The sequence below is a fragment of the Terrapene carolina genome, unplaced genomic scaffold (assembly GCF_002925995.2).
Source record: "Terrapene carolina triunguis isolate 2854851 unplaced genomic scaffold, T_m_triunguis-2.0 Scaffold96, whole genome shotgun sequence".
Classification (NCBI taxonomy): domain Eukaryota; kingdom Metazoa; phylum Chordata; order Testudines; family Emydidae; genus Terrapene; species Terrapene triunguis.
The window spans coordinates 39,787,216-39,903,650 of record NW_020664447.1 but is presented as its reverse complement, the minus strand read 5'-3'; the positions used below and the strand labels follow the sequence as shown (position 1 = coordinate 39,903,650).

Sequence of the window (116,435 nt, the reverse complement as noted above, 5' to 3'; positions counted from 1 at the left end):
GGGGGGGGGGGGGGGGGGGGTGTTTCAGGGGTCAGGGCAGAGGGCTGGGGGAGGGGGTTCAGGGCAGAAGGCTGGGGTGTGGGAGGGGTGCAGGGCAGAAGGCTGGGGGGTGCAGGGCAGAAGGCCGGGTGTGTGGGGGGTGCTCGGCTCGTGAGGGTGCTCCCAGCCCCCTGCCCTGAGCAGCTCATGGCAGGGGGCTGGAAGGGATATGCCCTGTTCCACCCCCTTCCCCCAGGCTCCGTCCCTACCTCTCTCTGCGTCCTCTACGGAGCTGTGTGCATGCTGCCGCTCTTCCCCCTCCCCCTCGCTAGGGCCATCAGCTGATTGGCGCAGGGACTGAGAGGAGGAGGGGCAGGAAAGCACTACGCTGGGGGAAGAAGCGGGGGAGGGGAGTAGCTTGGCTGCTGCAGAACCAAGCTTCTTCCTCCTGCCCCCGCAGGGGAGAGCGGTGGGGCTGAGGGCCAGGACCGCGGCAGGGAGCTGCGTGCCACTCAAAATCGGCTCACGTGCCATGTTTGGCACGCGTGCCGTAGGTTGCTGACCCCTGGCCCAGATCATAAACACGATTATACCTCTCTCTTATGTACTCTGATCAGCAGTGACATATTTTATAATGTGGCCATTTAAATCATCATCAGGCTTCATGGTCAAAACACCTCTGAAATAAATGGGGCCAACTGATATGTGTCAGGATTATTGTTTCATGATGTTTTCATCACTTCGCTTTCAAAACATGAACAGTGTTTCTTTGTAACCTGAAGAGCTACAGAGTTAATTTTCTATTTAAAGCTTAAAGTACTAGATTAAACATCCATGATCTGCACCAATCTGATTCCTAATTCTCTTAAACTGGCATCAAATAGCACCCTAGCATATTATTTTATTTGCAATGAAAAAGCTACTCTAAATACATCAAATGGAAATGATTAATTTAGTTGCTAGGTTCCATTTCTCTCTCTACTGGCTCTCCCCAAGCTTGGAGAGCAAACATACTGTGGAAGGCTGCATAATGTTCTCTTATTCAAAACTCAGCTTCCAGGTTGGTAAAATACATATTTGTTTTTCCACTCCCATGAAAGGAAAGCTGATATTTTTAATGTAGCTTTGTAAAACTGTCATGAACATTTGTCAGGTTAAGTGCAAGATCCTCTCCCCACGCTTACCATTACATCCCAAAATTGCTGTGTGGCTGTGGCTGTGTGTGTGAGAGAGAGAGAGAGAGAGACTTGCCCCTGGCAAGCAGAATTTTACAAAGCTGCTTTAAATTTTTAACCAATGTATTGTAATTAAGCTTTTTCCTTGCACTTCCAATAACTCATTTCACCACCCATGGGATGTTTTTACTCCATTCCAGAAGAATGACTAAGCAATGACTTTCACTTTAATTAAGGGAAGTCTACAAAGTGAAAATGAGACAATATTTCTTTCAATTTGCTAGTGATTTGGACTGTAAAAAAAGTTAAGACCATAAGACAAGATATTCCCTATTGTACAAGCTCTTTCCCCAACCCATGTGTCTCAAAGTGTGACTGAGCAATTTATTTGAGCAGAATATTGGTAAATTCATTCTCTCCCTACCTGGCAATCAAGATCTTTTTAATGAAGATTATATATCCTGTAAGTGCAAGGTATTACTGTTAGGATGAACTGGTAAAGATTAGAAGGAAAGTTAGGCTGAGGAAAGAAGTTACTCAAATTGCTGGAGAAAACAACAATGAGACTCTTTCTTGATTTTTAGAGTTCCTGTAGGACAGTTAGGTATTAAAGACCTAAGCAAGCTTGGTTTCAGACATGAGACAAAAACATTTTGTCTAGTTTTGAAACGAGGCCTCAGCCTGTCCTTGAAATGTGCAATAAGAGGCCTAGAAAGACTTTCCCTTGAGCACATAGCTATTGCCCTTTGGTAGTCTGCTAGCAGGCATATATATACGAAGATTATATTTGGGCTTGGCAGGATATCAAGAACAAAGTGGATCTATAACACATGCATTCAAAGATAAATGCTGCCTTAATGCTAGTGGTGCAGTTCTCAAGGTCAGCAATCTGAACACTCGGACTATTTATCCTGCAAAAATGGAATTTAAGTGAAAGATCCTTGTTAACTGGCCTAAGAGAGAATGGATCCTTGTAGGTCACAGGAAGGGCAGGACGGGGAAGTTTAATATCACAACATTTGCCTCCGCAACACCTGGTTGTGGATAAATTGAGAACTTTACATTCCATCTCCCTTTTTTAAGCTTTCAGCACGCATTAAAGTGACTTCTGCCTCCTGTGAAATGGATGTGAAGTTGTCATATGGATTACTGCATAAGGAAAAGTGAGCTCTAATATATGAAGCCAGAGACAGGAATGGTGTCTAAATAATAGCATCTTTGAGTCAAATAGCTGACAACTACATTCTGTTTGGAGGGAAATAATTTTGTTGTGGACATCATTAACTTAACACTCCCACCTACCCAATGCTCCCCTCACCCCCGAGTTACTTCCAACAGGGAAATTTTAAAAGATTTTAAGTGGGCTAAGAACACTAAATGCAGAAGACCCCATTTCTGCGGCCAGTGTAGCCAAGGAATGTAATAACTCTAAAACAATGTTGAGCATCATAGCACAAAAGTGGGTACCATGCAGCACAGTTATTGGCTAGAATGAAGGGACCGGTGGAAAGTCTAAAAACCTTCCTAGTCCTGGCTGGTATCCAAAGAGTCTAGACTGGGCAGGCAATGACCTCGTTTTTATGTGTTCTTGGTCAGGTCAAAGGAGAGCTCAAACTTATTGCATGCTATGGTTGGGGTCCCCAGCCATAAAATAAAATTAAAAAAGGAATAACCTATGCCCACCCTTATAGTGTTACAGTAACATGTTCTTACTCTGTAAACTGTATATTATAAAATTAACATGGCGCTAGCAATGCACACTCACAAAAGTGTCAGATGCAGGCTAAATGCTGAAACAGAAATCTTATATACACTATGTAGCCTAACTTTACCCATTCACACCGAACAGTAATGTTTAGCTAATGCTAAACAAAACAAACGAACAAACAAAAAAAAAGCATTTCATTTAAGACTTCAGTGCATTTCAGGATGACATTTAGATTGTTACCCAAAATATGAGATTCTAATTCATTTTAGAGCTCATAAATAAGAACTGTAAAATAAAAGCATCAAGTTATACCCAACAACAGTTTGTGAGAGGCTAATTTTGTAGGGCAAGGAAGTGATATACTGCTGCTAGAATTATTGGAACATTTTATTCAACTGTATGCTTATGAGAATATAAAATATTTGCGTAGAGATGTTGAATGCTCTTGAATCCTTAAGAAGCACACAAGGAATTCCAGTTCAAGGCCTTGTGATGCTACAAGTGAAACTGTTTCACCTCTGCTGTGGACTAGGCTGAGCTTCATTTTCCAAGCACTGCAGTAAACCTCACAACTATCAGAACTGAAAATGATAAATGAAATGTTTGTGTTTAGACACACAAGCTGCATCCTACAGGTAGTTACCGTAAACTGGTCTTATGATCAGTATACTGGTTGCATGCAGACTGCACTTCAAACATAATTCTATCTTGGCAGCATTTCTCCATATCCAAAACAGCTTTAAAGGAATTCTTAAGAGAAGAAGAAGAAGAATGCTCACCGGTTCTGTTCCTTCCTTTGTTTGATTAGTTGAATTAGTTCCTTGTCAAAGTACTCTTCATCAGCCTCTTCTTTCCCTTCATCTTCCTCTCTGTCGTGGGCATCGATATTGTCTTTGTGCAGCTGGCTGGAGATGTGCTTGGCATATGCCGACAAGCCCACCACTGTCACCCTGCACACCTGGCACTTGTGGTTGCTGTCCCTGGGGAAAGAGGGAGAGGATGGACATTCAATCCTTCCCACGGGCATGGTAGACAACTCAGATCTTACTCTGTTTCCTCTGAATATGCCAGTTTTCTTAATCAATTGCTTGTGCAGTAGGCACTATAATTTTGCGCAATACACTAAAACTGTTTGAATTTTCTGGCTTTTCTTTTTTCCTATTGCAATTTCCCCCAACTTTTGGGGCTTTTTGTGATCAATTTTTAGAGATTTTTTTCCAACAATCAAGAGGTAAAAAACTTGGGAATAGAGCAGAATAAATGTGTGGGGGGCAGGGAATTCTTCTTGGATTGCTGTACTCAAAATCTTATCAGAGGAAACATAGTGAGAGGAGGTAGAGTGGAGGGCTTACAGAGCTAGCAGGAGCTGCTCTGAAGCACATCCATGGTGCCAGCTGCACTGGAGAAGCCTGGTGACAGCTTCTACATTTAATCTCTGCCTCATGCTTTCCCCCAGTGAAAGCTAGAAGAGGGAGGAGGGGGTATACTGCTACAGCCAATCCTAATACAGTGTAACCTAAACTGGGACAGCTGAGACCTCTGCTTGGAATTCAAAGACTCCATAGCACAGCAAGTGATGGGAGGGGTCTTCAGTTCACTGTACTTTATTTGGTTCAAATGATGCATGAGGTCTGCTTTCTACTTTAGAAGGCTTATCTTAAAAAATAAGAAATTATTTCAGTTGCAGGAAGTTGACAGCTGTGTCAGACAAATGGTTTTACTAAAGTGTCAGTGAATACTGCAGTAAAACTGCTATTAAAAACAATCAAATCAATATTTAATGTTTATTAAAAAGCCTACCATACAGTGCTTGACCAATCCTTTAGTTAGTCTAATGGTTAAAAAAGTAAGAGAGAAAATAAGTCCATTGGTAAGTTAAGTAAAATTGATCAGAAAAAAAGCATGTGTTCTGAACCAAGCAAATAGTGTGGGGGGACCAACATAGGGCCCACTGCCTGCCTCACTGATGCTTTCTTGCACCCCACTGTCTTGTTTATAGAAGCAGCACTGAATGCTCCTATGTCTCAAATATAGAGATCATGTACTATAATACCCAAACATATGAATGGAAATAAAGTGGGAAGTGGTGAGGAACCTGGGGTCCATGTAACGATTAAAAGCTACATTTAGACTAGTCATTGGGACAGGAGAATTCTCCTGCCTTTTCCCAAAACAGCAATATAAGTGACTGGAGCTCAGTTCATTAGCTCACATCTAATATATTTAGAAAACTCAACTTGTACATCAAAAGGTCAATACCAAATTAATTAAAACTTGCTTTGTATTAAAGCTTTATTCCACTTCATATTCTAATTGCCCTTACTGAAGTGATGAAAAATCCCCATCTCATGGATTGGAAACATCTTCATTATTCAGTTAAATGTTTCCATCAAAGGAACCAGAGGCTCAAGAATCTTGCCTCCACCTCTGCAGTTCCTAAAAGTATGAAAGAAATCCAGAAGAAAAAAAATTTACCACCCACAAGATTTTAAGCCAGCATCCTTATCTGAGCCATGCTTAACGAAGGGTCACCAGCTGGCAGTTAAATAAAGGTCTGTGCCTTTCAAAAAGGCTTTGAAATGAACAAGTGTTTTAAAAAGACATTTTTCTCTTTTTTGTCCTACTAGTAAAAATGTGTTCTATAGTAACACGGTAAAAGTATTTAAACAGTCATATCAGTCAAAAAGGCCATATGTTTAGGAAGTTTAATTAATAGAAACACCACTTTATACACTTAAATTGAGGGTCTCAGTTTCAAATAATGTGCAGAACAAGTGTGCCGTTATACATAAAATACATATTTTTCTTCCGGTCAGCCCTACAAACTCAACCTGAGATTTGTGCACCAGACTGTGTTCTTTCTTTTGCACACATTACCAACAGTAATAAAGATTCTGCAGGTCACATTATGCTGTATGACATCTGTATTACCTCATCTTCAGTGGCTTGGCACAAGCTTAACCAACTGGAAGTTGGTTAACAATTTTGCTAATGCACAGGCAGGTATAGAATACAGCTCACTCTCTTAACTGTGTTAGCTATGAATTGCCAGGAATAAAATATAGTAAAGCTTAATTTTTGCTAAAATTGTCAGAAGAGACCAGACATACAAACAGGGAGCGTGTCTAAATGGATGTCATTTTTACATACTCAATTTATCATAGTAGAGCTATACTTTAAATGTAAGGACCTTTTAACTGGACATAAAAAAAAAGAAAAAGAAAAACCTAATGGTACCTATTATAATACTTGACATTTCTAGGAAATCTCAAAGCCCTTCACAAATACAGGTTTCAATTCCTCTGAAAGGTAAATATTATTCCATTTTACTGATTGGTAAATTGAAGCAGAGTTAGAGTTACTTTGGGCAAGGTTAAGTAGCAGGGCTGGGGACTGAATCTCCTCCACTCCTTCACCCTCTCCAACTTCCAAATCAGTAGTTCCCAAACAGTGGCTCTTGAACCACTTGCTCAGTGGTTCTCAAACTTTTGTATTGGTGACGACCCCTTTCACACTGCAAGCCTCCACGTGTGACCCCCCCATATAAATTAAAAACACTTTTTTTTATATTTAACACTATTATAAATGCTGGCGGTGAAGAGGGGCTGGGGGGGGAAGGCTGACAGCTCGCGACCCCCCATGTAATAGCCTCATGACTCCGAGGGATCATGACCCCCAGTTTGAGAACCCCTGCACTCAATGGTCTGTGGAGAAATGGCTAATCACATGGTTATGACTCCCCTTGTTTTCAGCTGGTAAGCTTCAATAAAAGTCTAAAATACATTTAATACTTTCCTAATGCTACTTTTCCATGAAATGAAGCTCTAGTAGCCAAAGGAATGTTGTTTGCTCAACTTTAACAGGGGAGGTAGTTGACACCATTATGACTAGGACAAAAGTGGTCCACACTATGAAAGTGTGAGAACCTTACTAATTTCTGCTGTGTATTTCAGTATGTACATTGGATAATCTCTGTCCAAACTGAAGTGCCGTTGCAATTTCAATTTTAGCTGGAAAAGAGTCTTTTCGTAAGACTTTGGCCTCATTCCAATTGCTGTTATGAAGTCACTCATGGAACTAGACATCATGTGTATCATAATACTTAAGATGACTGATGAAGTTTCGTGCCCATTATATATAGCTGAGACCGCTAAACAGAAATGCAAGTCAAGGGCAAGAGCCATATACCTGAGGACTTAACAGTCTCCATGTAAATGTGACTTTTCTCCAGAATTTACATTTTCATTATAAAGTAAAGTAGTTGTTTCAAGAAGAGAGAGAAAGGTAGTGGCAGCTTAATGCTCAGTAGTCCTAAAGAGAGGCAGCACAAGAATAGGATGGAACCATATGCATCTTTTGGCAAGCATAAGATCCTGGGTCCCAGACATGCCGAAGGGAAGAGCTTGTTTAAAGACTGAGAATTTTGCAGAAAATCTGAAGTTAGAAGAATATACGCAATAAGTGACAAAATGCTAAAACAACCCACCAACCCAAATGAAGAGACTTAGTTTTCAGAGGCAAGATGTGAAGGCTCAAGCAAAGTCTCTTTGAGTGAGGCAGACACCACTCTGAGTTTTCTGAATTATTGTCCAAAACAGAATTCTTACAAAATATGATGGTCTCACTGGAAAGTGAAGTTATAACCAGGGTCCCATGTACTCCGTTGGGGCAACATAACTTACAGAATTCACCTCTGGCCACACAATTGTGCTCAAGAATTTAAGTTTTCACTTACAATTTTAGCCCTCACGGTTACAAAGTTAACTTAAAAAATGCAAATAAAGTTTAAACCAATGCAGTTATGTCTTCCTCTGCAGACAAACTCAGAAGCGTGAACTGACTCTTGGGTGTTAACCAATTGGGTGTTAACCCTGAAACCTATAGAGAATATAAATGTTAATGTAACTCATGCTAACAGTGTAGCTCTTTGTCCCCTCTTGTAGCTAGTCCACATACTGAGGTTTATGAGGTTGCTGCTGCAAGTCTCCTTCCTGGAGACTACCCCTTGTCTTTTACATAAATTGTGAAATTCCATGTAGATTTCTAGTACTCCAAATTGAGAAAGAGAAAGAAAGGTTGTAAACTAAACAATTTACTATCCATTTTGATTCTCAAGTATAAGAACTAGGTCTGCCAGAGCACAGATGCCTTTCTTGTAGGAAGAGATCCGAATCAAAGTGATGGAAACACTTCGACAGCAGAATGAAAGACACATTAAAATCACTCTCTTTCATCTCTGATACTAAGAAAATGGAAAACTACAGTTACTAAATCTTTTGAAATTTCACAATATCAGATACAATGGAAATCTGAAATTTTCCTTTTCATCTAAAACCAAGATTTCACAAAGAATACAACAGGATAACAATACAGAGTTAAATACTGAATTCAATAGATGATCTAATCTCCAGATGGTAAAAGTGATGAAAGGCACTTAGTTAAAAAAAAAAAAACGTGAAAAAAAAACCCAAACCCACACCTCCCCCGGGCCCAACCTGAAGAATGTTGAGATAAGTCTGTTTGATGAGGGGGAAGTTAATTACACAATGTGGATGATCCATTTTGAAGCAGTTCTAGCTCCAGTGTGTGTATGTGTATATTATATATAATTTGTAAAGAATTAAACTGATAGCTAGTGTTAGGTGAAATGTGGCAGGACTTTAACGTTCAACAGTAGCTGAGAGAGGAGTTGTCAGCTGGGGGGAAACCGTGCCCTAGAAATCCAAACACAAAATGGAAGACTAAGACTTTAAGCTACCATCTGCACCATCTTTAGCTCTTGAATCTATCCCAGCCTCAGCAATTGTTAAAGTATTCAGAATCATTACCAAGTGCTGTAAGAAAAGATACACTAAAGGGAATGCTTTAAAAATTAGCCAGAACATAGACGCTTGAGACAAACTGCTAAAGTTAATGTTGATGACACAGGGGTATCTGAGCAACCACTTCTCAGCTGTTCACCAACAGAACAGATGTCCTCTACTGCTAAGAATCAGAACAGATGAGAGGCAGAAATAAGGTGCTTTTGATTCCAGGCACAATTTCAGGCCCTTCCTATTCCCAAAGAGACATGGGGCAGAGTGGGGAAAGACAACAGAGTGAGGAAGTGCTTTTTAAAAGCATCACTGATGATTCAGAAGGGTAACAGAATAGAGAGATTAGAAAAAAAAAAGAATGAACAGAGGAGTGAACAGGGAAGATAGAGAAGGATGAGAAAAAGAAGAGGGAATGGTAGTGAGCAAACACCATTTTCCTCTGCACTACACCTTTTACTGTTAAGTGTCCTTTTCTCATCTAAATGGTGGGCTGAAGAAGTAATCAACCTTCCCCAAAGAGTCATCAAAAGTCCTCTCAGGCACATTTTCCCCAACTGGCAAGATGTCAGTTTTGCCATTGAAAGTCTGGACACCTTACATTTATTCACCACCACACTAGTAGTTTACTCCTGAGGGCATTTTGTGCCAAAAAATTAAAAAATTCTGCACACAATATTTTAAAATTCTACAAAATTTTGCAAATTTTATTTGTCAAATAAATGTAGAGACTCCAGCATGGCACTGGGGAGCACAGGCCACTGGCTGCACAGAGGTGGGAGATCATTGTGCAGCTCCCCCCAGGACACGGACTCAGTGGTGAGACTGCACCCAACCCTGACACAGTGCAAGGACCCAGCCTGCCCCAGAAACACCCCAGGGCCCTGCCCCTCTCTGTGGGCTGGTAGGCTCAGCAAGGCAGGATCCAAGAGTGGAGGGGCTTAGTGTGGGAGGATCCAGGTGTGGGTTAAGAGGGTTCTGTATGGGGCAATCTGGGTGCAGGTGACTCAGTGGTGATGCAGGTGTGGCTCTGGATGCACAGGGGCTTATTGGGGGGTTCTGGGTGCAACAGTAATGGGACTCTGCAGGGGGGTCCAGGTGAAGTGGTTAGGGATCAGCGGGGGAGGGGGGGGAGGAGGTGTCTGGGTGTGCGGGAGTGTGGCTCAGTGTGGTGGGGATCCAGGTGCAGCTGGTTGGGGCTTGGTGGGGTAGGGATCCGGGTGGCTCGTCGGGACAGTCCAGGTGCAGGGGGAATGGGGCTTATCGGGGGGCTGAGGAGAGGTTCTAAGTGTGGGGAGGGAGGGGGAAGGCTTGGTGGGAGGGTCTGGGTATGAGGGGGTCTGGATGCAAAGAAGTTGGACATATTGGGGAGCAGCAACCTGTACAGGAATCCCTCACCCTGCAGCTGAGGAGTAATGGGTGCAGGAAGCGGGGTGAGTTTGCAGAGCTTCCTGCAGCTGCGGGAGAAATCTGGGGTGGGTCTGACCTGGCCCCGGATGCTGTGCAGAGGAAGAGGAAGTCCCATCTTCCCCAGCCCAGCCGGGACTAGCAGCTGAGCCCGGCGCAGGAAAGGAGCCACCAGCCAGGTCTTCCCCAGTCCTGTCTCCTGCCCCACAGTGATTTACCTCTCTGTCAGCTGCCCTGGGCACCCAAAACATACTGCAGGGGAAGGTCGTTTGTCTGCAGGGAAGCAAAGAGATCTGTGGGAGACAAATTCTGTGCATGTGCAGTGACGAAGAATTCCCCCTTTTCCACTCAGCTTATCCAGAACACCATTAGCCTTTGAGAGTGAAGGATCATTTGGATTTTAGGGCGTTTATTTTTTAAATATACTGTAGGCCTGGCTTGACACAAGTAACTCGCCTAATTTCTTAGTGGGCATAATTGGGAAGGTGAATGGAATATTAAGTTGTAAATAGGGGCTTGACAGGAAGTCTGTGTTAACTAAGATAAGCAGCAATACCTTGATCGAGACTATGGACAAGATAAACCTGGAATGTAAAGATCAGTTTCCACGTGGACAGCACATGGATAGAGAATGATGTACACTGATTGGTTCCTGCAAAGTAAGCAAGCCAATCCAAAAAATTTGTGATTTCATGTATAGCAAATGCAACATATTGTGTAAAGGCATACAAAGGAAGAGGCTGTCTGTGTAACTTTGGATGTGTGGTACGCCCTATACCCCCTGTGATCAACTCAGTGTAGCTTTGCTATAAGTCAAATAGAGGAATGTGAGTGATGAAATCCAGAGTCAAACTGAGTGTTTTGGATCCCAGGGAATTGGATGAAGTGTTCTCCCAGAACTGGACAAGGTGTAGTGGAAAAGGTCTCAGAGGGAATCCCAATATAAACTTTTTTAAAAATTCATATGGTATAAATATTTTATTTGAAGGTCAGAGGCTGTATGGTACAGTAAACAGGACACTAGGCTGGGACTCAGGAGAGCTAGGTTCTACTCCCAGCTCGGACATTAACCTGCTGTGCAACCTTGAGCAAGTCATTTCAACTCGCTGTGCCCATTTCCCCTCCTGTCCATGATTCTAATTTAATTAGATTGTAAACTCTTCAGGTAGGGAATGTCTCTTATTATGCGCTTGTACAGCTCCCATCACAATAAGGCACTATTCAGAGTTGAAGCCTCTATGTACTAAATGTCTGTGCATTTCAGACTAAACGTGGGGTTGGGTACAAATTGGAATGTCTATCTCTAAACTTGCAAAGTCTTAATCATCCTGCACAACAATTTTTTTTTTTTTTTTTTTTAAATAAAAAGGAATCATAAATAAAATCCTACGATTTGGATTTTCCAGATGATTTAACCCACCAGCATATTAGGCATTTGAATTTAAACTAACTATAGCAACAGATATTTTGTAAGAAAGTAGAAAAATACCAAACTACAGCCCAAGCTAATAGTTGCAGCAAACTGTACAGATTTAGGGAGAAATCCCATGCTCCTAACAGGGACATGTCCTCACGGCTATTAAGATCTTTAGTATCTATTAGAAAGGCACAAAGAAATGTGCTTTATAAAAACAGTTAATTCTTAATCTATCTTCTCCCTTTAAATTGAATTTAGCTTGCATGGGAAATAAGGCTATTTAGTTCCCAAAAAGTGTGACATGTAAACTGCACTGAAAGGCAGTTTGCATGATCATTCGCATACCTTCCTTTCAGATTTTCAAGTTCTCTGTGGTGAAGCATGCTTCTCATGTGTTCATCCATCTCCTACAAAAGAAAAAAAAAAAAAAAGCATAACTCATGATTCATTTTACTCTGCATGAGGATATATTCTGCTCTAATAGATCTTTTCTGTCTCTTTTGAAGGTGGTGTCACCCTGAGGAATTACCCGCTAAGCTTCCTTCCATAGGATTGATCTTTGGCATTCATATAGAAGGAGGGCAGAGCTCTAGAAGGTGGATATAGAAAAGCGTACATGGAATGAGGCAAGGGCTCTGACTTCAATGTGTTCCACTCCTTGCTAGAAAATAACTGTACAACAATTATTTCTTTAAAAAAAACATTCCATAACATAAACAGTCTTAGTTTGGCTTTTTTTAACATCCCCCCAAAAAATCAGAATATTTACAACATTAGGGCTGCTTGTGAGTGTATATGCATTATGATCCAGTGTTACTATACATCAACACACACTGCTTTGCTCTGCAGGACCTGTTTCATTCGGTGCGCATTCTAGACAGAACTGAGACATGCATAGTGAATTGGTTTTGGATTTAAAACAGTTTTGACTCATTCACTGCAGTCATTGTATAACATGTTACAAATGAGGCAGATGTCTGCTAGAAGAGGAAGAACACTCATGTTAAGGAACAGGAATGGGACTAGGCGCTCCATTTTCTTTTCCTGCCTAGAATAGACACACTTGGAAAAATGGCCAGCCTTCTCTCTCTGCTCTCAGATCCTCATTAATAAAATGGGAATAGCACTTTGTCCTTACTAAAATGTTATGAAAATAAAAGTAATTACTGTTTGTGAGATACTCTGATACTGCATTGATAAGCACTACAAGAAAGTCTAAGGAAAAGAAAAATTCCATCTGCAGTGCAGGGTTTGGAAGACATGCCGTAAACAAGCCACAGCAAATACTAAACAATGATGATGAGAAAATGAGCTGCCTCAATTGATAAACAATGTCCTTCTGACATATTGAAAGATGTAGGGACCCATCACAAAAACCAAAATATGATTATGTCATAAGACACTCTGAATGCACAAGGGAACAGAATTAAGGCTGACGGGGCTTCTGAGTGCTTGACTTACAACTTTCATACACTTTTTAATATAATCATACAAAACATGACATTAAAACTTGAAAGCCATGGATATTTTTAATACTTAATGAGAATGTATATCCAGTACATGGTCACATTGAGGAAGAGGCTATCAGGAAGTACTGAAACAATTCTATTTCATTCAATAGACCTGAAGATCTCTATCAGTTTCTGATACAAAAAGTTATCTTTACAGTTTCTATTTTAAAAGAAAGGACACATTTCTCCCATGCTGCATATAGCCAGATCTCCACATACAAAGATATTAGCCGAGCAAATTCTTTTTATTTTTTACCTTTTTTGAGCTGTACACGATGTGACATAGTATGCATTTTCGTTCTCGAGCCATGACTACATTGGACAGCTCTTACCCCAAACCTGAAAATAGAAAAAGAGATACTGGACACTGTTTCTTATCAGTCCAATTGTCTTGAAGATATTAAAAATAAGAGCTGTTTCTTACAAGGACCATACTGAAATGTCCCTGTGTCTCCTCCCGCCCTTTAAAAAGCACCTCTCACACCTATGTATGGCTTACATTTTCAACTGGCACATAAGTTATTTTAAGTAGTCATCTAAAGACTACATAGCAAAAAAAAAAAAAAAAAAAGGATTGAGAGATCAGATTCTTGTCAAGCGGGGTTTGAAGCACTGAAAGCAGTCATGCCATTAGCTTGGCAAAGAAGAAAGTCTATCATAGTCTGGATGGTCACAAGAGAGCTACTTAAGGAAGTATCCTAAAGAGCTAAATGTACATAAACAAAGGCAACTACAGATTGAAGAAAAATGCTACTTGCTAAATATGTGTTTTTAAATATATTAAATGAATTTCCATGATAAAATAAAATGTCTTTAATAACTAATTTGATCAGACATCATGCTCATAACAATCTAGGTTATAACAGATGGTGATAGATTTATTTATGTAATGGGATAAAACATTGTTCTCTTCTTCTCACAAGTCATTAGGTAACACTAAGCAACAGGAAAAAAAAATAGACAGACACCTACAACTATTGCCCATTTCTAGATCAATGACTGGCAAAAAGTATCTCTCATCTTAAAGTGAAGAGAAATAGGGGAAAGAAAAAATATCATGTAATGGTGTGCTAATGCTGTCAGACATACATAAATCTTGCGAACAAGACATTATTCAGCCATCTTCCAAGTGTTGCTATTTTACAGATAAGCATTTCTATAAGGGCTAGTTTAGCCAAGGTTGCAAAATTCATAGTCATAAGTGACCCCAATTTAACAGGGAATCTCCATCCACTATTCCCCAAACTCTCTTGACAAATACACAGTGCAGTTCAGAAATTATTATTTAATCTTACAAGATGACAACATTAAACCCTCACATCTGGTATGGCTTAGAAGTTTCAGGCACATAGTTGGGTGGGGATAGGATGCACAATGAATCTTGGCTTTTGTAGTTGTGGGGCGCAATCAAATGGCTTTGCAGGTGGAGCCCATATATGCCTGAACCAGCCCTGAGCAATAATTGCATTCTAATTCAGCATTTCATGAAATGACAGGAAATTCAAAATAGGGTTCCTTAACAAATTCCTCCCAATTTAGTATTTTTCAGTAGATAACTATCAATGTCACTAACAGCTGTCCAGTGTAACCAAAACTCAGAATTGTCTCCCCATCGGTCATTTCAACCCTCAGTCATCGTAATGTAAAATGACTTTCCCTCTAAAAAAGAAAAAAACTTGGTCTGATCATACTGAAATAAATGCATGCATGTATTTAAACATGTGAAACTCAATCATGAAGAGTACCAAGTATACCAGATAGTCAGTGTGCATTACTGGTGTGCCACTCTTGCCTTTACTGAAATGTACATTTGCTTCACAAGGAAAATTAACACGTATATGAAAACACTATCAGGTACATAACCACTTTATTTGAATGATTAATGACAAAGACATTTATATCTGGGATACTTTGTGTTCAAATATGTACTAAAGCATGATCAGGTCTAGAGTTTAGCATCTCCATATGGCAAAGTTTAGTGGAAAGTCAAACTGAATATGACTACTAGATGCTTGCATGCCAAATGCACTTGCCTTCATTAGAGCTCAAAGTGAACTTTCAGAACCAAGTATTTGGGGTTATTCAAAGACACTTTTAAAAAACTGTTCAAATTTTGTAAGTAACTAAAACAGCTAAACAAAATGTTACCACACTTCTCAAAAGACATTCAAATTTGGGCTGAGAACAATCATGAAAAATTTTGGACTGAAGCATAATTTTATGGCATGTTAATAAGCACATGAGAACAGGAGCTCAGAATGGAAGTGCCTGATCAGCACACTTTCTACTACAGATGAGGCGTTATTCATTGTAAGATCCAAGTGACAAAAATACAAACATCTCTTTAAAATTCAAGAAACTTACTTTAATGTGATTAATATAAGGATATTATTGAAAAGCAGAGGTGCTAATCCTTATACTGATTACAGATGGCTTCCTCTGTGTAAGAATCTGTTCTGCTTTCACAATATTCTTTACCAGTGCTACTTTGTAGTTTAATAGAATAATGTCCACATGTGTTTAGGATATTGCTTCAAATTAGCAGAGCATGTATGGAATTTGTCAGACATTAGTGCAAAAGGGTGGCATGGGACTTAATAGGGACAAAGAGGTCAGCGGAGTATATGTGACTATTGGCCCCAGGTAAGTGTGTAACATTAAAATGACTTTTAACAAGTAGAGCTAAAATTGCACCTGCTTTGGCTAATTAAAACATATCATGGTAACTATACACGATTACAGGAAGAGTTTAAGGCTCCCTCTAACTGCCCACTCAACTGGGCATTGCTTATTACAGAGTACTAAAAATACTAACTGATTTCAATTGCTATTGGCTGTTGCTATGAAAGCACAAACAGTTTTGTCTCTGCAGAGAGAGAGAGACTCTCGGAGCTGGAGCATTCAGAGAGGCTCCAGGGTCTAGGAGACATTGTAGGTGACTAGGAGACAGGAGGCCCAACTTTTATTTCCAGCTCAGCCACTGACTCACTGTACAAACTGGGGAAAGTCACTTTCTTTCTCTTGCTTAATTTTCAACCATCTCCTCCAACAGAACCTTTGGAAGACTCACCTTTCTAAAGTGCTTTGAAGTTGTGCAAAAGGTACAATAAGTTCAAAGTATTATCTACAATAGTTTCCTTAGGCTTGGTCTACACTTAAATGTTAGTGTAACATAGCTATGGCACTCATGGATGTGACAAACCCATACGCCTGAGCACCATAGCTATGCCAACTTAACCCCTAGCATAGATACAGCTGAGTCAACGAAAAAATGCTTCCATCGACCTAGCTATCATCGCTTGAGGAAATGGAGTTCCTACAGCGATGGGAAAAATCCCTTCCATCATCGTAGGACACGCTTATACTATGGTGCCACAGACGCATAGATATGGTGCCATAGCGCAAACTTGGCCTTATTGGTTACATAACAGTGTTGAGATCCAGGGAGAGCTTGGGTACAAATCTTAGCTGAGCCATTTACTCCATGTGTAACTTCAGTCAAGACAGTTGACCTTCTTTGTACCCAAGTCAGCTCAGCTGTAAAGCAGTTAAAATAAAGAATCAGGTGCTCACTACTCCAGCACAAGCAGAACTTACATAGAAAGTATGCTAATTTTTTTTTTTTAAGGGAAAAAGATAACTGATATATTTTCAATACTAGATAACCTCCAGGCTTAGCCAGAGTCAATCATTTTTGCCTTGGACACCAGCAATCTACCAAATGGCTTCAGATATAAGATTATAAGAGTGGAAAATGTGTTATGATAATATAAATAAAAGTCAATCAACCATGACCAAAAAGAAATCTGAGACACATTTTTGTGAGTACTACCTGGGAAGGCTGGCTGTTTCAATAGCAGGAGGTAGTGCTCCTTTGCTCCATACACTTGGATTTTAGGGAAATAATGTTCCCAAACTGTGGTTTAAAGAGGGAAAATATGCATTTTACCATCATCTGGGGCCATCTTAACGGTGATAAGCTGGTTCTGATGTGCCTGTGGCTTGCAAGTTTAAAAAGTGAGAGTGTGTATGAGTAATACAAACTTACTGAATCAACTAAAGCAAATTGTAGGGAATAAATCTCTTACATGAAGAGTCTGGAAAACATTTCTGGCAAACAAAAACAGTCTAAATAGAAAATATAAGGCATTAAATTACTTCCTGCCATAATATTCATTAGCCTATAACTACTGCTCAGATGTCCAACCTTGGCAGATAGCATACATTAAAAATGTATGTCAAAGCTAAATTTGCTACAGACCAATGGCTGAGTATTCGGACTATATAAAGCCACAGCTGAAGTGGAGTGTGAGGACTGCCTAACATACCAGCTGCTTGGAAATCCTCAGGACTCCTTGAAGAGATCTTTAGTTCAAACTCCCACATAATTACATTCATCTTTTAGACAGTCCTAGCAGATAGAACATATGTTCTATCTCTTGAAAAACCTGGGAGGCCTAGAACTTCATCTCTGCAATGCAGACGGCCTTGGTGGTGTTCTCAGCTTATGGTAGGAAGGCGCAGAGTGCTTTTGCTAAATTAGTGACCCCACTCTACCCCAGCAACTGATCACACAATTCTGTAGTCCAACTAGAGTCCCATTGCCTTCCCATCTTTAAGGCAACTGTAGTATTTGCAGGTACCACAAGAAATGGGAAGGGACAGGATTACAAAGAGGTAATCCACAACAAAGGGCTTTGGTAAAAGTCTTAGGGAGGGAAGGGGGGGGGAGGGGGGGATCACTGCCGACCTTAGCTGTACTGTCAGCCTATTTGAACAAGAGACTGCGAAAAGGGCTGAGCTCTAATAAAGCACTGCAAAGAACTACTGCTCTGCTGCACCATATTTAGTTTAAAGATTGCTGATCATCCGATTTCAGGTCACTCTGCCCATCTGCTCACAGTCACATAGAAGATTCTGTGAAGTAACACTCAGCCTTCAAAAATTTTACACTTCCACCTAAAATAGTATGGCAAAAGGGACATTGCCGGGCACCTTAGACCCAAAATTCAGGTCCCTATAATTAAGAATTTATGATGCTTAATATTAACAGAGGTAGGCTTTTTTTGTTTGTTTGTTTTAACTTAAGGAAGATGTTTGTTTGTATTTAAATATTCCTCTGTAGAGTATGCAGCATCAACACTGAGCTACAGAGTTTGCGTATTCAAAGTGCTATACAAAACAAATGAAAACCAAAAAGTGAAAACAGCTATACAAAATTGAAACTGATCATTTTATTTTCATTCTCCAAGCTGTCTGAAATGCAAAAAGAAAACAGATAGCATAACAGACTGTAAATTAGTGTTTCAAAGATTTCTGTTTGTCATCTAAACTGTTACTAGCATAAATTTTCTTGCTTATCTAACAATATTTTAACCAACATGTCTGTTTAATAATACCAATTATTTAAGTATTGTAGATTGTGCTCTTCACCAACTCAGCTCTGAAACTCTGCATAGAGCAGTTTTTCCGTATAAAGCAAGGCTCTTTTTCAGAATTTTTTTTTTTTTTTTTTTTTAATTCCTAGGGACTCAAAATCTGAAACCTCCAACTGGACAACAAAAGCTATGCATTCATTTTTTAACTGAACCTTAAAGAAGTGTCCTCTAAATATACACTTTTGCCCAGATTGCTGTGGAAATAGAGTACAAATTTAGATTTTTGAAGCCCGGATGCAAAGGTAATGGACAAAAGAAAAGTGAATATTTTTTGTCAGGGGTGGATGTAAAAGTTTAATAACTTCAGTGTTAAAGAAATTATTTTAAAACATTTCACCCCTAGCATCCAAGCCTCAATTTTTTTTGTAATATATTTATCCTTACACAACCCCTTGTAGGGAAGAACTATTATACCCATTTTACTACTTAAGAACTGAGGCACACAGATTAAGTGATTTGCCCAAAGTCACAAAGGAAGCCTGTTGTGGAGCAGGGAAATAAATCCAGGTATCCTGAGTTCTAGGCGTTCCAAGTTCCAGGCTAGCAACCTAATTACTGAACCATCCCATCCTTCCTCTAGTATATATACACATGTAACATTTTAATTTCTTTCCACATATCACAACTGTATAACTCATGAAACAATGAGCACCAAAAACCAAGATGCTCAAGGTGTTTTGGGTAACTATTGTTTTATAAGATAACTGATATTCACCTATAAGTTAGACTGATTATGCCAGCATGCACTCAACTTGCTATATGTTGGCATTGGATAATGTGTTTTTCAATGTGTGACCATCTGTGAAAACTAATATTGAGGAGTTTGATGTTTCTGAAAAGAGGTCTGCCAGTCCTTATTGTGAGGATTTCAATTATCCCTTCAGTCACAAATGAAGGCCCCATTATAATGGGCAAAATGGTGTAACATGCATCCATCCACACCAGCTTTTCCAGGCACTCAAGTCAGAGTTAAATACATGCTTAAGTACCTTGTTGAACTGGGGTTTAGACGCACTATTCCACTGCAAGGAAAAGGACCAGGTAGCCATTTCATGCTATGGGTGCTTCTGCAAAGGTTCCCCTTATTTATTACAGATACACTTCAAGATCCCAGAAGTTGCAACACAAAAGTTAATATCCATTAGTTACTGGCAATGGGTCCCTATGACCTTCCCTCAGCTGAAACTGAGAACATCTTAACAACTAGAGTGGATGGACTTTTCCAACATCAAAAGAAAACAAAAGCAAGATAAAGTATGACAGAAGCCTGGTGCAATATGATAGACATCTCATGTCTATCACACTTTCCACTACATCTGAAAAATGTTTCTCATCTATGCGAGAAGTTAAACCATTTTTCAACACGTTTCCAAGAAAACCTTTGAACAGGATTTCTTCTGATCTGTTCCTGGCAATAGCTGTTTAGTGAAGAGGGATCTTGTATTTGGAGCAAAAAATTAGTAAAATTTAATGGAAAAAATCAGTTACAACATACAAGGGGGGGGGGGAAACGACTATAAAATTGAGAAATTCCTTGCAATGTACAATATTTTCTCCGTTGCCCTGCTAAAACTGGTTATAAAAACAAGTAAAACCCTGTATCACCACCTGGTGGCAGAATTAATCATAGAAGCTTCCAACTACTTGATGCTAAGAGACTTTTATGAATTTAAATTTGGCCAAATATTCAATTTTGCAAAGACAAACTTTAATAAAACATAAGACCAAGGTAAATTGACTAAGTTTATCAATCTGTTAAATGGAGATTACAACATTCCTATAAAGCAGATAAATTAAGATCAACATTTGTACAGCACTTTGAATATGAAAAGCAATACATAAGCGCTAAGTATTATTCTCAGTGCTGGATATGGGAGTCTTACATAAATTAAGATAGTTTGGTGGCCGCATAAGAGAAATATGGACTATAAAGTGAAATATATTTTGCTCGGAGTGATTCAGATATTAAGATACCATTAGTTTACAGCCAGCCACTGGTTTGATTCATTATTGGCCTCTGAACTGGAAGTATGAGACTGGAACACCTCTTATTAATGAAATCTAACATGTGAAGTTAGTCTATATTGAAGGGGGGAAGAGGGGGGGGGGGGGGGTCATGTGGCAATGCTTAAAGAAGTTGTCTTTCACCCTTGTTAGCAGTTCCAGCAGAGAGGCCATGGAAACTGAGTTACCCTCTCATAATCCTTCCAGTTCAGTGTTGAGGCATATTTGTGATGTGCAGGCATCCTAGAAATCCATTTGCCATGGGAAAAAGAGGAATTTGCATTTTTCTGTTTAAAAAAAAAAAGTTTTTAGTTTTTAGATTTTGTGGAAAAATAAAAACATATTAACTAAATTTTACTGAAAGTACCAGTTTTGCTTATTCAATGTATGCAACCTCCCATTCCTGGGGTTGATTTTTGAATGTGCTTTACATTTACATAGCTAACCATACGCCAATAAATTGCTTCTGGTTACTCAATGGCATATAGTGATTCATGTTTTAATGCATCTCAAATTTCACGTCAGCCTCAAGACATGAGTAATGAAAGTTATGAAAAGATGCCAAAAACTTGAAAAATCACCCCTAAAGACGGAGTTTGGCAAGGACAAATTTCACATTGATGGTAATGTGCTGTTTTGTACTGTATGCAGCAAGTCTGTAGATTACATTCAAAATCAGACAACTGTAGAACACACATGAAAAGCGCTAAACAAACTGAATGCAAAGAAATGAAAACAAGAAGCTGCAACAGCAGGACCATGGACAACAGTAAACAATACACTGTGACTGGTTCATTCTGTTAATTTTATTTTGTAATAATGGACTGATGGCACTGGTAGGCTTCAAACTTGCTTAAAAATTGTAATTATATCAATAAAACATTGTGTTCAACTGATGCCTATATATATTGTGGCTAGGGAAACTAAAGTTCAGCGTTTCATTTTAATCATGGAAAAACACTGATTCTTCTGTTTTTTTAATTGGAGAATTTGGGGCTTTTTAATAACAGAAAACTAGAATCCCTGGTGATACAGGAAACTACACTGCTGCTGCCCATGCTGCACCTGTTATGTAAACAGAGGTCATGCCATATCCAGGGCTGACAAGCCAGAAGCAATCCCTTCAGCAGCACTAAGATCGGGGGGGGGGGGGGGGGGAGAAGAGGAGGAGGGGAGAAGAGTAAATAATAGCCAGACTAAAAGCAAGGTTGTTTAAAATGAAATATAACAGTGACAGCAAATTGCGGGCCCAAACTGACAAACACTTAAGTAAATATTAGGACTGTCAAGTGATTAAAAATATTAATCGTGATTAATCGCACAATTAATCACACTGTTAAACAATAACAGAATACCATTTATTTAAATATTTTGGATGTTTTCTACATTTTCAAATATATTGATTTCAATTACAACACAGAATACGAAGTGTACAGTGCTCATGCTATAGTTATTTTCGATTACAAATATTGGCACTGTAAAAAACAAATAGTATTTTTCAATTCACCTAATAAAAGTACTGTAGTGCAATCTCTTTACCATGAAAGTTGAACTTACAAATGTAGAATTATGTTAAAAAAACTGCATTCAAAACAAAACAATGTAAATCTTTAGAGCCTACAAGTCCACTCAGTCCTACTTCTTGTTCAGCCAATTACTCAAACAAGTTTGTTTACATTTGCAGGAGATAATGCTGCCCTCTTCTTGTTTACAATGTCACCTGAAAAGGAGAACAGGCGTTCGCCTGGCACTGTTGTAGCTGGCGTTGCAAGATACTTACATGCCAGATGCGCTAAAGATTCATATGTCCCTTCATGCTTCAAACACCATTCCAGAGGACGTGCATCCATGCTGATGATGGGTTCTGCTTGATAACTATCCAAAGCAGTACGGACCGAAGCACGTTCATTTTCATCATCTGAGTCAGATGTCACCAACAGAAAGTTGATTTTCTTTTTTGGTGGTTCGGGTTCTATAGCTTCTGCATCAGAGTGTTGCTCTTTTAAGACTTTTGAAAGCATGCTCCACACCTCATCCCTCTCAGATTCTGGAAGGCACTTCAGATTCTGGAACCTTGGGTTGAGTGATGTAGCTATCTTTAGAAATATCACACTGGTATCTTCTTTGTGTTTTGTCAAATCTGCAGTGAAAGTATTCTTAAAATGAACAACATGTGCTGGGTCATCATCCGAGACTGCTATAACATGAAATATATGGCAGAATGCGGGTAAAACAGAGCAAAGGACATACAATTCTCCCCCAAGGAGTTCAGTTACTAAGTAATTATCGCATTTTTTTTTAAACGAGCATCATCAGCATGGAAGCATGTCCTCTGGAATGGTGGCTGAAGCATGAAGGGGCATACGAATGTTTAGCATATCTGGCACGTAAATACCTTGCAATGCCAGCTACAAAAATGCCATGCGAATGCCTGTTCTCACTTTCAGATGACGTAAATAAGAAGCAGGAAGCATTATCTTCTGTAAATCTAAACAAACTTGTTTGTCTTAGCGATTGGCTGAACAAGAAGTAGGACTGAGTGGACTTGTAGGCTCTAAAGTTTTACATCATTTTGTATTTGACTTCAGTTATGTAACAAAAAAAAATCTAAATTTGTAAGTTGCACTTTCACGATAAGGAGATCACACTACATTACTTGTATGAGGTGAATTGAAAAATACTATTTCTTTTGTTTATTTTTACAGTTCAAATATGTGTAATAAATATAAAGTGAGCACTGTACAATTTGTATTCTCTGTTTAATTGAAATCAATATATTTAAAAATGTAAAAAAAATCAAAAAATATTTAATACATTTCCATTGGTATTCTACTGTTTAACAGTGCAATTAAAACTGTGATTAATTTTTTAAAATCGTGATTAATTTTTGAGTTAATCGCGTGAGTTAACTGCGATTAATCCACAGCCCTAGTAAATATATAACTTTATTCATGCAAGCGGGTCCACATGAATCACTTACAATAATAAAGATACTTAAATGCCTTAGTGTTTACAGGACAAGGATCTAAGGGTACACCTACAGTACAAGCAAAAAAACAAAAAAAAAATCCCCACAGCAGCAAGTCTCAGAGCCCAGGTCAATTGACTTGGGCTTGCATCATGGAGCTAAACATAGCTGTGTAGGGGTTCCTGCTGGGGCTAAAGCCCAGAGCTCAAGCTCCAATGCAAGCAAGAATGTCTACACTGCTATTTTTAGGCCTTGTCTACACTACAAAGTTTTGTCGGCAAAAGCTGCCTTTTGCGGACAAAACAGGGGAGGTGTACACACTAAAAAGCTACTTTTGACGACAAAATAAAACCACCTAACAAGAGACACAAACCTTTTTGTGGCCAAGTTAAAGTGACAAAGCACCAAAGTGGACACTTGGTTTTGTTGACATAACTGGCTTCCACCAGTATCCCACAATGCCTGCTATGACAGCTGTGCTCACTGTTTTGATCTCTGCTGCCCTGCAGGCATGTACTCCTCACCTTTCAAAGCTCCAGGAAGTATCTGACAGATGAGTATGCTGCTTCCATTTGGGGAACAAAGAGCAAATCATTAACGTAGAATTCTCCTGTTCTTACCTGCACTAGGAACACAATGGCAGCCAGGCAGGAAGGGGAGGCGGGGGACTGTTGTGAGACTTTGACATTCCTCAGAGTGGAGAGCTCACAGAGCTGCTCAGGATGCCACTCCTGGCAGCTGAGGAGGGCTGTGGGAATCACAGAACCATAGGCAGGTAGGCAGAGGGGGCTGCTTCAGGAGAGACTGCTGTGCTGAGCAGTGTCGGGGGCTGACGTGGGGGTGTGTATGTCCCCCTGCCCAGGCCTCAGGACACCATTCTCCTCTCCTTCTCCACCCCACACTTCAGTTGAAAAAGCACTGACAATCTACTAGGATGCCCCGGAAGATGGGATTGCTACCACAGTGCACTGCTCTGTCGATGCAAGAGCTGTTAGTGTGGATGCACTCTGCTGACACAAGGAGCCAGTGTGGACATGCAACAGTAGTTTTAATTAAAGCAGCATAACTTTTGCTGACAAAACTTTGTAGTGTAGACAAGGCCTTAGACTGGGGTGGGCAAACTTTTAGGCCCGAGGGCCACATCTGGGAATAGAAATTGTATATCGGGCCATGAATGCTCACAAAATTGGGGTTGGCATGCGGGAGGGGGTGAGGGCTCTGAGGTGGGGCCAGAAATGAGGATTTCAGGGTGCAGGAGGGGGATCAGGGCTGTGGCAGGGGGTTGGGGTGCATGGAGAGCCTCAGAGGTGCAGGCTCTGGGCGGCCCTTACCTCAAGTGGCTCCCGGAAGCAGGGGCATGTCCCTTCTCCGGCTCCTACGTGGAGGCGCGGCCAGGCGGCTCTGCCCGCTGCCCCGTCTGCAGGCACCGCCCCTGCAGCTCCCATTGGCTGCAGTTCCTGATCAATGGGAGCTGCAGGGCCAGCGCTTGAGGCAGTGTGCAGAGCGGAGCTCCCTGGCTGCCGCTACGCATAGGAGCCAGAGAGGGGCCATGCCACTGCTTCCGGGAGCCGCGGGGAGTGGCCCCCGACCCTGCTCCCCAGCTGGAGCACCAGACCAGGGTAAGCCCCAGGCCCTGCTCCCCAGCAGGAGCTCGAGGGCCAGATTAAAACAGCTGGCGGCCGCATCCGGCCTGTGGGCCATAGTTTGCCCACCCCTGCCTTAGACCCATAGAGCTCACCTGAGTCAGTTGACCCAGGCTTTAAGACTCACTGCCACAGGGTTTTGGATTTATTTTCTTTTTGCAGTACAGGCATACCATAAGAATTTATCTGTGTTGGTATTTAGAAGAGGGACTCAAAGGAGCTGTAAATGGAGGAATGACAGACATTATCAGGAAGGTCCAACAACAGGAGCCCAGAATCCACTTCCGAACATCATACATCACACCTCAATCCCCTTCTCCTTCAAGCCATTCCTCAGAACACATCTGGTCCATGAAGACCACAAATCCTAGACCTCCTCTGAAGGAAACAGTATCTCACGTGAAATAAAAAAATTCATGAAAGAAAAGAAGCCAATTAGCCAGAGAATAAATGAAGTCAGTTATAATTTCTTTCAAAACTACACTTAAAGGATTGATTGGTAGGGCAACTCCCACCTTTTCATGTTCTCAGTATGTGTATATATATCTCCTTACTATATGTTCCATTCTATGCATCCGATGAAGTGGGCTATAGCCCACCAAAGCTTATGCTCAAATAAATTTGTTAGTCTCTAAGGTGCCACAAGTACTCCTGTTCTTTTTGTGGATACAGACTAACACAGCTGCTACTCTGAAACTTTTACCCACAGTTCATATGTTTTTGATGTTGAAATTCAGAAATATGCTGAAGGGTTCATAACAGAAATCAGAAGAGAAGAGTTCATGTAACATTTTTAAAAAAGGAAATTTTTGTGGGTTAACGTATTCATAAGTGTAAGTGATTACTTTAAAATGCAAAATCTTCCAGAATGCATACTAGTCATATTTTGGCATGTTACAAGAACAAATTAACATTTGCACACTAACGAACTCACTCACTGGACATATTTAGATGCAAGCTCACACCTGTTTTCAGATATGTGCCTACTTTAACTTAATATACCTGTGTGACAGAGTGAGTGAGGATGGGCATAAAGCGGGGCAGATACTACTGGCAGAGTTTAGCACCCAGCATGGCTCTCAGTGACGAGTTAAAGATCTGTAAATGGGTGTTTGCTTTAAAACAAGATAAATTCTGCTCAACCCAATGGCAAAAGATCAAGAGGCTCGGCGTTAGGAAGAACACACTCTCTCGCTCTACGGTGCAAGAGCCGTCCCGCCCGCCTTCCCAGTCACGGAGCCCACTACCACCTCCTATGCCTGTCTCCCCCGACAGCCCCAGCGCCCTACTGGATCTCCATAACCCGCCGCCACACTCCTGAGCCATTGCCCATCCCAGCCCCTCGAGCCCCTGCCCGCCACACAGCCGCGAGGCGAGGAGCCCGACAGAGCCCCCTACTCACAGGCCGCGTCGTCCTGGTTCCACAACAGCGCAGCAGCCCCGCCGCCCATCACGCGGCCCGGACCGAGCAGGCCCCACCACCTACCCGGGGCCCGCCGCGGCTCCCACAGGACAACGGCGGAGGCGAGTCGCGCTCGCGACCTGAAAGGGAACCGCGGCGCAGGACAAGAGGAGCGTGCGTTCCCGCAGCCAATCAGCGAGCACTGCGAACGCCTTGCATTCTGGGAACTGGTCATTTCAGTGCCGCGCGGCTCTAGCCAATTGCTCGCTCTCTCTCTCCGCTCTGCTGGGCGGCGATTCGCGAGAATGAGTCCAGTCGCCATGCTGGGAGTGGCCGAGGAGGTGCCTTTCTCTCCGCCATGTTGAAAGTGGCTCTCCCGCGCTGTGTTGTCAGGTGGGCGGCGCTGGTTTCCGGTTCCGGTGGGGTTGGTGGCTCTGCCTGCCGGGCAGGTGTCGGTGGTGCGGGGAGACCCGGCATGGGGCATTAAAGCGGCGGTTCCGCTCACGGTCTGGACTCGAGCGCGGTGGCGGCGGCTGTTGGAGGCGCGGACCGAAGGGCGGCGGCTGCTGCTGCAGGTAGGAGGAGGCGGAAATCTCCGGGTGCGGCGGCCCGCGTTGCCGGCTCTAGATGGGGTGGGAGCAGGGCGGAGTCCGGGTCAGGTGCGCTGGGCTGGAGAGCGGTCTGGGCTGCCCCACGCATGGGCTGGCTCCCTTTGCCCATGAGCCCGGCCTTAGTGCGGGCTCCAGGCGTGAGGCCGGGACGGGGCGGTGAGTTACAGGGAATGGATTTCAGAGTCCTGAGTTCCTGTCCAGTGATCTGGCCTGGAGGCTCTCCCCACCCTGCGGAGCTGTGACCGTGCTGCCCTCTCCCGGGGAGGCGCCATCTGTGCTAAAAGGCTTCACCAATTACTACCGGTAGCAACAAAGGTAGTGGAGAATTGGGGATATCTCCAGTTCAAATCACTGTGGTGACTTAGCTGTGTGTGTTCACTCCTGTGCTTATTATCTCCTGATAAATTTGTTTAAAATGTGTTTTTTATAATGTATTCATTGAGTGCTGTTTAGTATGTGTAAGAGAGAAGTGCTGAGCTCTAGGAAATGATGCTGGGTGGTAGATATGTACCTAGATAGAGAAGAAAATGTAAGTGTTAGAAATAAGAATGGCCCACAACATAAGAATGGCCATTTTGGGTCAAACCAATGGTCCATCTAGCCCAGTATCCTGTCTTCCAACAGTGGCCAATACCAGGTGCTTCAGAGGGAATGAACAGAACAGGTAATCATCAAGTGATCCATGCCCTGTTGTCACTCCCAGCTTCTGGTAAACAGAGACTAGGGACACTCAGAGCATGTTACTGCATCCCTGACAATCCTGGCTAACAACCATTGGTGAACCTATCTTGCATAAACGTATAGGGTTTTTTTGTTTTGTTTTTGAACACTGTTACAGTTTTGGCCTTCACAGCATCCCTTGGCAAAAGAGTTCCACAGGTTAACTGTGCATTGTGTGAAGAAGGACTTCCTTTTGTTTGTTTAAAACCTGCTACCTATTAATTTCATTGGGTGTCCCTTAGTTCTTGTGTTATGTGGAGGAGTAAATACATCTCCTTATTCCCTTTGTCCACACCAGTCAAGATTTTATAGACTATCATGTCTCCCTTAGTCATCTCTTTTCCAAGCTGAAAAGTCCTAATTTTTTTAATCTCGCCTCATGGAAGCTGTTCCATCCCCTAATCATTTTGTTCTCCTTCTCTGTACCTTTTCCAGTTCTAATATATCTCTTTTTGAGATGGGGCTACCAGATCTGCATGCGGTATTCAAGATGTGGGTGTACCATGGATTTATATAGAGGCATTATAGTATTTTCTGTCTTATTTATCCCTTTCCTAATGGTTCCTAACCATTGGCACTTCACACTGAAGAATGTCAGCTGCTCTCTTCAAGATGCTTTTAAAAGAGCAATTTGTTTCTGTATCCTTATAGAGCCCCTCATCTCTGCAGAAAGAGTTTGTGAAAGTCTCTAGACTAGGTGATGGCTGAAAGAAAGGTTCTTAGGGACGTGGAATCCTTATGCTACTCATTGCCTTTGCAGCACAGGCAAACCGTGCTTCTATTGTTTGTTTATCAAACCTTTGTGCAGATCTAGAACATATGATAAATGGCATGAATCTTCTTCCATGTTGGGTTTTAAACATCTAATTTGATATTCTTTCTTCCTGGCCTTATAAGGGAGAGATCCTGTTATCTGCTTTCTGTGTGAACTCACAGTACCTAAGAAATGCTATCAGGTAGTTTAAAAGAAATAAAATTTCTATTTTTAGTGGTTTAGAACGTAAAACTGGTAGGTCCGGCCTCCCCGTCAGCAAACTGACAAGGCAGCAACCCCCAGTAAGCTACATAGATTATTTAACAACTCTTCCCTCGTTCTTATCCAAATGTCTTGAGGTGCTTTATAAACTTTTAGTTATCTGAGTCTTGTAGCATTGTCTGAGAGGTACATAAAGAATACTGGATCACTTCACCCATCTGCTGTAGCCTCATCTGGGATGGAACACAATTACTGTTTAATAGTACACAGCAACAGTATAGTCAAATGAATAATCTACCAAGTAGAATTTGCAAGGGAAATTTAGGAAGGTGTTATGTATTTACATGGGTCTGGGAAAGTCTAGTACCCCAGGGTTTAACACCCCTTCTGTCATGAAAAGTGACATTGGCTATTTCATGAATCTGAGTGAGCATATTCCCTAATTTTGCAGATTACACATAATATCATGCCTTCAGCAATATGATGCCCACTGATAATCATATTTGGATATTAGTTCAGTATTCAGCTGGAAGAAACATGTTTTACATCTATTCTGCTCCTCACAATGCTTCAGGGGTTGGAGCAGCAGCTTAGGAAGGCACTTCAGGGGGACAAAGAAGCAGGCCGTCCCCAGTGCTGATGAGGGGGCTCTTTGGCTCATCAGGGGCTGGCAAGTGGATTCTGAGAGAGGTCCAGTGGTGATGTTCTGGAAAGTCATCCCTTTGAGTACCTCACCCTTTTGTAAGTCCAGGCACAGTTATCAAAGGTGCTTTTCAATGCCATGCTTCTGACGAAGTGGGCATTCACCCACGAAAGCTTATGCTCCAATACATCTGTTAGTCTTAAAGGTGCCACAGGACCCTCTGTTGCTTTTTTCAATGCATTTGGGACAGAAACCGACTGTACAGTAATAAATGGTCTTCCAGCCAGTCATGGGAGGGCTCTTATACCCCGGTCATGGGGTTTTCCCAGAGGCAAAAAGCTGGCTTTGCTTGGACAAGTAAAAAGCTAAACATACTACAAGAAGAGACAGCTGGAAGAACAGGAACTGTTCATCTCATCTTTGCAATGTGTTCAGGAAGTTGATAAGAGAAGCCAGAAAGGGTGCAGAATGGTATCTTTGTTTGTTTTTTTTGTTCTCACCTCTTTCTCCTCCTCCCCTTCCCCCCCCCCCCTGCTTTGTTCGTTTGGATATGAGACAGACTTGGGCGGGGAGGGGGGGAGAGGTTCTGGTGCTGACACTTCATATTATCCTGCAGCAGGAATCTGCTGTGCATATAACATAAATAGGCTTATTCTCCTTTCAGCTAATGAAGGGGTTTTAAAAAAGCACATATGTTTCTTCCATGCACTCTTTCATATAAAAGATTTAGTAGGCCTGAGCCAGCTCTTCTAAATCACCTAATTTCAAATTTATGATAGTACCACTCATCACTTTTTTTATCTTCAAATCTCTGTGCAAACATCAGTATATTAGATCCCTGCATTCCTTTGGGGATAGCCATCATCTCTCTTACAGTTGTGAAAACTGAGGCACAGAATAGTTATGACGTGACTGAGGCCACACAGAGTCACTGTCAGAGCTGAGATTACAGCTCAGGAGTCCCACTTTGTTGCTGAAACAATTAGATCATGTTTGTCTCTTACTTCCTGCCTTTGTTTCTTTGGAAATATCTCATACCTGTAGATGCTCCTGTCAGCCGCCGACAGTTCGGTGTTACCCTGTTTTCAGTCAAGTGTGATTGTGCATACTCTACTTGTGTTCTTCACTGGTGCTTGCACAGAATTTCACAAGAAACCAATGAGCTAGTGAATGAGTGTCTTTTGAGGAGAGGTGTGTGTTGTGTTTTTTTTTTTTTTTTTTTTTTTTTTTTTGGTTTTTTTTTTTTTTTTTTTTTTTTTTTTTTTTTTTTTTTTTTTTAAATCTTATTCACTTCTTCTGGTAAACACACCAGATTAAACAAAGGATAAGTCAGGTTAGTTATTTGTATAGTCATCTGACAAGATTTAATGCAATAATTCAACACAAACATTTTATTCTGCAACACATAATATCCTTAAACCTATACTCCAGAAAAACTACTCTTTTCTTTCCCTTGATTAAGGGACAGGGCCACATACACCTATTTACTATCATTACCATAGTTCAGCAGTTTTGTGCTCCTTAGAATTTTTCTCTGTCTAGACATAAAATTAATGTCCAAAGGGACACAGTCCACTGAATTATCACAGTAAGAATTTCTTGCCTTCTATTGTCAGAAGTAACATCTGCCATTAGTCTAATGGAAAGATCACACAGAAAACACTGACTGGATTTATAGACTTTAAGGCCAGAAGGGTCTATTATGTTCTGTTCCAACCTTCAGAAGAACATAGGTAGTAGAACGTCACCCAATGATTCTTGAGTCAAATCCATGATGTCTGGTTTAACTAAGCATATTTTTAGGTATACACCGACTTTTAATGTAAAGACATCAAGTGATGGAGAACTAAATGCTTAAGTAATCTGTTCTGCTTGTTAATTACCCTCATTATCTTAAAGTTCTGATTTATTTCTAGTCTGAATTTGTCTAGCTTTAACTTCCAACCTTGGATCTTGTTATGCCTTTGTATACTCAATTCAAAGAGCTCTCTATCGGAAAATCTTCTTCCCATGCAGGTATTTACAAACCATGATCAAGTCTTATCTTTATCTTCTCTTGGATAAACTAAGCTTCTTTAATCTTTTGCTGTAAGGCACGTTTTTCAGACCTTGAATATTCTTCTGGCTCTCTGCTGAACCCTTTCCAATTTCATATCTTGAAAGCTGGACATGGTATTATCTGTGTTTAGGGCAACAGAGACACCATTGCTGGAATACTATGTCCCTACTTTTACTTGAGTCCCCTACTTGATGTTCCAGTATTTCTGGTGCACAGGAGCTTTTCACTAATAATAATGGCTCTTTGGTAACTTTTCTGAAATAATTGGGTGATCACTTGCATATAGAAGTAGGTATTTGTCACAGCCATGACTGGGCATCCAGTTGCACAGTGGAGTTTAAAAAGACCTCAGGACTTCAGACTGACTTATTAATCTCAGTAGAGATGCCCTTTATAATGGGGGATGTTCTAGAAGAAGCAAGTTCTGTGAAGCATTTCCCACTTCATAACAGCATTCTCTGTCTTGTTGGGGTAAAGCTTTAGCCAAGTGCTCTTTATCCAAGTGCTGCTTTTGGCAAAACATTGCAGTAGCTGTGTGGTGGCTATGTTTGTTAGATGACGCCCAGCTCTACATACATGTGGTGCTGGCACTTCAGCCTGGGTTGCTTCATCAGGCCTCCCAGCAGCTTCTTAGAGATGTTGAATAATATGAGGGGCAGGACTGACCCTTGTGGGACTCTGCAGATGAGGGTTTGGCAGTGGAGGAATGGTTGCCCTCTGAGTCTGCTCTGAGAGGAAGGATATGAGCTATTTCAGTGTGTGTTTATTCACCCCACCAGCTTCTTGTGGGGAGACAGGAGTATTCAGTGATTAAAGGTATTGACTATTGCATTACATCAGACTTTTGTATAGTCGAGTATTTTTAAACTTCTCTGGCTGGTGACTTTTTTATTCAGACAAAAACATTTGTAGACCACCCCCTATTATAAAAGTAAAAAAAAATCAGTAACAAGCCTATATAATACAGTAACTCCTCACTTACCGTCCTCCCGCTTAACGTTTTTTTGAAGTTACGTCACTGCTCCATTAGGGAACATACTCATTTAAAGTTGTGCAATGCTCCCTTATAACGTCGCTTGGCTGACTTTACAAGGGAGCATTGCACAAGTTCCTCTTCTCCGTCTCCTCCCCCTCCCTTCCTCCCTCCCAGCGCTTTTTGGCGGCGCTTAGGACTTTCTGGGAGGGAGGGAGCGAGCGGGGAAGCTGTCGCGTCCCCTCCCCCCCCCCCCCCCCGGAATGCAGGGGCTTTAGGCGCTTCTCTCCGGCCGCTGGCTGCATGGCTGCCATGTTCCTCCTGAGTCCTCCGGCCTGTGCTCGCAGGACCGCATTCCAAAAGGGGCTTTAGAGCTGCAGGCCGGGGCCCCCTTAGCCCAGGGCCCTGCAGCCCCTAAAGCCCCTGCGTTCCGGGTGGCCCTGCCTGCCGGGGGGGGCAGCTCCCAAAATCGCGGCCATGGGGGCGGTACTGCGCCTCCTGCACCAAACAGGAGCTGCCCCAGGTAAGTGCTCTGCACCAGGGCCGCCCAGAGGGGGGGACAAGTGGGGCAATTTGCCCCAGGTCCTGCAGGGGCCCCCACGAGAGTTTTTCGGGGCCCCTGGAGCAGGGTCCTTCACTTGCTCCGGGGCCCCCAGAAAACTCCCGTGGGGCCCGGACCCCCGGAGCGTCTTCCGCTCTGGGTCTTCGGTGGCAATTCAGTGGCGGGGGGTCCTTCCGCCCCGGGACCCACCGCCAAACTGCCAGGTCTTCGGTGGCAATTTGGCGGCGGGGACCTCCTGCCGCCAAAGACCCCAGGCCCCCTGAATCCTCTGGGCGGCCCTGCTCTGCACCTCCTGCCTGCCCCAGCCCTGAGTATCCTCCCGCACGCTCACCCTGAGTGTCCTCCCAGACCCTGCACCCCCAGCCCTGAGCCCCAGGGGTAAGCCGGGGCACCTCCCTACCACAGTACAGTACTGTACAGTATATAATGCCTTTTGTCTGCCCCCAAAAGATTTCCTTGGAACCTAACCCCCCGCATTTTCATTAAATCTTATGGGGAAGATTGGATTAGCTTAACATTGTTTCACTTAAAGTTGCATTTTTCAGGAACATAACTACAACGTTAAGTGAGGAGTTACTGTACAACTATTATGGCATTTGACCTCACAAACACAGAAGATTTTGGTTCGCTGCCCTGAAATTATTCTGGAAATCTTGTTTTCATTGCTTGAGAACTGTAATAAAAATTTCAATGCCTCACAACCCTCTGACTGTCTTTTGTGATCTCCCCTGTCCCCTTTCTGGAGAAGGGGTGGAGGATCACAACACACCAGCCAAGAAACACAGGTATAGTCTAAATGCTTTCCATATTCTATGGAATGTACCCCTTTTCTTTTTTTCCTTTTGTGGAGGGCATGAGGGTACAACATACAAAAGAGGGGAAATACTAGTAACTTAGTGAATGAGACACTTTAACAAATATCATATTTAGGAGGAAAAAGGAAGTGCTAGACTGGGGACAATTACTGGAAAAAGGCACTGCCTGTAGACTTAAAATGAATTGTGTTGTAATTTTTTTTTAACCTAGATAATGAGCCAAGTTATGAGATAACTTACAAGATTGAGACATAAAAGATCTGAAAACTTGCACCATGATTTGTTAATAGTGATGAGCTATTTGCTTTGTATTGTTGCTCAGTCTTGATGTTCAGAAATATTTTAATTCCTCGTTATTTCAGAAATCTTTAAATTGAACTAACTTTAAATCTGGCTACATGAGGGGAAATTAGAATAAGGGGGGAATCAAATTTAACTGGATGTGATGCTTATTAAACGCACATCACTCTTAAACTGTAAATTGTGCAAATGAATGACTTCTATTAAACTTTGCTTTGTTGTGTGGCTAATGCATTTAAAGCTAGTTGACCGTCTAACACATTAGGTTGTTAACATAAGAGAACAGATAGTGCTAAATGGCCTTGTGGTTCTTGGGACTCTACCTGCAGTCAAAAAAATGTGACTGGTTGGATGGTACTAAGCAAATATCTCCAGCAATCCTGTTGGATTAAAGAATAAGATTAGAGCTAGTACAACATTTGGTATCTATTAAAGTCAAAATGATTTCTGTGAGTGCCAGTAAAGTAGAAGGAAGTGGAGAGAACTTTAAGTATTGGTGATGGGATCTCTTCCCAATCATCGGGGTACTAGTGTTCTTAGCACCTGAATCTCATTCAATATCATACTAAAAATAGATGAAGAACAGCAAGAGTGCTTCCCAGAGCTGAGATGGGTCCTGCTGATAACTACAGAAGTACACAAACAAGGAAATTATCTCGTGCTTTTAGAATATACAGGATATATGTACACTGCAATAAAACATCCGTGGCTGGTCCATGTCAGCTGACTTGGGCTCAGGCTGCTGCAGGGCTATAAAATTGCAGTGTAGATGTCTGGGCTTGGGCTGGAGCCTGGGTCTGGAACCCTCGCATGGTGTCTTATTGCATTGTAGGGAGATCCACAGGGCTCAAAATAAGTATCTGCCGAACATGGAGTGGAGGAAGAATTGGCAAAGTGAAATAATCTTAGATTTCCTAACAGAGGAATTAAAACTACTTTATTTTAAATATATTTTTCTTTAAATCTCCATAGCATTGGTTGTGGCCACAGGTACCTGAGGAGGAGAAGCAGCAGAGGGGAGAGAGCTGGTACAGAGAGCCATTGGGAAAAGCAAAAGGTCAATAGTGGGTACTGGCCAGAGCTGGGGAACCCCTGCTGAGTTAGAGGAGAGCTTGTGTAGAGGCCCCCAGGAAGGAGGGGAAGAACCAGCCTAGTTAGGAGAAGCTGATTCCAAAACAAGAGGGTTGATGCTCAAGGGTAGATCCCAGAAGCAGGGGTAGGACTTGCAGGCAGGGACACCTTGGTGAATGGAACACTATGGGAACATAAGAACGGCTGTACCGGGTCAGACCAAAGGTCCATCTAGCCCAGTATCCTGTCTACCGACAGTGGCCAATACCAGGTGCCCCAGAGGGAGTGGACCTAACAGGCAATGATCAAGTGATCTCTCTCCTGCCATCCATCTCCATCCTCTGACAAACAGAGGCTAGGGACACCATTCCCTTGCTGCAGGAAGCCGAGCCCAGAATAAGGGGCAAGTCTGGAGGGATGTTCCCTGAGCAGGGGGCGCACTCAGGTCTGGAGGCCTGTCTTGAGTGCAGTACTGTAGGGAGTTCTGTGGCAGGAAACCTGAGTTGGGGCAATGAAAGAAGACTTGCAGGAGAGGAATGAGTTTTGGAGCTCTCAGGCAGCCTGGAGAGTGGGGCCCCGGAAAGGGGCTAAAGGAACTTTGAGGGGTGGGTGACCTGGGAATGGTGACCTTTGAAAGGGTTTGAAGAGCTACTGTGTTGCAGTGTTGTCTGTCTTTGGGGATTTGAGAGGAGCTGTTTTTACTATGAGCGATATGTGAACTGTGACATTTCATACGAGTATGGGGTTTGAATTTGCACTGAGATATAATATTCCTTTGTGTGGGTGGATTTCATGGAGAAACTGAGACAGGTCTGACTGTTGTGCTATGGTCTGCTGCAGGAGGGTGCCCCAGGTGGGGCTCATCAGATCAGTGTTGCATAAAGTCTTTTTTTTAAAAGCAAAATATTACCTTTACACCAAAGTAACCCTGTGATTTGCAGAAAGTATAAAAATGTGTGCAGTATTTTCCTCTTGCTCCCCTGCCAATGTTCTTCAAATGTAACCAGTGTGAACTAGCTCTTGAGATGAGTCTTAATGTTCATTTAGTCTTTTCTTACAGTGCCAATTATACTTTTCATTATTTTCCCCAGGAATATGACAATCACCAGTACAGACCACTGAACAGACATTAGATGCTAACAACTTTTGATTACTAATAACCTGGAAGTATGAAGTGGGAAAACTAGAGATGAGTGTTCCATAGCCAAACGTTGGGTGTGGAGTTTCTTACTGCTGAATCAGTCTATAAGATTCTTCTAGTTTTGTTCACAAATTGGAAATCAATTTCTCTCTCTCTCTCTCTCCTCCCCCTCCCCCAAAAAGTACAGTTATTGTACAAGGCAAACATATGCAATGTTGGAATCATAAGATGTAGTAAGACGCTGGCTTTGTCATCATTCTCTATACCTCAGCAGTAATTATCCTCCTTGGCTGACAGATAACTTCATTTTCTTTTCCCTCACCCATTTTATTGGTTACACCCAAGAGAAAAGGGGGAACTCTTATCTGCCAGGAAAAGCCCTTTATCTGTTTTTGAGGAACAAGCATCAAGGCATAGCTTGTTCTCTGATACTGGTGAGGAAGGAAGAATTTGTGAAGGCAAATTATTAGCTGAGCAATAGGAGAACAGGAGGGAGGGCAAACAGGGTATGGTGGAGGGGGACATTTCTGGGAGGGAGGGGATATTGTGGGAAGCATGTCTGGGGAGAGAAGGGACTTGGCTAGAGGATGAAGTTGATTGAACTGTCACCCCATCTGAATCTCTGAACTGTGGAAATCCAAAACTGTTGCATGTCAAGCCAACATGGAAGTACAGACCTAATACTGATTCAGAGTGGGTAGTGTAGACACAGGTGGTGGTAGAATAATTGTTGACTATAATACCAGTTGTCCTCTCTGAAACAGACCAACATTTAGTCACTGGTTTCATTACATCGTTGAAAGCTGAGGAGAATGATGTCATTGTTTCCACCACTGCTTTTGTACAAAACGCACAAACCCTTTCACAACAATGTCGTATCCTGTTACTTCTATATTGGCTAAGTTTTGTAAAACTACTGCAGACAGATTCTTCGTTGCCTTAATGTCCACTCCAGACATGATTGAAATGAATAATAGCAGTTCATAAAACAGCCATTTTATTATTAGGCTTTCTGTAGCCTGGCACTGAATACAAATTCACAAGTGTATATACAGAGGCAGAATGTTCCGAAAATGTTGACATTCCTATTCTGACATATAGCACAGGTTTTTTAGGTTTTTCTAGCGTGCCCAACAAAACTGGCACAGAAATGAACCTTGAAACTCCAGCAAGTGTTAGGAATTATTACATGCCATGACCATACTGGGCAGTGCAACTTGAGTATACTGTAAAATGGTTTTAGAGGTAAGGGATAGCTGTTTTGTTTGTTTTGGAAAGAGGAGGTATTCTAAGGTGTGCTTACTATATTGTTATTGAATAGTCCAATTTAAATCTTGTTTGAACACACCTACCCTTAGCAACATTTTTCTTAAGTATGGAAATCTATAATAGTGAGGTTGTTTTTAGTTACATAATGAATCTATAATAATTCAGGAGGACTATACAAATTCCCTGTTGCAGACCACAGCTTGAAATCCACTACAAAATACTTGTAGGTGATCAGAACTGCTTATGTTAGAGGCTCGAGTGATCATTGTTAGATGTATCCTTGGTGTAAATTTAACTGTGATTAAAATTTACAGTTGACACACATTGGTTGGAAATATACAGGAGGATAGGACCAAATGGCAGTGACTTGGATAAATTAGAGAAGTGGAAGTTGCAGGCAATGAGGGAAGATGTAATTAATGTAAAGATCTACACATGGGAGACAGAATAATAACTAAAGTACCATATTTATTGCAGTCAAAGAAATTTCTCATCTTTCTTGCCTTAACTGGTTTAAGATTACTTTGTCTCAGCAAACACCATTTGCTTCAGGGAAGGCTTGGGACAAGAGCTTGAAGGGGAGGTGTCTACAAGATGTCTGTTAGAAAGTGAGAACTGTTGCTGAAATGGATGAACAGTGTTTTCTGTTTAGTTATATGTTTAGAAGTCTTGTTTTTTTGGATCTCTTGATACTAGAATTCAGTCTTTGTACATTTTTTGTAGGTCATAAAATTTACCATGGCTGCTGGTGGTAATACATTACTTTCCATTCATGTTCTGTTTGCCCTGGAGAGTTGGATTTTGTTTTTAGGGAGTTACTCTTCAAATACTGACTTTCTTCTAATTTAAACTGCTATGTTCAAGTATCTGTGGCTAATATTTTCCAGTGAGGACATCTGAAATCTTTCCCTATGGAGGAATCGATAGGGTTTTTGGTAGAAATACCTTTCTTTGCATAAAAAATGTGCGGTGAAGGGCTACTAGGATGATCCAAGGAATAAGAGGAGACTCAAAGAGCTTGGCTTGTTTAGCTTAACTGAAAGAAGCTATGGGGAGATATGATTGCTCTCTACATCAGAGGGATAAATACCAGGGAGGGAGAGGAGTTATTTAAATTAAGCGCCAGTGTGGACACAAGAACAAATAGATATAAACTGGCCATCAACCAGTTTAGGCTTGAATTAGATGAAGGTTTCTAACCATCAAAGGAGTGAAGTTCCAAAACCACTTTCCAAGGGGAGTGGTGGGGGGAAAAAAACCTAACTGGCTTCAAGACTGAGCTTGATAAGTTTATGATGAGGCTGCATATAATGGCATGTAGCTGATCTGTGACTGCTAGCAGCAAATATCTCCAGTGGCTGGTGATGGGACACTGGATAGGGAAGGCTCTGAGTTAGTATAGAGACTTATTTCCCAGATGTTTGGCTAGTGAGTCTTGCCCATATGCTCAGGGTCTAACTGATCACCATATTTGGGGTTGGGAAGGAATTTTCTCCCAGGTCAGATTGGCAGAGACCCTAGGAGTTTTTTATCTTCCTCTGCAGCATGGGGCAGGAGTTACTTGAAGGTGTAAACTAGTGTAAATGGTGGATTCTTTGTAACGTGAAGTCTTTAAATCAAGATTTGAGGACTTTAGTAACTCATCCAGAGGTTAGGGGTCTATTACAGGAGTGGGTGGATGCAGTTCTGTGGCCTGCAATGTGCAGGAGGTCAGATTAGATTATCATGATGGTCCCTTCTGACCTTAAAGTCTGAGTCTATGCCAGCGCTTGGAGTTCAATTCATAATCCCTTTATGTTGAAACTGCATCATACAGTTCGGTATGTTTCTCAGTAGTCTTGGCTGTAAGATAAAGGAATTTATTCAGAAATTAAAAGGGTGCTTTAAAATAGTCTTGGTGTCAGATCTAGGTTTTTATTCCTTTTAAAAAAGCGGATATTGCGCACACATTTTTGCAACTCGGTTAATTTCATTGACATTTTAATATGCCCATTCAGTTTTGCAAACAGTGCTGTGCTAGTGCATTAAAATCAGAAAGTGAAACAGACTACTCTAGTTTAACTCACCAAATTGAGTGGAAACGAATGTTCCTCTAGATACTAAAATACTTCTATTTACTGGATCAAGACCTAGAAGTGCCAGTGCAGAGTCTCTTGAAGTCAGATATGCTTTGCATTGGTGTGGGGGGACCATACTATTATTTTTGTTTATGGGATCAGGGACAGTGCCTCTAATTTCCCTTATAGTTTTTCAAGACACAGATGCCTAGGGACTACCATCTAGATTTGGGATTCAAAATCTTCTGCGAAATCTGCTTTATTCTGTTCTTTCAACTTCTTAGTGAACTAGGAAATAGATGGGGGGAAGCACATTCACCTTCTGCATGAGGCTCCAGAAGTTCTGAAAAATCAGCATGCTTGGAATCTAGGGGCATATTGGTGCTGAATCCAGCCTATAGAAAAGGAGGTATTCCAGTTCTGATAACTGAAAACACAAATCTTTTTCCAGAGTGTGGATGCCTATCTAAAATTCATAAACTTGTCTTTACTCAAAGCAATATACTTTTGTTCCAAATGTGGAATGTTAAATTTTATTTTTGAAAAGTTTGTGAAAGCCAAATATTCCTGTCCACTTTTTAAAGCAAACTGTAGCTAATAAAAAGCTCAGGCCAGATGCAGCATCTAGCTTTCAGTGAGGTCTTTCTTTTACCCAGTTGTTTTAAACAGGGTTGTCTGAGGCCTAGACGCTGTGGCTTACCAAAGTTCTAGTTTAGCTGACTCAGACCTTAAGATCATCTTGGCTCCCTGTGCTTTGGCTAACAGCCGTGTGACCTCTGAACAGCTACTTGGAAATAAGGTGCTATATATTAACTTCTGTCATTTTGCTGGTGAAATTCACCTATTTCACAAGTATGAAACTGGTACTACAGTAGAACCTCAAAGATACAAACACCAGAGTTATGGACTGACTGGTCAACCGGACACCATGTGGAACCAGAAGTAAGCAATCAGGCAGCAGCGGAGACAAAAAAACAACACATACTGTACTGTGCCTGTATTGCATCTTAAAGGTAGGCACATCGGGGCTGCCTGTCCCCACCCCACCACCTACTTGCTATGTGGGAGGCAGCCACGTACAGGTAGGAGGTGAAGTTGCTGAGTTTCACAGGCACGGCTGTGAGCCCATGAGCAGGCAGAGTAGGAGCAGTGCTGGGATCTGCAGCTTTCCTGTAAGCTACAAGCGCAGTTTCTTTCCTGCCCCCTCCAGAAAAGAAACTTCCTGAGTTCCTACGGGAACCTGGCCTGGAGTGTTTGCTGCTGGAGCCCAAGCTCCTACCTGCACGTTGCACTCTGGAGGAGCAGCTCAGTTTTAAAGGGCCACAGCCTGCATCATGTACCTACTGACACCGCAGTGCCCCAGGGTGTCTCACTCATCACCCTTGCAGCCAGGGGCTAGAACCAGCTGCCTGTGCACACCCCCATTCGCTGTGCAGCCACTTACAGGTAGGAGGTGAAGACGCTGAAGTTCGTGGGCACAGCTGTGAGCTCCCACTCTGAGCAGTCCGCCCTGAGGAGCATCCCATAACATCTTGTTCAGAGTTACGAATGTTTTAGAGTTACGAATAACCTCCATTCCCGAGGTGTCCATAACTCTGAGGTTCTACTGTATGCCAAAAACTGTTGAATAAAACTTGTGATCAAATTTGTAACCTTCATACTGTAAATAGAACTTGTTTTTCCGTGGCATCCCCAAACCATGGCCGGGGGCAGGTTGTGGCCATTATGATTTGCAGGCCATGTGGTGGTGGTGTCTCCCATCAATTTGGCACTGACCCTTTACAAGGGAGCCCTCTTCTTTGCAGGGTAGCAGTAAAGTTGATACCAAGACCTGATGTTACTCCTTCAATTGATGCCATTGCTAATATTTAAAGCAGTGTCCTGCAACTCCCCACCCTCTAGCTACATCTAGGCTGCACCTCACTGGTGGCAGCAGGTAGGGTATATGTAGCTACACACAGGAGTCAAAAGCAAGCTGCATGCACACTGTGGTGTGTAGCTACACACATCAGTGAAAGGCTTCAGCAGAGGGAGGCAGCAGGGAAAGGTTCTAGCACAGGGGAGGGCAAACTACAGTCCGTGGGCTGGATCCGGCCCGTCAGGGCTTTCAGTCTGGCCCACAGGATTGCCAGCCCCGTAGTGCAGCGGGGCTAAGGCAGGCTCCCTCCCTGCCCCGCGCTGCTCCCGGGAGCGGCCGGCACCATGTCCCTGGGGTGGGGGACAGCAGAGGGCTCTGTGAGCTGCCCTCGCCTGCAGGCAGTGCCCCCCCCCCAGCTCCTATTAGCTGGGAAAGGGGAACCGCAGCCAATGGGAGCTTCGGGGGTAATACCCAGAGGTGAGGGTAGCGCATGGCAGAGCTGCCTGCCCTGCCCCACCCCACCCCACCCCCAGGAGCCACTGCCATACATGCTGGCTACTTCCAGGAGTGGCGCAGGGCCAGGGCAGGCAGGGAGCCTACCTTAGTCCCCGCTGCGTGCTGCTGCCACCTCCGAGCCGCTCCAAGGTAAGCCGTGCTGGGCCGGAGCCTGCACCCTGAACCCCCCCTGCTCCCCTCCCTTGAGCCCCCTCGCCCCAGCCTGGAGCCCCTTCCCCTGAGCCCCTTCCTGCACACAGCACCCCCTCCTACACCCCACACTCCCTCCTGCACCCCAACCCCCTGCCCCAGCCCACCATTCATGGCCCTGCATACAATTTCCCCACCCAGATGTGGCCCTCGAGCCAAAAGTTTGCCCACCCCTGTTCTAGCAGCTCCCTATGGCTAGGAAACACTCCAGCAGCGGGGAGCTGTCAGAGCCTTTGCCTGCTGCTTCCTCCTGCAGGAGCCTTTCCCTGTGGAGGGGAAAGGCTCCAGCAGCAGGGCACTACACTGCTAAAAATGGCAGTGTAGACTGGGAGGCACTGCTTGGGTGTGTCGAGAGCCACGTAGGGTACATAGCCCCTGGGTTCAGGCATGTCTTATTCACCTAAACAGTGCCTCACTGTATACACTATTTATACCTATGCTGGGAGCATGCAGTATATGCACTCTGCTTGATGCCATAAGGGGTGTGCAGTGTAGAGGTACTCTTAATGATGGCTTCAACAGTTACAGGATAAATAGATCAATTAAGACTGGTACTAGTAAATAAAAAAATTTACTACTTTTTATGATGGATTTAAATGAATTCCTAGGAAAATCTTACTTTGTGTTTAAATGTATACACCTGATCTGCTTATGGGTGTAGGGAAACTTGCCTGGTTTCATAAGGATTAATCATTCCAATTTTCAGAGTAAGTGTTCTGAGAAACAGTGGGTTTGGGTTGGCGGTGAGATACTGTGCAACAAAGGGATGTCTATGTGGTTTGTTTCCGCTTCCTTTTTTTTTAATTTTTTTTATTTTGTTTTGGCAATGATTACGCTGTGTGGGGGAACTGTAAGATAAGTGGCTCAGAAAATAGATGAATATTGGGTATCTGCATTGCAAGAGCAGTTAACTGCTTGGCTAACCAAACAAATTAAGTAAACTGGCATGAACTGTCTGTTTGCTTTCATTGTCATGTGTACCTGAAGAGATGAACTGTAAACTCTGAGCACCTACAAGGCTGGAGCTCTGGGAAAGGGTGTGCTTAGGCTGCTGGGGACTCTGGGTTAGCATTGGTCTGGGGCGGGGGGGGGTGTCTAAGGCAGGTGGGTCACTAGAACCATTTCTGTAAAGGGAGAACAGACAGAACCTGTGACCAGAAGTTTGCCAGAGATGCGAAGGAAAGAGACTATGCTACAGCTTTCAGAGTAGCAGCCGTGTTAGTCTGTATCCGCAAAAAGAACAGGAGTACTTGTGGCACCTTAGAGACTAACAAATTTATTAGAGCATAAGCTTTCGTGGGCTACAACCCACTTCTTCGGATGCATATTGAGTGAAACATATCGAGGAGATATATATACACACATACAGAGAGCATGAACAGGTGGAAGTTGTCTTACCAACTCTGAGAGGCCAATTAAGTAAGAGAAAAAAAACTTTTGAAGTGATAATCAAGGTAGCCAAGTACAGACACAGTTTGATAAGAAGCAAGGTTCTCCCCATCTTTCTAAACAAGTCTCTCCTATTTCAAACTAGTAAGTAAAAGACAGGCAAGGCGTCTTAGATTTACTTTGTTTTCTCAACTTGTAAATGTACCTTTTTACCAGAGTGTGTATCTTTGTTTGCTGTACTTTGAACCTAAGACAGAGGGGGGTCCTCTGAGCTCTTTAAGTTTGATTACCCTGTAAGCTATTTTCCATACTGATTTTACAGAGATGATTTTTACCTTTTTCTTTAATTAAAAGCCTTCTTTTTTAAGAACCAGATTGATTTCTCCTTGTTTTAAGATCCAAGGGGGTTTGGATCTGTATTCACCAGGAGTTGGTGAAAGGAGGGTGGAAGGAAGGAGGGGGGATGGTTAACTTCTCCTTGTTTTAAGATCCAAGGGGGTTTGGATCTGTGTTCACCAGGGAATTGGTGAAAGGTTTCTCAAGGCTTCCCAGGGAGGGAATTCTTGTGATGGTGGCAGCGGACCAAAGCTAAGCTGGTAGATAAGCTTAGAAGTTTTTATGCAGGCCCCTACATTTGAACCCTAAAGTTCAAAGTGGGGATCCAGCCTTGACATGGATATGCTACAGCCTATCCTCAGACCAACAGAAGCTTAAGAGCACACAGGCCCAGTGTGGTAGGACACAAACACAGCAGCCTGATCGGCTGTAGCAGAGGGAGCCTTACGAGGGCTGTGTAACAGAAGTTAAGTAAAAGCAAATTCTAACCTATAAGTTAGTGTTCTGTTAATGCATTTGTTTGTCCCTTATTCTAAGAAAGCCAAACTTGCCCCCTGGGAGTGGTGATCTAGCTTGTGCTAACCATGATATGGGGTCCTTAAACAATAAGGAAAGTACCAGCTACATATTGCTGGCCCTGACGAGATGTGTGCTTGACAAAATGAGCATTGGACACTTTACAAATAAATCAGTTGAGATTCTGTATAGTCTTCTATTTCTAATTTTTTTTTTTTTTTTTTGGGGGGGGGTGGGGGGAAGGAAGTGATTGGGAGTAGAAACATGGATTCCACGAAATGTCATGTATGATGAGGAAACTCTTCCTGTATGGCTTTCTGGGTAATACCCTTTCTCTTCTGTTCCAGTATCTGTCAAAACTGTATTGTCTCCAATGTTACTGTTGGGACATAGTTTTATTCCCTGAATTTGTCAGGGATGATCTTGTACACCAAATAAAATGATGATAGCTTTAAAAAGACGATGAAAATTATCTAAACTGATTGCATTCATAGACTATCTTCTTGTGAAGCTTCCCTTAAAATGTACTTCATTATAAGGCTATCTAAGAAACGAACATTTGTGTACTCCTGTTCTAGTTCACTATAATGGTAATGTTGGCTTCAAGAGGAAAAAGGGGGAAAATTCCTTTCAGCCTTAGAAAAACAAAGTTGTAAAGATCCTTAATTTTTGTTTAGCTTTGACTGGAAAGGACTTGCAGCCAGCAGAACCACTTCCTCTCATAAATTAGTACATGCCTTTTGGGGTTCTTTCTTACAGCAAAAATGACATGCCTGGAGTTGTGTGGGTGAAAATTGAAGTGAAAATGAGGCATTGTTACCTTGTGACTTTCTTATGCTTTAAGTGAAACTCCAATGTCTGTGCACTATAGAAGACTTTTTAACAAAAAAAAAGTTCATTAGTCATAATGTGAAAAAATTGCTATATGGGATTAGTTTTTCTTCTGCTTAAACAACTTTGCTAGCCCTTTGGGAATTCTCTCTGAATAGTTACATGAGATGATACTCAACATAAGAACACCTCAAATTCTAAGGAATCCTGGAAGCAACTTGACTGGTAAGGGTATAAAAGCTGAGTGAATAATTTTGATTTTTCAGTTCAGGGACCGAACCAAAAAATCCCATGGAAAAAGTCAATTTGAACTAAAACTGATTCTCTTCAGTTTTTCTCACCAAAAAGGAAAATACACTCCTCTTCCCTCCCACCCACCCCTGATTTTGGGTAAAACAAAAATGTCTCGCTTAATTGAAACTTTTTTTTCCATTTTTTGTTGGGGTAGTTTTCAAGTGTTCATATTTTTTGTTTTGAAACTTAGTTATTTTTCTAAATAAAATACCATTTCAAAGTGAAATGCTGAAACGCTTTGTTTCAAAATGGTTGAAATAGAATGTTTTTTTTTAATTTTTTTCTAATTTGTTTTGCCAAAACTTAACAGAATTTGACCCAAATTTGTGTATAGTTGTGGTGCTTTGGAAAAAAAAAATGCATTGCTAGCAAATTTACTATTGCTGGAAAAGAGAAAATTCCCCTAGTTTTAGTACAATGTATAATTCTTTTTCAGGGGTCATGGCTGTCTCCTCTACAGAGTAGAAAAACAGTATCTTCTGCAGATGACTTCAAATTGGGTGTCCTTGGTTTCAAATTTATGCTGGCTCAGTTTTAAATTCTTTGTTCTTACTATGGAATAATTGTTAGCCATTCCCCCTTCCCTGCACCCAGTGCACATACATGCATTTTTGCATTCTGTCTAAAACTCTGCATGTAGATACTGTAGGTTAATATTGAGGAACTTGGTGCTTCAGTGTCAAGGCAGTGCTGAGGAAAGCTGTAAAGTGTAAACAAAGTCATTTCTCAATTGTTCTGGCTGAAAGAGGAAATGAAGATTGTCGAAAAGGTGCTAGAAGGCTGATACTTTCAAACCATTGTCTAGTATCCAGTGTTCTTCTTGGCTTTTTCTGGTATTGATGCATTATGACTATTTCACACACTTATAAACTGAAACCAGTTTTTTAAGCATGATAAATAGAGAAGTGGATGGAGAGGAATAACTTTCAGGTTGCTAGTCTGACTAGAACTTTCAATGAAGTTCTGACTGGGGGTTGCCACATCTTTAAATCCATATAATGGATTGCTTTTCGCTCTCCAAATGGTATTGTCTTGTATCACGTATTGCAACACCAAGGCACAAAAGCATGAGATTAGGATGATGCAGTAACCTCAACTCAAGACTTATTTATTTTTATGGATCTATGGATTAACTTTAAATTAACTCTTCACCTTTTAGAGTACATGTGTCCTTAAAGAGCCATTTTATTTCATATATTGAAGTGCTAAGGTTATTGTGCCCACTCTTCCTTCCCTTCTCTCCTCTTCCTTAACCTGTTGCTTTCTGATCTGTCAGTCATATATAGAAGACCTCTCTTTAGGCTGGAGGTAGAAGTGCATTAGTGGCAGTATGATCAGGTTATTAAAAATGGAGTGCCTTGGACTTATCAAAAACACTGACTTTTTTTTCTCCAGGTAGACAAGCTTCATTGAGTTTAGATGCTGAGGGCTCTGTGGCGCGGGAGGTGGTACCAGAACCTGTTCATAAACAAAGCTTTCCAAATGATCAAGATCCTTCTTAGCATTAGGCAATTAGATTTGCTTTATGAAGAACATTAATTCATGCAAACTGTAGAAAATATTGCTCATTGTAGTACATTTAGTTCACAAGCAGAAATCTGGGAAGATATTCACAGTAATTAACGTTGGCCATTACCCAACAGCAGTGGTTCTCTACCAGTGGTATGCATACCTCTGGGGGTATGCAGAGGTCTTCCGGGGGTACATCAACTCATCTAGATATTTGCCTAATTTTACAACACGCTACATAAAAAGCACTAGTGAAGTCAGTACAAACTAAAACTTCATACAGACAATGACTTGTTTATACTGCTCTATATACTATACACTGAAATGTAAATACAATATTTATATTCCAATTGATTTATAATTATATGGCAAAAATGAGAAAGTAAGCAATTTTTCAGTCAGTGTGATGTGACACTTCTGTATTTTTGTCTGACTTTGTAAGCAAGTAGTTTTTAAATTAGGTGAAACTTGGGGTACATAAGACAAATCAGACTCCTGAAAGGGGTACAGTAGTCTGGAAAGGTTGAGAGCCACTGCCCTACAGTTACAGCAATCTGGACTATAAAGCTCTTGCTCTTACCAAATTAAAATCAATATTCTAGAGCAGGGGTGGGCAAACTTTTTGGCCCAAGGGCAACATCTGGGTATGGAAATTGTATGGCAAGCCATGAATGCTCATGAAATTGGGGGTTGGGGTGTGGGAGAGGGTAAGGGCTCTGGCTGAGGGTGCGGGCTCTGTGGTGGGGCCAGAAATGAAGAGTTGAGTGTGTGGGAGGGGGGGTCTAGGCTGGGGTGCGGGGGGGGGTGAGAGCTCCAGCTGGGAGTGTGGGCTCTGGGGTGGGTCTGGGGATGAGGGTTTGAGGTGCAGGAGGGTGCTCCAGGCTGGGACCAAGGGGTTGAGAGGGAAGGAGGGGGGATCAGGGCTGGGGCAGGGAGTTGGGGGGTGCAGTCTCAGGGTGATGCTTACCTCAAGCAGCTCTCAGAAGCAGCGGCATGTCCCCCCTCCGGCTCCTAGGCAGAGGCACAGCTAGGCAGCTCCACAAGCTGCCCCGTCTGCAGGCACTGCCCCTGCAGCTCCCATTGGCTGTGGTTCCCGGCCAATGGGAGTTTCAGGGGCAGCATACGGAGCCCTGTGGCTGCCCTACGTGTAGGAGCTGGGGGGGGGACGGATGACATGATGCTGCTTCTGGGACCCCCGACCCCACTCCCCCGTTGGAGCGGGGAAAGCCCCAGACCCTGCTCCCCAGCTGGAGCTCGAGGGCCAGATTAAAATGTCCAAAGGGCTGGATGTGGCCCCTTGGCCATAGTTTGCCCATCCCTGCTATAGAGGCAGGATTAAAATGGAACTAATATTAACTTGAAGTACTTACAAAAGGACAATCTTGTTGGACAAATAGCCTTTTCCTTTGACTAATGTCTTAACAAGAAAAATATTCTGCAGTTTCTCTTCCATTTTTTTTTCTGCCATTACATAAATTCAAATTGACAGTCTTGAAAAGCAGTCCAAATTCAGAACCAGAACAGAGTTTTACTAAACTTTTGATGAGGAGGTTGTTGAGAGAGCCAGTGTACAAAAGTATAAAATGCAGTGATTAAATGGTCAACTCAGACCATTGCAAATTCAGCTACCAGAATGGTCATGTGAGTGGCGCACATCTTAGATTAAAAGCCAGTCTGGTACTGTGCAGACAACTGTTTCAGGAAAGTTTATACTGGGTTAGTTTCTGACAAATACTGTAATTGAAAGGAGTTGAGTTTTCAGTTGACTCCAGGAAATGCTATCTCAGAATAGAATCTGTGCATAGTTGGATGCTGTGTATATAACTAAACATTATTTTCAAGTACATTACACACTTCATGTTGAAAAGTGATACCTGCAATTTGTACTTTCAGACTATTTGGTACAATGATTAGCATTTTCCCTGACTCCAAAATCATCAGTCTGATTTCTGTTTTTGTTTGTGAGGTTTTTTACTTTAAGACTTTCTGGTCTAGGAAGAACTCAGGAAATGACCAGTAGCTAGAATTTCCCATGAAATGTAAATTCCCTTTCTAGGACAGGGATGTAACAATAGCAGAAAGAAAACAAACAAAATACTTTATTTGCTGGTTCGTTCATGAGTGTTTTTTTTTTTTTCACTCATACCTCAGTTTTGTAACACACAGGTGAATAGCTCTGTTAAATAACCCCTAGTACTATACAAGCATTGTACTGTGCAGAAGGAAGTAGGTGTGCTCTTGTACTCTTTGAGTTCAGTGTGTTGCCTTCCAATCATCTTTTCAGTTGAAAAGTGTCATTTGTAGCAGCCTTTACAGACTAATGCACACCATCGCCAGAACTTTTTATTATGGGTTAATGTTATGTTTCGATTTTTACAGGAGACTAGACCTTACTTCTTTTTGATCAACTCCTTTTAAAGCAACATCTCATCATGGCTGAACTGTCACCTGAAGAAATTCAGTTGAGGGCCCACCAAGTCACTGATGAGGTAAACTTCCCCCAAGGCTCATTCAGGATCCTAATATACAAGTTATCCTAACTTGTGGAGAATAGGAAGGTAGGGGGAGCCTAGGAAGAAGACTGCAAGGGCAAAGTTGAATATCCCAAACTTCTGTATCTTCACCTGGTAGCTGCTGGGGCCAGGTTTGTTTTTTTTGTTTTGTTCTTGGTTTTTTTAAATAGGAGCCTGAAATTTCACTCCTAAAGTGGCACCTGCCTTATTTTAAAAGTGCTGAGTACCTACAACTCCCACTGAGACCAATGAAATTGGTGGGGTGCTCACCCTCTTAAAAACCCGGCAGGTGCTTAAACACTCATTTTAGGATCCTGAAGTTATGCTCCTATTTTTTTCTGATCTTTGCCTAGCTATAGTAATTGTCCCTGAGATATCACAGAGCAGTTTTTTCTAGTATCCGAGGAGCACTTGAAGTATCAACTTTATTTTGTTGACCTTAGTGTGTACTGAGAAATATGAATAATAGCTAATGGAAAAGAATCCTAGATCATTGTAGCTCTGATATATAGGTGTGGATAGTTGCTTATCCCTTATTTCCAGGTTTATTAAAGCTTTGTGTACTAGCTATTTTATTATATTGAACTCTTAGTGTTTGAGAGTCTTACTGATTCTCTTACAACATGTGCTTCACTATGTTAAATCTTCTCTTTCTAGTCTTTGGAAAGCACAAGGAGGATTCTTGGCCTGGCTGTTGAGGTAAGGGAGCGCTTACTAAATCTTTGGAAATGCACCAACTTGGTGAAGCAGTGATGTCAAACAATTTCAGAATAAATTGACTATACAGGGGAGACAGTGAAATTGACTATACTTTGTCAAACGTACAAAGTAAACAAACTGGAAAAAAATAGAAATTTCTCTGATCTTTCAGTTATAGTAATTTTGTAAGAAAAGTAATTGAAAGAAGTTCAGACATTTTTTTGATGCTGTAATAACTGGAAACACTAGAACTGTCTACTGGCAGAAGATGAGGTGAAATGACAGACAAGTGTACCTTGAGAGATGGGGAGACTAGGCTTTAAAAAATAACCCAGTTATAGGGATACAGAATATGGAGTCAAATTATTGGTTATCTAAAGATAAACTCTTCCACTTCTGAGAGCCACAGTTGTGTAGATGGCTTTTCAGGTTGCAGCTGAATCTCCTGCACTTCCATGTTGTCTGACAGGTCAGAAATAGTTGGTGTCTTGTGACCAGTGTTAAAAGGTAAAGTAACTTTTGGGATGCAAGACAACATAGAAGCAACATAGAGTGGAATTGGATAACATATCACAGTTTCACAGTCTCTAATATCTGGCAATCCATAGTAATTCCATCTGAAGCCACAAGGAAACTGAACATCCATTCCCAAAGTTGAAACTTGTATCCAGCCATGACTGCTTGGTAACCAGCAACCAACCACTGTACCGGAGGAGTAGGGTGTGAGATGTATAGAGATAGAGCTATATGTTGTTTTTCTTTGTTTCCATGTCCAAAGGGAAGGTCTGACCTGCCTTGGGACTTCTCATCCTTATTGACTGCTATCAGTGAGCCAGGAGTTGGATGGGGATTGGCATTACCAGCAATCTGAGAGGCATCCTTGGCAAAGGCTGTCACTGAAGACTTGAGCTTTTACTTGCTCTTAGAGTTAAGGACAGCTGAAGATGGCAAAGATGCATCCTCAAATTGAAGATTTGATTGAGGCTGTGCTTGACAGCCTTGTGCTGTGGCACATACTATTTTGGGAACTGAAAGAGATCCTGGCACTAATGGGGTACCACATCAACTAATTCTAATTTAACAAAGCTCTTCGATACTGGAATCTCTGGTAGTGACATACTTAATACGGGCTTCTTCAGTACTTGAGAAATTGCAAGCACCTTTAAACTCCCCACACTTTAAAGGATCCTTAGACAAAATCTGCGTTGGAGCAGAAAGTTCTGCCCTTGTAGGCTCAATAGTTGGACCCAGGGGTCTCTGTACTGATGTGGCCTCAGTGCCCATTTGAAAACTTGAGCACTTCAGCCCTGACTAAGCTTTGGGATTGATTTCCCCAGTGCCAGAGCTGCTGTTGACTTTGACTGGCCTAAAATTGAACGTAGGCTACTTTGTTCCTTCAAAGGGAAAATGACTGATCTGGTGTAGGGTCTACAGACTGGGCTCATAAGGCTTCCTCCAGGAGGAAATCCTACCACTTTCCCTGCCTACTCCGGCCATCCTATGTGAAGGTCTTATCCACTGGGCAGTGACTTAGGTGGTGAGGTTGGGACTTGATTTCTCATTGATTTGTCCATGCCAAGTTTGATCTGTGTTTGAATATCTGAGTTCAGCAAATCACTTGAAATACCTTTCCCTGTTTAGATAACTCAAAAGGGATTCCTACCAACTTTTAATTGCTTCTGCACCTAGGCTAAGCAAAATGGACAGTCCAAAAAAGTGTCTTAGAACACTGTAAGTTTCTAAAAAGGATATTAATAGAAGTGCCATTTCAACCAGAATTGCAGTATTGTCACTATGTACTAACTTTTTTTACATTATCCTATCACACGTGAAACTAAGGGCTGGTCTACACTACCACTTAAGTTGATGTAACTTACATTGCTGAGGGGTGTGAAAATGACACACCCCCCCCCCGAGTGATGCAAGTTACATTGACTTAAAACGGCATCCACACCGGCGCTATGTCCGTGGGAGACGCTCTCCCGACAGCATAGCTTCCACCTCCCTGAGAGGTGGAGTATTTATGCCAATGGGAGTGTGCTCTCCTGTCGACATAGCGTGTCTTCACCAGACGCGCTACAGTGCAGTAGTGTAGACTTGCTCTTGGTGGTCTGCAGTGCAAGCTTCCATTATTCCAATATTGTAGCTCAGAGCAGGTGGCGGTCTAGCTAGAGCCTTTGACACTGTGCTGGTGTACTGAAAACAGTGTCATTTCTGCAAACCTCCTTTTCTCTTTACAGTCCCAGGATGCAGGAATCAAGACGATCACCATGCTGGATGAACAAGGAGGTGAATTCTACCTGTGTGCAAAGCAGAGTTGTGAATATTAAGTCTTAATGGTCTGCAGTAATATCTGTGCTTATGTTTGGTGTCCTAATTTATCAGTCTTTGGCCTCAGTAACTCATTTTGGTATAGAAATGAGGTTGCTTCACTAGTCAGATGTTCCTATGTTTGTGCAACTATAGTATTTAAGATTTAGCTCTGGTTCATGTCACTAGACATTTGCAGGCTGTGCAGTTAAATGTGCTATTGAGCCTCCAGCCCCAGCCCCCTGACAAAATAATGTTTCTTTAAAAGCAGCTAGTAACATCTAAACATCTAGACAACATAACTATTACACTGAGGGGGAAAAAAGCTTTTAATTTAGGATTGCTGGAAACATATAATCAAAAATTCTATTGCAGCATATGCCACTGTTTGCTTTTGCTACAAAAAGTCTCTTTAGGGGACGAGTGGCTTGAGTATACAGATCTAATTTATGGCTTAGATGTTAGCATTTCAGATAAAAGCTTCCCCTCTAATAAGGTCTAATCTCTCAAACTTTTGTATGTTTTGTAACTACTTTTTTTAGAACAACTAACCCGTATAGAAGAAGGCATGGACCAAATAAACAAGGACATGAAAGAAGCTGAAAAGACCTTGACAGAGCTCAACAAGTGTTGTGGCCTCTGTGTCTGTCCTTGCAACAGGTCAGTTAACAAATCCAGACTCGGGTCTGAATTTCTGGGATCCCATAAAAAGAGTACCCTATTGGGGAACATTCAGAGGTGAAATAACTAAAGAAAATCTTTCTACTTGCTGTTGGAGTAAAAACTATACTGATAATGGGGCAAGTTGACTAAGTGCTTTTTAGGGAAATTGATAACTGCAGCTTGCTGAAGAGTGTACCATTAGATAGGGATTAGTAGCTAAAACACACTCTCAGTAACCACCTTTTAGATTTGTAAATAATGGGATCCCAACCTGAAGCTTATATGCAGTAAAGCAATATTAGTGTTCAAAAATAACTTCAGTTTCAACTTTTTCTTCTCCCTCTTTATAATAAAGATCCATTGGAATCTGAAATTTTCTTCCCAAATTTATTTCTCTATTGCTGGGACACTGGCTTATTAAGACTGGTAATATGTGCAGAGCTACTCTGTTATTTTTCTTGGCATAGGGTGAGAGGAAGGTGAACCTATTATGGCATTTATTTTTTGGAGAGGACAAATAAGATCTAGCATTGAGTAGAACATACAGATTAGTATATATGGAGGTCAGAGTGGGAAAAGGAAAACCAGAATAGGCCTTGGTCTTACCAGCTTTAAAAATCTCACATTACTTATTACGTTCTCTATTTTTATTTATTTATTTTGCAAGTTTGTCATAGTGCCTTAATTGTAATCAGTGTCACCACTGGCCTCTTGGAAAATGTCAATTAAAAGGCTTTTAGATCCTGCTGGATGGCATTTCTGGTGTAGTTTCAAACATTTGTAGCAAAAAGACAGGTAAAGCAGACGGAGCAGAGAGGGATGTGTTGTACTCTCTAGGCAGTTTTACCATTGAGAGCTACCACTAGTTGTCATCTCTAAGCTGCTCTAAAGTATTAAATGAATTTGTGGGAATCTTACAAAGAAAATGGCTAAACAGGCCCCTCTCTCTTAGGGTGGTAGGGGAAGGAAAGGGGACTCTCTGTATGTATACTTGCCAAAGTGAATTGTGTTTGGACCCACAATAAAAATTTGCAATCAGTGGGCCAAAAAGAGAGCCTGGATCTCTTCAATGATTGAAGTGGAAGTGAGGTAGTTAAACTGTACATTCAAGTCCCTTACATGAGGGTCTCATTCAGAACAACATAATGCTATGTGATCATCCTGAATTAAAATGAGCATGAGGTTTTCAGGACTAAAAGTTCAGACTTCTGTTACAACAGTTTGACAAGTAAATAGCTCTGATCTGGCCTGTAGCTCAACACAAAGTTGTTGTACCAATGTGCGATTTCATTCTTCTTAACGTAACTTGAATCCTGTCAGTATCTCAAATTACAATCCTGTCCAGGTTTCTGAATTTGTCACATTGGCCACTTCCAATAAGTGATTCACTTTGGGCAAAAAACCTGCAATCTAGTGCCATTGAAACTGAGCAGACTCACTCTGTATTTGTGATGGAGTTTGTGGCACTTCCAAATATGTTAATTCCGGTAGGTGACTTTCAGAGTGAAGTGCCTTGGGAAGTTTTGGCGTGTGCTGAGGTGTATTAGGGAAGCAGTGATGAGGTCAAGAGCAGGAAAAACTGTACTGAGTGGATCTGAAAACTGCTGATAGTCCTCTCACCCCAATGTCCCACTTATGAGGGTATCTTACATAAATGTTCAGCACTAGGATAGCCAGTCTTCCACACACAGGCTGAATTTAAACACCAGAGTGCACACAAGTAAATGTTTGTCTTTTTCTTCCCCTACTTTATTCAGATTACTTAAAGCTACTTTGTTTTGAAAGCAAAGGACTTCAGCTGAAAAAAACTGTCACTAACCACTTGCTTGCATGTTTGATGGTTTTTTACTGTTTTTTCCATTCTCTCCTAACATACCCACCTTCCACTTACTTAATAAAAATGAAGACTAAACACTAGAAGCTGGATTCAATTAACTGGTGAAATCGGACTTTAGGACAAGGTCAATCTTGTGACACAGCCTATACTGTTAACCATCTGTCTAAGGTGATCTAAATGGGTATGTGTTTGCATGGGCATGCTGTTTGCATGCAAGACATGTTGTGACTGTCTGTGGTTTTGTGTTGTTCCAGTGTAACATTCATGTCTATAGATAGCACATTATAGAATGGATTAGGCATGGGAGCCTATGAACTCTGACCCAGCTCCTTGAGGAGAGGCTGTAAATACCAAGGCTGTACCAGTTGTTGATGTTCAGGATCTTAAACATATTGGCTTCCTTTTCAGGAAGGTGTCAAACTTCCCCTTGTTAGACAAACATGGAGTAATAGTTTGGAAAATTACTTTAAAAATAGCAACGTGGCAGTCATGTTTGTATTTCAGTGACTCACTCAAACTTGTAGAAATAAAAAGCTGATCTTTCTTATTGTCCAGCACCATAAAACTCCACCTGGGGTGGGTGTAAAAGTAAAGTTGCATGTTCAGACTTGTGCATCATTCTGTATGGCAAATTCTGCTTTTACTTACAACTGTGCCACCCCATTGAAGAACTGCAATCTTTATTAATCCTGCACAAACCAAAATAGAATCAGTATGCTCTCCCATAATTGTGTTGCTTCAGTGCTAACAAGTAAAAAGTAGTAGAAATGAATTTTTCTTACTAAAGCAAGTTCCTTTGAGTGAATAAACAAAAGGGATCAGATCTGAGTAAGCCCCATACCAGAAATGTGACTGAATGCACCAGTTTACGTTAGTATTTGTAGAGCTCTGCTGAGGGTGGTATTACATGGACTCTGACCAAAGACTAAGGCATTCTTCTAAGCTAGAGTTGTCTGCCCTTTTCCTCATTCCCAGAAAATAAATGTGAAGTTACCTGTATTTTTGCAGCTAAAACTTGGGCAGAGATTCTAATGAAAGCATCAGTCTTCATCTGATACTATTATCATTTTTCTTCTCCGGACACATTTCTTTTATATCACAACATTTTTAAAATTTTGCAGCACCTATTTAACTTTAACTTAATGTTCTTGAAAGGTGCCACACTGACAGAAGTCCTGTAGTTACAGCATAGGTATAGTGCCAGTGAAAGCTTCCCCATACTGCCCTGCAAATGTTTTGGCCCAATGGAGAAATAGAAGGAAAAGAGTAGTTCAGGCTTAATGGCCAGTTTAATCCTTGGTCTCACTTGTGAGACTACCAACAAACAAGCGTAATATGTATGGGGTGGTTACAAAACCTCTTTATTAAAATTTTTAAAAATTACACCTGTGTAAAATTTCAGAAACCTCTCTAACTTGGCTATAGATCTACTTGCCTCTTTAACTTGTATTTCATAGCTCCTTGTCACTGTTGCTATAAGAGATACTTGGTTATAATAGGGCTTTCGCTATATCAGGCCATCTTTGCTTTTTCTTGGATCATGCACTAAAATCATAATGGTGTAAGTATGACTTAAGTTGTCCTGTGTTTAACACATCAATCTATTGCTGGAAAACTACCTGAAGAATCAAGGAGAGATGGCATCAGGAAATCATCTCTTGAAAATATCTGAAATGCTAGTTAAGTGCATAAATGTTTCCCAAGGTTGCTTCAACCTCAAGGTACCTCTTGCTCATCCCCTGTTGAGGATTGTGTCCAAATCAAAATAATTATGCTTCCCTGTTCATCTATAGTCTTGTATCTAAGATGTTGCATAAAATGACAATTAAAATCTGATTTTTAAAAGCATTAAGGCCTGGTCTAAATACAGCTTTTGTACCAGCATAACCCTTTTGGTTAGGGGGTAACTTTTTTTCCTCTCAAAATATTTATAGTGGTACAGCTCCTACTGTGAATGAAGTTATACTGCTACAAAGGTGCTTTATACTGGTATAACTTATTTCCATACTAAAAGGAGAATACAGAATCATAGACTATCAGGGTTGGAAGGGACTTCAGGAGGTCATCTAGTCCACCTCCCTGCTCAAGGCAGGACCAATCCTACTATACTGATATAACTATGTGTTCACATTAGGATAGTTGTAGTATTTTTGTACTGTTTTAACTATACTGGCATAGTTAAAGCAGTACAGCATTTGTATGTACACTGCAGAGTTTTGTTGCCAAAAGTTATGCTGTTTTAATTGAAGTGCTTTAATTAAAACCACTGTTGCATGTCCACACTAGCTTCTTGTGTTGGCTGAGTACATCCACGCTAGCAGCTCTTGCATTGACACAGAGCACTGTGGTAGCTATCCCACTGTGCAACTGGCTGCAGGGTGCTTTGGGAAGAGTTTGCAATGCCTCATGGGGCAGGTACAGCATCACATGATGCAGGTTTCTCAATCCCATCCTTCCATGGGCATCCTACTAGATTGCCAGCTGCTTTTCAACTGAAGTGTGTAGGGAGGGAAGTGGGGTGTAAACACTGCAATGCCACTGGGAGAGAGTGTGGTGGGGAGTGGGAGAGAGTTGAGTGTCAGCATGCAGTCTCCAAGTTCAGACAGCCACCGAAAGCAACCAGTCCTGAGGCAGGGAGTGGGGGGGAACCCCTGACATCAGCCCCCACCTCCCTCCCTGGCTCTGCACAGCAGTATCTCTCTCACATGTGTGCGCGCGCACACACATGCGCACACACACGTGTGCGCGCACACCCCCCCCCTCTGCCTGCTTCTGAGTTCATAGTGTGGGAGAGAGCAGCATTCCACATTAATGATTTGCTCTTTGTTGCCGGAGCTGAGTGGCATGCTTAGCTGTCAGACCTTCATAGAGCTTTAACAGGGGAGGAGCACATGCTTGTGTAGCAGGAATACAGGGCAGCTGAGTTCAAAACAGTGAGCAGAGTGGTCATGGCAGGCATTGTGGGATACTGTGGGAGGCCAGTTATGGCAATATAACGAATGACAGTATCCACAGTGATGCTTTGTTGCTTTAAGTTTGCCGCAAAAAGCCCTGTGCCTCTCATCAAAGTGGTTTTATTTTGTTGCCGAAAGTGGCATTGCAATGTGTACACCTCCACTGTTTTGCTGCCAAAAGCTGCCTTTGGGTGACAAAACTCTGCAGTATAGACAAGGCCGTAGCGATTTAGCAGCACAACTGCTATTGAAAGTCACTGGTCTTTTTACTTTCAATAGGACTTGTGCTCAAGAAGAGGATATGCCCATTACTCAATTGGGGGGGGGGGGGGGGGGAGGAAAAAAAAAAAAAAAGAAAGGGGGAAGTGCACACCTTGTTTTCACAAAAAAGGTTGGTTAGCGATCAGATGTTTAATCTAGTGAATGCCAATGAAAATTAGGTAGGATCTGAGGCTAAAATAGGGAAAGAACAAATTTTAAAATTGCTTAGACAAGTTAGAGGTCTTCAGATCGGCAGGGCCTGATGAAATGCATCCTAGAATGCTCAAGGAGCTGACTGAAGAGATACGAGTCATTTAGCAATTACTTTCAAAAACTCATGGAAGACAGGAGAGATTCCAGAGGGCAGAGTGCCAATTTATAAAAAGGGGAATAAGGACAACCCAGGGAATTATAGACCAGTCAGCCTCAGTACCTGGAAAGATAATAGAACAAATAATCAAGCAATCCGTATGCAGACACCTAAAAGATAAGGTAAGTAATAGTCAACATGGATTTGTCAAGAATAAATCATGACAAACCAACATAATAGCTTTCTTTGATAGGGTAGCAAGCCTCGTGGATGGGGGGGAAGCAGTAAACATGGTATATCTTGACTTAAGTAAGGCCTTTGATACTGTCCTGCATGACTACCTCATAAACAAACTAAAGAAATATAGCCTAGATGGAACTAGGTGGGTGCAGAACTGGTTGGAAAACCATTCCCAGAGAGTAGTTATCAGTTGTTCATTGTCAAGCTGAAGGGGAAGTTCCAATGGGGTCCCACAGGGATCAGTCCTGGGTCTGGTTCTGGTCAATATCTTCATAAATTATTTAGATAATGACAGAGAGTACACTTACAAAGTTTTTAGATGATACCAAGATGGGAGGGGTTGCAGGTACTTTGGAGGATAGGATTAAAATTCAAAATGATCTGGACAAACTGGAGAAATAGCCTGAAGTAAAAAGAATGAAATTCAATAAGGACAAATGCAGAGTACTGCACTTGGGAAGGAACAAACAATTGCACGCATACAAAATGGGAAATAACTGCTTAGGAAGGAATACTGCAGAAAAAGATCTGGGGGTTATAGTGGAACACAAACTAAATAAGAGTCAACAACCTGATACCGTTGCAAAAATAAACCTGAACATCATTCTGGGATGTATTAGCAGGAGCATGGTAAGCAAGACACGAGAAGTAATTCTTCCACACTACTCCATGCTGATATGGCCTCATCTGGAGTATTGTGTCCGGTTCTGGGCACCACATTTCAGTAAAGATGTGGACAAATTGGAGAGAGTCCAGAGAACAGCAACAAAAATAGTCTAGAAAATATGTCCTGTGAGGAAAGACTGGAAAAACTGGGTTTGTTTCTTCTGAAGACTGAGGGGGGACATTTATCTTCAGGTACATAAAACAACATAAAAGGTTGTTACATGGAGGAGGGTGAAAAATTGTTCTCCTTAACATCTGATGACAGGTCAAGAAGCAATGGGCTTAAATTGCAGCAAGGGAGGTTTAGGTTGGACATTAGGAAAAACGTCTCAACTGTCAGGCTAGTTGAGCACTGCAACAAATTGCCTAGGGAGGTTGTAGAATCTCAGTCATTGGAGATGAATTGGAGGTTTCTAAGACCAGGTTAGACAAACACATGTCAGGAATGGTCTAGTTATTCCTTAGTCCTGCCTTGAGTGCTGGGGACTGGACTAGATGTCCTATTGAGGTCCCTTCCAGTCCTACACTTCTATGAAATCACTTGGGTGCCTTTGAAAATCCCACCCTGAAAGAAATAATTCTCTCCCTCCCTTGCCACCTGGGGAAAAAAATCTGGTGTCCTCTCTTTTCCCTCTATTAATCTAGCATATATTTGGGTTTATCTTTTTGGTAGAACAAAGAACTTTGAGTCTGGTAAGTCATACAAGTCAACCTGGGGTGATGGTGTGGAGAACTCAACAGACCGTATTGTATCCAGCCAGCCAGGACGTGTAATAAATAATCAGCCACAGACCACTGGAGGAGCAAGTGGGGGATATATTACACGGTATGTTTGTCCATCTTCCCCCAAACATGTATGCCATTAAGATACTTTTAAGTCAGTTTCTTCTTCCCAGAATGCATTCAACTAGAGTGGCTATATATTAAATCCTTACTGTCAATTGGGAAGGAAGCCCTTTGGTGAATTGCTTTCATTTGGGGATTTATATCTGCAGTTTCACTCCTCATAGCATGCAGTGCTGGGAGTAATTACTACACTTGATTAGCCCCTGGATGCATATGAGCTTGGTGCTCAAATTATTGTGGTGAATGTTGCATTAGGATTTGCTCTGTCACATAATGAAAGGGCATCTGACACAGAATTTGAATCCCTCTCTAATACAGTAGAGCATAATCTGCCAATGGTTATCTTTTTGTTTTGAATTTTGAGGCCATTTTAACGAAACCGCTTTGGTCCAATTTCTTTCAGCAAAATGAATTTAAGGACAGATAGTAGCAGGCTGCCTGCTTGAATAGATGATATTAAAGTGAAACAGCCACCCTACTCTGAAAATGTGGGTTGTGATGAAATATGTTTTAGTGGGAGTTTATTGAACAACATTTTGACCGTGAGGAAGCAACTTTCTGGTTCCTGAACACAGGGGTCTTCTGATACTTTCAACAGGGTAACAAACGATGCCAGAGAGGATGAGATGGATGAAAATCTTGCTCAGGTGGGAAATATCCTGGGGAACTTGAAAAACCTGGCTTTGGATATGGGCAATGAGATTGATTCACAAAACAAGAAAATAGACCGGATAAATGAGAAGGTAAGAGCCAAATAATCCTGTTCTTGCCATTTCCATCTTGGATATAGTGACACAAGAGAAGCATTATGGAATACTCTTAAATTAATGGGTTCACCATGCTGCCCTTATGAGCATTTGCAATGATCAAGTGCATCAGAAGTATGCAATCATACCATACTAAACTTTTACTACCAGTTCCTGAGCATATTCAGTATCTTTATTGTTCAAATCATTGCATTTCCTTGGTATCCTCTGTCTACACAATTCAGAAGCACAGGACCTGGAATGCTTATGGATTAATGTTGTAACTGACAAATCACAAGATTGGGTACTGGTGGGAGTCTCTTATAGACCACTAAATCAGTCTAGAGCAGGATGGCTCTTTCAACATCTATCTACAGTGTGTGTGTGTGTGTGTGTGTGTGTGTGTGTGTGTGTGTGTGTGTGTGTATGGAGGGGAGGGGTAACTGTTACTGTAGGGGAGTTCTATCTGGGGGATGTATGAAGGAGGTCTTTATGTTGCCACTTTTATGACTAGAAAGGGAAGGTGATGTGGGTAACTTTTCCTTTTTGTCTTTTAATGGTGTTAGATGGGATCTTCTGGGTGAGAGTGAATGGGTTGTAAAAGGAGGTGAAGAGCTTCTACATTTCAGCAGCTGTGGGGTTGGCAGAGTAAAGATGTGTGATAACAGGGCATATTGGGGCATTGCTGAAAGAGGACAGAGTAAAGGTTGCATGGCAATCTTAACTGTGCATTTCCTGGTTTTCAGACGTTTGAGTTTTGCTCATCTCAGTGGTATGTTATCCCACTGCAGAACACCAAGCAACCTTACTTCTGTATTAACACAGGTTTTTTGCTATTGAATATACAGTAGAATGGTGGTGTTGCCAATGTATATGGCTTTAGACTGTTACTAGAACACTGTGTCCAATTCTTATACCTGCACTTTAAAAAGATTCTAGACAAATTGGAAAATGTGCAGAAAAGAACTACAAGAATGATTCGAGGTCTGGAAAACCTGCCTTACCAGCCTAAAGAAACTCAACCTCCTCTCTGCTAAACTAATAGGTTAACAGGTGACTTGACCAGTCTGCAAGTATCTACAGGGGGACAACGTTCTGATAGTAAAATACTTTTTAATCTAGTGGATAAAGACATAAGATTAAATGGCTAGAAACTCAGCCTAGACAAAATCAGACTAGAAATAAAGTACAAATTTTTAATAATGAGGATAATTAACCATTGGAATTACTTATCTAAGGGTGTAGTGCAGTCTCCAGAGTTCGATGTTTTTTTTAAACCAAGATTGGATGTCTGTCTAAAAGACGCTTTGGCTCAACCAGACACTATGGGCTTAATGCTGAAATTACTGGGTCAGGTTCTGTGGCCTGTGTTATGCAAGTCAGACTAGATGATCATAATGGTCCATTCTTGTCTCAAAATCTATGGAGCTTGGATCTTTCCTTAAGAGAGATGTAAGAACACTGCCAATCGCCTGATGGGATTGGCTGATTCTTGGATGTTTTAGTTTAATTATAGGTATTTGCGATCTTACTGTAATTTTTTTTGCCAAGGCCATATTGTTATGACAACAGTACATTCAAAAGACTCATGGGAGTCTGTTTTATACAAAATACTTTACCAATTCTCTTTCCTTAGTGTTTTAGATTAATCATTTTTCAGTTGGCAGTGCATCATTTTGCTTATTTTTGCATAAATGGTGAATGGCTTAATTTATCCTATATTCTAAGGGCTGAGTACTGTGGTATATTTTTTATGTTGAGAAGTTGTACCACAAGAGCTCTGAGGATTACTATTTTCTATGGAAGAAATTAAGTAGGAGGGAAAAATCCTATTTTTGTTTTGGTGGTGGAGTCTCCTCCACGCCCTCAAATCTCTTCCCTTAATTCCTCCAATTCACTGAAGCCAGTCATTTTATTTATTGAGTTGCCTTAAGGGGCTCGCTAGAGAGATTCGACTTCTTCCCTCTGATCATTCTGCCTTTGCAAAACTACCAGCCCCTGCTGAGCCAATCGGTAAGAGCTCTTGTCTCCCTTCTACCTATCCCAATGGTAGCATCTTGTACTTCTGTGGTCAAGCCCACAAAGAAATTTTGACATAGTTTTTGACTTTTTTTAAACCAACCTTTGTACTTTTGGACAATTTAAGTATTATACCCAGATGTATAAAAATTTTCCTTAAGATATGTATTAAAATTTATCTAACATTAGACTAAAAATGTTTGTTAAAGCTTTCTTAGTATCTAGTCTTCAGTCACCTGCAATTTTTACACATGCTTTTTTCCTTTTGCAGGCGGATACCAACAAAGATCGTATTGAGCAAGCCAATGTCCGAGCCAAGAAACTCATTGATAGTTAATGAGCTTTCTGCCATTGTCAAGTGTCTTTCTCCAGCTGCAAGTCACCATTTTCATATCTGTGAAATTTTCTGTATTTCAAAACAACAGGGATAGCGGAGTCGGGAAGCGAGTGCAGCAGGTTGCTTTTTATAGTACTTGTTTTCTTATCCTTGTGTGCAGATTTTGCTTTGACTCCATCAGAGCAGCAACAGAGCTCCTAATCATCTGCCCTACCTTCTTAAACCTGCTCAGGGCTTAGTTTTACAGCTTTGAGAATGTTCTTTCTCTTATTCTCCCTCACAACACAAAGTATTCTATTAAAATGGAATAAACAGGGTGGTATAATTGTGGAAAGGTTGAAGAGGAGACTTTACACATTTTTGGGTTTTTTAATTACTTCACTTAGAGTTGTGCATTCTCACTAAAATAGGAACTCGGTGATGCTTATTACTTGTATTTCTTAGTTTAGCAGGATAACCATAGTTTTATGGACACTTAGTTTAATTTCCAATACATATATGAAATCCATATATAAACTACCAAATTTAAGAAGTTCTGGCCCACTGGCTACTTGTGGGTTGAGGGCTTTAAAACATACACACTGTAATTTGAAGGAAATGGGAGGGGAACACATGCATTTTCATTCTTTGAATATGAAGTGATGTTGATGTAGAGACTGTGGTTAACAAATTATGCTGCATTTTCTGGTAATACTTGTATTGTGTATATAATTGATTTTAAACACCATGCACCTATTTTACTGTTGAACAGAAGAAAATAACTCGGTTCCCATATTTATGCAATGGAAAAGATTTTATATCAAGCTTCTAAATATTTTCTTTAAAAGTAGGCTCAACAAAGCTTTAGATAAAAATGTAAGATTAATTGAAAACTTAAGTCTCCAGAAAAACATCAGACAAACTCTGAATCTGACCACCTATAGTAAGCATGCAAATTTCCCATCTGGATTCCATATCAAATTCACCTTTGTCAGTTCTCCCTGGAATTTGGGTTGTGCCTTTCTCCACTGCAGTACCACAAATCTCACCAAGTTCTGTTCTCCCACGGTGTGTTAGGGGCAGCTTTTTTTAAACCTCTGAATGGATGTTAAATAATGAATGAGGGAGAACAAATTTCTTCACACATTTAAGTACAGTTTTTCTCAGTCTTTTAGTTTTTAAACCATGTATACACCATAATTCACCCATTATTCTGCATGATACTTCTGAACTATGCATGTGCTACTTTCCCACCTAATCTTAATTTAAATTAAGATGTATACCAGATAGCTGCTGTCCACTTATTCAAAAAGTTTTGTTTCATGAAGTTAAATTTTTGCTTGGCAACATGTCACAATAAGTAGAACATTTAAAATACTACCTTGCTATAATGAATGCTTCATATGAAGGAACTACTTCTGTTCCTCCCTTCTTACCCTGTTCTGGGAATAAGATGCTTGCTCTATCTTTACTATAATCAGTTTATGTAATGTAAAATGTTCCAAATCCAAGTTGTTTGTGGTGGTAATGCTGAGGTTCCTATTCATAATGGCGAATACCCCAATCAGCTAGAATCAAAAAACAAAATTGTTCACAGGGAAAATAGATGTGGATTCATGTTTTTGTCTTCCAATAAACTTAGCCAATCTTATTCCCAAGATTCTAATGGTTTCTATTTGAGAGGTGGAGTGAAGTAATGAGTTTTGTGTAGGCTGAAAGGGAAAGTGATGATTTCAAATAACGTAAGCTGTGATATTTGAATGTTAGTTTGGAATTCTCCCCCCCGCCCCCCAGTGATTTAGTTGAGGAATGACCAAATTAATCACATTCAAGCTTATTTATTCTTTGCAGAGTAGTTGTCCAACATTCTTCTTATATAATATTTTTTTTTTTTTTTTTTTTTTGTAGAAAATCCTGGGGCAGAGGGATGGGACCTGCAAAGATTTAGATGAGTAATTTTGGTAATTCCTTAAATGATGGGAGTGGAACACAACTACATATCCCAGTTATCAGTGCACTCCAGGGGCTACTATAAATGAATTCTGACTATGACAAAAAAAAGGAGGACTGCTATATACAATAAGCAGAAAGCCAGGTCCAATTTTATGGAAAATCTAGTCTGAATAAGGCTTAAGTGAAGCAACCTTTTGTGAGTGGTGGAAATTTCTCTGGGGTTGCATGTTGTCCTCTGTGGCTTCTAAAACAGCTGGAAGGAAAATGGATTTTTAATAAAATTAACTGTACATTAATCCTATTAGTAGCTAAAGATATATACACAAAACATGAGTAGCAAAGAAGCATTTGTGGTGCCATTACTAGTACAATAAAACCCCCAGCATGTGAAAGCTTAAGGGATTCCAGTACCCAATAAGACTTAAGAGGCTTACGTGAAAGAACCTTTGTACAGAGCATGCCTTTTGCTTCTTTTTTAAACTTAAAGGTAGTGATGTACTGCTGGGAATGGAATACTTAAACTGTTTTCTTGTTGTTCCACTTATAACATTGCAGAACTCCTCTGCTGTAATTCCTTGGAACTCTTTTTTCCCCCTCCCTTTCATTATTACAACATCTTACCTCATGTCTGATTTCCCCAAGCTATTACAACAGATACTAGGTACATTGGCTAAGAGGATGCTGCGTTGAGTACATGGAAGATTAATATCACAGCTTAAAATTATGCCCTGCATGACACTATTCTTGTTTATGTAGTTTATCTGGGATTCACCTACAACTCTTGTGTGCCAATGTGACAGCAGTGGGATATAGCTTGGTTATTAGATGAATATTCAACATTTGTTTTATAACGGACACCGATCTGGGCCCTTGAGCGAGTCAGTGCCTTAATGTTCCAGAGCAAACTGCACAGCAATACTGTCTTTTGGCGTTGCCTGTTAGAAGCATGTATCCTATTACACATCATACTTTCTTGTTCATTGTACTTGCTGGACAGAATAAACAATTTATATGCATCATTTTTTCTCACAGCAAATCTGATTCTTAATGATATTAAAAATGAAGATTATTTCAGTTGCTGCTTTTAGTCACTGTTAAACTGTTATGTATTGTGTATGGAAAAAATACAGAACTCTATAACTCACTGTAGTTTGTTTACTATTAAGTATTTGCCATTAATTAATATTGTTTTAACCTATACATAGTCCAATCTCCTGCCTTTGGACAATTTGACAGAACTAAGTAGTTACCTTTAAGTGTTCACTTCCTGCAATTTTAACCTTTCATCTTACTTGGAGGTCCCGGTACTGAAAAATGGAGAACTCAAGTGGTGAGAGCAGGTTCAGAAATTGTTACTTTTTAAAATAGTTCTCCATTCGTACCCTGGCATACTCCTTACCTAAAGTGTTGTTGTATAAAGTTGTAATTAGTAGCAAGCAGTTGCCTCCATCTTTCTTTCCATCCTCTTAAAGCTGATTTTGAAAGATCCAGCTTTCCCTATCATAGGATGACAAAGCAGAAGCAGCAGCACTAAACCTTTCTTTTTGAAAAATTTGCCAAATGAAAGTTCTGGTGATTGAAAAATGTCCACCAACTCATCCTCAATCCACTCTAAGTGAACTCTAAGGATTTACCCTTTTTACTATACTACACCACCTTTAAACACCACTCGATTATACAAAGCCTGACCTGTGAGCTGTATGTCTGCATAGCCCGACTTGTTGTGCTATCAAAAGTACTCCAGTTTTTGTTCTGGATCTGCCACAACAAAACTCTAGTTTGTGAAGTACCTTTTATGTAAATAGTATCCTAAAATACTATGCAAATACAGCTGGGGAGAGAAAGTAAGAGGCTTGATAAAAGGTGGTGGATAATTGTAGATAAGATTGCAACAGCTTTGAGATGGGAGGAAGACAGTAAGGGTGGGTAAGAATAATTTACATGTGTAAATTACTCCTATAGAAGAGTAATACACTATACTAATGTAGTCTCCCTACTTGTCCATAAAATGACTATGCAGTTGTTTCATCGTTCCATTTTTTGTCTTCTGACACTCCCAGTAAATGCCAATTGTGGACATGTGGCCAGTAGACACTATACCTTTTGAAGCTGCCAGCCTCATTTTACATATGCAGTTAGTTGCAGTCAATACTAATTTAGGCTGAATTTGAAGAAGCAGAAGTTAAATGTTGCATATGTGGGTACAGGTGAGGGGGAAACAGGTGCACAAGAATTGGAAGGGACTGTGAGGTATCATACAGACAGGAATACAGCGAAAAGGACAAGTGAACTGTGTCTGAAAGAGGTGAGTGGGAGGAGTGTATAAGGAAAATACAAGATGACTTCTGAGGCATATACAGATTACATTTTAGTTAGTGTAGTCAAATGTGGTATGTATCCTATACCTCAGAAATCTTAGTGTTAGTAGAAGCAATGTATGTTAATACAAGGATATACATCATAGAACAATGCTAGGTTTATGTAGCTATTGTTTGAAAAGATACCTATCCATCCAAAAGGCTAGAGCTGCTGACCAGTTCAAAGTGACAGAGGTGAAAGGACTCCTCTTTGACTTGCATGCCTTTTTCCCTTTGGTCTGACAAGTGCTTGATTGTCCTGCAGGAGGTAAAAGAAGGCTGCATCAGTGTCCTCTAATGGAGCTACTCCCAGCTTGATCAGAATTAATGGTGACCCTGAGGATGTGGGATCTGCTCAAAGACCTTTTCACTGTTTTATTTGCCTGATGATCCCTTGCATGCTATTTTTCTTTAAACTGCTTTATAAAGCTGATGTCATTCTGTCTAGCTGGTATGTGACAGTGACCCACTGCCAGGGAAAGTTACACCAGAAGTGCTAATTCAGGCTCAAAGGCAAGAGTCAAACTGTCCACTGCAAAGGCTGAGGTTTTTTCTAATTTCTGAAAAAGATAGCCAGAAAGTGTTTTTGGGGAATCCGCTGCCATTCACCTATTGAAGGAGATCACACTTTCTACAAGAGATAACAGGCACAGTTCCTGTCTAAGATAAACAAAACACTTTCCTGCCACATATGCCAGAGAAAAGCACTATTCAGGAAATAATGTCACAAACAAATAGAAGTGGGAAGAGCTTGTGGACTTTGCTATAGCTGAGGGAAAAGGACGGAAGGAAGGAATCTACCCTTTTTTTCCCCCCCCTGCTCATCTAGTAAGGCTACCCATAACTTAGAGTGGTGAATAAATACACCACCAAGAATTTAAGAAGCTTGCCCATGTGCAAGCCATAAACAAGGGAGGAATGTTACTGCTTTAATATGGATGACTTGTGTGGGAGAAAGTGGAAGCTTATGTGTGTCTGTGCTCAGTACATCTGTAGCTAGTGAACAGCTTCATAGGATTGGTGGTCTGCACCGCCTGAAGTATAATGTGGCATTGACCATTCATTGGTGCTTCTGTTCCTCAGCTGTTACTTAAACAAGCTATCAACTTTTTTCAGGTTAGAGAGGGCAAGAGCATGTTTTGTTCCTCCAGGTCTGGTTTTAAAAGGCAGTACTGTACTTAGTTCACTGGCCCCATTACATTGTCTAGTTTCTGGATGCCAGAATCTGAAATATTCTTGCAGGTACCGTTGCCTTCAACAGGCTAGTTTGATAGAGGGTGCTGCCACTAGACAAGCTTCAGCCTTGTAGTACATACTTAAGACTCAACCAACATGCACATTTAAACTACCTATCCTTTCAAGGGCTGAACTCCTGTACTAACCTACTTTCCACATGGGAGAATGTACATGTTTGTTCCACTCCCATCAAGCAGCATGATGAAGGTGGACTCCTTTTAAAGTTACAAGACAGTGCATGCATCTGACAAAGCGGGTATTCATCCACAAAAGCTTATGCTCCAATACATCTGTTAGTCTGTAAGGTGCCACAGGACTCTTCGTTGCTTAAGACAGTGCAGTATTTTAGAACTAGATAAATTACTAGGTGGAAGGCACACAATCACTTACTTATATAATATTCCTTATCTACCTGTGCTTTACAAAAAGTAGGCGTTAGGCCTGGTCTACACTACAGGGTAGAGGCAGCAGGGATCATAAGCTGGGGGAGGCTGTGCTTCCCCAAACAGCCAGGTGCAGTGCTGCCCATGCTCTGCCCCCAGACCCTCCTTCTTGCTCAGCCCACCTCCAGTCTCCTTGTGGATGGCCCCTTAGGCTGTGCCACCCACCCTCCCTGTGCTCTGGGGCTAGGGAGGCTGCAGCTGTGCTGCCCGACCCTCCTGTTGCTCCAGGGCTAGAGGCAAAAGGTGGGGGGGGCGGGGCACAGCCTCCCCCAGCTTGTGGTTCACACACTACATATGCTATGGGGCTAAGTCGACCTAAGTTACGCAACTCCAGCTACATTAATAACTCTCCCATCAACTTACCTTACACTTCTCATTCCGGTGGAGTACCGGAGTCGACAGGAGAGCAATCTGCGGTCGACTTAGCTGGTCTTCACTAGACCCTAAATCGACTTCTGGTGGATTAATTGGCACAGTGTGGAGCCCCAGTAAGTGTAGACATACTTAGTGTTTAGCTACTTGAGATATAGGTAAAATTCAGTACGCACTTGAAGGATAGGAAAATAATACGTTATCTATGTACTTTCAAACTTCTAGATTGTTTCTTGAATGAACTGAGCGCATGTTTAATGATGGTACTGTTCTGTCCCTAGAGCCACCACACACGCAGAGGTGGTGGATTTCAGTGAAGAAGAATAGAAACCAAATCAAGTCCAACATAGAGGAAGTTGTCCCTCAAAAGCAACTGCTCCCACATGCTGGGATTTCCCAGAGCAAAGCAGTCCTGAGGAACTTAAGTATGTGCAGAGCTTTTCAAGCTATGGCTGTTATTGTGAGTTCAGCCAGATAGTTCCTTGCCTGTCTGACATTGCTTTAGGCACATACTGTATATACCACTCTACCATTCTTGTAGAGAAAGTTAAATGCCAGTCTGTTCAACATTTCTCTTTACTCTGCAACTTCAGCTGTTAAGAGTCAGCTATATTAAACCTTCTGTATAACAACTTCCTCTCCATGATCTACTTTCCCAACAGCTTTGAAAGGTTTTACATCTTACTCTGTATTTACATCTTGGGTACATCCATCCATGGAACTGACTAAGCATTTGAGCAGTTTACAGATGATGAATTAGGAACTGCTCTTATTAGAAATCCCAGAGGACTGGTATTTTACTTTGCAAGTTTTTCTAGTAGAATTTCTACATAATCATTTTTGAACAGGTAGTAGCATTTAGCTAACTTGTCACTCAAAGGCTTACTATCTACCAGCCATTTTCTCTCTTCAAAAGTAGTGTCTTTATTTTTAGATTGTCACAAGTAGTTTTATACAAAAAAAATCTAATATAGATTGGTAAAATAAACCCTTTAGGTAAGCTTAATAATACAATCACATTGAAGTGGCAGAAATATGGTTAGAATTGAGACATTTAAACTACAGTTTTAAAGTGTTTTAGTAAAATAAATACACAAGTTAAATCTATTACAATTAATCGATTTTAGTACCTGTTACATAATTGCATACATTTTTAGCTCTTGCTGGGTGCTTTTGGTAGTAAGGCAGCTGTAATAAGGTGAAAAAGTTTTAGACGTGGCTCTGCAGATGTGAGGACTCATCAGTGCAAGGATAACAGTTTTTCCAGCAAACTACATTTTACTGAAGACAGAGAAAAAAACCTGTCAAGTAGTCCATTAAATAGCAGTATGTTCAAGCAGAAGGGAATAGTGCATTTCTCCATCAACTAGAAGACATCCTGTAAATTGTACTGTGAATTGATACAACTGGTAAGAGAAAAGATGATAGAAACAAGATTTGATTACTAAAGCAGTTAATATAAAATAGACAAGATAAATTAACCATGTGAGCTCATTTAACTATTTGTGCTTTATGAAATGTACACAATTTTTAGTATTACAACAGATCTATGTGAAAGTTAACCTCCATGCTAGAGGACATTTACAGCAAGTAGTATAACTTAATATTTTGGAATTATTGTGGTAGCAGAACTGCAGTATACTACCAGGCAAACATGTTAGATGCAAGTAACCCACTCTAAACAATAGTCAACTTCCCTTTATAAGGATGCAGTAGCATCTGTTGTGAAAAAAGCTTATGTCCTCTACCTCATCAACTAGTGAGGATTATGTACCCCTTTCTCCCAAATAAGTCATCCTGAAAAGGGAGAATAAAATGAAGTGAGGAAGCTAGCCAGAAGTATAACCAGTTTCTAGCCAAATTTAACAGTTCAAGGCCTAGGCTGCAATTTCCCAATGTCAGATTTTTATTTGAAGTGGTAGTGGCAGCAACATAGCAGACTTATGAAACGAATATTGTCAGTTTCCTCATCGCCATCATCAAGCCCAAAACTGTCAATCTTGGTTTAAGTTGTCATTCCAAGCAGACAGTGCCGCTGATTATGCTGCTTTGGTCACTATCTTTTACATCCAATGATACAGACTCAGAACAGCAGTCCATCATGTAAACTTCTTCTTGGTGGCTGTGAACCGCTCCATGTACTAAAAAGCAGAGAGCAAAGAGAAAGTTGGTTGTTCTGAAACTGGAAAGTTGGTGATACAAAAGCCATACTGGAACTGGCCATTCCTAACTTCACACAGAAAAGAAGTCATTTGGAGATTTTATTGCTGGTGAACTGCAGCAGCATCCCATTCATGCAGCAAGGAAGCTTTATAGTCATCAACATCTGTTTAATGAATTTGTAGATTTACATAAATAGGTACTACCTACAGCCTCCAAGCCAATACAGTAATTTGTCTCACAGAGACCAAGCACCCCATTGTCAGGTTTAGAGGATGCTGTGTGAATTAAAAAGTAAATACTGTAGACAACTTCCCTTCTATTATTCCTAGCCTCTACCCTGTCTCATTCAATGGAGGTGCTTTGGTGCCTTATGATGATCAAGTGATGCACCACCATCTTAGCACCAGCTTTCTTCCACTCTCTTGTCACCCTAAATAGACAAGATAAACATCCACAAGAATACATTTCTCATTGAAGCATTTTTTTTAAGCTTTCCCAGAACAATTTGGAGTGGGGGAGAAGCAGGGATAGATGCTGTCTTAGTCTATTGTGATAAAACAGTTGAGTTAAAAATAATAATAATAATAATAATTAATAATGGCCAATACTTACTTCTAAGTACAAGTGATTTTTCTTGAAAAAATTAATAAAATCCTAGCTATATTCTACACACATATAGGGGAGGACCCAGGCCCATAATCTATGTGACTAACACGCAATTAGAGTTTCCCTATTATTTATTTTTTATCAAAGCAACTTAGATTCCTTGCCCTTCTCCCCACTATTAACAGAAAAGGAATATTTCCATCCTCACCTACTATGCAGTGGGGATTATGCAAATAGAGAATGACTATGACAAGGCTACCACATGACCTGTCAGTGCAGGCAAGATCATGAGAGAGCCGATGCAGGCACAACCTACTAGAGTCAGGGTGAAAGTATAAACAGGACAATGACGGGGAAGCTGTCCTATAAAGCATTTTCTCCAGTACAACCATCATGCTAGAGATCAACAACCTGAACTCTCCCCCAAGCAAAGGGCCATGAAGTCTATGGCTAATTAAACAGCCAGATAGCTCCTCTATAATTTTTCCAGTCTTACCCCTTAATTCCAATTTCTTCTATATAGGGATAGTTGGGAAATAGAACCCCAACCACTAATAATGCTCAATAAAATAAAGCACTAACTAGGAATATTATTGCTCCAAATGTGATTAAGGTCCATCTCTCTCTTTAGGGTACTGTCTAATAGTGCTGTAGCATCAAAAAAAATTTGCTTATAAGCATGGGCTGCAATCCAGTCTGACATACGCCAGGGAGAAAAGGATACGCATCACTAAGGCAAAAAGGACAGTTAGAGAGGAAAGCTGCAAGATGTTCATCTTACAAGTAGTTCCTGAACCACAGACAGGTCCTTTGTTGTTATCTAATGGGCAAGGCAGAAGGTCATCCTTGGAAGGTCATCTACTGCCAATGGCTGCAAAGATACTTGTGGACTGTTGCAAGTCTCATCCACCAGCAGAACTCTGATCCCCCAGTAGTCTGAGATGCATTCATGAGCAGGAAAGCAAAAAACATTCACTGGAAACAGTTTTCTACAAACCTTGTCATAGCCCTCCAGTTCTCTGAGTTTCTTGATTTCAAAGAGATTACCCTCCACTGCAAGCAATGAGATCTGGGAATCACTGAGTATGCTCTGAGGAAGCATGCTGAGGTCTAGACAGTTCTCTTCCAAACGCAGGACTTTGAGGCGTGGACAGTGAGAGATCCGCACTGAGATCTGAGAAATCTGACATGGTCCAAAAGGAGAAAGTGGAAAAAAAGCTTGAAACCGTACATTTTTACTGATAATTGGTTATTTATAAGTACACCGATCTGTGTTTCACAACTACTACACAATCTGACTTCAGTTTATTCAGCCACTTTAACAACACTGTCGCTTGTTTTGTAGATTAACTGGGTTAATGACAGGAAACGAGAACTACTTATTTTCCTAGCATGACTGGCATCGAGCAACTTTATATAATTTTAGTTTTGAGGAAACATCATACCTGCTGACTTTAACCATATAAAGAATTCGAGTATTTCTAAAATGAGACCCTGGAAGTGAAGCTGTCCTTAATTCTAATACTGTACACGTGATGTGCAGTGGTGACGAGTTCAAATCAATTTGACATTAGACATGCAATTTTCCCAACAACTGGCATCTGGATACCTCCCCTCAAAGCAGGGTCCACCTGGGAACTTGAATAAAGGGCTAGTGCTACAATGCATGTGGTGGAGTGGGAGAATAGAACAGAGTGGGCATGTCTGAGGCATTAATCTCACAACAGGAAAGTTACTGTTTAACAAAGCGAGCCTGACCCTATAAAGGCTATCCCAGAAAGTCAAATCAGGCAATAGAAGGCATCACAGTAGATGAAAACTAGCTAGGTATTTATATGGATCCTCCACCACTGTCATACCCAAAAGGCATTCCTCTCACACTGAAGTGGTAACTGCCTGTCCTGACTTCTGGGGCTCAGAGAGAACTAACTCTTTAAGACTCAATCATGCCTTAAGTTCACATGCCTCTAAAGCCTCAGTTTCCAGACCTGGTTCTGATTCAAATTGAGTTCAATGGCCTGCAGGTCCCCTACTGTGTCTGGGACACTCTGGATCTGGTTTCTTGAGAGATCCACCACATCTAGGTGACGAAGACTGCAGAGTTGGGTGGGCACAGTCCGAAGCTGGTTTCCAGAAAGGCTCAGGGTCTTGAGAGCCAAGAGTTGTCCAAAGGTGGCAGGCAGCCGCGTCAGATGGTTGCCATTCAGATGCAAGGTCTCGAGTTTTTTCAGTTTACACAGCTCCTCAGGTAGAGCAGCTAGCAATAAAATTACGAACAAAGAAATTACCCAATCTACTCAGACGAAACTGCGAGTTTTCATATCCATTAAAAGCCAAGTCTGCTCCTGTGTGGAATATACAACACTATTCTGATAGGATTTTCCAAGACAAAATTCCTCTCTCCCAAACCACTAGGCTAAACACATTTTGCAACATTTGAAGTTTAGGAGTGAAGTATTAGTTTAAATTTGTTCATCCCATCCTAATGAACCCAAAAAGCTATAAAATGCTTATAGCAAACAGTTCACCAGTCTCTGAAGTTCAGACATCTGTGGTGAAACACAGCAGCTTTTCACCATCGCACAAACAGAAAAATTTGGAGACAAGAAGAACACTTCCCTAATAAGCTGCAAGGGAAATTTTAGGTAAGCAGAATATAAATAGAGTTGGAATTTGGCCAAAACTTTAGGCATAATGCTTTACTTCCATAAAGGATGCTATGGCATTGTTAATGACTACAAGTGCTAAAGAACTTAATTTTATCACTCACCCAAAAGACGACACCTCTAGTAGCACAGCACCCCCTAATTCTAGTTGCTAGCTTTGCCGGTCTTCGGGACACTGGCCCAACAGGAGTGACACCCACTGAATCACCAGCACTGTTTTCTGCGGGACACCATCTTCAGAGGTTTTCCATGCAAGTACTAAACTATCTGACTTTCCTCAGCTTTTAGATCAGACAGGTTTACAGCACACAGTTATGTGGTTTTAAGTACTTACACGTTATTGCAAGGGTGAAAATATAACAAAATTGCTAACTAGTTTTGAACAAATCTAATTTTCTCCTGATCATGAATTCCAAGAGATTTTAGTCTAAGCAACCAGTGTTTCCCTTTGCATTTTGTAAGAGTCAAGTTATCACATTTAATGTCAGACCAACAACAAAGAAGTCTAATTCTTTTTAGAAATCGGTGACAATATTAAAAACTCATACTCAGTTTGTTGTTGTTTAAAGCAAGACTCTTCAGAACAGAAAACTTTCCCATCAGTGGTGGCAGGATCTCAATTTTGTTGTTTGACAAATCTATTGTCCTTAAGTTGCTAGCTAGCTTCTGCAGGTCTTCAGGAAACTGGGGGGGTGGAAGTATAAACAACATTAAAACAGCTGGTTTAACTTCATAATAGACAATATAATTTCATGGTATCAGTCTTTCAGTTATTTACACTGCAGTTCAAGTTTATATTAGTCCATATGATGCACAGTGTCTCACCATCACCAAAAGTGAGATTTACCAAATTCAAGCAAAAACAATATATGAAGTTAATTTTTTTCAATGGCACAAAAAAAAAAAATGCAAGGGACATTTTTCAGACTCCTAGGAAAACTAATTCCTAGTCCAGAATTCAGTCTAAATAAACAGGATAAAAAATAAAGAAAAAAAGGGCGAGGATAGGAATACAGCACAATACTGTTTACAGAACTTTTCATTTTTATGTTCTCTTTAATGTCTATTAATAACCTTTGCTATTTGATTATCTCCCACACACACACACTTTTAAGCATGATGGAAGCTAAATAAAACCCCTTCTTCCCTCCTTTTATTTTATATAGATTACAAAAAACATTTCCTTCCATCTTACTGTAACTCTTGTCTGCTCTTTGGAACTCACCCCCTCTCTTATTCACATACCTTGCCATCATAAAGCATATGTAACATTGTTACATCATTCACGTGTGGATTTCTTTTTTTTTTTAAATCATCTACTCTCACAGTCAGCAACAGCACCAAATATCTGCAAATATCTCCTAGTCCAGGGGTAGTCAAATCCAGACCATCAGACACTTTTGAACGGATCCCAAAATGTATTTACTTGTTATTATTGATTTTTTTTTTATTATTTTCTCTGGAGTGTGGACCTTGATCAAGAAATTTGGACCTGTTCTAGTTTCTACTCCTTGAGCCAGTAATGGGGGGGGGAGGGGAAACACACTCATGTTTTAGCTTTTCCCTGCAAATTATAGCAGCAACTTATCATATTCCCCCCCCCCTTGCCAGAAAGGGAGAAGTGAAATGGAAGATTAAACATATAAGAATTGTATTCCCCCCCCCCCCCCCCCATGCACAACAACAAAGTAACATGGTGCAGTGTTAAACTTGGACATCATACGAACAGCAGCTAGACCAGGGGTTATTTTCTGTGGCCCGCGAGCTCCTCGCAGCCCTCCCGCCCTCCCCCAGCATTTACCTAGAGCGGCTCTGGCCCGAAGGTGCACCAGGGGCAGAGCAGGCCAGGTCCCTGCCTGCCCTGCCCCCGCGCCGCTCCAGGAAGCAGCCGGAACCTGGGGAAGGGGGAGGCACATGGGTCTGCGTGTTGCTCTTGCTTCAGGCAGCGCCCCCAGCGGCTTCCATTGGCTGCGGTTCCCCTTAGCCGCAGTTCCAGAGTCCGCCCCCCCGAACCCCTCTTGCACCCCAACCCCCTGCCCTGAATCCCCTGCTCTGAATCCCCTGCTGCCCCCCTCCTGCACCCCAACCCCCTGCCATACCCCGCACCCCTCCTGCACCCTGACCCCCTGCCACACCCTGCACCCTGAACCCCTGCCTGAACCCCCTGCCGCACCCTGCATCCTGACCCCCTGCTGCACCCCTCACCCCTCCTACACCCCAACCCCAACTCCCTGCCCTGGCCCCTGCCACACCTCTCCTGTATCCACTGGGGTCAGGGAGAGGGCGGAGTTGGGGTGGGGATTTCGAGGAAGGGGTTGGAATGGGGTCTAGCTCAGGGGTCTCAAACTCAAATGACCACGAGGGCCACATGAGGACTAGTACATTGGCCTGAGGGTCATTTGAGTTTGAGACCCCTGAGCTAGACCCAACAGCTATTGTTCAAGTCTGATTTGGATTTTTCTGGGAATTGATCAAACAAAATCAAGTCAATCTCAGATAATGTGTTAAAACCATAGGCACTTATGGATATGCTTTACTTTTGTCACTTGAGCAGTTCCAATCACATGACTAAGGTTAAGCATGTGAATAAGTGTGTGCAGGATTGGGGCCTTAAAGTATTTCACAAATTTGAGAGTATCTTGCATAAATATACAGTTATAAAACTTATCTTGTGCTCTCAAGTTAAGATTTTTTATTGAAAGCCACCTTTTTTGTTGCATAAACTTTTAAGACTCCTGGATTTAATATATTTGTTTTAAATATAAAACCAGAAATTATAAAGAAATACAAGTTTCCAGGTAAGCGGAGCATCACTGATTGCTAGAGCAAAGGTGCATGCAAGAGTGTTTTCCTTAAAAGGGGGACAGTGAGGTGCCTGAAGCATTATTTATTTATACAGTACTATTAATGCCCATGGCACTTTACAAAACAGAAAGATAGAGTCCCTGCCTAAGACAATTAGTCATGTACATGTGTAGCCAAAGAGTTCTACTACCTCAGAGAGACCCTTTCCAGTTAGCTGGAACACGCCTGTTTTCTGGGCTGTCTCCAAGTGAGCTTTTAAGGCACTATTTCCCATCTTGCTGGTCTTGTGTCAAGTATACAGATTTTGTTTAAGGCACAAACACAGTCCAGTCTCTCTCAATCACGATGCACTGGATTACATGAACCCAATTTTCCTGTTAAAAAGCAAATTTACAAAGTCATTTTGTGCATAAGAGTTTTCTTCCATTATGGCTCACCTGGACATGTTGAATGGTATGCTTAATGTATCAGGCTATATTTCTTATCCCTAGTTAACAAAATATAGGTCTTAATAAGATTAACCCAATTTATCATACTAAGATGCCTCCATTTAGAGTTGTCTGAATGCTAAATTAATGGCATGGAAGTTGGGAAGCATGCAACAGTGGAAGGCAAGATCAAAGTGTCAGACTAAGGCCATGTGTACACTACAAACTTTAGTCAAGACAAGTTATAGTGGGGTAATGCCACAGCAGTTACTATATTGCTCATGTGCGTACATACTTGTCTGCTGGCATTACTGCTTCATGAACTCGATATGTTAGGCTTGGTCTGCACTTAAAACTTAGGTTGGCATGGCTACAGCACTCAGGGATGTGAAAAATCCACATTTATGAGTGCTACAGCTATGCCAACCTAACCCCCGGTTGGCTGGTTTAAAGGTCAATGGAAGAATGCTCCCATCAACCTAGCTACCAGTAGCTCTGGGAGGTGGAGTTGATGGAAAAACCTCTTCTGTCGCTGTAGTCTGGCTACAGCACCATAACTAGGGCGCTATGCCAGTGTAGTGCCCATAGTGAAGACATGGCCTTAGAGCCCTCAGTCTTGTAGAGGGGTTCAAATAATTTGGTTACATAAATGTAGGAATTCGTACAGTTCAGCACCTTATAGGGACAGTGTCAAGTTAAAACCCACAGAACAGCAGCCCCTGCGGGAAGGGGGGTGACTGATTAAGCTAATTACCGCCCCATCCCGGGGAGCTCTAGCAGCTCCAGCCAGTCCAGGCTCCCAGCACAGCGCCCAGCGGCCCGGCCCCTCGCACGGCCCAGTTCTTGGGGGAGGCCCAAAGGCGGCTCCGCTTCGGGCTGCGTAACAGAGTCAGAGACACCTCACGCCGCCGCCCCCAGCCAGAGCCCATCGGCCGCCCGCGGCGCTGCCACCCCTCTCGCCCGGCCAGCCGAGCCGCCACTCGGGGCAGGGGGCACCCAGGGCAGCCTCCCCCTACCCGGGCTGCGGCCCCGGCGACTGACAGGCCGGAAACCTCCCCCACCTACCGCCCTTTCTCCAGCCACGGCTCTAACTCCCCATCGCGAGTCTCCACCCACCCGCGGACCAGCTCCGGCTCCAGCTGGGCGTGGGAAGTCACCCACCGGCGCGAGCCCCGGAACCGGAAACCAGGCCAGCGCCGCTCGACAGGACACATCCAACATGGCGGAGACACAACGCCACACCCGCCAGCGCGGCTGCGGGCCTGTCACACACAGCATGGCGAGGGGGCGTGGCCTCGCCCCCAGCGTGAGCGACGCGTGGGCGGAGCTTCCTGCGCGAGGGCGGGCGCGCGGCAGGTTTAGAAGCGAAGGCGGCGATGGCCTGTTCGAACCCTTGGGACCCGGCGCAGCCCACGGCCGCGGGGCTGGTGCTGGCCAAGTGCCTGGCGGCGGGTGTGGTGACCCAGGTAAGGAGCGGCGGGGCCAGGCTATGGCCCCTCCCCCGGGGAACCGCGCGGTCCTTCCGGGAACGCGCCTGCGGGGAACCCTCGCGCCCGGGAGAGCAGCTGCTGTGCCGCCTCCCCGCTTTCCAGCTGCGGGCGCCCGGCCTCCCCGTGCGGGCGCCGACCCCCACCGTCAGCGCCCCGAGTAGGAGCCATCTCAACAGCGGGCAGCGTAGCAGGCTCTGCCCGGCCGGCTGCATGACAGACACTCTCCAGGCTGGAGCAGGCCCCCGTCTGGCGTGGTTGTTCCCCATCCCCTAAAGAGCATTATAGCCAGTGCTTAATTTGTGGAAGGACTCAAGTCCTTGCACCTCTAGGCTTGGCAGTTCATAGCCCCAGCACCTCTGGGCTTGCTGTATTAGTTATGAATGTAAAAAATTGCTTGAGCTCCCGCACCTCTTGCATTACAAATTAAGCACTGATTACACTCCGGATTGCCTGTGGCCAAGGCAGACGTCTGCTCTAAAAAACGGGTTGCTATTACAGGCTTTGGGAGAGCTAACTTTAGTTAGACTTTGTTCTGTAGTTCTTGATCTTCTTTAGCTCCTTAGATTTTTTTTTTAAATAAAAATTAATGTTTTTCAGCGGCCGAGTTAGAACACATTTCTCACTGTGGTTGTCTGCTGTGCCCCCGGGTATTTGCTTCTTCTGGATGACTTTCTGCTACTAGGGTTTCATTTACACAATGAGTGTCAACAGAAGGTGCTAGATTTAAATGGGCAGCATTGATTCTGCTCTTGGAACTTAGGGATAAAGTGTAAAAGTTCCGATTATTCCTGTATCTGTACTGTCAAAATAGTCTAATAGAACTATGCCTCCACTTTCAAGTACTCCTGTTAAATTTCATCTCCCTATCAGTCCTGTACAGAAAGCCATGTGGACAGATCCCTGCACAGATGTTCATGGTCAGGGTCACTATTTGTAGCTAAGGCCCTTTGTTTTCAGTTTTTACAAAAACATTCCTGGCTTTTACAAAAGCTATTGCATATGTTTTTCCAATTTTCACCTGCATTTTGGACCACTTGAATACATTGAAGTATTGATTGTTAAAATAAATTAATCTAAGTGTAAATGTGAGGCTCTCTCTTAAAGTAAGACAATGTAGTGGAAGATAGACATAGGTGTGTACATACTGTTAATGTACAGTTCATGAAATAAACTACAGCATTAAACTGCTTTTACTTTAAATACTTTTACTTTTCTCTTTGTTCCTTTTTTTCTGTTCTCCCTTCCCCCAATATTAACCTTGATCTTTTCCTAGAAAACTGAAGTTAATTTTGCACAGATTTTCACCTGTGTGTTTGTTTTTTTTGTAATAAACACTGATACATTTTTGGGAAATTTTAAACAAAAAACAAAGGGCCTTGTTTGTAGCATAATCTTGCCTGTTGCATAAGTCCTTTCACAATCACATTATTGAATTATTTTTATTATTTAACTTATAGTAGCACCTGGAAACTCCAACCAAGTTGGGGGCCCTACTGCACTAAGAGCTGTGCAAACAGATAGTAAGAGACCATCCCTAAAGAGCTTAGCCCTTGTCTATACTACAAACGTATGTTGGTATAACTGTTGCTCAGGAATGTGGAAAATCCACACCCCTCAGTGACAGAGTTATACCAACCTAACCCTTGGTGCAGGCAGCGCTATATCCATGGAAGGGCTTCTCCTCTCCTCAGCCTCTTGGGGAGCTGGAGTACCTACGCTGACAGGAGAAGGTCTCCTGTCAGCATAGTAGTGTCTTCACTAAGCACCACAGCGGTAGAGCTGCACTGGTGCTGCTGTGCTGCTGCAGCACTGTAAGTGTAGGCAAGCCCTTACAATCAGACTGAGTATTCTTGGTGGTTGACCCAAGATTGTGGAATGAACTCCACAGGAACTGCGGACCATCCCAAACCTTACCACCTTTCACACCTTGCAAGAAGCATTTCTCTGACCTTGCCATCTCTAATATAAACACAGAGGTGTGTGTGAATGTGAATATATAAATTCCAAAAGGAACACTGCATACACTTCTTCCCCTGGGAGAGAAAATGAAAGAACAAACCTGTGACACATTAGTCACATTACTTAATACACTCCTGGAAGTTGTTCAGATGCTATGGTGATGAGCATGGTATAAGAAATTATATAGAATAGAATCTAAATAGACAAGAAAGACAAAAGGAGGAAGGGGAAACAGAGATATTGAGAGATGAAGTGTTTTGCCCAAGGTGATGCAGCACATCAGTGGCATAGCTGGAATTGAACTCTGGTCTCCTGATTCAGTGCCTTATCCACTAGCCATGCCACTTCCTAGTACATTGGTTTGGGGCGGGGAGTTAGTTATTTTTTTCCCCTTAAAGTACTGTGTGTGTCTTCAAATAAGATGCCATTTATCATAAATCCATGTTTATGCTGATAGAAACAATGTTAAAATTGAAATGGGGGAGAAGAGAGAAATCCCTCCCGGCTGTGCCTGATTAATTTCATTCAATTTTGGATGTTAACTGTCCATGCCAGGGATGACTGTATCCCTTCCTCTTGTTTATACTTCTGAAGAGTAAATTTCTGTCTTTAGGTGCATTCCAATGGCATAGATTTAAACAACAAATCTTTAAGGAGGGTGCTCTCAGACTCTTCTATAAGGACTTTGTCTTTGAAGAAGTTTTATTTTTGTAAGCCCATTTTTGTCCTTCTGAAATGTTTCCTCAGCTGCCTATGCAAGATTTATGTTTCCCAAATCATTAACGTTAGGAGAAACTTAATGCAACACCTAGAAAGACGCTGCCAGTTGCACTAATGTTCTTGCTAACCTTGAAAATGTTCTAATTGCTTGTGACTTCTTATTGCTACTGACCCGGTACCACCCTCTCTTGTTGTTCCTTAACAGGAAATGCTGGATTTATCTGCTAAACAAGCCCCTTGCTTTGTGCACCTCACCGAGGTGGAGAAAATTGCAGACATCCGAGCTGAAATAAACCAGGTAAATCCATCAGTACCAGGGTGCATATTTCTATATGATGGGTAAGACAACATACTAACTGCTCTTGACCTTTGCACTGCCCCCTCCATGTAGAAAGCATATTTTTATGCTGTGTTTTTACCATTATATAGTAGAAAACATAAAGCAGGCTGGAGAAGAAAAAGAATATGTAAAATATAATGGCAGGTGGTGTTAATTTGTAATTTAGTTTTTAACGGTAGCTTTGTCACAATTTAATGAATTATCACAAAGGAAAGAAAGACCCATATATCAAATTCCTTTCTTTCGTAATAACTGCAAAGATGCAACCCATTGTATCTGGTGAACAAACTTTATCTAAATCTTCTTGAAGAAACTGGGGAAACAGATCTGAACAGCTGTTCTCCTTAGATCAGCAAACTGCTGTTTTTTTTCATGAGCTGTTGTATTTATAGGCAACTGGACCACTTCCACTTTAACAAGATAAGGGCTTGTCTACACAGGGAGCTATTCTTGGTTAGCTCCATGTGTGGATACTCTTATTCTGGAATAAGAGTGCCTTATTCTGAATTACTTTAGTCCTTTTTGGGTGTGGTTTAAAATAATTCAGAATAAGACTCTCTATCTACACAGAGTTAATCTTAAAATAATCTTCTTTACATTCACACCCTACCTTATTCTGGATTAATTTTCATGTGTATACATCCCCTAACAGTACCTTTCTTACAGTTCCATTCTTTAGGCTCCCACTACTATCTAAACTGGCTGTTAGATTTAAGTTCTATGAGATGTATTCTGAATTTCTCTGTTATTGCTATTGTCTGGTGGTAATGCTTACTTACTGAATTATCCAATGCATACATTAACAGTGGCAAAGTCCATGCCATCAAACAGCATTGCAGACAGTGACATGCCCATTGGCTTAGCTGTAGAAGAGGTTAGACCAGTGGTTCTCAACCTATTTACACTTGTGACTGCCTGGCTCACATACTGCAATTAATGTCTAGGAATTAAACCTGAAAAGGTTCCAACTGGTACAATATGCAGCAGTCCATCTGCTTAGTAACACAGGGCATGAGAAGACATTGACCACATTCTGGACTGGCTCCCCACTGAATAAATCAAATTAGAGGTCTGTCCAAGATCACCCCTATGACAGCAGCTGTGTTCCCCTGGAGCCAGGGAACTGTTTGCCACTAGGGAGAGACTTGTGAGTGTGAGCGCCTACTTTTGTAGGAACTGGATTTAGACAATGGAACTCATTCCCAGAAGAAATAAAAATGATCACAAACTTCACTGCATTAAGAACTAAATGCAAAACTCAGCTCTTCATGCACACATACTCAACACAACCATACAAACTAATCTGTTTTTAAAAAGTTTCTTAGACATGGAAGGATGAATGTGGTATTCTTATTTTGAATACATACATGCTGAGGAGGTGGGGAATATCCACAGGTATATAGGTAAATAGAAATTAAACCGTATGAAAATCAAGTGTAGCTATTTTTTATGCCTTTTGTAGAAGAGCCTGGAAACCGAAATCCTGGGACTGGAAAAGGAAACTGCAGATATTGCTCACCCATACTTCCTGAGTAAGTGGTTTTGTTCAGGGGAACAATTATTAGTTTTAGGCTCTTTGACCTGGATGTCATCAAATGTGTTTCACCTCCATTGAGTTCCCTGTTTCTCATCACCGCCATTGCACTTGTCATCCACTGGTGTGTAATGGCCCCTGAAGCTATGATGGGTGATCAGCCAATAAAGAGTGCTAGCCCAGCAATGCAACTAGAACCCTCCATGTCACTAGTGACCATGTGCATGTTCTTTGTGATATTCCACTTAATAGCTTGAACCCCAGGGGCCAGAAGTTCTGGGAGCATTCATAAGCCATTGTGCCCCAGCAGTGCTGCATATAAACCTGTTGCCTTCCAAATAAGTCAACAGATGTATGTACTTTTTTCATATGTAATGTCACTCAGAAGAACTTTTGGGATTTTATTTTGGTAAATTGGGGGGAATGGATTAATTCCCTCAGTATTTCTCCACCTCTTTGCTTTGTCTTTATGGGTCTTTTCTTCTTGTCCACCACAACATAACCCTGAAGGAAATTCTTATTACTAAAATACTATAGGGTGCAGGTGTAAGTCATATAGGGATTTTTAGATGGAGCTACCAGATCCCTTAAAACCATGCTTGTTAGTAAAGTGATACCTTTTTAAGGAGTACATGTGCTGAGCCTCTTTGGAACATATCCTAGTACTACTTCCTAAATCATTCAACAGGGACTAGTCTGGTTACTGCTGTCCTCCCAGAGCCTGAGTCCATCACTTGCACAGTGAAAAACTACTGGAAAACCTGAGTCAACTGCAATGCAGAATGAGTTTCTGCTCTTGCTCCATTGGTCAAACAATTTCCAGTCAGCATTCCTTTGATATTTACCTCTGTTGTGTAGCTCAGAAATGCCAAGCTCTGCAAGTTATGAATAAGCACTTGGAAGCAGTGCTGAAAGAGAAGAGGACTCTCCGGCAGAGGTTAATGAAGCCCTTGTGTCAAGAGAATTTGCCTATTGAAGCCATATTCCACAGGTGAGTTCTTAGAAAATAGCTCTTAGCATGTAGCCTGCACATGTATTCATGTCCAAATAAGCTACTTTTGCCTGACAATCACTCCTGGTAGGGGGAGCACAACTGTTGTATCAAAAAGTTGCTAAAGTAAACTCATGCTGCTAGTCCATGTGATGGGTTGCACCCCCCCCATCCCACTGTCTGGGATGCCACCTGATGTACTGGGGTTTCACTGAGCCCGCCTGCTCCACTAGCCTGGACTCCCTCTCCCTGTTTTGCTGAATTAGGCTCTCTGGCCTCTGGCAGCATGCGCGTGCGCACGCACACACGCTGTAGAATCACACAGTCTGCAAGCAGCTCTCTATGGGAAGATTCAGCTAGGAAATTGCCCAGCACTCAAATGCACACCCCCTTTGGGGAGTAAACCCAAAATAATATTGTTTTGCACGGTATAGAAAAGTCTGCACAGCGCAAGCTCATAAAAATTCACCCTCTCCGTCAATGTGGCGAGAGAGATGCACAGCTTCTCTCCTTCTCTCCTTTCCCCCCCTTCCCCGGATATGAATTGCACAAACTGAATTATGTTATAAACAAGAAATAAGTTTATTATCTATAAAAGGTAAATTTTAAGTGATTATAAGGGATAGCAAACACAACAAAGCAGATTACTAAGCAGATAAAACAAAACACACATACTAAGCTTAAGATATTAGACTGGTTGCAAGAAGTAATTTCTCACCCTACATTTTTATTTTGGACAGGTTGCAGAAATTCTTGAAGGTTAGCTACCTTGCTTGCAGCTTAAATCTTCAGGTGTCTTATTCACAGATCAGATCCCTTTTCCAACCTGGGTTTAGTACTCCTCCCCCTTTCCCTTTGTCCTTGTTCCTTAGGCGTTTCCAGTAGTCATCCTGGATGGGGATTCAGAGAAGAGTGAACCAAGATCAACTTACTCTCCAGCCTTAAATAAGATTTACATAAGGCAGGAATCTTTTGTTTCCCAGTCTTGACCTCCCCCTCCTTTTAGTGGAAATGTACTAGAAGTCCAAGATGGTGTTTAGTACCAGGTGACATGACCTAGTAGTGTCACAGCAACGCCTCTCGGGAAGGAGAGAGATTAGTATCTTCCAAGTCTTATTGTTTCTGCCTAATGGCCCATCAAGGCTGATGGCCTGTTGTCTGGTGGGTGTTTCCCAAGTACACACCCAGTTGTAATTGTTACATAGTCAATATTCATAACTTTAGATACAGAATTAATACATGCATACGGACTGGATAATCACCAGGTGCATAACTGGTTGGAAAATGGTTCCCAGAGAGTAATCAGTGGTTCAGAGTCGTGCTGGAAGGGCATAATGAGTGGGGTCCCTCAAGGATCTGTTCTGGGTCCAGTTCTGTTCAATATCTTCATCAGTGATGTAGATAATGGCATAGAGAGTACACTTATAAAGTTTGCGGACGATATCAAGCTGGGAGGGCTTGCAAGTGCTTTGGAGGATAGGATTAAAATTCAAAATGATCTGGAAAAACTGGAGAAATGGTCTGAAGTAAATAGAATGAAATTCAATAAGGACAAATGCCATAGGTGCTGACTCCGTGGGTGCTGCGGGGCTGGAGCACCCCTAGGGAAAAATTAGCAGGTGCTCTGCACCCACCGGCAGCCAACCTCTCCCCGCCCCCCACCACCTCCTTGCCGCCTCCTTCCCTGAGCGTGCTGCTTCCCCGCTCCTCCCCCTCCCAGTGCTTCCTGCCTGCCACCTAACAGCTGTTTGGCAGCGCTTAGGACTTTCCAGGAGGGAGGGGGAGGAGTGGGGACGTGGCGCACTTGGGGGAGGAGGCGAAATAGAGGTGGGGCGGGGACTTGGGGGAAGGGGGTGGAATTGGGGCGGGGTGAGAGTGGGGCAGGGCCAGGAGTGAGCGGGGGTGGGGGGTTTGAGCACCCACAGGGCAGAGGGGAAGTCAGCGCCTATGACAAATGCAAAGTACTCCACTTAGGAAGGAACAATCAGTTGCACCCATACAAAGTGGGAAATGACTGCCTAGGAAGGAGTATTGCAGAAAAGGATCTGGGGGTCATAGTGGATCACAAGCTAAATATGAGTCAACAGTGTAACGCTGTTGCCAAAAAACAAAATCATTCTGGGATGTATTAGGAGGAATATTGTAAGCAAGACACGAGAAGTAATTCTTCCGTTCTACTCCACGCTGATTAGTCCTCAACTGGAGTATTGTGTCTAGTTCTGGGCGCCACATTTCAGGAAAGATGTGGACAAATTGGAGAAAGTGTAGAGAAGACAACAAAAATTATCAAAGGTCTCGATAACATGACCTATGAGGGAAGATTGAAAAAATTAGGTTTAGTCTGGAAAAGAGACGACTGAGTGGGGACATAAGTTTTCAAGTACATAAAAGGTTGTTACAAGGAGGAGGGAGAAAAATTGTTCTTAACCCCTGAGGATAGGACAAGAAACAATGGGCTCAAATTGCAGCAAGGGCGGTTTAGGTTGGACATTAGGAAAAACTTCCTAACTGTCAGAGTGGTTAAGGACTGGAATAAATTGCCTAGGGAGGTGGTGGAATCTCCATCATTAGTGATTTTTAAGAGCAGGTTGGACAAACAGCTGCCAGGGATGGTCTAGATAATACTTAGTCCTGCCTTGAGTGCAGAGGACTGGACCAGATGACCTCTCGAGGTCCCTTCCAGTCCTATGATTCTATGATTGAGTAAATTATAATCTTTTTAATGATACCTTACTAGACCCATCTTGCATAAAATGTATCTTATTCCATATCCCTACCATAAGCTTATTTCCATAAAGAATATATGGGGTGTAATGTCTCAGTCCAATCCACAGAAACTCTTTTATACACACACATGCAGCAATTTTTCCAGTGGTTTTTTTGTTTTGGACCTCCTTATTGGAGACATTGTCAGTAATGAGCTATATGGTGAAAACTTAGAAATTTCAAGTACATTATTATTCTAGAGAGGCCACAAAATGCTAGAAAACTGGTTTAGAAAGTATTTTAAAAAGACCCATTTATGAAAATTTAATCTCTTAAATGAAACCACTCAAACTTTCATAAAAATCATGTATGGACCCCTTTAAGTTGTGAGTTTGGGAAGGAAGAATTTTGTTGTTTGTTCCAAAATGCAATGGAATAAGACCTCAGTTTAACTGCATTTTTCAAAATAGTATTAGCAATATAGTTGACTAGTCTCTCCATAATATAGCAGCTGGCAGTAGGCTGCTCTTAGCTAATGCTAGTTGACTTGAGACTTGGTCTGAACCAATCTGAAGAACAGTATTGGTGGTATACAGCGGTAACTGAATAACCTTAACCAGGATAACTCCCGTATCTGAGATATTTATTTTGAGCTATGGGTAACCATTATTCTATGCATTACTGAGAAGGATGGAGGTGGGGGGGAGGGATAGCTCAGTGGTTTGAGCATTGGCCTGCTAAACCCAGGGTTGTGAGTTCAATCCTTGAGGGGGCCACATAGGGATCTGGGGAAAAATCAGTACTTGGTCCTGCTAGTGAAGGCAGGGGGCTGGACTCGATGACCTTTCAAGGTCCCTTCCAGTTCTAGGAGATAGGATATCTCCATTAATTTATCTTTATTTATCTTTACTTCTAAAAGCTAGCAATTGACTGTTTTTTTTTTGGGGGGGGGGGGTTTGTCACTGTAAAAGACACAGAAAGATAGTAATGTCTCTGTCACATGGTGATTGGTCCCTTTAACAGCTTTATGAAAGGGCTGAGTGAGATCAGACTGAGGTGGAACCACATGGTTTGGGCAGGTTCCGGTGGAAGGCCCTCAGCCAGGGTTTGCAGGAGACCAGGTACTCCAAAGGAACCTACGTGAGGGCCCAATGCTGTGTACCAGAGCAGGGAAGGACACAAAAGAAAAGCCGCACAGGAGCTGAGAATGGTACTATAAGGGAACCAGCCGCGGGAGGGGCGGTGGGGTTGAGAGCTCTATTCCAGAGCCAGAAAGACTCTCAAAGGCAGCCCAGACGGGCTGGGAACGTGGCCCAAAGGGAGCATTGAAGAGAAGTCCCCGAAGAGCAGAAGAACCTTCTTGTTTGTTGGGACTTCTCACTTGGACTTTTGCTATTTTGGAAGGGGTTAAAGTTGTTTGTGACTTGACCGGAGATCTAAGCCACATGTCTAGCACAGAGCAGTGTGTAGAGTGGGGAGAAGACCCTCACTGAGGAAGGGAGTGCCAGCACTGTCTTGCTTGACCAGCAGGGGTACTGTGGGGTGGCCATGTCCCATGACACTCTTATGCACAAAGGTTCAGTGTGTGTGTTCTGACTTTCCTCCAGCAGATCACATAACAGCTTTTCTTGTACCTTTCAAAAAGATGTTTAAATTCTGGGTTTATATAACACTTAACTTATGCTCAGAACACTTCTCCAAAACCAAATAACACTCTAGTGAAGTACCAAGTCTCCTTTCTTCTGTGAAGCTTGTTCACCATCCACACATGAATAAGCTCATAGATATATGGTATGTGTTCTTTGTAACTAGCCCTGTCTTTCACTGACATGTATTTAATTTACTGAGTGCCACTAAAGAGAGCATTTGCTGACAAGCAAAGGTGATGATGATGATGCTCCTGCAGCCTGTGCCCTCATCCAATTGTATTGTTTCTGCTGAGATTTCCTCTCCAGGCAGGCGGTCAGGAATTCCCACAATTATTGTGGAAGGGGTTTAGAGGAAAAAATCAAGGAAAGACAGGAACAAGAGGCTTAAGATTAAATTGTGCATCATTTTGAACAGCCTGTTTCTGGATTTCTTCCCAAATTAAAGGTATGTAGCAGAGTTATTGACATTGGCAGTGGCCTTCATTGAGAAACTGGAAAGCCACTTGCAGACCATAAAGAGCATCCCTCAGATACCCCTGACCATGAAAAACATGGTGAGTAGTGAAGATGGTTCTCTTTCCTATCCTCTGTAATGCTCTTCCGCTCAAAATGCAACATCATTTAATTATTTAACCCACCTTTTAGTATCTCCTAACTTCTGAAACTCCCATCTTGTATTCCAGGACAATGCTCTGGCAAAAATTAACTTGCTTGTGACAGAGACTGAAGAGCTGGCAGAGCAGATACTGACGTGGAGAGAACTGCAAAAAGGAATCCATTATGACAACTCCGAGATCACTAACGAATCAGATTCTAGCTTCAGAACTTAGTTCCACCATAAAACATCTTATTTGTGCCGAAGAAAAGATGACCAGTTGAAAGTTCTGGTTTTTACCAGTCCTGTGTGATAGTGGCAGTATACTTGTACCTTAGTCTAACTAGAGACTTTATGGTCAGATATCTCCCCTGTTCTAGAAGGGATATTTTAATTGGCAACAAGTGATGATTAAAATTGGACAATGATCTGTAAATGACAAACTTATTGTTTAGGTGTAATTCCTCTTTGGAGTGTCCTGATATGTTCACACATACCTCCTTGAAGCAATCTGAGGGAACGGTCATACATACATTTAAAGGTAGAATGCAAAAGGTCTGTTTCAGTATGGCTAAAGCACATGATGTAAAGACTAAGCTTGTTTCTGCAAGTATTTTGAGATCATATGCTATATTTTCTTTGTAAGTATAGGAATTTAAAAAAATATATAGTAGACTATAAAATGGGAGACTTAAGCTCTTATATGCACTTTTTATTACAAAATAGCCAAAACTACAGTAGCACAATCTGGAGGAATAGTTCAATGCTCACTCATTTTTAAAGCAGCTTCTGTCAAATGCTTTGAAAGTGAAGGAAGGTACCTATGATATCCAGCTTTCTCTTGAAGGAGACTGTTCCCAGTGCCTCCTACAAACTACTCAGTTAATCCATAACAAGTTGTTCTTTACTGATTATTAAATTTCTTGTCTATATAATAAGATTCCAAGAATTTCACTCTGAAGCCTAAAATTTTACTTTGTCAGTGTAAAGCAGTTGAACCACCTAGAAGTGTGGTTGAGGGTTCGTTATGTTCAAAATATCACCAGATTTGAATAATCACTGGGATTTGCTGCCTGTTGCCATCCAGTTTTTAATTTCTCAGCCATTTTGCCTTTACGAATTACACCTCTTCTACAGCAAGACATGGTGTAGCACCTAGGGTTCCCAGTCATGGCCCAAGACCCCTTTGTACATTCTGTACAAACCCAGAACAAAAAAACTCTCAAAGAACTTACAAACTAAGGAAGATCTTACAATCTTTGATTCTTGCAAAGTTACAAACATGTTTGTGCTGCCGGTAACTTAGACTTTCCAGTATGTATGCCACTCTTCCCTCCAATTCTTTAAAGGTGTTGTCAGTGGAGCTCTGCAGCAGATATGTGACTACTAGGTCTTCAGTTCTTCTGTAGAGCTCACCCTCTGAACAGAATGTAAAACCTAACCATCTGTAGCTCAGATGAACATCCACGTATTCCATTTGATTTGTTGTCTGCCACTGCGTCCCTCTCTTTTTTTTTTTTTTTTTTTTTGAACTCTGTTTGAAAGATTAGAGCCATGCATTTGAAAGTATCATTTCCAACATTCAGATTTCACCTTCAAAATGTGCTTAGTTTGAAACTCCTAGACATCTGAAAGGCAGTTAAGCATTGTGCAGGTGGAATTTGCCTTGTCCCTGGTCTTGTCCTCACTAGTAATAAAGGAATATAGTAGATTGGAAAAACAGATTTTTAGCCTTGTAGAGTGAAACCTCCTATTTACCTCCAGAACCAGCCCAATTAACGCTAGCATCCTCTTCTCCACCTACTCCTGCCCTTGATTGGCTTCAGGTGTCCCAATCAACCTAGCTATCTCCACTGCTTTCTAGGAGGATCTTAATTGGCCCTAGGTGTCTTTATTAACCTGGAGCAACTGCCATTTGGTTACCATGGTACCAGGGATTTGATTAGCCTGGGGCTAACATACCTGTTCCTCACTACTTTACTATAGCCATCTGGCCTTGCCCCATCACAAATATACAATGATGGGGTCTAAATTAGCTGTTACCACTCAAGAAAGAGATCTTGGAGTCATTGTGGATAGTTCTCTGAAATCATCCACTCAATGTGCAGTGGCAGTCAAAAAAGTGAACAGAATGTTGGGAATCAGCAAGAGATAGATAATAAGACAGAAAATATCATATTGCCTCTATATAAATCCATGGTATGTCCACACCTTGAATATTGTGTGCAGATGTGGTCCCCCCATCTCAAAAAAGATATATTGGAATTGGAAAAGGTTCAGAAAAGGGCTACGAAAATAATTGGGGTATAGAATGGCTTTTGTATGAGGAGAGATTAATAAGACTTGGACTTTTCAGCGTGGAAAAGAGGTGACTATGGGGATATGTTAGAGGTCTATAAACTCATGAATGGTATAGAGAAAGTAAATAAGGAAGTGTTATTTATTCCTTCTCATAATACAAGAACAAGGGGCCACCAAATTAAATTAATAGGTAGCAGGTTTAAAACAAACACAAGAAAGTGTTTTTTTCTTGCAACACACTGTCAACCTTTGGAACTCCTTGCCAGAGGGTGTTGTGAAGGCCAGTACTATAACGGAGTTAAAAAGGGAGCTAGATAGATTCATGGAAGATAGGTCCATCAATGGCTATTAGCCAAGATGGGCAGGAATGGTGGCCCTAGCCTCTGTTTGCCAGAAGCTGGGATTGGGTGACAGGGCATGGATTGCTTGATGATAACCTGTCTGTTCATTCCCTTTGGGGCACCTGCCATTGGCCACTGTCAAAGGACAGGATACTGGGCTTGATGAACCTTTGGTCTGACCCAGTATGGCCGTTATGTTCTTAAATCATAACTTTTTTATAGACACCTCACTTGACAACCTTTGCACAAGATTTGCTGCAAATATATAACAGTGGTTGCAACAATGATCTATATGGTCATATTTTAATCAGATGTCACAGGGATGATGCTGGATGGATCACTTAAGTGGAGGGGTTTGGCCGGTCAGGGAGAGGATGGTTCCATCCTCTCCCTGACCAGCCAGACCCCTCCACCTAAGTGTATGGACTCGCCTGGAGAGGCATCTGCAAAGTTGGAGTTAGGGGGGGGCGGGGGGGAAATAAGGCCCAATTGAGTCAAACTCCCCTCCCCCTTAACAATTGTCTAAAGAAGCAGGCTTTCTTCACCTTTTGCTCCCTTCATGGCAAAAAACAAAGGGCAGGGATTGGCTCTTAAGTTTTAAACTATTCTCAAAGAGATAAATATGACCTAGATCATTATTCTTTTGCAATCTCGCCTCAAGGAGAAGAGCCTACTTTTGTTTAAATTCCCCCCGCCCCTGTAAGGTGAGCTTTGAAATTCAATGTTTTAATAATTACAAAGGAAGGAAGAGACAAAGCATGGTAGTAAAGAGTAGACTTTTTCTTCAAAATAGGCAATGGCTAACATAACAGATACTATGCAGGGATTATAAATAAACAGTCAAATACATGATCAAGAAATCATGTGCGTATTAAAGGTGTGTCCAATTAAAAACAGTGCATCTCTTCCTCTGTCTCATATGATTGTAAGTGCATGGGTTTGCCTTTAAAAAAAAGAGAGGGGTTACAGCACCTAGGAGGAGTTTGGATACTATATAAAAAATGCTACTTGTTTTAATATAACTACAATCGGAAACTGTCACCCCCCTTCCTCTTTTGAAGATGATGGTGAAAGGCTGAGCTGCTCTTATCCAACTTTGAACAAATAACTGGTTTACAAAAAGCTAGTAGGAATAACTATCCTAAGTCACTTTTATAGTACCGTAGTATGTTTGATTTTAAACTCAAAAACTGCTCTCTCTATGATTGCGGGATGTGTGGCTTATTTGCTTTTTCCCCCCCTCCCAAATTTTATCATTTGGCCTGTTTTTTGCCTGGAATAAACTGTCACAGCAGTAAGGGAGTTGAGATTGTTCACTATTAAATTATATGATAAACAAAAATAGCATTTGGCAATGAGGCAGGGAAATTTAGTTAACGAATTCCAGACTATGAAAGGATGATCCTGTATTTACATGTTTCAGAATCTTCAACCAATCAGATTGAGTATTGCATTTATGCCATTTCTGATATGAGGCAATAAAGGCTAGAGGACTGAGCATATGGTTGGAGGCCAGCACCTTTTCGGTTCTGATTGTATGGCTGAGTTGTGTGTCCTCAGCCAAGTGACTTGACCTCTGTGCTTCCATTTCTCCTTCTGTAAAATGGTGTGCTATTTATATATTTTCCTCCTGTTGGAATTAATATTTGAAATTATTAATATTGATATGGGAAACCACCAAATACTAATTTAACCATAAATTCCTTTATTAAATCCAAAGGCTAAAATGTACTTATACAATTGCTCTAAAAGTGCCTAAAAAGCCTAAATAATAAGCAATTGACTACACCCAAACAGTAACAAAACTTCTACAAGCATTTGATCAAGATATGTACAAACTGGCTAAACCTAGGGATGCTTAGATCCGTATTGGCTGGCTCCAATGGTGTCCGGCATGTATTAGCAATGAACTATTTAAGTGTTTACTTTTTTATATCCTTTAACAAACAAGTGATGTCATTGCCAATTACTGACTTCAGCTAAAAAACAATTTGAGACAGGTCACCCTTATTTCCAGTCTTAATCCAGATAAGATTTATAACTTCCTTTCTTCCCAAGGCCTGTCCTTTCCTCCTTCTTGCTGCCCAATAGCTTTCCATTGCACCTAGATTCACACAGTCTTTAACACTAGTTAGTGTGTGGGCTGGGAAGGGCCATATTGGCTCATTTTAAGACATTCCTTTTGTCTTATCTAAAACCATCTGCAATCACCCCTATTGGTCAGAGGTCTTCTTTGTAGAAACTTCCCCTTATCTCACTATTCTTTGAACAAGACATCCTCCCTACTTCATTCCTTCTGGCCTTGTAATTTATAATTTTCAAGGCCTTCCATCTACTTGCTAGTCAGGACCTTTGTTTACAACACATATATATTTCCTTACCAAACTAAGATGACTCTAATTATTTAATTTCATATTTAATATTTATCCTACACCTCCTGTCCATGTTGTTGTTAGTTTGTACTTGTAAAGTGCTTTGAATTTATAAAGCTCCATGTGGTGTTACCTCACATAGCCTATTAAGTGAGAAATAAACTGGGGATGCACATTAGTAGAAGAGGTGTATAATTGCAATATAATAAATTAGTTTTTAAAGAACAGTATCACCAAATATTTAGCCTCTTCTCATATTATAGAGTAACCATTAGAAGTGTAAGCAGAGTCAGGATGAGCTCTACCCTGACATCTGGTGGTGAATTGTGGCGAGTGTGGAAAAGAACTTCAAGGGCTGATCTTGTTTGCATAGGCACACCGACCCCGCCTAGCATGAGCCCAAGGCAGCCCAAAATGGTCACTTTGGCTGCTGTGTGATCCCCAGTTTCTCTGTTATTGGGGCAGGAGGAATAAAGTGTTGTTACCCTGATTATGTGAATCAAGGACAATGTAACTGTTTTATGACAGAGGGTCTCACCATCACCTAAGTAGCATTCGCTAGACAAGGGACATGGGTTCCAAAACCCAGTGAATTGAGAGAGGTTGGGGGGCAGGTATGTGTACCTGATGGTATGGGCCCCCTCTTGAGGGCCTGGAATACCAATTGCATTATCCCCTCTCTCCACTGTTGACTAGCAGAGCTAAATGTGCTTCTATTAGGAGTCTAGCTAGAGATTGCTGAGCTGAATTCAGTTTGGGCCAATGGTGCACCAGCACTAGGGCTCCCCTACTACAAGCTAAAATTGCTGAGCTGAGATCACTGAGTGCTGTCTTAACTAGTGGGGGAGCCTAAGCAGCTGGCAAAGTGGAGCAGTTTGCGGAACAGTGAGCTGAGCAGGTTGCTGGAGCGGTTCATGGGATGGCTGGTGGAGTGGAGCGGCTGGCTGAGCCGAGCAGTTTGTGGGACGATTGGAGCGGCCCACGGAACGCAGAGCAGTTTACGGGGACGGCTAGAGGAAGAGGAGCGGAGCCATTCGTGGTGAAGGCTGCAGCAGAACTTCACGGAGAGGTGGGGCAGTCGGCCTTGGATCATGTAAGGTGACCCGTGTGCCCCCCCCCCATTTCCACCTGGGGGGGGGCAAAAGCTCTGCAGATAAACTTTTGAACTCTGGGGCAGCACTGACCAGGGACAGAGACTTTTGGGTTGTTGGACTTTGGGGTGATTGGACTTAAGACCCTGAGGGGAAAAGGACACTGCCAAACTTACTTGGAGGTGGGTCTTTTGCTCATGGTTTGTGTTATGAATCCTGTTTGTGGTGTTTCCCCAACATAATGCCGCATTGTTTCCCTCCTTTATTAAAAGGCTTTTGCTACACTCAGACTCCGTGCTTGCGAGAGGGGAAGTATTGCCTCCTAGAGGCGCCCGGGGGGTGGTATGTAATTGTCCCAGGTCACTGGGTGGGGGCTTGAGCCGGTTTTGCATTGCGTTATTGAAATGGAACCCCTAGACACTGAACCCGGCCCTTGTTGCTGCCAACTCAGAGGGGCAGAAGGGTTACAGAAGTAATCATAGTTTAATGACTATTCATGGATTAACTGAGATGGAAAAAGCATTCTGACTAAGATTCCATAAGGAACAGATGACTTGGAGATAGAACTTTTTTCTTTATAAAATAACTGTCATGCTGCATTACAATTAGAATAATAAATCCTTTTTGACTCTGTTTTATGACTAGCATAAATAGAGATTATGTTAACATTGTCCCTGGATATCAGTAGTAGGAGATGCCTAACTATGATGAGCTTTATAATATATTCTTTCACCCCTTTTGATGTTGGATAAATGGATTACATTTTTAAGATGTGATCAACACGTGCAGAAGAACCTAAAGCTAATAGTAGATTATTGTTCCAGAAATTGCCACATTAGAGTAGGAGAAATAGAACTGACCTAATCCCCCTAAGATATCACAATGACACATCTCCATGTTTACAACCTGACCCCGTATTCCACTGTACAGTCACCAGTCTGTTGCAAGTGGACCCAATCACTGGGTCCCATATGCTTTCATGCCAACTGGGTTTGGGTCTGGTCTAGTCACTGTTGCTAGCTCTGAAACAGTAGGGCACACTCCCATGCTCAGACATCTTGTATGACTCTCTTCTTTAGGATGTGGGGCACTGCCAACTAGTCACACTAGACTCCAAAATCAGTGTCTGAGACCTTCCAAGGTGCTTCCCCTGAGCTCCATTTAGGCTGTGGGCACTCAGGCGCTTTTAGTTTAACCTCTTTGGAGACAACATGCCAGAAGGCAAAGATTAGTGCCTTAGCAAAGGAATTTCTTAATCACAGTAACAATACTCTTAAAGCACTTGAGAGTCACAGCTCTTTGAAAACAAGAAATGTCCTGAGATGCATCCTCCCCGTGTCTGATCTCACCCCTTCTGTGAGTTTGAAGTTTGTTACCATTTGAGCCTGAGCAGAGTCCCCACTTCTCCTGAAAGTCCTTCTTCTTTTGGTGATGGTCAGATACTCCTGCATAAAGCAGAGCCCTGCTCTTAAATAGGGTGTCTCCTTTGTGTCATGTGCTTAGATGAGAAGCTCCAGCCTCCCCACACCCCCTCTTCCAATATTGCCATGTTTTCCCCATCTATGGGGTCCCGGTGTAGAAAATTGTTGTTTGGCAGAAGTAGGCCAGCGGTTGAGAGGCAGTCAAAGTTGATGGCTCCAGATTGCTGTCTTGATGGCATCTCAGTGATAGTCCTTCAGTGAGGTCAAGCATGTTTCCTGGGCAACAGAGCTGTCTGGTATGCAGTACAATAGGTTGACTGAGGGCTTGTGTTCAACACATAGTACAAACTGGAGTTCATAATTAAATACAGACCTATCCCACTCTGTCACATGAGGCTCAGAATCCTTGATGGCAAATCAGATTCTTTCTTTTATTCAGCTTGTTTGTGGGTTTTTTTATTATTATTATTTTATTTGTTTTAAACAAACTGCATGAACTATTAAATCAAACTTCTTAATTTCTTGAAAGTCAGCCACTAGGTGGCTCAAGACCACAGATATTTCATTCTTCCAGAGCTGTTAACTGCCAGTAAATATATTGTATCCTGCAGAAATACACAAACTACATGGAAACATTTATACAATTTAAAAATAAAATCAGAAAAAATTGAGAAGTCAGGTGGTCCATAGGTGAATAATAATGAATGTGTTCAGATCCAGATCTAAGGAAGTTGCTTGTTATAGCTGGTCCACCACAGAATAAAATGGTTAAAATTCTGAAGTGTCTATGTAGCTGTTATTCATAGATAGTACCAGTGTACTGTAAATGTGATTTTTGGCAGGAAGGGCAGCTATAATTAGAATTGTTCAAATTATTGGTTAATAAATTTTCAAATTGGTTGCAAACAGAAGATAATTTCTGCTAACGTATTAATTACTTGTAAGTATTCACCAGTGTTCAACCTATGGGTTATTCAGAAAGTATTAATTTAAACTATTCCCTATTCATGTGGTGTGAGTTGTCACCCAGCTACATTGTATGTATTGGTCCATGACTAGATGGCAGAAATTTAAAACAGAATGACAAACAGCTGGCTCCAAAATGTTCTTGTTAGTGCAGTAATAGATTGGTTCACATCCGAACAGGAGTATTAATATTAGCCATCTCCAAGCATTCTCAATTCTCAGCATTAATCAAATGTTTGAACATGCCTGAATTAAACAGTACTTTGGAATCTGAAAACAGTTTTGCAGTACTCAACTAGTTCTAGCTGTGATATAATAATTTGAGCATAGAACATGAGAAGGTATGTATTCCGTCTTTACTTTCAAAGGAGATGTAAAACCAAGGTCCTGACAACTTATAGCCACTAAAGGGCCCATGGAACTGCTTGCAAGGGTGGGGGTGATAACTTCTCAATCATGGCCAAATTCCGTGTCTGTCTGCTACAGTTTCCCCAGCAATTTTAACTGGATACAGTGTTCTTAGTTTTCATTTACAGTTCTAAACTGTTGTGTAGAGTGCATGTTTTGCACTGTTCAATAACTGCATCTCACTCCAGCTAGATTTTGGTGATGGGTAATGTGAGCTCTTTGTCCCTTAACTCTATCTCAGAGCAATTTGTGAGGCTTAATAATGGTAATATTTTGCACTTAGCACTTTTTATCCTTACATCTAAAAAAAACACCTTCTTCACAAGGGTGGATAATTATTTCCTTTTTACAGCTGAGGAAACTGAAGTAGAATAGATAGAAGAGACTTACCTAAAGTTGAGCACAATGTCAGTTGTAGAACTAGGAAAGAACCTAGATCTCCTGTCTCCTATCAGATGGCCTACACTGCCTCCCTGCAATTACATGAGCACAGGTGGAGATCCCCTGTGCTTGTGCAGACTCCCCATTGAAGTCAGTGGTTTTCTATATAGGCACAGGGGTCCATGTGTCCACATCTCATTGTATGATTGAAGTGTTAAACCCCACAGTGTGTCTGTGAGATAGGTAAGCATCATAGCTATTTCATAGGTGAGGAAAGAGGCACAAGCGGGGAAATCCTGGCCCCCTTGAAGTCAATGAGGTCAGGATTTCACTCAACATTTGTGACTTTCCCTACGGTCACACATGCAGTCTGTGGCATATACAGGAACAGAATCCAAGGCCTGGTCTACACTACGACTTTAATTCGGATTTAGCCGCGTTAATCCGAATTAATCCTTAACCCGTCCACACAACGGAGCCAGTTAATTCGAATTAAAGGGCACTTAAAATCGATTTCTGTACTCCACCTCGACGAGCGGAGTAGCGCCAAAATCGATTTTGTTAATTCGAATTAGGGTTAGTGTGGCCGCACACCACCGAATTAATGTGGTTAAAAACCGAATTAATGTGCTTAGTGTGGCCGCGCACAATCGAATTTATACAACCTGTTTCCCAAATTCGAATTATCTAAATTCGGATTAATCCCGTAGTGTAGACATACCCCAAATGTCTTGTCTTGCAGACCTGTGCCACAATCTCAGGACTGTCCTTTGCCTCTGCTGTTTCTTTCTGTATTGATGCTTTAGCTAGAAGTTTAGGCTAAATTGATTTGCTGTACTTCATCCTTATTCTGGATGTCTTGAAAACAGCCATGGGCTGTCCTTCATTTACTATAATTATTTTATTTGTAAACAATTAAAAAAACCATTAAATGGTCTACTTTCATGCCTCAAACAAACAGTTAAATCAGTTATTTTCCCAGTTTATTATTGGATATGGGACAATAAGTCATTGAATAGTATAGCTGCATTGTCCCATTTGTCATCATCATTGACATAAAAAGAACAGGAGTACTTGTGGCACCTTAGAGACTAACAAATTTATTTGAGCATAAGCTTTCGTGGGCTACAGCCCACTTCTTCGGATGCATAGAATGGAACATATATTGAGGAGATATATATATATATATACACATACAGAGAGCATGAAAAGGTGGGAGTTGCCTATGCATCCGAAGAAGTGGGCTGTAGCCCATGAAAGCTTATGCTCAAATAAATTTGTTAGTCTCTAAGGTGCCACAAGTACTCCTGTTCTTTTTGCGGATATAGACTAACACAGCTGCTACTCTGAAACCTAGCATTGACATACTAATTCATTGTTTTGATAACTCAAGGATACTGGAGAGAGAGGTAGCAGCAAATATTTGTGGACAGCAAGTTTTACAACTCTAGTTTGGATGATAATCCAGAAACACCTGTTGAACCTATGTGACAGACCCATAAGCCTCTAAAGCCAATTGTTTGTATTATGATCTTACTTTTTCAGTATGTTAAACACATTTTTAGGAGGTGCTTTGTTAGCAGCTTGTGGCAGTGTGCCTGGGACAGAAGCTTCAATGAGAGAACACTCCCCCTTTTACAATACAAATAAGACTGTAATTTAGTTAAATGACAAAATGCATGAATAACATGGTTAAACTGAATAAAATAACATCCTTATAATTTGCAATAAGTACATAAGTGATGGCAATCATTGGAAAGGCAGAGATGACATTAACTTGGAATCTCAGCCCAATGCTCCTAGAGCAAAATTTTGAATAGGAAAAACGGAAAAAATTCAGTAAGAGAATTACTGACTCCATAGACAGATTGTATAAAGAGGAATTGCCATACCAGAATAGACTAATGGTCTAGCTACTCCTGAATCTTATCTCAAGAAGTGACCAATGACAGATGCTCTCTACATGCTCTATATCCCCATAATAATGCAGCTAACTGTGATGACCTAGGGCATTTTCTTCCTGATTTCAGCTGGGGTTAAAAGAAAACCTAAAATGCAGAAATTTACATTAATGGAATACTTTGGTTGAGGCTGAAATCTCACATAGAATTGCAAAGTTATATTCCCCACAATAATTGATGCATATATCAAGGCTGGGATTTTTAAAGAAGTTAGATGCCCAAGTAAATTCCACTCTCCCTTGCAGTCATGCCTACAAAAAAACTTGACAACAGTTAGGCTACTGGTGTGCTGAGGCCACTGGCAATCATGCTGACCCCTGTCTGTATGCTTAGATTGTAAACTACTTGGGGCTGGGACAGACTTTTTGTTTTGTGTTTGTATAGTAACTAGCACCATTGGTCCTGATCCATGATTAGGATACCTCATTACTATGGTAATACAAATAATAAAAATAAAAGGAGTTGGATACTTAACTCAATTAAGTTCCTTTAAGAATCCTATCCTAAAGAATTAAATAAATGCAATGAATGCTCTGAGGACCATAACTTGGCTCCCCCTGACTTTCTGTATTTAATCCCAGTGTTGAGGACTTTTTAAAATGTAACTGCTAGAAAAGGGACTGTGAATATGGCATCTTGTTCACAGTCCCTTATCATAGCCTTATACATGACCTGAAGAAGAGCTCTGGGGTTGTCTACACCATGCAGCTTTAAAAGTCAGCATGTGTAAACACCCTGCTAGTACTTTGTTGGCACTTTTGCAGACAAAATACTTCCAGCCTCGACAACTTTGCAGTGTAGATATACCCTCTGTATAAACTCAAAAGCTGTCCCCCTGACCAACAGCATTTAGTCCATTAAAAATATTACGCATTTCTCTTATAAATGCACAGGCAGATACAGGATTAGGTTGGTATTTTTAATTTCTAAATGGAACCAATAGAGAGACAAAGGTAGGTGAGGTAATCTCTTTTATTGGACCAACATCTGTTGGTGAAAGACAAAGCTTTCCAGACTACAGAGCTCTTCTTTCAGGTCTGTCTGGGAAACATATTCAGAGCATCACAGGTAAACTCAAGGTGGAACAGATTGTTTAGCAAAATAGTTAACACATATTTCAAGGGACCATTCAAAGTGAAGTGGCCCATTAACACCCTGCCAATTGTAGGTGGAAAAGTTAGGGGAGAAGGCAGTTGGAGGGGTGGTTGTTAGTGGGATATGGAACAAATGTTACGTGGAGGTCAATGAAGAATAATTATGGAATACTCAGATGCCATTGTTATAGTGTCACTTGTCTGATCACTACACTTCGAATTGTTATGCAGCAGTAGCTGCCTGTTACTCCACTGTTGCTGGGAGAGGCAGACATATAATCAGTGCTGGTGCTAGCCCACTGGGGGCCCTAAACACGACTATTCTGTCCCACCCCCAACACATGCTAATACCGGACGCCCTTGAGCTGTTCAGGGCCTAAGCAATTACAGTACTTAATCTGTTTATGTCTGGTGCCCGCTCTGCATACAATTGCCTATGGTAACAGGGAGGTCTGTAGCAATCCGAAATGTGTACAGGTGCTAGCAGCCTTGGTATCCTGTCCACGATTCACCCCTCACAATACCTAAGCGGACCTGTTCTCACACGCAGCGTGATCACTGCCACAGCAGGTACAGGTCGCCAGCCAGAACAGCAGGGTCATAAAAGACCTGCCTGAAAACGAAAGCCGTAGCCCCTGCGGTGGAAAGGCTCCTGCCAGCGAGGCCTGGCCCACCTCTCCCACGCCGTCGAGCCGCAGCGCCTGGTTTATTTTATACCCACACGCAGCGGCACGGTTCACGTAGTCCCGTGCAGTGGGCTCCGGGGAATCCCCGCTCCGACCTCGGCAAGAACCATGGTTGCGGCTGCGCTAGCCAGTGACGGAGGGGACCAGCCCAGCTGCCCTTGTTTTACCATCGCTCTCAACAGCGGCCACACAACGCCCCAGCCTTGTCCCGCTCGGGGCAGGGGAAGCCGAGCTCGCCCCGCCCCATCTCCTGCCCCGGGGCGGGACGCGCGAGGTCCCTCCCGCGCGGGGGCTGCACTGGGCGGCGGGACCGCGCCCGCCAATCCTATGGCTCTGGGGACAGCGGGGAGCCCCGGTAGCCAGGGAGCAGCGAGAGTGCGGGGTGGCCGGCTGGCCGCGGGCAGCGATGTGACCCGGGACGCGGGCGGCGTCGGCGGCAGTGTCTCCCCCTCGGGGCTGAGGCGGGACATGGCGAATGTCAAGGTGGCCGTCCGGGTTCGGCCTCTGAGCAAAAGGTACGGGGGGCTCAGGGGCTGTGGGGCTGGGCTGGACTCCGTGTGCACCGCGGGCGCCCCAGGGCGGTGCTGGGGCTGGGCTGCACGCGTGAGCCGCGGCATTGTGCCTGTCACACGCAGGTGTGCTCTACGTGGGTATTGCGTGGGTGGCCCGTGTGTCTTCAGTGTTCTCTAACGGGGTAAGCCTCCCGGCGAAGACCGATTGGGGCCCCGTACCAAGCGGAGAGATTTGTCGGAGGCACTTCAGCCGTGTAGGTGTGTACGCTATGTCTCTGTGTGTATATGCACAGGTGTGTGTTTGTGTGCTGCTTAAGTGCTTACGAACAGTGGATGTATATGGTGTGTGTACGTATCTATACACAGTACTGTATAAATAGCAGAGTGAAGCAACCATATAGATCCAACAAGTTAAGAAGGAATTGAATGAGGGTCCACGGGGAAGCATGAGAGTGTTTGAGAGATACTGTGCACCTGAATGTCCAAATAATACTGCTTGAGGCTGGTAGGAAGGGGGATGATGAGTTTGAAGGTGGAGACCATTTCTTTCACCACCCCCCTGCTGTCTTCTTCCCTGGCTGTAAAGCCCTACTAGCCAGTCCAACTCATGAAATGCGTGTCCCGCCCCTCCCATTTATATGTGCTGTATTGTATTTCTTTTCCGTTGTACTGATTGCTAATTATCCAGTGACATGGCAGCTCGGTAGCTTTTCTGGTTTTTGGAACTTTGAGGATGTGAACAGATAAATCACTGATATTTTATATTCAGTATGGGTAGTGGCTGAAGGGACAGTATTAGACTATGATTCATTTGCTTGTGTCTGAAGAAAAGAAATCCGTTTTTGAAAAGTTTCATGTAAGGCGACAAGGAAGATGACTGAAATAGTCCTGTTCAGATCACCAGGTCCCTGGAAGGTCGTCTTAAACAAACAAACAAAAGTATTGCTGTTTATTTGACTTGTTCCCAACAGAAATGGGGCAATTGTCAGTCTCTGTAAGACGCCTCCCTCTTCCATTCCTTCCCCCCCACCCCGCTTTGTTGTTGCTCTCCCCCCCCTTCCCCCAGGCTGAAGCCGGATGTTCAGAATGTCACTCGTTCCCTAGGGCTTGTTTGCTTCCAGAAGAATTCTTATAACCTCACTCAATACTGTGATTGCAAGTTCGTTTCCCACAAACGTGAAGATGCTGTAGATAGAACAGATTCTAACGTGACCTATGTGTATAATACACTGTATAATCAATACCATGTGTACTGTGGACATTTTGGGAGGAGGGGAAAGAGAGCAAGAAAAAGCACTGAAGCTGTGTGAAGTATGGGTGGCTAGTAACTTACTCTGTGTCAGGGGAAGGGGGAAAAGCAATATAGCATAGCAGAAAAATGGAAAAGTGCCATGAGCTCCCTCTCTGAGTCTTTGTTTTGATGCTTTTTTTTTTTAACTTGTCTGTCATGTTGTCTGTTGGCTTCATTGACCTGTAATAAATAATCCTTTTATGTTGTAGACAAGATGTTTCTGGAAGAGTTTCCCATCCTGAGAACTAATCCATTCATTTTACCAACAATATAGTAGTACATCTTGCACGCTTAAATTCATGGAAGTGTTGCCATGGCCTTGATAAATTTTTAGTTTGAGTTTATAACTTAGTTAACTTGCTCTCAGTTTCAGCTAATGCAAAAGAAAGTTCTTTCTCTACACCAGTGATGTTTGAGGGAGGGAAAAGGTAGGTAAAAATAAGATTTGAATAAAACAAGTTTAGCAGTTTTTGTTTAAGTTGTAAGTCTGTGCAAGGGGGAGGGAAGAAGCCTATACGTTTTTTGGATGCATTTTGTCTTTATCTCAAAAGCAACTGTCATGTGAAATCCTTCCTGTTTAAAATAAAATTAAAATAAAAGTCCAAATAACATTATAATCCTGACATTAATTCATGCTGTTATACTGTGGGGAAAACTGCAGTAGCAGGAGAAGGCCAATTATGACTTTGAATAATTTAGTATTGTTTTAATGTTACTGACTGAGTCTTTGTATTTGCTATTTCTTTGGTGTTCAGACACTTTCCAAAAATGAAAAGTAAGGGCCAAGTAATAGTAGGCAGTTGGTAATGACTGAAAGGCTCCAGTCCATAAGATTTTAGGTAAATCTTGCCCAGATTGTTTGGAAACTATTTTCACTCTGCATCTGACCATATCTGTCATTGTACTTCATTGTGTGATATATATCACACATTTGTATCTTGCATAATGAATATTCCAAAAAGACTGCCAAACCTCTGTTATGATTTGGTGTTATCCCAGCTTCTTGTGGATATCAGTGACAATTAGCACCACTGTTGGTAGTTTGGAAAGAGAGACCAAGGAATGGATGGGCAGGGACTGTGATCTTCCCCTCTTACCAGGGTGTAGCAATGTGAGGAATCTTGCACTTCCCTTGTCTTTGCTGTTTCTGACTTTATGGGTGGAGGATTTAATTCAGTTGTGCTCTTGATCTGGCATCTTTCCCAAACCCTACATTCATTTAGGAAAAATAATTCTATCGGAGTGTACAAGGATTTTTTTTCAGGTATTCCTTAATGCAGGGGTTCGTGAGGTTATTACATGGGTGGTCGCGAGCTGTCAGCCTCCACTCCAAACCCCGCTTTGCCTCCTGCATTTATAATGGTATTAAATATATTTAAAAGTGTTTTTAATTTATAAGGGGGGGGGGTCGCACTCAGAGGCTTGCTATGTGAAACGGGTCACCAGTACAAAAGTTTGAGAGCCACTGCCTTAATGCAAGTTGAGTTGTGGTTTTTACCAGTTCATCCATCATTACTCTCATGAAATAATTGCAAAGTCTTCCATTGGGAGATCTGTTATAAATTAATTATAGTTCCTCTCCCATCCTCCCAGTTTTTAAGGCAAAGATAGTGGAGGTCAACAGATAATGCATGCTAAAAATGGGAGGAATTTGGAATTCATATACAATGTAAATGACTTTTTCTGTGTGTTTTAGAGTAACTTTAAAGGTTCGGAAAAGCTCCTAGTGAGGGGAATACATGGAGATGTAAAGTAAAAGGAGAAAGTGAGTCTGCAACCCTTAAGGGGGAAAGAAAACCATGATAAAAATTCACTTATTTCAAAGCCACCTGTTTAAACAATATTACTTAGAGTATGTCTACACTGGCAGAGTTTCGGCACTGGGAGTTATAGCACCGCTCAGACAGCGCTGAAGGGAAACCGGTGTTGTGTGTTCATACTGGCAGCTGCCTGCGCAATAGCGTATTCACATTTGCGGCACTTGCAACGGTATTTGGAGCGGTGCACTCTGGGGAGCTATCCCACAGAGCATGTCTTCCTCTTCTGCCGCTAAGAGTTGTGGGAAGATCGAGGGAGTCATGGGGCATCCTGGGTCCTGTCACAGTGCCCATGATGCATTGCTTTGCATCCCAGCAATCCCCGTGCTTCCATCTGCATTTGGCACCATCTTTCAATGGGTTGTGTACTGCGTGCTCTGCCTCTTCGGGCTGCAGGAATAGATCCCGAACTGTTGACCAGTATGCGGCTCGCTCTGACCAACAGATCACGAGTGGCAGTGCAGTTATTCCTTAAACTACAAAGGCAAGAGGAGTGCGACATTGATCTCACCACACATAGTAGCTACAAAATGAGATTGCTGTGGCATTCACGGAGGTGCTGACCACAGTGGAACACTGCTTTTGGGCTCGGGAAACGAGCACTGAGTGGTGGGATCACATCAGGATGCATGTCTGGGATGATGAGCAGTGGCTGCAGAACTTTCGGATGAGGAAAGCCACATTCATGGGACTGTGTGATGAGCTTGCTCCAGCCCTGTGGTGCAAGGACACGAGAATGAGAGCTGCCCTGCTGTTGGAGAAGTGTGTGGCAATTGCACTGGAAGCTGGCTAGTCCAGACTGCTCCAAGCGGGGGATTGCCTGGTGCGTGGAGCAGGCATGGCCACCTGGAAAGATGCGCTATTCCTGGAAAGATGCATCACTGAGCAAACAGGAAGGGGACTTTCAAAATTCCAAAGGAATTTACGGGGTGGGGATGACGGTTGGTCACCTGAGGGCAGAGCAGTAGAGTTCAAGCCGATGACCAGAGAGGTGAGAACAGGCATTATGGGACACCTCCCGGAGGCCAATTGCAGTGCTGTAATCGACCACAGTGTCTACACTGGCACCACAGCGCTGTAGCCCTGGCGCAGAAACTCTGTCTCTCGGGGTGTTTTTTTTTTTTTTTTAAAGAGCTCTACAACTGCGCAGTTTCTGCATACTAAGTGGTTTGGCAGTGTGTACACCTTGGGAGTTACAGCACAGAAATCTGCTTTACTGTGCAGAAACTTGCCAGTGTAGATAGGGCCTTAATGAATAAAGGCAGATCCTGTGGAAGCCTTGTCTGATGTCCTACTCTATACACAGGAGATTATGTAGCATATACAAATCAAACAAATGTATGAGAAGCAATTTATTATTGTCCTCATGAGGTTTGGCTTGTACAGTATATGGCTGCATATTCCCACACACTAACATGTAATTTTAAAATATCAGTGTTCAAAGTTTTAATGCTTTTAAGTATAATATAGTGAAAGCAAAGAAGCTGCATTACACTTAGAAAACATTTTATTGGCACTTTTGGAAAACTTCAGTGAGACCATAAACCAGGGGTCGGCAACCTTTCAGAAGTGGTGTGCCGAGTCTTCATTTATTCACTCTAATTTAAGGTTTCACGTGCCAGTAATACATTTTAACATTTTTAGAAGGGTTCTTTCTATAAGTCTATAATATATAACTATTGTTGTATGTAAAGTAAATAAGGTTTTTAAAATGTTTAAGCAGCTTCATTTACAATTAAATTAAAATGCAGAGCCCCCCCGGACCGGTGGTCAGGACCTGGGCAGTGTGAGTGCCACTGAAAATCAGCTCGCATGCCGAAGGCCATAGGTTGCCTACCCCTGCCATAAACTATGTGGAGGAATTATTTTGTACTGTGAGATCTGGAGAGACCTAATATGAAATGAGTAGATTCTTTTTACTAGTCTCTGGAATTTAGGTCTCTGAAGCAGCTGCAGTAGATGAGTCCCTCATTTTTCTTCAGGCAGCCTCTGCTGCTACAGCTGGCTCATTCATTATGGTGATATAGAGGAATCAAGAAGGAAAATGAGACAGTCATCTGGGGGAGGACTCTGAACTTCCAAAACCAGCTAAGTAAAATAATTGCTGTTTTTTAAGACCAAGATTGATCTTCTGTAAAAACTGAGGGTCAAGGTGACTAAACGAGTGAATGTTAGTAATAAGTAAACAAACAAAACCACAATGATAAGATATCTCCCCCATCCTGCTCCCTTCTCTACTGTATGAAGCAAACCATCATTTGCCTGCATTTGCCTTGTGGCGATGGGGGTGTTTCAAACTGCGGCAATTTCCAGTCTAGTTCTCCATACATTATGCAATGGCAGAGAAATAATCTGATCAGAGGTGTGTTTACATACAGTGGCAGGACACAGTATTTTTTTGTTTTTGTTCTGTTTTTCCTTTGGGGGTTGGGTGACTTGAGTTTCTTTGTGCCCTTTCCTGTTACCTGTGGCTACACTGTGGGCCATACCTGTACAGCCTTTATTTATGTATGTATGTATGTATGCAGAGCAACATGTACTATTTATTTTAAAAAGTTTACAAAGTTAATCTGGGCTGCTGCTGATTTCGGGCTGAGTTGCTGCAGCAGTTGGTTGAGCCAAAGGTGTAGGGGTGTAGATGAAGAGGGTAGGTAACTGGGGGGAAATGTGGTGATAAGGACATCAGGAGGGACGTGGACTGGATGTAGACTTCTCAAGCGTCTCAGATTTTGTGGTACATCTCAAACGTTAGAAGACTCAGACTCCCTGTTATACCGTACCACCAAGCCAAGAGATGTTCCCAGCTGGCAGGGGTAGTAAGAGATTAACTGTCCAAATACTCTTTGGCTGAGGGGAGGGTGCCAGGAAGTCATGTATTCTAAATTCACCCCTTCCACTGTTTATATTTCTATGTATTTCAAAACCTGTACTATTGAGTAAGGCTTCAGACTCCATACCATCAGAGAAAGGTAAGTTTCATCCCCTGCCCCCTTCCATTTTGCAAATAGATAAGAAATTGCCCGAAGTCATTTGTAGCAGAAATGAGAATGAAACCCAGGTCTCTGATATGACCGATCCAAGTCTCCGCCACACTGGTTTCAGATTGAATATGCCAAATTTATGTACTCGGTTACCCCATCTGTAATCACTAGACCAGGGGTTCTTAAACTTCATTGCACCGTGACCCCTTTCTGACAACAAAAATTACTACACAACCCCAGGAGGGGGGACTGAAGCCTGAGCTCACCCAAGCCCCCTCCGCCCTGGGTGGGGTGGGCCAAAGCCCAAGCCCCACCACCTTCAGCAGGGAGTCCAAAGCCCAAGCCCAAGGGCTTCAGCCCCAGGCAGGGAGCCTGTAACCTGAGCCCCACCACCCAGGGAAGAAACCCTTGGGCTTTGGTGGAACAGAATCCAGGAATCCTGATCCTAACATTCTATTGCTGTCTAGCAAATAGTTGGGTAACCATTTGGCAAAGTGTGTTACTGGTTGGTCTAGTACTCTGGATCCATGTCCTTCCTGGCTGGTGAAGGCTAGTATGGAAGTACTAGTCTTTTACTTGGAGAAACTGTCAACACCTTAAAGGGCAGACTGCATTTTGCTTTGAAGGAATCAATGGTGTGGCCTTGCTCATTAAATCATTGCTGGATGCTGATGGTCTTGCAAATTATCTACCAGTGTTGAATCTTTCCCTTTTTTTGGGAAAGAATGTGGTGAGAAACTCAGTGTCTAGATGCTACTGATCTCCCTTGTCCATCTGTGTATAGACCTGACTATGGCACTGAGACTGCATACATCAATGATCACCTGACAGTAGATGAAGACCAGGTGTCCGTGCTAGTATTATTAGGTCTATTTGCGATCTTCAGTACTATTAATCACAAGGTGCTGGTGATTTGCCTGCAAACCATGGCTGGAGTATACGGGGCTGCTCTTCTGTGTCATTGTCTTCTCTTGGAGAGATCTCAATAGATAGTTGTGGGGAATTGCTTCTCTTCCTAAAGAGCTCTCAAGTATGCAGTGCCAGAGGGTGCCATTCTGTCACCCCTCCTGATAAACTTGTATATGGGGCCGGTAGGAGGGTTAATAAGGAGGCATGGGGTGCAGTGTTGTCAGCATGTTGAGTACAGCCAACTGTATATTTATATCTTGTCTGATTCGGATGATGCAGTTTAGCACGTCAGCCAGTGTTTAGTTGAGATTGGGGTAAGATGAGTGAGGTAGCTGAAGCTCAACTCAGATAAGAGTGATGTAGTGATGGTGGGTTGGGAGAAGCAACTGGAGGAGATGGCAGAGGTAGTATTGAATCCTTTGATTGTATGAGTACATCTGCTATTAGTTAATAGTGTTTGCAATTTATGGTGATTTTAGACCCACAGCTGCTGTTTGACAATCATATTACAGCAGTGATCCAGTCAGCTTTTTACCATCTGTGTCTGGTTAGGAGTTTGCAACCAGATTAGACTACTGCAATGCACACACTACATGGGGCTACACCATGGGAGATTGAAGTTGGTGCAGAAATTTTGCACCTTAAAATTCACAAAATATGCGAAGTTAAAAAAATAAAGTACTGGGAGATCATAAGATCCTGCTTGGTATTCAAAACATTGATTTTAAATATAGTATAATATTAACCTGCTACTATTTTTTTTTTTTAAATGTTAGTTCCTAAATAGTAGCTTTTTTTGGGCCATCTTTTTGTCATGTTTGTAAAGTGCTTAGCTCAATGGGATCCTTGGGGCTCCTAAGCACTTCCACAATACTAATAATAATTAAATAGTGAATATACCGCATATACTCGTTAATAAGCCGAATTTTTGTAGTAAAAAAGGAAGCACCAGAGAAGGGGGTCGGCTTATGAACGGGTATAGAGAGGGAGAGGTGGGACACAGCCCCTCCCTGCAACAGAGGGAGCAAGGAGAGGCAGCAGAGCCAGAAAGGAAGAGGTGGGGCCAGAGTCTCTCTGCTTCTGGCCATGCTGCTCTCCGGGGCTGGCAGGCCGCAGCTGTGCCGCTTGGCCCCGCCCCCCAGAGCAGGCTGTGGCCTTGCTGCCCAGCCTGCCAGAGCACGCTGCGGCCGTGCCGCCCGCCCAGCCCGCTGGAACATGCTGCGGCCGAGCCACCTGGTCTGGCCCACCGGAGCAGGCTGCGGCCGCACTGCCCAGCCTGCCGGAGCAGCTCCAGCTAGGCCAGAGACATCCTCCCCTGGCCCTCCCCAGATAAGGTGGGAAGGGATGGGATGGGGAGAGTGTGGGGGTCCCGGGCTAGGGGTAGGGTCATGTGGGGGGTGGTCACAGGGGTTACTCCCCTGACCCCCCGCTTCTCTCCCCCCCCCCCCCCCCAAAACATTTCCCCATCAGTTGCTGTCCTGGCCCGTCAGGGTAAGCAGCTGGCACACCGGGACACTTTATTTACTTAGGTTTACCTCCGTCCCTGCAGATGCTCGAGGTAAACAAACCATCTCGGCCCACCGGCGGCTTATCCTGATGGCCCGGGAGCCAAAGTTTGCTGACTCCTGAATTATAGGGTTGGCTTATGAATGAGTCATAAAAATTTTCCATTTTTACTTATCCATCTTGGGGATGTTTTTTCACACCCCTGAGCCAGAGAGTTGCAGTGCTGTAAATTGCCAGTGTAGACAAGCCTTCAGTGTGCAGCCTGGCAACTCAAGCAGTGGGCTGAGCAGAGGATTTGGCCTTAGTGAATAGTTCAATAGGGAGGCTGCAATTTCCCCAGCATATTAAAGTGTAGCAGATAGCTTAATGTAGTGTAAATTACCATGATCAGTGTGATCCATGATGTCTTCATTATCATGTCTTTTTAAAAAGTAATATATAAAAATACATTATAGAATGAATGTTTGTTTAGTAGTAGTATGGCTTTTTTGTTGGGTCCTGCGTTGTTAAACCATTCAATAAATGACCTCATTAGTGAATGCACTAAACATAGTGCTATGTTCCATCCCATTCATTCTTTTTAATTATGCGCTGTGATATGTAAATAGAAAGGATGTTGTGGGTGGCCTCTGGAATAGTTTTGTAAGCACTTGTTATTGCTATTTTGGGGACTGCCACTAATGAGTACTACATGCAAAAGAACCACCAAAACTTGGACCCTTGCATCGAAACAGTATTTCTGTTGTTGACTATAGTAATGATAACTTCTAGCAGGCTAAGTTACAATTGCAGTGGAAACCATTCCCTGATTTTTATGCATGAGAAATCTCAAATGTTGCATTAATGTAATTAATCTTTGGTGTTGTTTATAACAATAGTAGGTGGTAATTTTTTTCAGACATATATGTAGTTTTGTTTAATTGAGAAAAGGTGAGTGAGGTGATATCTTTTATTGGACCAACTTTTGTTGGTGAAAGTCACACGCTTTCGAGCTATACTGAGCTCAAATCTGGGAAAGATACTCAGGCCTTGGCTACACTTGCAGATGTACAGCGCTGTGAGTTAAACCTGACTTCGTGCAGCTGAGTAGGGAAAGCGCTGCAGTCTGTCCACACTGACAGCTGCCCAGCGCACTGTCGTGGCCACATTTGCGGCAATTGCAGCGCTATTGGGAGCGGTGCATTATGGGCAGCTATCCCACAGAGCACCTTTTCCCATTCTGGCGCCGTGGGTTGTGGGAAGGGGGCGTGGGTGCGGGGGATTCTGGGTCATGTCCCAATGCCCCGTGATGCATCGCTTCGCATCCCAGAAATCCCTTTGTTTCCGTTCACCTTTGGTGCCATCTTTCAACGGTTTCTGTGCAGCGTGATATGTCTGCGGGAAGCTGGACTTGGCCAAAAACAGCATCCCCACGGTTATATCCACGTGCTGTGCCCTCCATAATATTTGTGAAGGGAAGGGTGAAAGCTTCACTCAGGCATGGACCTCTGAGGTTCAACACCTGGAGGCTGAATTTGCACAGCCAGAGAGCAGGGCTATTACAGGGGCCCAGCGCGGGGCTGCAAGGATTGGGGATGCCTTGAGGGAGCAATTTGAGGCTGAAAACCAGCAGTGATATCTGGTACCCTGCACGGGAGTGAAGTGCAGTAGTTCCAATCTTTAGGAATCAGTGTTTGCTAAGCAGACTTGCAGTGCCTGTTTATTTCCTGGGCTAAGGAGTCTTTTACTTTATGCAATAATAAAGAATGTTTTCAAAGCCAAAAAATCCATTTATTGAAAAGAAACAAGGGGGTGGAATGGGGAACAGTACATCACAGATTCGTGTATGTCCTGTCTGGTGTGCTGTGCAGTGAGCGCTGCACTTCAGGACAGCTATACAGCTATAGTGATGGGGGTTGAGTACAGAGGGTAAGGGTCGTGGTTTTCAGGGCTGGGTGGTGAAGATACTGGTGTTGGAGGCAGCGGGTGGCGTGAAGAACACGGAAGTTGGGGAAAGTGGGTTGGAGGTGACAGTGGGGCACAAGGGAAAGAGTTTTGGGACAAGGGCTGTAGGGGGGGGTGGCGTTTGCGGTACTGCTCCTCTTTCTGCATGGCTACCAGCTCCTGGATAGCGTCTGCTTGACGCTCCAGGATGCTTATGAGCCAATAAGCTCCAGGATGCTTATGAGCTCCATGCTTTGCCGCCGGTGCGCTGCGTTTTCCTGGCGGATCCTGCTTTCTCTCTCCCTCCAGTTTTGTGCTTTTTCATTCTCTTTAATAGATTGCCGCATCACTTCTTGCAGCATGTTGTCTTTGGTTTTTCGCGGTCTCTTCCTGAGTCTTTGCAGTCTCTGAGCAGGCGATAAGAGGGATGGCTGAGGTCTCATGGTTGATGCAGCTGTATAGGCAAAATGCAACATATAAACAATGCTGCCTCTGTTAAAACAGGCAAGGTAATGATTTTCCCCGCACTTAAGGAGGGCACACACAGGGTCTACAAAATAGCATAATTTTCCCATCCGAAACAGAGCACACATATCCCACGGGAGCCTCAAAATGGTGAGTAAGGGGGACTGATTGTTTCAGGGCTGTACTGTCCTCTGGGTTTCTGGGCCTTGGGGAGAGCCAACAGCTTCAGGGGGCACCTACACTGAACACTGTCCCAACATTTTTCACAGGAGTTCATCCTGGATGATATCTCGCTGCTGAGGGTGACCTGGGAAGCAAGGGAGGGTCTTCTACTGCAATGCGGCTTCCGCCCTGGCCCATATGCAGCTTGCCTGTGTGCAGCAATGGTCCCCCCGCCCCTCGCGGCACAGTGGCGTGGACGCGTTAGCCTGGCTGGGACAAGGACCACGGTGGCTCTCCCGATAAACCTGCACAAGCGCATTGCACACGTTCTGGATGAGACATTCGAAGGGATTACCGAGGCCGATTACCGCGATGTGATAAACCATATCAATGCACTATTCCGCATCTAGGTATGCATGCCTAACCCTCCTCTCCCAAAGAGCCCGCACCGAAAAAATTCCTTCCCGAAAAAAACCCCGCTTACCGAGAACCTGCTCTTCTGTTTGTCCTCCGCCAAGTACCGTCCGCTGCGACTGGCTACCTTCCTCCCGGCTCGAGAAGAGCTCCTGGCTGCATGGCTCCAGGGATTCCGGGGTGTCTCCATCCGCCCCACCACCCTCACTCCCGTTTTCCTCCTCCTCCTCCTCCCACCCCGGCTCTGTAGTGTCCATGGTGGTGCTCGGAGTGGAGGTGGGGTTAACCCCAAGTATCGCATCCAGCTCTTTGTAGAATCGGTAGGTCACGGGCGGAGCACCCAAGCGGCCGTTTGTGTCGCGGGCTTTGCGGTAGGCACTCCGCAGCTCCTTCACTTTAATCCTGCACTGCAGGGCGTCCCGGTCATGGCCCCTTTCCATCATGTCCTTTGATACCTTCCCGAAGGTATCGTAATTCCTACGGCTGGAGCGCAGCTGGGACTGTACAGCTTCCTCCCCCCAAACACTGATGAGGTCCAGCAACTCGCCATTGCTCCATGCTGGGGCTCGCTTGGTGCGTGGAGGCATGGTCACCTGGAAAGATTCACTGATAGCACTCCCTGTTTGCTCAGTCAGACGTGGCGTGAAGGGGATTTTTAAAATTCCCGGGGAATGCCAAGGGCGGGTCACATGGTTGGTTACCTGAGGCCAGGGAGTAGAGTTTGAACTGATGACCAGAGTGGCTAGAACAGGCATTGTGGGATACTGCCGAATACTTTTGGAGGCCAGTCACAGCGCATTGGGTGGCCACACTGGCGCTGCAGCGCATTTGAAGGCCAGTCACAGCGCATTGGGTGGCCACACTGGCGCAGCAGCGCATTTGGAGGCCAGTCACAGCGCATTGGGTGGCCACACTGGCGCGGCAGCGCATTGGGTGGCCA

The 116,435-nt window shown here is 42.4% G+C and overlaps 5 protein-coding genes across 13 annotated transcripts in view; 3 read left to right on the top strand and 2 right to left on the bottom strand.

The window, feature by feature from the left end:
* Positions 1 to 13,349, bottom strand: part of ZNF106 (zinc finger protein 106) — a 59,907-nt gene extending 46,558 nt beyond the window's left edge. For 3 of the 5 annotated variants that reach the window (XM_029911492.1, XM_029911493.1, XM_029911495.1), the window contains exons 1-3: positions 13,267 to 13,349; positions 11,845 to 11,906; positions 3,642 to 3,842 (exon numbers count right to left, since the gene is read on the bottom strand). In XM_029911492.1, the coding sequence (XP_029767352.1) occupies positions 3,642 to 3,842; positions 11,845 to 11,906; positions 13,267 to 13,320 (317 nt within the window). In that variant the 5' untranslated portion in view covers positions 13,321 to 13,349. Of the gene's footprint in view, positions 1 to 3,641; positions 4,234 to 11,844; positions 11,907 to 13,266 lie in introns of those variants that run through there. The other 2 variants (XM_029911496.1, XM_029911494.1) reach the window with 2 other exon arrangements.
* Positions 13,350 to 26,872: 13,523 nt separating this feature from the next.
* Positions 26,873 to 66,578, top strand: SNAP23 (synaptosome associated protein 23). 3 transcript variants are annotated; one of them, XM_024197460.2, is made up of 9 exons: positions 26,873 to 27,040; positions 32,822 to 32,827; positions 49,480 to 49,589; positions 50,271 to 50,312; positions 52,553 to 52,601; positions 53,165 to 53,282; positions 60,227 to 60,379; positions 60,998 to 61,142; positions 63,436 to 66,578. In XM_024197460.2, the coding sequence occupies exons 3-9, from the start codon at positions 49,533 to 49,535 to the stop codon at positions 63,499 to 63,501; spliced, it is 630 nt and encodes a 209-aa protein (XP_024053228.1). In that variant the 5' UTR covers positions 26,873 to 27,040; positions 32,822 to 32,827; positions 49,480 to 49,532; the 3' UTR covers positions 63,502 to 66,578. The 3 variants fall into 3 exon arrangements, with proteins under 3 accessions (XP_024053228.1, XP_024053227.1, XP_024053226.1); XM_024197459.2 differs by lacking the exon at positions 32,822 to 32,827 and adding an exon at positions 28,448 to 28,561; XM_024197458.2 differs by lacking the exon at positions 32,822 to 32,827.
* A 4,158-nt stretch (positions 66,579 to 70,736) lies between these two features.
* LRRC57 (leucine rich repeat containing 57) lies at positions 70,737 to 79,693 on the bottom strand. 3 transcript variants are annotated; one of them, XM_024197461.1, is made up of 6 exons: positions 79,575 to 79,693; positions 78,272 to 78,455; positions 75,825 to 75,960; positions 74,599 to 74,867; positions 73,608 to 73,793; positions 70,737 to 71,982 (listed from the first exon to the last, which is right to left on the bottom strand). In XM_024197461.1, the coding sequence occupies exons 2-6, from the start codon at positions 78,353 to 78,355 to the stop codon at positions 71,941 to 71,943; spliced, it is 717 nt and encodes a 238-aa protein (XP_024053229.1). In that variant the 5' UTR covers positions 78,356 to 78,455; positions 79,575 to 79,693; the 3' UTR covers positions 70,737 to 71,940. The 3 variants fall into 3 exon arrangements, with proteins under 3 accessions (XP_024053229.1, XP_024053230.1, XP_024053231.1); XM_024197462.1 differs by having other exon boundaries at positions 79,626 to 79,692; XM_024197463.1 differs by lacking the exon at positions 79,575 to 79,693 and adding an exon at positions 79,185 to 79,322.
* A 156-nt stretch (positions 79,694 to 79,849) lies between these two features.
* HAUS2 (HAUS augmin like complex subunit 2) lies at positions 79,850 to 91,447 on the top strand. Its single transcript, XM_024197515.1, has 6 exons — positions 79,850 to 79,975; positions 82,884 to 82,976; positions 84,481 to 84,550; positions 85,411 to 85,543; positions 90,344 to 90,452; positions 90,582 to 91,447. Exons 1-6 carry the CDS (start codon positions 79,886 to 79,888, stop codon positions 90,726 to 90,728), a joined length of 642 nt encoding a protein of 213 aa, XP_024053283.1. The 5' UTR covers positions 79,850 to 79,885; the 3' UTR covers positions 90,729 to 91,447.
* A 12,536-nt stretch (positions 91,448 to 103,983) lies between these two features.
* Positions 103,984 to 116,435, top strand: part of STARD9 (StAR related lipid transfer domain containing 9) — a 192,969-nt gene continuing 180,517 nt past the window's right edge. The window contains exon 1 of the mRNA XM_026651250.2: positions 103,984 to 104,030. Coding sequence (XP_026507035.1) covers positions 103,984 to 104,030 — 47 coding nt within the window. The remainder of the gene's footprint in view (positions 104,031 to 116,435) is intronic.

What these genes read in the sequence shown, in the direction of transcription:
- HAUS2 (XM_024197515.1), top strand. Translation starts at nt 79,886, where the DNA reads ATGGCCTGTTCGAACCCTTGGGACCCGGCGCAGCCCACGGCCGCGGGG. An exon ending in TCCGAGCTGAAATAAACCAG is followed by an intron (nt 82,977 to 84,480) that starts GTAAATCCATCA and finishes TGCCTTTTGTAG; the next exon opens with AAGAGCCTGGAAACCGAAAT. An exon ending in ATTGAAGCCATATTCCACAG is followed by an intron (nt 85,544 to 90,343) that starts GTGAGTTCTTAG and finishes CCCAAATTAAAG; the next exon opens with GTATGTAGCAGAGTTATTGA.
- LRRC57 (XM_024197461.1), bottom strand. Translation starts at nt 78,355, where the DNA reads ATGGGAAATAGTGCCTTAAAAGCTCACTTGGAGACAGCCCAGAAAACA. An exon ending in TTTAAACAACAACAAACTGA is followed by an intron (nt 74,868 to 75,824) that starts GTATGAGTTTTT and finishes TTTTATTGCTAG; the next exon opens with CTGCTCTACCTGAGGAGCTG. An exon ending in AACTGGAGGGCTATGACAAG is followed by an intron (nt 71,983 to 73,607) that starts GTTTGTAGAAAA and finishes TCTGCTTTTTAG; the next exon opens with TACATGGAGCGGTTCACAGC.
- SNAP23 (XM_024197458.2), top strand. Translation starts at nt 49,533, where the DNA reads ATGGCTGAACTGTCACCTGAAGAAATTCAGTTGAGGGCCCACCAAGTC. An exon ending in TTCTTGGCCTGGCTGTTGAG is followed by an intron (nt 50,313 to 52,552) that starts GTAAGGGAGCGC and finishes TTCTCTTTACAG; the next exon opens with TCCCAGGATGCAGGAATCAA. An exon ending in TAGACCGGATAAATGAGAAG is followed by an intron (nt 61,143 to 63,435) that starts GTAAGAGCCAAA and finishes TTCCTTTTGCAG; the next exon opens with GCGGATACCAACAAAGATCG.